The 107,304-nt window shown below is 39.2% G+C and overlaps 3 protein-coding genes across 3 annotated transcripts; 1 reads left to right on the forward strand and 2 right to left on the reverse strand.

The window, feature by feature from the left end:
• Window positions 1-49,807: 49,807 nt before the first annotated feature.
• Window positions 49,808-54,513, reverse strand: grk7b (G protein-coupled receptor kinase 7b; the record flags this gene model as incomplete). Its single annotated transcript, XM_081371892.1, is given in 6 exon segments — window positions 49,808-49,928; window positions 52,306-52,577; window positions 52,701-52,754; window positions 53,954-53,990; window positions 53,992-54,060; window positions 54,062-54,513. Coding segments are annotated over 6 exon segments (1,005 nt in total).
• A 1,656-nt stretch (window positions 54,514-56,169) lies between these two features.
• Window positions 56,170-59,418, reverse strand: rnf7 (ring finger protein 7). Its single transcript, XM_081371782.1, has 3 exons — window positions 59,212-59,418; window positions 58,193-58,240; window positions 56,170-57,616 (listed from the first exon to the last, which is right to left on the reverse strand). The coding sequence occupies exons 1-3, from the start codon at window positions 59,384-59,386 to the stop codon at window positions 57,498-57,500; spliced, it is 342 nt and encodes a 113-aa protein (XP_081227908.1). The 5' UTR covers window positions 59,387-59,418; the 3' UTR covers window positions 56,170-57,497.
• Window positions 59,419-60,951: 1,533 nt separating this feature from the next.
• On the forward strand, window positions 60,952-105,571 carry trpc6b (transient receptor potential cation channel, subfamily C, member 6b). Its single transcript, XM_081371778.1, has 12 exons — window positions 60,952-61,167; window positions 83,608-84,364; window positions 97,439-97,621; window positions 97,816-97,980; window positions 98,111-98,327; window positions 98,876-99,103; window positions 100,528-100,792; window positions 101,823-102,018; window positions 103,639-103,842; window positions 104,068-104,127; window positions 104,306-104,381; window positions 104,919-105,571. The coding sequence occupies exons 1-12, from the start codon at window positions 61,088-61,090 to the stop codon at window positions 105,053-105,055; spliced, it is 2,568 nt and encodes an 855-aa protein (XP_081227904.1). The 5' UTR covers window positions 60,952-61,087; the 3' UTR covers window positions 105,056-105,571.
• The last annotated feature ends 1,733 nt before the right edge of the window (window positions 105,572-107,304 follow it).

A 107,304-nucleotide genomic window follows, 5' to 3' on the forward strand; every position in this document is an offset into this window, starting at 1 on the left:
GAAGGATGTTTACAAAGTAGATTTGCAGTGCTGAAAACAGCATCTTCTCAACGTGTGGACAACACAAACCAAACTCTTCCAGGCTTCAGCTACAACTACAGTGTATGAGAGCGGGTCAAAGTAGACAGTGTTCATGGTCAGCCAATAAAGACCATAGACTGGTATTAAGCAAATTTGTTACAGTAGGACTGTATGTAATAGGTAACAGGAAGGGAGACGGGAATTAGAGATGACTCATTTAGGCAGTTCAGAATCGATTCTTTCTTTTAGGAGACAATAACTTTATTTGTCATGCACCAGGAAAGTCCGGTAGTTCACTTGCTTTGGTCCGGACCAAATACAATGTTGATTTGTTTTGTTTGGTACGTTCGCTTTCACACTGCTCTTTTTGCAAGTGAACCAAAATTTGTAAACAAAACCACGTGTGCTAAGGTCATCCATTCATTGGACAGGAATTCTCAAGTAGGGAAAAGCAGAAAGTGCAAAAACAGGCTCAACATGAAGATATTTCGTAATGCAATATTTGTTCTTTTACTGATTTGGTGTTATTTGGTGGCTTCAAACGCAATATGAAGAAACTAATGAGCATCATATGACACAATTTCATCTATAGGCTACGATGTTGTAATTAGGATTTTGTGAAGACGACGATGTGCTGCAAGGTAGTTCCAGCGGAGAGAACATGCTTTTAAACCATTTAAGCGCGGTAAGACAAAAGAGAACGCTCTGTCTGTTAATGTCCTGATGCACACACGACGCGCAGAAAGACGCGCAACAGTATCGCGTGCACAGACCTCGCGCCGGAATCGAATTCTCTTTCGCGCTTGAACGAACAATAACACACACCATTATGCCAAAATGTCCGTTTTGTTAAGTATCCTCATAAGAGCAGTCAAATAAAAAGACGCAGTTTTCTGCAGTTGGGTCGGTTCCAGTGGCGGCTGGTGAAAAATATCTTAGGTGGGGCTGTGTCATATTCAAACCATGGGAGTAGGCTATTAGGCCTACTTTCTGCCCTTGGTATGTGTATTGTGTATTGTGTTTGATGTTTATTTTGTTCTATTCCTTAACCCAGTCCCAGTGGTTCTCAAACTTTTTAGAGTTGTACCCCAAGAGGCTTAATGTCCTTCTGCGTACCCACACTCGTCACACCAAGGGACAATATTTGCCCCCTTAAATCGATTTTTTCAAGTGCATTTTTACCTTTACACATACCTTTATAAAATAAATAATGCTTTAAAAAAAAAGTTAAATAGATAAATATGCAATGATGGTAAAAACGAAGTGATGCTTTTAAATATTAAATTAAAACCGCCAGTAGGTGGTGAGTCATCGAGTCATTCAGAAATGAAGCAAGTGGTAGTATTTATGAATTAATCATTGAATCATTGACTCTAATGATTCGTTCAAAGTCGCAGATTCGTTCTCAAACACTGCTGTGTGCTGCAGTTCTGCTGTGGCTTTGGAGCTATTATTTTATTGTAAAAATACTGACAACTGTGTTGAAAATGAACATCACTTAATATTAATATTTCGTTTGTTGAACTGTTGTAGACCTGTCATAGCAGCCCACTACACGCTGCTTAAATGCAGACAGTTTTGACCGCAAAAGATGAGGTAATTTGATCGGATGTCATGTATTTACAGCATTTAACCTGAGAGAAATGCATGCTCAGTTTAAATCGTATTTTAAGATGAGGTAGTATTAAAGGAACGGCAAAATTCAGCATTTTGTTCCCGCACCACCTTCTGTCACCTCACGGTTTGAGAACCACCACAAACCCAGTTTGAGAACCACTGCCTTTACATATCTTTGTAAAGCGAATAATAATAATATTACAAATAATTATTAGTATTAACACAAACTGCACGATACCAGTGCTCTGTCAAAAAGTCAGTAATTATTTAATGCCATATTACAAGGCTGAGGCATTCTTACACAAAAAAAAAAAAAAAAATTGCACAAACTTTCCATTTGCATTTGAAATTTAATTAAAACAGTAGTTACTTTCTCAGACAGGTCCCTCGCTCCAGTAACTGTCCATGCTGGATCTATCGCTGTTGTTTTAAAAAGTAATCACGGAAAGCAAAACAAGGCATTAGCATGACGCATCCAGCTAGCCAGGGGTGCGTTTCCCGAAAGCATCGTTGGCCAACTATGGTCGCAAGTTCATCGCAATGTCCATTGAACTCTATTGGTAACGACGGAACTTGCGACCATAGTTGGCCAACGATGCTTTTGGGAAACGCACCCCAGCCCGATAGACAGCTGTCTGATAGAGATGGGCGTGCCTCGGCTCCGGCTCGGGCTCGCGCAGCTTTAGACAGAAGCGCTAAACAGAAGCGCCCATAGCTGACTAGATTTGAGCTCGCTGATTGGCTACAGTTTATGTCAAACATGTCAAACTTAAATCAGCAATTGGCTAAACTGATCCACAGACCCGCCTCTCTGGGGCGCCTCTCTCCAGCGCCCCAGAGCTGATCGACGTGCACGCAGGTGGAGGAGACGTGTTGAAAAAGCAGATATTTTGAATTTCTATCATATTTTTCACATATACTGGGTGTATTTAATATCTCAAACACACAAATACTGACAATTTGTATGTATGATTTATGTATATATTTACTTATTTATTTAATGAGTGTGGCTCATAAACTGTGGTCTGGCTCATGGGGGGGCGGCGCCCTAGCGCCCTCTATTGGCCAGCCGCCCCTGGTCGGTTCATGTTCACACCGTAAACGAACCGTACCAGAGTTCGTTTGGAACCGTACTTCAGCTGGGTCTCGGTTCGGTTGTTTGGTCCGCACCCGAGTGCGATTGCTGTATCCACACCTGCCCAAAAGATCCGCACCAAGGGGGGAAACGAACTTGAGTTCGATTCAATCGAACCAAACAAGGCAGGTGTGAATACACCTTTAAACTTTGGAGACATTATACATTCACAAACAGCTATTACACACCACATGAAAGGTAATATGTTTTTTGATCACAAAATCAGCATATTAGAATGATTTCTGAAGGATCTGAAGACTGGAGTAATGATGCTGAAAATGCAGCTTTGCCATCACTGGAATTAATTCAATTTTAAAATAGGCGATATTCAAAAATAGAAAACGTTTAGAATTGTAATCATATTTCACTATATTACTGTTTTACTGTATTTTTATCAAACAAATGCAGTCTTTGTGAGCATAAGAGAATATTTAACACAAAAAAAATGTACCGACCCCAAACTTTTGAACAGTTTTATGTACTGACCTAACAGCATCCAAGATAAAAACTTTTATATGTTATAGGTGATCTTCCACTTCACACAAAAAAATGCGATAGTGATCAACATAAATGTTGGCATTCTGATTACTAAGTGCCAACCTGATGCTTTCTTTGACTAGAGTGGAAAAAGCAAGCAGCGTTCTCTCTATTTCTCTCCCTCTTACTCGTCTTGTCTTTCCATCAGCTCCTTTGATCAGCGTTTCATATTAGAGGGGGGCTGATTCAGCTTTGAGACTCCAGCATAAATCATCTACTCGGCTGTCAGGGGCCACATGAATAACAGCCCAATCATCTCAGTTAACTAACACATGCGGTTCATACCTGCCCTCCCAACAGCCATCAGCACCTGGCGCAAGAGAACTCACACACACACACACACACACACACACACACACACACACACACACACACACACACACACACTGTACTATCCGTGTTTTGTCTATCACACACACTTACAACCACATTTCAATTCCCCGCTGCTATCATGCATGAGAGACATATAAGACCAAAATAGCAGCAGATATGGGAAGACCGAGAACACTGTCCACACTGTCAGTTTTTGTGTGTACATACCACTAACTTTCTTGCTGCTTTTTGGGTTCTTGTAACATGAATTTTTTTTATGTTTTTGAAAAAAGTCTCCACCATTTATTGGATCAAAAATACAGTAAAAATAGTAATATTGTGAAATATTATTGCAATTTAAAATAACTGTTCTCTAGTTTAATATATTTTAAAATGTAATTTATTCCTTTGATGGCAAAGCTGAATTTTCAGCATCATTCTTCCAGTCTTCAGTGTCACATGATCCATCAGAAATCATTATTATAAGCTGATTTGCTGCTCAAGCTTCTGAGCTTCTTATCATCAATGTTGAAAACGGTAGTTTTTGTGGAAAACGTGATACTTTTTTTTATCTTTGATGAATAGAAATCTTTTGTAACATTGTAAAGTCTGGAAATATCTGTTCATACTGAAATCTTGTGATTGCAGTCTTCAGTATCTCTTTAAATCTGAGTTTCACAGTTTTCAGGATACATTTCTGAGAAGCAGGAGATTGAAGCAAAAGTCATTTTGCTCTCCATTACATCATTGCTGTTTATAACAAACAATTGAGATTATTAGAATTTGACCGATTTTCTCTTTCTTATGGTTAAATTTGGAAACAATGCATTGTGAGAGTAATGTGTAGTCTGTGTCCAGGCCTTGGGATGATTAGAGGACATATGCAATGTGATGGTGTCACAGAAAGATTTAAATAAATGACCCCTTCCAAACACACACACACACACACACACACACACACACACACACACGCACGCACGCACGCACGCACGCACGCACGCACGCACGCACGCACGCACGCACGCACACACACACACACACACACACACACACACACACACACACACACACACACACACACACCTGAACTCATAATACATCCCAACTCTCCCTCCATAGTTTTACTATCACACACACACACACACACACACACACACACACACACACACACACACACACACCCCACCCTGAAGAATTGTTAGCGCTTCTGTCGAGCCATGCAAGGCCTATTAATAACGTGTGGATGGATGGAAGTGTCAGGTGGCCCAAGGGGGAGACATCTCGACATGGGGCCCAGCGAAAAGGCCTACTGCTCAGTTACTGAATGACAAACAGCCCCTTAGACAGATCCAGAGAGTTGCTGTTAACCTGCATCACAGGCCAGGAGAGGTGTCAGTGTTAAAGGCTCTTTATGCTGTCAGTACAAGATCTACTCAGTGAGCAATAACTATATTAAACCATGAGACAGACACTACATGTCTACTTTCCGGTAAAAAAATGCAGCATTAAAAAAAAGTACTATAATAATAATAATAATAATAATTCATACGTTTATTTTATATATCGCCTTTCTACAAACTCAAGGTCGCTTTACAATATGATACAAATAAACAGGACAGTAGACAAAGAAACAATAGTGTTTGTGGTCAATTTGTGGTCAAATGCATTCAAACAGCCACAAATGACTGCCTACTGACTTATTAATGCAACATAAACATTATGGCAAGCGCAGCTATGACTTTGTCGGCTGGAGATCCAAGTTTGGTTTGAAGACGAAAACGTACCAAGCACAATGTTCAACCCATATTTGCCAGCCCATAGATCCTCCCCTCCAAGAAATCAGGACAGAAGTGGTTAAAAGTAAAGGGACGGATTCAAGCACCAGGTGTAAACGGGACTGTGTCTCCCTCGTCTACTTGTGTTAGTAACCTTCGTCTACAGGGCCTTAGTAACCACTTTAAAATACACTAAAAGCAGTAAAGCAACATCCTAGTAACTACTGGAAACACCATAACAACCACAGAGCAACCCCCCTTTCAACCACTCAGAACACTTTAGCGTGTTTGACATAGCAACGCCCTGGCAACCACCCAAAACACCTTAGCAACTACAGCATGCAGAAGAGTTGGCAAGTATATTTTCTTCAGGACTGCCAGTACATATCTTGATTTCAGTAGCTAGAGCGTGAGGCTTCTGTTTTTGTCACATAAAACATGTGTTTGCCACCCTGAGCATGCTGTAAGATCACACACACACACACACACACACACACACACACACACACACACACACACACACACACACACACACACACACACACACACCGATGATGCCATCAATCATATAGCAAATGAGACACACCAAACTTAGCAGACCGACTGGCACTCACCTCTGAATGTTCTCTCTCTCTCTCTCTCTCTCTCTCTCTCTCTCTCTCTCTCTCTCTCTCTCTCTCTCTCTCTCTCTCTCTCTCTCTCTCTCTCTCTCACACACACACACACACACACACACACACACACACACACACAATACATTTTATACTGTACATTCTATATCTAACTGTATATTTTATCCCATACCCCTAAATCTACCCCTAAATTAATAATTTTGTAGGATTTATAAGCTGTTTTCCTCATGAAAAAAAATATCCCCACAAGACCAACATATTTGGTATTTGTGGACACACACACACACACATGTTTGTGGAAATATCACTATGTTAACTTTTTCTCCCTTTTTTCTGCGGAACAAGGTCTCCTTCAGAACGACTGATAATTTATCCAGTGTTTCCTTTCACAGAGCTCAGAAAAACCGAAGGCCTGGAAACACGCGAGTGTGGGTCAGAGAGGTTCTCAAAACCTCAAATCCACAAACTCTTCCTGGTTTTCAGCTTCAGGCCCATGGGGGAACAACCTCATAACTGTGTCTCCTTACTGAACATGAAAATACGAATCAATCAATCCAGCCATTAGGAGCTGGATCGCTGCAGCGTCTCGTTAGTCATTCTTACGACTTTTACACAGCGTTCCTTGACCAGACGTGCTGTTAGCCTTGGAGGTGGATCGTGTTGTTTCATGCATTTGAAGGCATTGTGGAAAACCACTAAACTAAAGCATTTACTTCCTCCTCATGTTTCACAGCACTGAGAAAACTCTTTATTTAAAACCCTTGAACAGGAATTCTTGTAAAAATGGTCGTAGTTGCTTCCAAGGTCACAAGAATTATGATGGAGATGGAGCTTTGTTTTATTATTATCATCTTTGATCCAAAAGTATGATTCTGAAATTATGTTTGATAATGAAGAACTACCTTACCTGGATTTAAAGCTTGACTGTACACTGTACAAGAAAAGCTTGGTTGTTCAACCCATGTTTGGATCAAATATGGACAAACCCAACCACTGGGTTTAAAAATTGTGTTTAAAAAAATTAAAACGATGGTTGGGTTTGTCCATTTTTGACCCAAACATGGGTTGAACAACCAAGCATTTTTAGAGTGTAGTTTAGCCTCCTTAGATGTAGTCATAAACGTATATATTTTTTAAAAATTGTACTTGAAAATAATATAATATTAGTGAAATAAAAAGGCCACTTAAGTGAACTTAAAGACAGGACATTATCATGACTGTTTCCTAACAGTCTAATGTCAAAGATTCGGCCGACTGTGGCAAATAAGCATAATAAAAACAGCAATGTAAAATATCCCAGGCTCTCGGCCCCTCCCTGCTTTATACCACAGTAACGTTAATGAACCTTCAATACATTAGCACACCCAACAACTCCCATGATTCCACGCTCATCCATGGCGTCATCATGCTACGCCTATGTTATTGTTTTGAATAAGCAACCTCTATCTGCGAAACATACTGTACATACTATGCCATTAAGTGGGTAAAAAAAAGCACTCTAAAGTTAAATTACCTGCATTTAACATACAGTTAAATTATGAGATTTTTATTTATTCCAACTGACATGCAATTAAGTGACTAAAAACATCACATTCAGTTCACACTTAAATATATTCTTTTGAAGTACACTCACCACCAGCCACTTTATTAGGTACCAGTAGCGTAGCCAGGAATCACAATGTGGGTGGGCCCAGAGAAAATCAGGTGGGCACAGCCTAAAATGCATCTGTTATCAAAATAGGCCAACACAACTACACCTGCTTGAATACACCACAGTTTAATCAGAGCACAAGCATGTAAGTCATCATAAGCAGTGTTAATAAAGAACAGAACGATAAGAACAGCATTTCCACTGCGCGCGGCCAGGCCACACCACACACACACGCGCATCTGACAGATGCGAAACAACATCATCAAATCAGCAGCAGGACAGTAGTGGACAGTGTGTAAAAACCAAAAACAATGCTTGGTCATAGTCTGGCTCAGCGGCCACATAAACCACGTTATATAAACAACATTGACTAGGCAACTACATAAACGTAGATTGGCTTACTTTTGATGACTAGCTTATAACAGGAGACGACGGGGCTGGGGGTCGCACACAGTTTTAAATTCGAACACATTATTCTCTGAGTGTACACACACCGGCGGTGTCTGTCCGCTGCACCCAGCAACGGCTCAGGACCTTGTTCAAAATCTTGCCGCGTCACAGAGCGCTATTTACATAGTTTTATATTAAATTTACATTTATTTGTCTCAAATCGTAGTTAATGAATCTGACTTCACCCTGGGCTGCAATATACGTTTAGTTTTATATTCATGTACAGAAATCAGCTGCTTGAATTAAATTTGCTGACATTATCGGATTTTCAGGTGAGAGTTGTCCTAGACGCGGCGCTGCGCGTCCAGTGTGCGACCCCCTTAAGAGTTGAACACTGCAATGATTTCGTTATAGTCCAACGATTCAGTCAATTCTCCTGAACATCTGCATTATCTTCCTCCTGTGGTGGCTGGTGGCCGTGGTCTTTTTGACACAAACTTGTTGCTCTGTTTCATTTTAGTTTAACATAACGTTCCTTAGCTAAACTTCAGTGTCCCTCTGTGAAATGTGCTCGTCGTTGTGAAGGGGGGATGGGCTGTTCGCAATCATCCGAGTCTGCGCGCTACGCGGGCATTTCGTCATCACCATGACAACCAAACAAGAATCAAGAAACATTAAGATTTATTTTTATAGGTCAAAATTGTTATAATCGCAACATAATTTCCTAGGCTACCTTGTGAGGCCACTGAGTGACTAGATGGGCCTGACTGACAGGTGGGTGGGCCCAGGCCCACCCAGGCCCACCCGTAGCTACGCGAGTGTTAGGTACGCCTGTTCAGCTGCATGTTAATGCAAATATTTAACTCATTTGCATTTAGGCATGTAGACATGGTCAAGAGGATCTGCTAAAGTTCAAATTGAGTATCAGAATGGGGAAGAAAGGTAATTTAAGTGACTTTGAACATGGCATGGTTGTTAATGTCAGATGGGCTGAGCTGAGTATTTCAGAAACTGCTTAATCTACTGCGATTTTCACGCACAACCATCTAGGATTTACAAAGAATAAGGTGAAAGTGCCTTGTTGATGTCAGCAGTCAGATGAGAATGGCTAGACGGGTTTGAGCTCATAGAAAGGCAACGGTAACTCAAATTTTCTTGCCACACTTTGGGTCCCTTAGTATCAATCGAACATTGTTTAAACGCCACAGCCTACCTGAGTATTGTTGCAGAACATCTCCATCTCTTTATGACCACAGTGTACCATCTTCTGATGGCTACCTCCAGCGGGATAATGCACGTCAAAATGTTTCTTGAACAATGACAATGAGTTCACATACTCAAATGTCCTCCACAGTCACCAGATCTCAATCTGGTGCACTTTTAGGATGTGTTGGAACGGAAGATTCACATCATGGATGTGCAGCTGACAAATCTGCATTAACTGTGTGATGCTATCATGTCAATATGGACCAAAATCTCTGAGGAATGTTTCCAACACCTTGTTGAATCTGTGCCACAAACAATTAAGGCAGTTCTGGATTCAAACCGGGGTCGAACTAGCAAAGTCTATATTTGTGGCTTGAAAATAAAAATCACCACTCACATTCAGTGTATGTAAAATAACAGCTCAGATATTCAGTAAAATATCTTAGGTAATATTTTTGTAGTACGGAATAAGTCATTCTGGTTTGGAGTGACATAGTAAATGTTGACGTATAATGTCACAAACATAAAGCCAATATATCCAAATATACATTCTCAAGTCACAAACAAAGCAAACTTTCCTAAAATGTAAAGACACGTACAAACATGCAATCCAGCTTACTGCCATGAGAGCCTTTGCACAAGGAGCGCTCTTTGAATCGGGCCCCTTTTCTCTCTCTGTATGTTTTTTCAAGAGCAGGAAGCTCATAAAAAGCACAGCTTTCTAAATTACTGTCACTCAAAGGGCTCCTTTCTTGCTTCCCTCCACTCCTTTCCTTCACTCTATACCTTACAGTTCTCTACCTTTCCCTTCATTTACTCAAACCAGAGTCTCGCTCTCTCTTTTTCTGTCCTCTGGCCCTGAAGGTAGAAGAGTAAACAGTGGAACCCCGGCCTGAATAAAGACTTGATTCTTCTCTTGCATGTTAAAAATGGATACAAAGGCAAATCTGTATGATAATTTCTGGCATATGGTGGCAAGGCCGGCAAGACACTGTTGTTCTTTGTTCTCTTAAAACTAAAAACTAACTTAACTATTTTTTTTTCAGTAGCGTGACAGTAGCACAGCTTTTTCAGAATTGTGTGGCTTTTCTAACTTTCCTAGAACTAACATTCTTTCTCATATATAAGGCTGGGAAGTCTGTATTGTCTGGACAGTTCTTGGAAATGAACCTGTTTACAAGATTCGTTGATTTAATTGATTCCCTGCAATGACATTTTGTTGTGAAATATTTTTAGATGCTGCTGTTTGTCACTGTTTTGGATATGTATTAGTGTTTTGAGATTGATTAAAATAGCTTTAATATAGCTGGTTACACTTTATTTTAGTGTGTCTTTGTTACACTGTACTTATACATTCAAGTACTGAGTAATATTAAGGAACTACGTGTACTTACATAAGGGTTAGGATTATGGGTTGGGTAGGGTACATTAGGGTATGGTTTGGTTTATGGTTTGGTTTAGTGTTAGTTGCATGTAATTATCCATAACTTATAGTTATTACTATAGTAGCTACATGTATATAAAGTGTTACTGTTCATTTTTGTTTCTTTTAGTGTAATAAAGCTAAAACTAAATTTTCGGGTCCCACTTTATATTAAAGTCCCCCTGTGGTAAAAATCAAGCGTTTAATGCTGTTTATATGTCTATGTGGTGTTTTTCTTAATATGCTTTAAGACAAACCATGTGCAAATTTATTTGAGTATTTTCTCCTTAAAACGGCAGTGAACCAAAGAAAGACAGTATCAAAATCGCAGTTTGAGATCGCTGGTGTTTCTGACGTCACAAACTACCTTGTAACCAATCACGTCAACCTGTATTCGTCAACGAGTGGATCTCTGAGCTGTGTGAGTGAGTGGAGGCGGGAATACTTTGCATATTCATAGAACCGCGTATACTAAATGAGGTAGGGGTTACATTCAAGCTATTTTAAGGCATGAAGATTTTTTTTCAAGGAATTTTTTTTGAAATAGGTCATTTTGGTGATCAAAGATGAGTTTTAAGGGATAAACATATTGACTACATGGGGGGCTTTAACTTTCTTTAAATATGCGCATACACACTTATTGTGCATTGTGCATGTTTTTACATTGTACTTATATTAAAAAAATTACCTCCATGTGTAATTACAGTACCCTGTAATTCCCTTAAACCAACCCTTAAACCTATAACCATACCACCAAACCTGTCCCTAACCTTACCCATATCCCACCTCAATAGCAGCAAGTGTTTTACGATACAACACAATAAGTACATTCTACCTAACTATCTTGACTGCAATTGAACTAAATAATGAGTAGTCTGTATCTGGGAAGCTATAGCTTCTCCAAAGGCAGTGAGCACAAGTACGTCTGTGCATGTGGCACGTTTTTAGGACTCTGCTGTGTCTCTACATGTCTGCGATGTGTGTTTGGAAAGAAAGACAGCTTTCACGACTCATTCACTGCTGGGTGCCAGGTGGGGATGTTTACATAAGGCTGCCTGGTGCCAGGCTGACAGTCGCTCCTCTTTACCAGGTACAATCTGGAAACATGACACAAGTTACGAGCCAAAAAACTTGACGGTCGACTGAGGGTCTTCGGGACACCCTGCAGAGCATGGCATTGTTGGACAGGGGTGTTCTGGTTTTAATCTTTTGAGAGCTCTGCGGACAGCTGGAAAAGTTCAGAGATATTTGCCTGCTATAGAGAAGTGTATTATTTTGTTCAAAGTTAAAATCCCAGACAGCAACATAGTGTCAGCTCAGATCCGGGCCACATCTGGTACATGTGGATTCAGCGCGTATCAGATGTGGGCCGGATCTGGGCCGACACTATATTGCTATCTGGGATGCTTTCTTCTATCCCAGCCTAATGTGCAGAGAAAACCCATTGTTAGTTTGACTATCTGACTAAGTTATGCTGTAAGTTGCTTTGTCATTATATAAAAGTGTCATTATATACCAATTATACAAATACAGTTTTAACAATACAGATTTTTCATATAAATTATATAATATACAAATTATGTACAGATTTAATACAGTTTTTTCATGAACATGTCAAACATAGCTACTGGCTCAACTAAATTGATGTTTGTATTTCTTTTTGCTTTCTGTAAAAGTTATTATTATTATTATTATTTTTTTTTGTTGTGCCTAAAGACAATTGTACAACAATGGAAACACATTTATGTCCACTAACTGCCACATGACAGAAACTAATACAAATGGACTATTAAATTCTCATTCATCTACTTAAATGCTTTTTACTTAAATGTTAATTCAATACTAAAAAGGTAAATATTTAATCATACATAGTACAAAAATCTAACCAAATAAACATATGAAACATATTCTCTGCATCTATACCAACCATGTCAAACACAAATAACATCAGAATGAAGCCTAAATGTTTTAAATGTTCTAAATTGACTTACTAACAAATGTGAGTCAAAAGCTTATTTTTTAAACAAATTTTATTTTAATAATAATAATAATAAATTTATTTTATAATGCGCCTTTCTCAAACTCAAAGCGCTACAGGATACAAAGCAAAATAATCAAACACTCAACATTGCATCAGAACAAGTGTAAAAAAATAAATAAAATAATAATAATAATTTATAAATTAAAAGCAGTAGTAAAAAGATGAGTCTTAAGAAGTTTCTTAAAACAATCCACCGAAGGAGCATTTCTGATGGGTGCAGGTAAAGTATTCCATAACTTTGGCGTAATACAGGAAAAGGCTCTTCCCCCCATAGTTTTTAATTTAAAACGAGGCTGAAACAGACAGAGAGAGACAGCAGAGCGGAGAGAACGAGCAGGAATGGATGGTGTAACCAAATCACAGATGTAATCCGGAGCCAACCCATGTACAGCTTTATAAGTTAAAATCAGAATTTTAAAATCAATACGTGACTGAACTGGAAGCCAATGCAATTGCTGGAGCACTGGTGTAATGTGATGGCGTGAGGATGTGTGAGTCAAGACGCGTGCGGCAGAGTTCTGTATATATTGCAACCTCTTAATAGAGTTTGCTGGTAGACCCACAAAAAGAGAATTACAATAATCAAGTCTCGATGTGATAAAGGCATGGATAAGCCTCTCTGCATCAGGCCTAGAGAGAAACGGTCTGATACGTGCTATGTTCCTCAGGTGAAAAAAAGCCACCTTCGTTATATTTTTAAAATGTGAATTAAAAGTAAGCTGGGCATCAAAGATCACACCCAGATTACGAACCTGGTCAGAAGGGGACAGCTGGGTATTGTCAACTGAGATTCTAAAATCCTTACATTTACCAACATTCACTGAAGTTCCAATTAATAAGACTTCCGTTTTGGAGCAGTTTAGTTTTAAAAAATTGAGTTTCATCCACCCTTTGATTTCCAGCAAACAATCAGACAGTTTCGAAGAGGAAGAATTAAAATCAGGTTGAGAGCTGATATAAATCTGGGTGTCGTCTGCGTAACAATGATAGCTTAGGCCATACTTCTGAATGATCTGCCCGAGAGGCAGCATATAGATACTGAATAAAACAGGACCCAAAACTGACCCCTGAGGGACACCCTGACACAAAGGAATAGTTTGAGACCTGTTAGAACCCAGGTAGACAAATTGGGAGCGATCTGAGAGGTAAGATCTGAACCAGTTCAAAACAGTTCCAGACAGACCAGTCCACTTTTGCAGTCTGTCCAATAATATACCGTGACATATGGTATCAAATGCAGCAGTAAGGTCTAGCATGACCAAAATACCACAAGCCCCAGAGTCAGCTATAACGAGGAGATCATTCAGAACCCTGACAAGAGCAGTCTCTGTACTGTGTCCAGATCTAAACCCGGATTGAAATCTTTCTAAAAGGCTATTTGTACAGAGATGAATATGAAGTTGGCCAGCAACCACACGCTCGAGCACTTTTGCCAGAAAAGGTAAATTAGAGATCGGTCGATAATTTGACATATCGGTGATGTCACTCCCAGCTTTTTTAAGAACTGGTGTAATCGCAGCCATTTTTAAAGCAGAAGAGACAATCCCTGTATTGAGTGAAGCATTAACAATAACAGTGATGTGTGGTAAAATGACAGGAAGACAATGTTTTAAAACAGTTGTAGGTAGTGGATCAAGTATGCAAGTAGTAGAGTTCATTGACAAGACAAGTTTAGAGATTGAATCAAAGTCAACAGCATTAAAACTTGAAAAAGCTGGACTAGAGAGATTAGGAGGATGCACCTCAGCAAGCTCAGGAGCATCCTCACAGGAAATAACATTATGAATATTCTCAATTTTAGTTGAAAAAAAATTGAGAAATTCATTACACTGCTCAATGGTGGAATAGTTAAAGTCACTGGGTGGTTTAGTTAGATTATTGACTATTCTAAACAGAACACGGGGATTTGAAATGTTGCTACTAATAATAGTAGAATGATATGCCCCTTTTGCAGCTTTGAGAGCATTGTGATACTCAATCTGATGTTGATCAAACATCAATCTATGAACTGTCAGACCAGATTTTTTATATTTCCTCTCCAGTTGCCTGCCTAACGCCTTCAATTTGCGCAACTCAGATGTGTACCAAGGAGATGATCTTTTAAAAGACACAGCACGTTTTTTTAAAGGAGCAAACTCATCCAGAATAGATGTAAAAGCAGCATTATACTGGTCGGTAGAGGCCGCAACTGGTAAGTCAGCCACAGTATGACTAAGAAGATCAAGATTGATATCACGGATTTTCCTGAAGCAGATAACACGTTCTTTCACAGTCTGCAAAGAAGGAGGAGTCAAATTGAACGTGAGGAGCTTGTGATCACTTATACATACATCAGTACACACACTCAAGTTGATCAATGGATACTCCTGAAGTGCAGACCAAATCTAATATATGACCGTGTTCATGTGTCGGGAAGTTAACATGCTGAGTGAAGTTAAAGCATTCTAGTGCATCCATGAGGCACACAGCATTATTGCAAGCCAAATTGTCAACATGAACATTTAGATCACCAGTTAAAAGAATTGCCGGACAGAGTGCACTGGCAAGTGTCAAACACTCAGTGAATTCAGAGAAAAATTCAGAGTTAAGTTTGGGAGGACGATAGATAATCAACACAAGAACTGATGAAAGACCAGTCAGCTTGAAAGCCAAGCATTCAAATGATGAAAAGCAAGGCAGTGAAATCTCAGTTACTGTGACATCAGACCTATAAATGACCGCAAGACCGCCACCGCGGCCAGTGAAGCGCGGCCGGTCAAGAAAAGTGTAGCCAGGCAGAGCACACATATTTAGATTGAGATAGTCATTAGGCTGATGCCAAGTTTCACAAAGGCAGAAAAAGTCAAGTTTTTTGTCCAACACAATGTCACAAAGTGAAGCCGCTTTGTTGTTTATGGAGCGAGTGTTCAGATGAGCAAACCTGATTGTCTCAAGGCGGACATCACAGCTGGGTGAAGTCGTCTTCCAAAGGTAGGAGAAGTTAGCAGAGCAGGCATGACGCGCAGATAAATGGCGACGATCCAAACGCCTCTGAGACCAAACTGTGTTTATATCTGCTCCGCTTGAATTCAGATTTCGGCGGGAGCCACGATGAATGTACTTAGGTCGCCGGAGAAGTTGTAGCGATCACAAATGTACTTGCGAAACACCAGTGACCGGGGTCACAGAGTGACGGAGTTGTAAAAGTTCAGTGGCAGAGTATTTGAGCATGCTGCTCTCCGGAAGGTTGAAGTGAATAGTGCTGTAGACTCCAAGTAATGCCAGTAAAAAAATAAATAAAATACTGCAAGGCATAATAGCAGATATCAGCCGATTTAACATCAGCCAACAGCAAACACTTTCACGCGCTGAAGGAGAAGCGGCAGCCACAGTGCGCCAGCGTCCTCTCCCCAACAACAGGCATTTTGACTGCCAGGACATAGTGTGACCAAAAAAATAAAGAAATGAATCCATTTTAAACCATTTCATTATCATCATATATGCATCAATTTGTTAGCAAAGTGAAGAAATGGGTTTGCTACCAAGAAGGAACATTGTGTTATGGAGGTTTACTAGAAGATAGGATCTCCCATGTCCATCATCTGTCCATCCACCAACTGTATGACATAAGACTTAGAGTTAGAGTTAGAGGCCGAGATCTAGAGAAAATGAGAATGAGAGAATGATAAGAAAATCAATGTACAAACAGTGCTTTGCTCATTGATAACATTCAGCATCATATCAAGTTCTGATGAGCATCTTTGACCCATTAATCCCTTCAGAGTGCTGTCAGTCAGCAGAGGGAGAGCAGGCCTGCAGTCAGACACGTTTTTGACAAGCACCACCGGGAGAGAGGATGAGACAGTTTATCTGCAGAGATAAGATTACAGAGACGGCCGAGAGAAAACAGCAGAGTGATATGACAGAGTGAAATAAAGGAGGTAATGGAGACGTAACAGTCCTGTAAAAAACATTGTTAATTCACTATAAGAGACCAGTAAAATTTTTTTTTTAAAAAAGAGTACCATCGTGACCATAGTTTAAAAAAAAAATGACATAATAATTTGTACAGATATTGTTACTACAAAAATATTTAAAAATTTAGCAAAGAAAAAAATATTCTTAAAAAAATATTGATAATAATCAGGTGCATTTATTAAAAACATACGTTTCTGTTCCTTAGAAATGAAAAATTCTTTGCTGGTATCAATGGTTCCATTCAGAACCTTTAAAATACACAGAACCTTTCCATTGCGCTAAAGGTTCTTTGTAGAGGATAAAAGGTTCTTTAGGTTATTCTTTACACTGAATAACCATTCGCTAAAAGGGTCTTTGGAGAACCCAAAATGTTTTTTCAATGGCATCAGTGTGAAAACGGATGTTTGAAACCTTTATTTTTTTTATCTGTAACATTTACATTTCTTATGCACTTTTACATTTTTGTAGTGCACATTTTAAACATGCATGTTAATAAAAAAATATATAAAAAAATCAGCAAATTTATTTGATCATACAGTTTTAATAATACTGTTTTTTTCCCCCGTTCTTCAGATACTTCAGATACAACTAAACTGCGGTCATGTTTTGCAAGGACAAATGATGTTCTAATAATAAGTAAACAGATATATTTTATTGGTCTCCAGCTTTTCATTTCATGGTGATGCTGTGCCAGTAAATATTAACTCCTCCTGACTTCCAAGTTTCTTCCATAGGAAGAGTGAGATCAATTTGTTTTTAACTTAGGTAGCAGGGTACAGTACATCTACCAAACGTTGAGACTGGACAGAACAATAACACGTCAATTCCACAACCAAAGACGAAATGTGACACAACCCAGCTCCCCGAGGACAGAGCGACCGGCCCTGTCAACAGCCCAATCAATGTGCAATTTATGGCTTTACATCACAATTCACGCCAATGAAACACCATGTCAGAAATAATTGTGCCCAACAAAAATAAATAAAATAAATAAAGGATGAATGAAAGGTTGGCTCAGAGCGCTAATTGACATCTTGTGTGCTTTATCGTGAGTGCAGACACCTCAGACCAGGTCCATAATACCCCAGTTCATTACGTGAGGTGTGAGAACACAAAGCAGGCATTCACTGCAGGCCAACAGACACAGAGCCACAGGAGTTCGGAGGGGGGGGGGGGGGGGGGGATATGAAACACAGGAGCCGTCGGCTGTTTCTCTTGTAATTGTCCCAAAGGCTGCTGCAAGTTTTTACCCCATCATAGACCCCCTCTCTGTTCCTCTGCGCAAGCATCCAGCCTGCCCTGCCAAACCATTGGAAAAAGAAACCCATGCCTCAAAAGGCTAGCCGCTGTGGGCAGGGGTGCAGGGCATTCAGTGCGAACATCAAATGCAGCCTTTTGTCCATTGTTATAGAAGACAATGAAGGGGATATTTATCAAAATTCTAAACGGAGAAGGAAAAAACCCTACTTAACAATATGAATCGTTCACACTGAAAGCGTATACTTTGTTTTGACAAGCATAGCCACTGCTGGTGCCACTAGAGAATAATTGCACTGCTAAGTGGCTTATTTAATAAAAGCTTATAAAAATAAACTATTAATAATAATAAACCAAACATACATATTACAAACCACACTAAATGAACTGAAAATGAAAACATATAGGCTACATTTATTTTTAGAGAGCCAGCAATTTGCTAGAAGCTTGTATGGTTTTCTTTAAAAAAATTCCCATATGAAAAAGTACATTTTAGCATACTTTTTAAAAAGTAATAATTATGTAAATAATATACTTTAAAATAATATACTAAAGTGCTAACTGAATGTAATGTTTTTGATTACTTAACTGCATTTCATTTATAATTAAATGAAAATGCAGTTAGTTGAATTTAAGAGTGCTTTTTCGACCCACTTAGTAGTAATATTTATATGTAATTTCATAATTATTTCTATTGTCTTTGAAATATGGTTACAGTGTACTGTCAAATATTTATGGTAAGATAAAATGTACTTTATTGTCATTTCTATTGAAACTTGTATGTCATATATTTAAATTAGAGCTGTCAAATTGATTAATCACTTTAAATCACATCTAACAACACACAGTGTGTGTGTGTATATATATATATATATATATATATATATATATATATATATATATATATATATATATATGAAGAGTTCAGATGCAAAAGCCTCTAAGTGCCATCTGAAATTTTCTTCTAGAATGATAATTTTTATAAAGCTTGTATATTTAAGTTAACTAATTTCACTTAAAAGACAATTAATAGGTAATTTGCATTGCCATTTAAGTGAAATTATTGAACTTAAATGTACGAGCTTGATACAAATTTCAGATGCCACTTACAGGCTTTTGCATCTGAACTCTTCATATATATATATATATATATATATATATATATATATATATATGTATATACACACACACACACACACACACACACACACACACACACACACAGACACAAACACATTTATATGAGCACAAACTTTTGAACCACACTTATATGAACACGTTAAATGTGATTAATTGCGATGAATTGATTTAAAACATAATTTGAAATACTTTTGCATTAGTACGAAGTACACTCATTAAAAGTGTACTTAATTGTGTTTAGAAACATAGTCATGAAATTGTACTTCGGTAAGCGGTCCGGTGGTTTGCGTAGTATGTGACCAGTCATAAAGCACTTGCGTTTCCATTGCCTCCAGACTAACATTCCATCAAATAAGAGAAAGAACGATGGAGTGAAAATGAGAGAATACCCCCCCTCCCCCCTCCCCCCTCATCCTAAACCTCAAATCCATTAAATGTTTCAAAAGTCTCTTTTATTCAGCTCAGGTTTGACCTCCACGGTGAATATCTGTTGTGCTATGTAGTGAAATCTGTAAGTAATTATGTCACAGCTCAGAGAAGAAAAGGTCATTTGTAAGCAACCCACGAGTAGAGGAGTTCAAGCGTTCAAAACAAGACCAATTCAGGCCTGCTCTTCTCATTCATAACCACACTCAACTGAATGCAAACAGAGCGAGGGATAGAAGCCCTCATCCTCTGCTCAGGAAATAGATTGAAGAGATAAAAGGGCTGATAAGGTGTGTCTGCGTGCAAGAATTTGTTTTGCAGGAACTAACGCAGACTTCCTAGAGTAAAGAAGAAGAATCACAAAGGAGACAATAAGACAATGCAGTGGCTTAAAATGAGAAAGAAAGAGAGAGTGAGATAAAGAAAGGAGGCGCTGATTTGGAGAAGGGGACGGAAGCGCTAAAGTACCTGACAGAAACTGAGTAACATAACATCCTTTTGCCCTCAGATGTATACAGAGCTGGGATTGAGCAATCGAAAGTTCAATAGCAAGGTCATCATCACCATCTCAGCCAGGTTTAAAAGAACCAGTGTTACATAATAACAAATATTCCAGAGATTGTGGCTTTACTTACACTCCACAACTTTCACAACTGAATCTGTTTCACAGTTCGTTTGTTTGGCTGAAATGGCCAGCCTCGGATCTCCACAAGCTATACATGTAAAGATTTAGTAGTAAAGGTGTTTTACACACAGACAAACTGATTTTGAATCTGGCTTGGATATTTTCCTGATTCCAGGCCTACCCTTGAGCAAAACACTTTAGCATACTTTTAAAAAGAGTACTTGTTACAGAAATAATATACTTTAAAAGAACAGTGTGACGCGAATGTGATGTTTTGGACACCTTATTGCATGTTAATTACAATGAAATGAAAATATTATCACGAACTGTGCTTTTGTGTGGTGTGCGGATGTGCCTGGAGCTTTCAAAAGGCAGGATAGACATCTTAGCATGATATCATCGTCTCTTATGGGCGACTTCAGTAATCAAACATGTCTGACTGTATGCATTTCTGCAGAGGTGGTCTTATCATACTTTGACTTTACTGAATGATGCCAATCAGACCTCAGCAAACAAGAAATTTGATTTGTGAAGGAAGTACTATATCCCATACATAAAATCACTGCACTCACAGATTGAGAAAATAAGGTTTCATTATTTTGCCAACGTCTGCATGTCTATGCAGCTTTTTTCAACACAAATAACCCATTTACATTACTTTTGATTTTTACAATCTCTATTTAGATGCGAGTCGTTTTTACCATTTATTTCTTTAAAGTTATGTTACTGTGAATGTCTGTAATGTTTATCGTCATTATAAATCACTACAGTGTTTATGCAATGCACGTAAATGCTAACACATTACAAAACAATTTAGCTGTTATTAATTATACATGAATATAATACATGAACATATCTTGGCATATCTTATTTTTGACTTGATTTATTATTTTTGTTTATTAATAAATCAGTCAATCCCTTCATTTTTGCTTTTTTTAGTCCTCCCCTCCAACAAAACTCTTTGAAATTATGCTGTCAAACTTTACCAATGCAATCTCCTTCTGCATATACTTTCATTGTAAATGCATTAATGTAAACATGATTTAAAAAAAACAACAAAAAACAATAATGGCTCAGAAAAAAAACAAAAAAAAAACTTTATGTGAAAGCCAGCAAAAACTAGTAGTCCATGTTTTTAAGGGTAACCATATGTCACAAGCCTTGTGGAAGCAGTGTGGTGGATTCAGTGACAAACTGACCGCAAAATTACGGACTCCTGAACCCAACATCTAATTACCACATTACCAAAGCACCATAGACAGGCTTATTTTGGATTGGTATAGCCATAAATTAATCTGTGTTTAGATCAGCACGTGGTGCATGTACACTCACCGGCCACTTTATTAGGTACACTTCGCTAACAAAAACATCTTATCAGCCAATCACATGGCAGCAACTCAAATGCATTTATGAATGTAGACATGGTCAAGATGATCTGCTGAAGTTCAAATTGAGCACCAGAATGGGGAAGAATGGTCATTCAGGAGACTTTGAACGTGGCATGTTTCTTGATGCCAGACGGGCCGTTCTGAGTATTTCAGAAACTGCTGATCTATTGGGATTTTCACGCACAACCATCTCTAGGGTTTACAGAGAATGGTCTGCAAAAGAGAAAATATCCAGTTAATTGCAGTTCTTTGGATGAAAATGCCTTGTTGATGCCAGAGGTCAGAGGAGAAAGGCTAGACTGGTTTGAGCTAAAAGTCAACAGTAACTCAAATAACCACAGAGGTCTGCAGAAGAACATCTCTGAATGCACAAAACGTTGATCCTTGGAGCAGAAGAGCTACAGCAGCAGAAGACACACCAGTGTCACTCCTGTCAGCTAAGAACAGCAAACTGAGGCTACCATTTGCACAGGCACACCAATATTGGACAATAGAAGATTGGAAAAACATTGCCTGGTCTGATGTGTCTCGATTTCTGCTGTGACATTCAGGGTCAGAATTTGGCGTAAACAACATGAAAGCATGGATCCATCCTGCCTTATCAATGGTTTAGGCTGGATACATCTTCAAGATAACATGCCATGTCACAAACCCCAAATCTTCTCAAAATGTTTCTTGAACATGACAATGAGTTCACTTGGCTGCTTGGATCGCTGATCAATTGTTCCTGTCTGCCTCGCTGCCTGCTGTGAGTTTGTTTGCTTCAGTGCTGTAAGCGCCATCTTAGCCTCGTATTTCTTTCTGTTTTGAACCATCATTTACTATAATTTCTAGTTGTTTATACTACTAAATACAGCTTACCCAACATCTCAGATTAACCCGACATCGCTAGCTTCCGTTATTATTAGCACAACACGCTAGTAATTCGCTAGCCTGTTAACGCGCCACCCGTGTGCTCAGTTATTTTTTATTTATTTTTCTCTCACGCACCCTCAACTTTGAGTTCATAAAAAGCCCAGGTGAGTAAGAATCAGTCAACAAACACGGTGAGAAATGTCGTGTCCTGTTATTGTCACCTGCACTTCATGTCACATGTTTAGCATAGCCTTCTCTGTCGGCAATATAGGATTGATATGTGATAAATGCAAGGAGACAGTCAGGCTGACAGAGATTTCAGAATTAGAGACACGCATCCAAACTTTAATTGAGGATAGTAAGAGTGCTAGAGCTTTAGATACTATTTTGGATGCGCCTAGCATAGTGAACTCTTTACATGACTTGGTTCCGACTGAATTAGTGCCCATGCAGTAAGGCAAATGGGTGACAGTGAGGGATCGCTCTAGTCGCGGATCAAAAAAACACTCTTCCATTCCGATTACCATAACAAATCGATTTGCCCCGCTCAGTGAAACACCCACTGAGAATTCTGTTGATTGTGCCCTAGTAATTGGTGATTCGATCACATGGAACGTGAAAATAGAGACACCAGCCATCATAGTCACATGTTTGCCGGGAGCCAGAGCGCCTGACATCAAAGCAAATTTAAAAGTGCTGGCTAATGCTAATCGTAAATTCTCTAAGATCATTATTCATGTCGGCACTAATGATGTTCGACTCCGCCAGTCGGAGATCACCAAAATTAATATTAAAGAGGTGTGTGAACTCGCAAGTACGATGTCAGGCACTCGAGGTGGTGTCCGCTTAATAATATAGAATTCATAGACAATTGGAAAAGTTTTTGGGGCAAACCTGACCTGTTGAAAAGAGATGGTATTCATCCGTCCTGGGATGGTGCTGCTTTTCTCTCTAGTAATTTGGCTCATAGTCTTAGAGATAAAAAAATGACAAATTGGGCACCAGGTCAGGAAGCAGACAGACAGGCTTAACCGACTGTCTGCTAGCGGCCTCGCGTCACCAATGTCAGATAAATCCCATCACATAGAGCCTCTTTCACCTAGATATCACCATATAGAGACTGTGTCTGTTCCCCGAATTTGGAAATCCAAAAAACGTCCAAACCCATCTACGGTTAAAAATCTAATTGATGTTCAACAAATAAAAAACAGATATAATACAGATGAGCAAATGCTAAAGCTTGGGTTGCTGAATATTCGATCCCTTACTCCAAAAGCACTCATTGTTAATGATATGATTTCAGATAATAACCTAGATGTAATAACCTAATGACCTAGAACCTCTGTGTTTGACAGAAACCTGGCTAAAAGCAAACGATTACATTACTTTAAATGAGTCAACCCCACAAGATTACAGTTATAAACATGAACCTCGTCTGAAACGCAAAGGGGGAGGTGTTGCTGTAATTGATAGTAATATTTTCAAAACCACTAAGAAAAACTTTTGAAGTGTTGGTGCTTAATATAAAAATATATAGTGTAAACGATAAATCATGTTTGAGATTTGTGCTGGCTACTGTATGTATTGTACTGTACTTCTCGCAAAAGAATTTGCGGACTTTCTATCAGAATTAATATTGACTGCAGATAAAGTTGGTGATTTTAATATACACATAGATAATGAAAAAGATGCATTGGGATTGGCATTTAAAGACATTGTAAACTCTATTGGAGTTAGACAACATGTGTCAGGACCTACTCATTGCCGTAATCATACTCTAGATCTAATATTATAACATGGAATAGATGCTGATGCCGTTGAAATTCTGCAGCAGAGCGATGACATCTCAGATCATTATCTAGTCTCATGTAAATTACATTTAGCCAAGGCTGCAAAGCCGACTCCGTGTTACAAATATGTTAGACCTATCACTTCTGCCACTAAAGATTGCTTTATCAATAATCTTCCTAATCAGTTTCATCATCTCAGCATCCCGGATAGCTTAGAAGAACTTGATATTGCAACAGAAACTTTTAACTCTCTCTTTTCCAGCACTTTAGACACAGTTGCTCTGTTGCGCTTAAAGAAGATTAAAGAAAATAGTCCAACGCCGTGGTACAACGAGCACACTCGGGCCCTTAAGAGAGCAGCCAGAAAAATGGAGCACAACTGGAAGAAAACAAAACTAGAAGTATTTCGGATTTCATGGAAGGAGAGCTCGATTACTTACAGAGAGGCTTTAAAAGCTGCTAGATCTGCTTATTTTTCAACCCTATTAGAAGAAAATAAACATAATCCTAGGTATTTATTTGAAACAGTGGCTAAACTAATGAAAAAGAAAGCTTCAAGCCCAGAAGTTTCCAAGCAACACAGCAGTAATGACTTTATGAACTTCTTCACTTATAAAATTGATAATATCAGGGACAAAATTATAACTATGCAACCGTCTACTACAGTATCGCATCAGGGAGTGCATTGTAGTCTCCCTGAGGAAAAAAATTATTCATTTATTGCTATAGGAGAGGAAGAATTTTGCAAACTCGTTAATTCATCTAAATCGACAACATGTATGTTAGACCCTATACCAACTAAGCTACTGAAAGAGATGCTCCCAGAGGTCATAGATCCTCTTCTTAATATCATTAATTTGTCTTTGTCTCTAGGATACGTACCAAAAACCTTTAAGCTGGCTATGATTAAACCGCTTGTTAAAAAAACGCAACTTGATCCTACAGAATTAGTCAATTACAACCCGATCTCGAATCTGCCTTTTCTGTCAAAGATATTAGAAAAAGCAGTATCCTCACAACTGTGTTCCTTTCTTAAAAGAAATTATATCTGTGAGGATTTTCAGTCCGGATTTAGACCGTACCACAGTACCGAGACAGCTCTCAGAGTCACAAATGATTTGCTCTTATCATCCAATCGTGGTTGTATCTCGCTATTAGTGTTACTCAATCTTAGTGCTGCATTTGACACCATTGACCACAACATTCTTTTAAACAGACTAGAAAACTATGTTGGCATTAGTGGAATTGCACTAGCATGGTTTAAATCATACTTATCGGACCGTTATCAGTTTGCAGCAGTAAACGAAGAGATGTCTTATCGATCACAAGTTCAGTATGGCGTACCACAAGGCTCAGTACTAGGACCGTTGCTGTTCACTCTGTACATGCTACCATTAGGAGATATCATTAGGAAACATGGAATTAGCTTTCACTGTTATGCTGACGATACTCAGCTCTATATTTCTTCAAAACCTAACGAAACTTACCAATTCACAAAATTAATGGAATGCATAGCTGATATAAAAAAATGGATGACTAGTAATTTCCTACTTCTAAATTCTGAAAAAAACTGAGATTCTAATTATTGGACAAAAAACTCCCACACCTAATAACCTAGAATACTGTCTAACACTTGATGGCTGCTCTGTTAAGTCTTCGTCGTCGGTTAGGAACCTGAGTGTGCTCTTTGATACCAATCTTTCATTTGAAAGTCACGTGTCTAGTATCTGTAAAATCACATTTTTCCATCTTAAAAATATATATAAATTACGCCATATGCTCTCATTGACAAATGCGGAACAATTAGTTAATGCGTTCATGACCTCAAGGCTAGATTATTGTAATGCTCTACTGGGTGGTTGCCCTGCACGCTTAAAAAAACAGACCACAGCTGGTTCAAAACGCAGCAGCTCGAGTTCTTACCAGAACCAGGAAGTATGACCATATTAGCCCGGTTCTGTCAACACTGCATTGGCTGCCTATTAAACATCGCATACATTAAAATATTGCTGATTACTTACAAAGCACTAAATGGTTTAGCTCCGCAGTACTTAAGCGAGCTCTTAACACATTATAGTCCTTCACATCTATTGTGATCTTAAAATTCCTGCCAGTTAATAATACCTAGAATATCAAAATCGACTGCTGGCGGTAGATCCTTTTCCTATTTAGCACCAAAACTTTGGAACAGTCTTCCTAAAATTGTCCGGGAAGCAGACACACTCTGTCAGTTCAAAGCTAGACTAAAGACACATCTCTTTGACCTAGCATTCACATAATACATTATAGACTTCTATAATTCAATGTTAGGCTGCATAGATTAGGTCAGCCGGAACTGGGAACACTTCCCATAAATCCTGATGTACTCGTTACATCATAAGAATGGCATCTACGCTAATTTTAGTGTCTTTGTTTATCCCGAGGTTTTCCCGCAGCCTGCCGGATCCAGGCCGTATCCAGATCTGACGAAGGACCTTTGCCTGGACCCGATGACAATGCAGTGCTGAAGTGCCAACTAGTCTCTCCCTATAGAGGATCCCTTTACCACTCTACAGATAAAGCGTTGTCGGGAAAATTCGGTTCGCGTACTTACCCCGAAGTGACAAAATAAAATAAAATTCTGTATCAAGTTAATCGGAGTTTATTGACAACACTGAGTGGAGACAGAATGCAGGTAAGTGATATGAACAATGATACTTTGGGGAGCGGTGTGCAGGCGATGAGTGGATTGGTTCTTACAGGTATGGAGACTGTTTGTGGGTGAGATGGATGGCTGGAACAAAGAACACTAGAGAAGCTGGAGACAATGGAGATGAAGACGCTGGAGTGGAGACGCTGGATACTGACATGTCGTTTGCAAACTATCCGTTCATTGCGTTTGTCACATGACAAATGAACCAAAGACTCAGAAGGTAAATTAAATATTTATGTTCCTTGTAAGTTATCTTTGGCTGCATTATAATGATTTCTTAATATCAAATTATTTCTTTATTCAAAATATGACCAAGATTGCGTAGGTGGATGTTTTCATGGAATTTGGCTGTTAAAACATTTAAAGCCACTTAAATGAACAAAATGACTCAAGGATTTGTTCATTTTGATGGACGAGATCGAACAAGAGAGTCAGTAAAATTAGCAAACTTCCCATCGATGGAGATGGAGATGGAGATGGAGACTCAAGGTTAGCAATAGCAGGGTAAGTAGTCCTCTTCATATGAATGAGAGCAGACAGTGAACAGAGGTGAAGAGTGTGTCTTTATAGTGGTGGTAATGATAGTGATGATGACGTGCAGGTGTGTGTGTGATCAGGAATGATGTGCAGGTGGGAACAGAGGAAAGTGATGGGAATTGTAGTGCAGGAATCTGGCAGACCTGTAACATCATGGATGTGGAGCCGACAAATCTGCAGTAACTGCGTGATGCTCTCATGTCAATATGGACCAAAATCTCCAGCACCTTGTTGAATCTGTCACAAAGAATTAAGTCAGTTCTGAAGACAAAAGCGGGTCCAACCTGGTACTAGCAAGGTGTATCTATAATAAAGTGGCCGGTGAGTGTTGTGCTGATCTATCAGACTGCATGCATCTGGTAGCTATGGAATAGAGGCAAAAGAAAGGAACAAAAATAAGACATGCAGGTGCTCAAGCATTGACTTGATTAGCCTAACAACTAGCTCATAGAATGTTGAAATAACAGTCTATCTAAAAGTTTTATTCTTTGGTTGAGAGCTATACTTTCTCTACTATAAATCTCAACCAATCTCAACCATGTAGCTGCTGCTGTGTGTAAACAGGAGACTCGCTCTAAATAAGTGCTGAGTTATGAATCTGTTTGCTCCAGAGTTTGGCAGCTCTCTCTCACTCCCCCTGGGTCTTTGGGCCTGTTGCCTGGAGCATGTGATGTACAGCCTCCGTCTCATCCACTTCCTCAACCCTGGCATTCCCTGGCTATGTTTCAGACAGCATAATTCCATGTTATTCATATTATTTCTACTGTGTATGTATATGTAACTTTTCAGTGTGCATAAAATGCTTGGATGAGCTACTACATTTTTATTATCCATTTATTGTAAGTGATATAATTATGGACACAATATTCACCAAGAGTATATTTCAGTTTCTCTTAATAGTTTTAAAAAGATTGACACAAAGACATACATTCACAATAATATAATAGCACTTTAGAATTATATACATTATGCATTATTCACATTAATTATAAACCTGTATATAGTAGATATTACCTCTGGGAGATATGAAAAAACTGTTGTTCTTGATCTAGTGAGCTACTGAACCTCATTCAGCTGAGCGCTACTTACCAATTTCTTTAAACAGAGCTTCTTGGTAGTTAACAGTAGTTACTAGAATTTTAATATTGCATTACTCGTTTGTTTCTGTGTAGTTATTGATGGAACAGTATTCTAAAGTGTTACCGCAGGATATGCTATTTCAGGCCAGTTCACCACAGTGTTTCATTTGAGATACCAAAAAACGTATAGAGTCAAAGATCCGTATCTCTAGGTGGATTAATTTCAAACCACAGAACTACTGTATAATTTCCCATTTAATCTTCTGAAAGCTGTGGACTTGCAAAAAAACTAAAAGTACAGGTGAAGCGAGCTTTAATAGTAGCTCCACTTTTAACCCGAATCAAGCTTTACATGTTTCACCTTTAATTCATTCTATTCAACTAAATAGGCAAAACAATGAGATATTTTAAGATAAGACAGCTCTGTCTATACTTGCAACCAGGGTGTGATGTACAGGAGAGTTTGGGCTGGCCTTGAAGCCCCTTAGGAAAGTCAAAAGAAAGAGTTTCTCTACTTTCTATTTGACATTAAAATTACACTACACTGAAGAGAAAAAACCTGCTGTTGCCAGAATAATTCTGTAAAAATACAGTAAAAATGTAAACATATTTACAGACAATAGCCTGTCATCTTCGAGTATTGTAAAAACGAGCCAATGGACATTGGCGTGCGTGAAACGCATCACACGCCCTGCCCCGCAGCGCGGGTATAAATACTGAAGTGGATGCACGCACCAGTTGTCTTTCACTTTGGAGCCGATCAGTCTCGATGTCTCTGAAGAGTACTGTTGTTTAAAATGAGCGAGTGTGTCTGTGTTCTTCTAGGAAGACTCCCAGGCTGGTGGTTCTGTAGCACGAGTACAGCGTTGGATCGCGAGCTTTGAGCTCTCAACTGCTGTTTTAACACCCGAGCCAGATCCAGAAACATTTAGCTATGCCGAAACGGGCCGCCGAGGCTGTCGGGCTCGAGTGGAATCCTCCACCGTGTCCCGAAAAGTCTCGGTTGGTTTATTGGTGTCTCTGGACGGACCGCGCTGGTTCTCAGCTGGCCACCCCAGTGCCTTTCTTTCCTGAAGTGAATGGAGAGCATACCAGGTCATGGACGGCACCTTTCTCTTCCAGAAACTGCCTGAATAGCCTTTCCCCCCTCACTACCCTTGACGGAGGAGGTGAAGGATTGCGAGGCTATCCCTCCAATGGAGCGGTCTGTCGCGACACAGGTGCACCTGTGTCCGGTGGCCGCTGCATTTTGGACGGGGGCCCCTCATTTCCCCCCTAAGGCCTGTGAGTTCTCGTCCATTCTGACGAGCAGAGCTTACAAAGCCTGTGGGCTAACCGCCTCTTGCGTGCCATGGTGCTGCTACAGGTCTATAAGGCCAGGGCACTCATGGATGGTAATGTGGTGGAGAGCTGCGCCCAACAGTTCACTGCTTCCTCCACCCCGGCGGTGGCAGTTCCTCCGCCTGCTCACCGCCGAGCCCTGCCGCCACTCCTGCTCCCGCTGGGCCTCCACAGCAGGCTTCAGCCAGGCCTCAGCTTGAAGCCAGCCACAGTAGGGGTGCCCAGCCCGCTCTAGGTGCTGCCAAGTCAGGTGGCAAGTGACAGCGAAAGTGTTCCTGAGCGGGCCACTTAGGGATGGGGGAGGATCCTCTTGGAGTTCGTCCGATCCACTCCCTTCCCCCAGTGGAGGGCCGGGTGGAGGCTTTGTTGTGTGTGTGTGACTGTTCCGCCGCTGGCGCCCAAAAACAGCAGAGCCGCCGGTACCCGCACTTCAAAGATCCTGTAAAGCCTTGCACCCCTCAGCTACCTCTTGTATCGCCAGCCAGCAGTTGGGTGTGGTTCGAGAACCCGGTCACGCCTTCTCACGCACTCTCTGCCACCATGAACAGACAGGTAATAGTCACACTGCACACTCAGACCCTGCTTCGGGCCGCCTTCCAAGCTGGGTCCCTGTTTTTTGCCTAGAAGTCTGCAGTATCCGTGGCTCCCCTGCATCGCTCAGTTGTAGCACTACACAGTGCTCCTGGCTGATCCAGCGGTTCCCCTTTACCAACAGACTCGGCTTCATTAGCTGGCACTGAGTGCGTTCAAGGACCCGGTCACACCTTCTCACGCACTCTCTGCCGCTACAAAAACTAGAGACAGGTGTTAATAATTCAGACTCTGCTTCGGGCCGCCTTCAGGCCTCCCGAGCTGGGTCCCTGTCTCTAACCCGCTGCCTCACTCTGAGTATGTCTCTGATACCTTGAGCCCCCTGTGTTGGTCCGTTGTAGCACTGAAAGGTGCTCCCGACCGACTCAGCCGGCTCTTTTATCATCAGACTTGGCTAGACGATTCAGTTCATCCGGCACCCGCCCATGTGCAGCGCTGTTTGTTACACATCTGTGTTCCGAATTGTGCTGCCGTGTGTGCGGTCGTTGCTTCCTACTGGCGAAGGTTGCGATCGAGCCGTTCCACCAGTCGATATGAAGATAGGCTTCTAAGAGAGGCCTGTTCTTCATTGTACTCAAATTATAGTGAGTAAGACCATCAGGGATCTGTGTGCTTGATTTGGGCCCTTTTCCAAGCCTCCGTTCAAGTTACTACACAGTACATTACTAATGCTCATCCCTATGAATTGTCTGCAGCGGGGGACCTGAAGGGCGCATACTTCAGATATCCCCTCCTCCGTAAACACAGGCCATCCTGTGTCTTGCGTTGAGGGGTCGAAGTCTCAGTACAAGTCCCTCCCTTCGAGTGCTACATAGCCAGTTGGGTCTTCAGGTTAACTGGAGAAGAGTAACTCGTCTACGGACTGAGGAGCTTTTTTCCAGTACAGAGGTGGACTTGGTTTACACGTTTCTCAACTGGAATGTGTCCGGTTGGTGCTTAGAGGTGAGAAAGGGTCCTGTATAACGTATAATGGGCATGCGGTAAGAAGGGTTTGGGCATACCTCACACTTCATTGGCATTCAATTGCCTCGAGTTGTTAGCAGTTTCCTTGCTTGATGCCGCTGCTCAGCAAGATGTACTATCCAGTACAGCAACCGTTGCTCATATGCTTCCCTTGCATGTCACAACTCGCCCGCCACCTCCTCCTATGGAGTCAGAAGCTTCTGAGGTTGCTTCTTCCACTTTAAATTCCGGCCTGCTCAATCGTGCCGCCCATGTGGCCTCGCGACAGCCTGTTGCCGAAGAGAGTGGAGACTCCATCCCCAGGCGTTCCAGCTGTCCGGGATATCTTCGGGGCCGTACAGTTACATCTGTTGCCGCTCTGATCTTGTTCCCTTGCCAATTGTTTACTCCCTTAAACATGGAGACACCGGCTTACAGCTGACGCCGGGGCCTACGCAAAATGCGTTAATTCCCCAGTGAGTCTTCTTGCACATCACTGTGTAAGTCAGGTAAGAAGGAGCAGGTTCTTTTAGTTGCCCCATAATGGCCCAACTAGGACCTCGTTCCCTAGACAGCATTCCTGACTGGTGGTTCTTTCTCAGATTTCTCAGGGATGGGGCACCGTTGGCACCCGCACCGATCCAGAGAAATCCAGGTTCCATTGCAGTGGTTCAGCTATCTACCGCTGAAAGAACGTAGATACTATTACTTCTGAGAGAGTTCCCTCTAAAAAAATCTGAAGTAGAAGATCTGAAGTAGAACCTGTTCGTTGTTGGTGTTCTTCTCACGAGAGGACCTCCAAGAGTGTTCGATCACTTCTGTGCTTCCTTCCTGCAGAAGATGGGTCGGAGCGTGGCTGTTTCGCTCAACCCTCAAAATGATGTTGCCCTTAAAGCACATCAGGATGCAGTCGAGATATAGGAAGTAGGACTTGATCGTCAAGTTCCTGAGCAGTGCAAGGAGATGAAATCTACAGGCAGTTGAGTTAAAAATTCTGTTTTTAAAGAAACAGTTCTCCTGCTTGCTTGCACTATCAAGAAGGTAGGGGACCTGCACAAATTTTCGGTCGACGAATCGTGCTTGGTTTCGGGCCGGCTAGCTCTCACTAATATGAGACCCCGGCCTGGATTTGTGCCCAAGATTCCTACCTCTCCCTTAAAACGGGACCAGTTGGTGAGCCTTAAAGCGCTGCCCCGGAGGAGGCAGACCCAGCCCTGAATTTTCTCTGTTCCTCCCGCTTTGCGGTTATTCAGGACAGAATGCAAAGTCACAGGACCTCTCCAGCTTTGTCTGTCAGCTTTTATCGGAAACCAGCAGAAGGTGACCACCATCAAACAAACCAAATGTAGGACGATTACTAAGTTTGTGTGGGACAATGTGGGACATGTTATCAACACTAAAACATAACCTGACATAACATAACATAACCTGTTATATAATGTCTATTTAACTTAATAAAAACATTTGTATTCTGTATTTCAGCTGATAAAAATACTTTGTTCTTTAGTCCCTTCCAGAAAGCACAATGTAACATAACATGTCTTTGTTTTACACGTCATTTAAATTCAACATCTGAGCCCAAAGGCAGCAGGCATCATGCAGATAAGTATTTTTGAAAAAGTTCTGACCAAAGTCCAACTAAAATCCAACAAAATAAATAATAAACAAAAAATATATAAACAACATGAAATTAGTTCATTGACAGTCTTATATATTAAGAATATATTAAACCCAAAACTTTCATATTTTTAGAAAGGATGTTAATTAAAACAACCACAGCAGGCACCAAGTTGATAAATTCTGTTAAATTAAAATTTTCATTTACCGAATTATCCATTTGTTTTCTGACAGGGAATACATGGAACGAATCACCGGTCCACATTTTGATTGACAACCATCACAACCTACTAGTGACCGTATTTACTACTTTCTTTTCAACCATTGGATAGGATTTTAAAAAATGGCTGTTGTATTTTTACTTCTGACGAAGCGCTGTTAAATGTAGGTGAAAAACTATGCCGCAAAAAGAATAAATAAAATGCTTTCTTAAAAAGGCAAAATAACGCATGCATGTTTTCTTAATATGATAATTAAAAACCAACAGACTGATGAAAATGCGGGACATTTTCTCAATATGCAACATGCGGGACAAAGGGTGAAAATGCTGTGTGGTACAATGCAAAGTGGGACAGGTGGTCACCCTAGCAGAAGGGAAGGCGGTTTCCATGCAGAGGTTGGCCCACTAAAAGATTAGTGTTGCCCTCATCTTGGTGAAATTCCCAAGGTGCACCGTGCCCACCTGGGTAGTGAGCTCCTCCAAAAAGAGAGGGTAGCTCCTTCCTGGGTCGCTGACAGATTGATACCAGCACATTCGCTAAGAAATTAGCCTATGTGTCGAGCCGGTTGCTTCCTTGGGCTCCTTTCACACGGAGCCGGCTTCACCTTAGCCCAGTTTGTAGTGTCGGCTTGCTGCGCCATTCCCCTCCTTTGGACTGGATAAGTGCGCCTTTTTGCTCCAGTTGAGTTCCCTCTTCCGAACCCTGTGGAGTTCCTTCTCACCCCTTCGGTGTTGGACGTGGCGGAGTGGCCTATCACTTGTATGCTTGTGTAACTTGTGTTAGGTCGGGGTCCATATGTTGTGATCCCTACGGCGATCCCATATGTGTATTCTTCCACGGTATTGACTCCCTGCGGCGAGCCTGTGTCTTCCCTTGGTAGAGCTTGTTCTGCTGTCACTGAACGGTTGTATCTCCCCCCTGTTTTAGGCTGGAGCCACCTCAGTCACATGCCATATGTTGTACTGCCCGCAAAGTTCGCTTAGTCCATATGTGTATTCTCCACGTTAACCTCCTTCATTCAGGTTGTGGCTTCTGCAGCGTTTGCCTTCCAACGAAAGGTACGCTTTCCCAGTGGTCCTGTGGAACAGCAGTGACTTTCCTGGCCTAAGCCCTGTCCTATATCCGTCTCAATATGCGGGAAGATCAGGAGGCTTTTGTCTAGGTACTGGAAGGTGGCAGCACTAGTGGCGTCTTAGTAGGGATCCCAATCAGTCGACACGTCGACTATGTCGAACGTCACCGACTGAAAGGGAACGTGTCGGTTACGTATGTAACCCTCGTTCCCTGAAGGAGGGAACGGAGACGTAGTCCCCCAGCCACTATTGCTGTGCCACCGCTGACCGGGGTCCGCTCAGCTCCTCAGCAAAAAACAACTGGTGCGTGCATCCACTTCTGTATTTATACCCGCGCTGCGGAGTGGGGAGTGTGATGTGATTCACGCACGCCAATGTCCATTGGCTCATTTTTACAATACTCGAAGATGACAGGCTCCCTTCATGGAACGAGGGTTACATACGTAACCAGGGATGTAGTGGAGGCTAAACGCACGTAAACGGCGTTTGTGTACCTCCCAAAATTCGGAAATAGCGTTTACCCACCTCCAAAGTGTGTTTATCCACCTCTAAATAGCCTATAGTTCCTAAGCCATTTTAAATTAAGCTTATGTCGTTTTAGTTTCATATTGTTCATTGTTAGTTTAATAGGTTGTTAAACCTAAGATGAAGTCTTTCATATTGCACTGCATTACTGTCAGTGTTGACCAATCTCTTGCGGTGTTGCCAGCAGGAAGCAGCAGACTGCATCAAGATTCATCAGTCAATAGCCCAAACTAGCCTGCATATCTCATGTAATGATGAATGAATTGTAAAAATGGATATCCGGCAATTTTTTAAGCACCGTCAAGACAGCAGCCCTCCTCCTGATGCCAGCAAACGGTCTTGGCTACAAGCCCAAAGTGAGTGAGCTCGGGAAACAGTACTAAACATCATCCCTTGACTCAACAAGTCACCTCTACCTTTTCCCATTAGCCAATGTTACAAGTAAAATTCAGGATACATTATCAGATAAATAACTGGATGTAATTATATGCATTCTCTGGCATTTAAACCACTGAAAGTTTGTGACAACAAGCTCCCTTTGCTAGTCAGCTAGCTAGTTAATGTTATCGCTATAGCCGTTTGCGGTTTTGCGGGTACGGTAAACGTTCGTTAATAATGATAATAATAAAAATAATGTTTGTTATTTTGAACAGAAATCATCACTCATACAGCAGCCATTCATCTCATCTCTGGTTTATTTGTGTTCGTATACAAACAATATCCACGATCCGCCAGGGCTATTAGTACAATGGTGCGCACATTTGGAGAAATAATGATTAATTATGACATGTTTGTAAAATATTTTTATTTCGTCATACAGAATAACATTTCTATTCATTTTGCACTGATTTATGCGATCTGAAGAGCTCAAACAGCTAACAGAGCTAGCGATGACTCTCCTCTTCCTGATTCGCGTCAGCTATGACATCAGTGCGATATCATTAGTTTGTAAAGCTGTCAATCATCTCACGTGAACCACGTGACCATAAGGCTGTCCTTCTGCAGGAACTTCTACTGTAATCGACAACTATTTTGATAATCGATTAGTCGGTTTGAGTAATTTTTTAAGACAAAACACGTCCTCAAATGTCTCGTTTTGTCCACAACTCAAAGATATTCAGTTTACTGTCACAGAGGAGAGAAGACACTAGAACATATTCACATTTAACAAGCTGGAATCAAATAATTTTTTACTGATCCACATTTTTCTGACATATTATAGACCAAACAACTAATCGATTAATCGAGAAAATATTCAACAGATTAATCGACTATGAAAATAATCCCAAATCCCTAATCATTATGTACAAGTGCATTGCATTGGAAGCCCTGTATATAAGCCTCCCTCTCTATCTCTCTTAAATATTTTTGTGCTCTCTGTTTTGTCATTTAGTAAACTTTATAGATTTCAACCATATTATTCCTTCTTGAGTCTCTTTAACAAGAACTTAGATTAATGTATGAATTGAATAGTGATTGTGTGACCTATGATGAGGGAACAACCAGTGATACCCTTGGTAGTACCATCAAATGATAGCCTATAGCGATGTCATCAGGATACACATACATCGGTAGGCAGTGGCCCACCTTACCGGGTGACCATGTCGTGGTCCACTAGAATTTATAGTTTACCCACCTCTTTTTTTACCACTACACCTCTGTATGTAACCGAGACGTTTTTCCTATTAATACTAAAGGAACTTAGACTGGGTAAACCCAGTCGATCTGCTTGCGATTTGATTTTGCCCTGCAGCTCCGGCTGGAAACCTGTACATTCTATCCTGCTTCCATTACAAATCTGTGGGGACCAATCACAAACTGGCTGATCCACCTGGCGCACTACGGGTTTAATCCAATCCAATTCTTTTTAACCACTCGACGACGCTCAATGGCTTCTTTAGTTTAGCAAACAAATCGCTCGAGTGGGTGTAAATACCCCTCACATTCATGGGGGGGATGGATTGTTTTATATATATATATATATATATATATATATATATATATATGGTTTTTGTTATAAGAGGCAGTAAAAACAAATTTGTGCATAAAAAACATTCCTTAGAAATGGACTTGATTTTCAAATGTAACATTTTTGAAAGTGAAAAAACATTGTTTCATGATAATGAAATAATTCTGTTCCAGTTTAGGTAAACTTCTCTTCAAATATATTATAACATGAAAACAACTAAATTGCAATGGGCCACATTTCATTTGAATGCCAAAGTTCAGACAGGGGCCAAAAAAGCAGACCGAAAGCTATAGTGCAATGAAAGTTCAAAGCCAATGATGACCACATGTCAGAGAAACCTAAAAATATGACTAACATATTAACTTACAGGAGTTCTAAACATAGGTCTCATCACTAAGGCATTTTCAATAGGCACATGGGAGTCTGGACATGCGAACAGCATACCAGACCAGCAAACCACATGGTGCTCTCATAAAGAGCAAGACACTAAAAGAACCTGAAGGGTTAAAATATACCAAATATAAGCTATGAATCCCAATCTGCTCTAATGATGGAATATGTGGATTCAGTATTCCTAAGCATATTGATTTTTAGGCTGGTATAAGATTGTAACTTGTCTTGAACTGTTCTATGGACATAAAACATACATTAAAATCCAATATCCCTTATCTAGTGACCAAAATATCATAATATCAAAGACTTAAAGGGATCATTTACCCACCCTCATGTGGTTCCAAACCTGTTTTACTTTCTTTCTTTGGCAGAACACAAAATAATATATGTTGGTAACCAAATAGTTTTGGTAACCATTGACTTCCATTGTATGAAAGAAACAACAACAACAACACAGAGACATCTCAAAAATATATTCAAAAATAAAGTCATGGGGGTAAAAATAACTGTAGGCTACACTTTACTAAACATACTTTTAAAAAGAGTAATTGTCATGTAAATAATTTTGGTAACACTTTGTTTTAGGGTTCAATTCTCGCTATTAACAAGTTGCTTACACATATTACTAGGATATTGGCTGTTTATTAGTACTTTTAAAGCACATATTAATGCCTTAATCCTACCCAATACCTCAATTTAAAAGCAAAAGTTGTAGTTAATAGTGAAAATGTGTTCAGGCCTACTGAAGTGTGAACAGAATGTAATGTTTTTGGACACTTAATTGCATGTTATAGTAATTACAATTAAATGCAAATGTATTATTTCCCTTTATATTCAATTATATTGAAGTTTAGAGTGCTTTTTCACCCACTTAATTAGGACTTGAGAACATATTTATATGTCATTTCTTAATTATTGTCTTCTATATACTTCTAGTGTATTGCTGAATGTACTGACAATCATTAGGCTATGGTGAACTAAAATATCCTTTAATGTCATTTGACACATGTATGTTGTGTATTTCAATATATTTGTAAATTTTAATTAAACATTTGTAATGATGAAGTTACAATTCAGTAGATTTAAATATGTATTCATTTTAAAATGTAATATCGAATAGGCCTAACACTCTACAGTTAAAATTATAATCAAGTACTTTATGTGTGCTTTAGTATGTTAGTCAACACATCAAAATAAGTGTACCTCTTTAAAGCACAACAAAATGTACGCTAAATTAGAAATACTGTCTCACTTTATATGAAGTATTTTTAACAACTATGTTCTAACATTTTAATTAATTATTAGATACAATGCAGTATTTAGACACACACACACACACACACACACACACACACACACACACACACACACACACACACACACACACACACACACACACACACACACACACACACACACACACACACATATTTACCGTACCCTTATTCCACCTAAATAGCAGCAAATGTGATTTGCAAAACATGAATACAATAGGTTCATTATACCTAATAATGTTTTGTTGAGAACATAGTAACACCAAATATAAAGTGTGGCCAAATACAGTTTTTAACAAAAAAAAAAGTTTACATGGATTATTTAATGTGTATTAGAGCAGTAGGTAAGTGGTAGAGAGGAGGAGAACGATATGAGAGACAGACAGAAGAGATATATTATACTGCATAAAATTGAATAATGACAGAAACAATATATTACATGGAGAGAATGGACAGATAGAGAGACAGATGACAGCAGCGATACTAATGGCTTTGGGACGTTTCCAGCTTGCCACTGTGCCAACGCACCAAATGACATCACTGAGAGGGAATGTAATAAGTGATTCATGATCAGCTTTGAATCTGATACCTCATTTTCCACACCTGAAGAGCGATCTCGCCTGGCTGTCAGAGTTTTATATTGTCTCTGATGCATTCATTGATTTTCTATTCTTCTTCATGAATACAGTATTTCTCTTTTTACTTTCACTATTTTTAAATCGTTTAATTACCATGTCCATTTTCCATCTGTTCCCTCTCTTTTCACTCCCTCACTTCCTAACACTAATGCAGAGATGCCTGAGCCAAACCTCTGGACCACATAAGCAGGAAATTGCAGTTTGTTTTAAGTAAATTTGCACATGTAATGATATCTCGATGTTAGGTCTGACAGCGTGCAGCAGCGTGTAATTATTGTTCGAGGTTTGCGGAATATATTCCCATCAGGGTGATCTCTTAAAATCTTGGGGCCCATGCAGGACAACATGTTTATGAAGGCCTCCCATAGCTCCATTGAGTATGTCATGCCATAGAGCACTTCAGTGGGACGCGCTTACCCATAAGAAAAGCTCGTTATAGGATGAACTGATTGAATTTAAGCCTTTATTCAAATATAAACTCCTGGAAGTACACACACAACACACTTACAGTTTTAAAAAGTGCACTTTGTAATAATGTGACGCTAAAAGTTTTACTTTAAAACACATTTAAAATCATTACATCTTAATAATCTTGTGTTGTTCTTTAAAGTAGCCTACACTTATTTTGAAGTGTTGACTAACATACTAAAGCTCATGTAAAGCGCTTGATTATAATTTTAACTGTAGTATGTTATTTGATAACTGTCACAGACGTGTTTGCAGGCAGGAAGATGAAGACAGATGAATAAAGTTCTAAACGTAGTTTAATAACAAGTAATCCAGACAGGCATTAACACAACACATCTATACCTATCTTTAAGTTCACTTAAGTGGCTTTTGATTTCATTAATACTATATTATCTGCAAGTAAAGTTGTATAAAAATATACTTTTAAGATTTTAGGTACACTACAAATTTAGTACACAATTTTAAGTACACAAACGCATTTCTTTTTTCTAGGTAAAACAAAACAATCTTATTCCCAGTCATCTTTCGATATATTCGGCTGAATAACTTGATCATTTTTACATTTGTGCTGTAAGGTTCCCACTTCCCAGTCATGCACATACATTGCATTTAGTTGTATAACAACTGAGAACCCGACAATAAGCCATTGAATAGAAAAATTCCGTACAGAAAAAAACAGACATGAGAAGAAAAAACAATCTAAAAAGAGACAAACAAATAGACAGAGACAGAAATGGAGAGAAAATATTCTCCAGGTTTAAAATTACAGTTGTTCCAAGATTTCACTACTGGTCACAGATAATATCAAAGTTTACTTAACCGTCCTGGAATATTTTTAACTGATGTAAACAGTCTGACCACAGAAACAATGAGAGCATCTGTTTTCTAGATGACTGTTCCTATAAAACTCATCAAATGATTCTTCATACTTGACCTGCTTACAGTAAACAGGAATAAATCAAAAGTTTATTCACTGATCAGAAAAAAGTCTGAATAAGAGAGCATTTTGTTGACTTTGTTTTACTTCAATTGTAAGATGACAATGGCGGTTGTGGTGGTCAGTGGGTCTATGGATAGAGCTGAATTCGATAAGCTACATTTATTTCTTTATTACAACACTGGGGAAGGACAAATGTGCACATTAGGAGAGAGAAGGGGAGAACGAGAGAGAAACATGCCAGTGTTTGAGGTTTGTGTTTCCTTTGGCCTCCTCTATGGAATTCACTTATTTGTGGAAATGTTAAGAATTCAAGTAATGGGCCCTACTAAACACAGAAAAATAAATGCAATTCTCAGCATACGAGGAACCATGACAACCAGACCTGTGAACGATATTCTCTTCTTTCTCATTTTACCTGTACCTTTGATCAAATAAATGTAGCCTTGGTGAACATAAGAGATTTTTCCATTTATACATATTTTGTATATCTATAAATCATCTATATATTCTTTATAATCCAACATATAGAAAGCTGTTGTCATTGACAAGAATATTACAGCAAGGCTGGTTCATGTTCACATATCAAGAAAAATAACCTAGTTAATATTGTCACACGAAGTGTGGCAGGCAACATGCACGAAGGAGGAATACTTTAAATAGTCTTTAATAATAAATGCAGGAGATCGCTTGGAGTACAAAGGAGATAAACCACAAAGCTAGGAGATAAACTGAAGGCTTATATACACAAGGGAGGATAATCAACACAACAGGGAACAGGTGTGGAACTCAATTAACGTCCATAGAAACTCACGCCATAAACAACTAACAAAGTCCAACAGAGGAGGGAGGGTGCACATCCTGATTTTGCCAAGTTAGACTCATTCCTGGGTCAACATATTTTGCTGATCCTGGAACAACATTCCTGTCCGAAATTGTAATCATAACCATATCTCTACCCCTAAACCTAAACCTACCCATAAGTCATCCCTAAATCAGAGGGAAATGATAGGTGAATAACACTGATGTAGACCCATACACAAAATAAATATATTTCAAATATATTTTCAGAATATGTTTTTGGAATATATGCAAATTTTTTAAATTGGCCCAATAAATATATTTTAGTTAAATATGTGAACATAATTATATAATCATGTTCATATATGTTTTAACTTTTGCAAATTGTTTCATTTGAAATATATTTTGAAATTTAAAAAGTTAACATTTTCACAAACAAACAACACATTTTCAATTTATTTTTAACATTTTTATTTATTTCATTTTAAATCTGAGTTCAGCTATTTTTGAGTTGAAAGCTGTCCCCAGTTGAGTTCTACAGTATCTATTGTTTAAGTGTACTTCACTGTTGGAGTGTCACTGTTATACTTGCATCATAAATATTGTGCATATTTTCAATATTTAAATGACTTCAGGAAAGATGTCAATAAAACACAACAATAAATCTAATAATTGCACTTAGTGTTAGGTACGTGCCACCTAATATGGCCTAATAGTCCTAGGAAAGCAACTATCTGTCATTTTACACTGCAGTCATTTAATTGTAAGTACAGTATTTATTATAGCTGTGTGTCATAATACAGTAGTGAAATATGGTAGCCTACTGTTGTGTATAGGGGAAAAGGTAGAGGAATTACTATGATCAAAATACATTTTCGACCCTTCTTTAGCAAGCTAAATATATTTTGATATATATTTAACATTACATGTTATAAATATAAATATATTTCACACTTAACATCATATATTTTTTGTTATATTTCAGAATATATTTAAAAATGATAAATATAAGTGAACAACAATGCAAATATATTAGCCTGACTTCGTCATATTCATATTCTAGTCAGAATGTGAGTCTGATACTGCTTCATAGGGCTTTGATTATGGGGCGTGTCTCAACCATAGACTGGTCTCAACCGAACCAGAAAAAAAAAAAACTCTGCACTCAATTGGATAGACTTACAACCAATCAGAGCAACGGAGTAAATGACGCATGTTCTTTATTCATATTTTCAACCAACAAAATGTCGCGGCTCTCTGTTCCTCTTTTAAAATGAATGCGCTGTGGATATCTTCTATAACAGACGCGATGGCGGAATCTACACATGATGTTTCATAAACAAAGTTCGGGAGGAGCACGTACAAATAATCAATCCAATATCAACTTGTCATCAAACAATACCATGTCTAACGTTACCCCTATCTATCAGCATTAGGAAGCATATTCACTCTGTCAACTTACCTAACACTCCTTGACAATTTTCAGCATCCCCATCATCGATTAAAGCCCGCCCTGGCAATTTGATTGGCTCGGCCTTCTGGGAGCCGAGCATAATTACTCCTCAATGGATCAGTCCAGACCGAACTTCCTGGCCAAAAAATGTTGTGGACGGGGTTCGGGCTGGCACCCAGGCTACAAATATATTTCAATGTATTTGGAATATATGCCACATATATTTTTGACACTTTAAAATATATTTCAATATTTTTTTTTTCTGTATGGGGAAGCACCTAACCCTGGCTGTAAGCCTTGATGTAAACTTGACATAAACTGTGAACTTTGTCCTTAAATCTGAGGGGTTGATTGGAATGTTGTTCCAGGATCAACAAAGATGTTGATCCAGGAACATGATGCACTTGGTGAAATCAGGTTCTGCGAGGGAGGCTGGGGCTAGAGCTATAGAGGTAAACATAGAGCTGGAGAGCGATGTGACCAAGGTTGGACTGGCAGATGGAAACACCATAGCGGTGATGATGGCAGGAGGAGCTGATGAAGGGAGGATCCAAATGACAACCAGCGGTTGAGCCAGGAGAGCTGGAGACCCAAGCGGACTTGAGGAGACACAGAGACCTAGAGGCCAAGGTGGAGCTGCTGTAATGAGCGGCTGAGGTGGAGCCAGGGTGCTGGAAAACTGAGGAGGAGACTTGGAGCTGGGCTGGACCATCAGAGATGAAAGAGACTTGGAGCTGGGCATGACCAGTGGAGACGAAGGAGACTTAGAGCTGGGCAAGACCAGCGGAGATGGGAGATTATGGGGATAACTACTTCTACTTCTTCATCAAATAATACAGAGGCCAGGCACAGCTCACCCTCAGCAGCGAGAGTGTTCCACCCATGCCCTCGTAGGCCATGAGCACACCCACTGGGATGGGCAATGTTGCCAGCTCACGCATCTGGTCAGACATTCCGTTGGGCTCAGGCTCCAGGATGATGATTGGCTCAGGTGTCCTCTCTGGCGTTGGCATCGCAGCAGGCTCAGGCTCTTTGTCTGTGGTGGATCCTGGCATATGCTCCATGCAGGGCATATGTGTGGAACTCATATGTGTGGAAATCAGTTAACGTCCATAGAAACTAACAAATGGAATTATTAGTAAGTATTAGTAACCCCCTCCACCTCACAGACTGCAAATTGTACTTGACAGCACCATGGAAGGGAATCCGAGTGCTGATGATACGTTAGATTCAATAGTAGATGTGTGAATAAATTCTAGCCATTTCATTCTTAACCAACATACAGTTGGAAAATGGAATAAAACTTGAGCGTTTGAGCAACCAAACACACATCTCCTTGCTCCGTGTCAACGGTCGCTTTGACTAGGTGGTATTTATTACAGAGGGGGCGGGATGCTTTAGATTGTAGAGGGAATTTGATTGGATGGAAGATGTGATGAGAAGCTATGGTCCATGGTGATGTCATAAAAATTCATGATCCATTTTAGCGGAAGTGAGAGACTGTAAGTTTTGAATGCTTATATCTCCTAAATGCAAATTTTGTCATTGTTTTCGAACACACCAGCTTATTCATAACCTTAAGGCTAACATATTCATACTAAAAGCTTAAAAACTTACATTTTAATTTCAGGGGGCCTTTAAAGGTGCCATGCATAAAATAATCCTACTTGGCAGAAATCACTGAAATAGTTGAAAAATTGCATCACCTTTAAAAATCAAAAACTTACTTTTTAGAAATGGCATATTTTCAATAAGATTACATATCTATGACATTGGCACATGGAATTTAAACTAGATTTTTATTTGTATTTTATCATCTTTTCTTCACCCAGGAACATTTGTTTGTCATGAGTTCTTATTTATCACACACATTGACATGTATAAGGTCATAATCAGTGATCCACTATCCACTTTTACACAAATGGAGAAAGTCAAGTTATCAGCTGAAGATTTGTGAGCAAGATTTTTTTTTTTACACTATTCCATGTGAAGCGGAGCCAGATCATGTCTCAAACATGACTTCCAAATTGCCGTCACTCTCACTTTGATCTCAAACCCCAACTGCCCGCACAAGTGCTAAAAGTGTGCATGTGTTTATGGTTTTTGCACATTTGAGAGTGTGTGCTGAGACAGTAAATATTTAGTGTCTATACAAGTAGGTGTGAATGTGTGTTTGAGGGTGTGTGTTTGTGTGTGTGTGTGTGTGTGTGTGTGTGTTTTGCAAGGAGGATGGCGGCTTTCTTTGGGTGACTTCATCAACAACTTCCATTACCAAGAGACAGTCTTTGTAAGAGTATCACAGTTTCACACTGACAGACCAGCCTGGGAAAAACATGTTCTGAGATCTTCCATGGAGTTCCAGCTGTCACTGCGGCAGCCACAGATGTCACCCTGGTTATGTAGCCTATAACTGCAATCATGGACCATCTAAGATTTCCATTTGCACGTTGGTGTGAATCTCAGCACTCTTGTCCTCTAGCACATTTCATAGGGCATGCCATTCTGACCTCATTAACCTTAATTAGCAACTAATCTCTCAGTGCATGCCTGCATTAAAAACCTGTGAGCATATGATCTGTCTTTGTTGGTGCACCATAAGTTAAAACTAAAAAATAAACTAGTACCATTCAAACATTTGGAAATACCTGACTTTATAAAGGCTTAAATGGCTAACATTAACTTTGTAGACAAATTTAAACCATGGATGTCCATAGATGCATGTAAGACTTAACAATAAGGTTCCATTCATTGACACTGGTTAATGTATCATATATCATGAACTAACAATGAACAATGATTAATGTGCAGCATTTACTAATCTACAGTAGCTCAATAAAAATGTATAAATACAGTACAGTTCATTGTTATTTCTTCATAATGCATTAATTCTTGTTGAAAATGTTTTAAATACCCAGAGAAAAGATCAGAACAGAACAGGGAACAGGTGTGGACTAATTAGAAACTATAAATTCTAATAAATATCTGGACACAGTTATAACAGAGACCATGAAAACCAAGACTAGAAATAAAACAAGACAGTGAAATAAAACTTCACCCAACTGTATGGTTGCTAGAGTGTTGCCTAATGGTCTAAGTCAAAGGAGTCCATCCACACGTCTATTGATTCTTATATGATTGCAAGACCTTTTATTGTTTGTCAGGTGAAAATCATAGGTTACACTTTATTTTAAGGTGTCATTGTTACAGTGTAATTATATATTAAAGTTCTGAGTAATATTAAGCAAATACATTAGTACTTACTATAGGATTAGGGTGGGATTAGGATTCGGTTAGTTGCATGTATGCATAATTTACTGTTATTAATTTGGTAAGCACATGTAACATTATGTAACAAGGACACTCTAAAATAAAGTGTTACCAAATCATCTTAGAAAAGTGTAAGCACTCCTCTCCATAACAAGCTGTACAATTTAAGATGCCATTCATTTGTGCAAGATGAATTATATAAGTTTAATACTTAGGTTAGAGGACTTTAAAAAAACTAGAGCAATAGATAGTGATGCTTGCTTTAGTCCTGTATTAAATAATTCTAAAATGGAAGTGTCTCAGACTACGTCTACAGTATGTCTATGCATATAAGCACTTTCAAAAGGACATTAACCTCTCTGAAATGTTGTTGGGCTGACCGCAGTCTGTTAAAGTGTGAAGCAGAAGGCTGAAGTGGAGGGTTTCATGAGAGTATTCTGTTAACAGCCATATGTCAGCTTGTTTAATGAGATTAGAGAGCACTGTCTGTGCCGCTGTGGTGAAATCTGAACCTAATAATTTCAATGTAAAAGAAGATACCCGAAGAGGGGGCCTTCAGATGGCGGTTTGGATAAAACAGCTTAATATCCACCACTAAAAACTTAAGAACTGCAAATTAGTCCAACACAAGCAAAATCTCTAAGCAATTATGCCTATTGTATTCAAAAGCAAGATCAATTGCTATAAATGCTCTTTCAACCAGTATTAGAACAGACAAGATCATTTGTAAGAGGTGCTGACACCACATAAAGTTCTCTGGAAATGTAATATGTGTTGACAAGCCCAGAAGAGAATCTCCTCATTCATATAAAGCATTCTTGTGTATTTGCCAGCCTAATAATGAGATTTATTTCAAACTGTAGATGGCATATTGGTATGCAAAAATAGTTTACAGGAATGCCCTTACAATGGAAGTCTATGATGCAAAGCAGCGATGTGCACCTCACATTTTTGTTAAAGTGCTTATATTAATTATTTAACATAAAAAAAAAAAAAACATTTTATTTGAGCTGTGAAGATCAATTGTACTTCAGCTGCTGTCATTGTCTGCAATGTAGAAATTAGCCTTGCGTAGCCAGGCCTTCAGACTGACAGCAGAAGTTTTAGACTCCATAGCAGCTTTCCATTGGCCACGGACCACCCAAGAGGATGTCTAAACACATGTAAAGCAACCAATCACAGTTCCCTGTGTTCAACGTAATGTTTAGCGGTGTGAAAATATAAAGTCGATGTATCCACAATTACAAATCCGGGTTGCAATTCATTCAAGAACGTCCTGAAAGTCTACTGCAACAATCGGGTGCAGTGAACTTCACATACTTTTGAAAATCCAGCGATTAGTTGAACCTGATAAGCGTTTATTTTCACAGTTGTAAACACAACGGCTTTCTTTTTCCATGAGAGGGTTTGGCATCAGAACGACTTTGTTTCCAAACGGACCATTGAAGAACACGACACACGTTTCCCGGAAATCCTGTAGGATTCAATTAATCAGATTATGACTTCGAAACTTTTGTGTGCTACCTGCATCAGATGTTCTGCCAACTGTCCGGGGGCGTGACGTTTGAGGCTGAGACTACGTAGAAAAAGGATAAGCATGTGCCCAACACTCCTCACATGGAATAAGAAAAACATTTTTGATGACGAATGGGTAAAAAATATAGCACTAAAGAGTATAGGTCAAGTTAATATTCATTTTAACTGAGGTAGGAGTTTTTCTGTAATCAACAGCATGTCACAGATGCTGTTCACAAAGCTTCACTTGTGTTGAACCCAAATTAGGGTGACCATACATCCCCGTTTTCCAGGAACAGGCCCGATTTTGGTGTCCTGTCTCTGTCTGAAGCTGTCCCCTGAAATGTCCCCATTTTACGTTCAAAATAGCCTGTGAATACACTGCAATAAAGCCTGACCAATATAGCCTGCTGGTTACCAGAGCAATCATCTATTGATTGTTTTCATCAACAGAGGAGGCTGCAAGTCACATTGTACGTCGCTACTATAGCCATGAAGAACTTAAAGTCAAAAAGACAAAAAAATGTATGGAATATTGCAGTATTTATTGTAAATGATTTATCTGTGCACATCATTATTTTTTTAATTCATGCACCCTTGTAATCTTCAATCAAAATAACTTACCCTCCTTTTTGCAGCGACATCTCTTCTCTGGTGATGCGTTTACTGGCGCGAGGGCGGGGCAACCTGCCACTCACATGAAATCACAGCAATAACGAACCACAACCATCCAACGATTCACTCAATTCCTGATGGTCAAAATCAAGTCCCTAACTACATTATTTATTGTTCGAGAAGCTGTTTCCCTCAAATTTACTTCACAATAGTGACTATTGCGACTTTGTTTCTTGTCAACTTCAAGGTGACCAGATTTCTGAAATGGATACCAGGGACATTTTCTATTTCAGTGGTCAAAATATAATAAAATGCAGGACAGCACTTGATTTTGTCCATCAGGAATTAATTGGATCATTGGATCGTTGTGGTTTGCTATGGCTGTGATGATCTCATGAATTCCGCACTCACGCCAGGAAACACGTCATCAGTGAAGAGATGTCTCTGTAAGAGGACGTGGAAGTTATTTTGATCAAAGATTATGAGGGCACATACATTTTTGAAAATAATCATGTGCATGGATAAAAGAGACCCAAACATGTTCAGGCACACATTCCAAACACGGAACAGTCTGTGGCATGATGAAAAGCAAAACAGCATAAAAATATTCACATTTAATAACATCAGCCTTTGCCCATAATACAAACAGACGGGGCTTGTTTTCCTAATGAAACCACTGGCTATTTCAGTCGGTTCCCGTTAGCCGGGGACAAAACACTATGTGGTGCAGGGTGCAGTGCAGTGGGTCTGAGTCTGTCTGGCCGGGCCACACCCAGAGATTTCCACCCGTCTCAGGAGAGCTTGTTTATCACACAGCTGAGGTGTCATCCAGGAACATGGAGGAGAAGGGCAAATATCTGCACCCTGTCCAAAGCCACAAGCCTCTTTCCCATGCCGTGCTTGACCCCATCCTTCATCGTATTTCATTTAATCCCCCCATGACAAGAACAGGATTTATGATAATCTACTTATGAACACAGCTAAAATATTTAACAGCGCACATAAAAAATGAATTCCTTTGAAATGGATAAACTTTCTTCACCATGGATGAGTTTATCAGTGCAGTTGCTCATCTAAGTCATTTTCCCGCCAAATATACAGCAGTATCTCACTGTGAACAGTGACCTCTGCTGTTCGTATAGCAATCAGTAGATTCTGTATCCTCAAGAGTGTTTGGAAGTGGCGTCTGTTTGACAAGTGTGTTGGTACTGCAAGCCAGTGGCAGAACTTTCCACTGAGCTCTGGTGTTGTTTTAATGGCCGGTTTATTACTAAAGGGACCTTGTCATAACTGACACAGCAATTCACACAGACATTAAAGACATTAAGATATTTTTTTAACACATTTAGAATTTCATTTGGCCATTAGGTGTTTCTTTTCGATCAGACTTCTGTATATGAGGAAAAAATAAAGTATAGACATAGTAAAAAACATAGTCGTTCAGAGCATACAGATAAATATCAAGCAAGCGACTAATTATGTCTCACGTCAAACTGTTTAAGACGTACCCAGGAAACATGCTAAAGTTCATGCATCAGTAAAGCATCAGTCACTGAGATCTGTGACTGTAAAAATATACATTTAGGTCATAAAGTTTGAGACCACCTGTAAAAATATTTAGAGGTTAGCTAAATTAGTTAATAAAACCATTTGTTTTGTTGTGCAATTTATTCTTATTTTGTCACAGAAGAGTGCAAGATTTGGATTTTTGCTCATCATCATGATCATCCAGTCCCCAATTTCTTCCTATTTGGGTTCGGCTGTTGATGGATTTGAAGATCTCATGTTTCCGAGGGTCATCCCTGTGGGCAAAACAACAACAACAACAAAAAACAGTTTACAGTCAGAAATAAGGCATATATGGATACATTTATGATTGCAGCATTAAAGGGTTAGTTCAACCAAAAATGAAAATTCTGTCAGTAATTACTCACCCTCATGTTGTTCCAACCCTGTAAGACTTTCGTTCATCTTCGGAACACAAATTAAGATATTTTTGATTAAATCTGAGTGCTGTCTCACTCCTCCTGCAGGCTAATGGACACCTTAACTTGCTGGCCCAGAAAATGTATTAAAGACATTGTTAATATAGTCCAAGTGACTCCAGTGGCTAAATCTTAAGTTTATAAAGCGACGAGAATACTTTTTGTGCGCAAAAACAAACAAAAATAACGACTTTATTCCACTTTTCATTTCCTTCTCTCTAGACCTCGAGCCTTTTTACGTAGTGTAATAGCGTAGCGCGTCTGTGTTACACGTCACCATGTAGGCTCACTATTGGGCGACTCTGGTCATGTGTGATACGTGGTGACGTGCAACACAGACGCGCTACGCTATTACACTACGTAAAAAGGCTCGAGGTCTAGAGAGAAGGAAATGAAAAGTGGAATAAAGTCGTTATTATTGTTTGTTTTTGCGCACAAAAAGTATTCTCGTCACTTTATAAACTTAATATTGAGTCACTGGAGTCACTTGGACTATATTAACAATGTCTTTAATACATTTTCTGGGCCAGCAAGTTAAGGTGTCCATTAGCCTGCAGGAGGAGTGATCCAGATTTCATCAAAAATATCTTAATTTGTGTTCAGAAGATGAACGAAAGTCTTACGGGGTTGGAACAACATGAGGGTGAGTAATTACTGACAGAATTTTCATTTTTGGGTGAACTAACCCTTTAAGTTTACCTACAGTTCTCTTAGCCCAAAATATTAAAGCACTAACTCAACTCCTGGAGGGCCACTGTCCTACAGACTATAGCTCCAACTATCTCCAAAACACCTGCCTGGAAGTTTCTAGTAATCCTGAAGACCTTGATTAGCTGGTTCAAGTGTGTTTAATTAGGGTTAGAGCTAAAGTCTGCTCAAGCTCCACAAAGAGAGGCCTTGAACTCGAGCCTTTATGTTGTGGGTGCGGAGGCGCAAACCACTAAGCCACCTATCTGTCCCAGTATACAAGTCTTTTGAAGCCATGCAACAGCATTGTGATAAATAGACCAAAGTCATTTTATACTGACAATCTTATCCCCTGTGTAGCAAATCAAATCAAAAGTGGAGCCAATACTGCAGGTTGGATGTCGATGGCATCAAAGGTCATTGGGTTTTGCAGGCCTTGTATCTGTAAAAACGCCCGCCATCTGACTGGCGGTGCTGCAGTAAGTTAATTCTGTTTGGCAAAACAATGAGACAGACACAGTTGTGCCGTTATCAGTAACGATTCGCTCTTGTGATGGTGGCTGCTTCTCCGTGACTCATAGTTACCGACATGATCAGCACATTGTCTCCCCCTACTGTCCACTGAGGATATTACGAATCACAAATCCAGCATAATAACAGTAATTGAAACAATAATAAACACAATAAAATAAATCAAATACATGAAGAAAAAAAAATATTCCTGTGACTATACATACAGGGTGTCACATATCTAAACCCATTGTCATTAAATCTGGTGCGACACATCTGTCGGCACCATGTTTGATTTGAGAGCTAAAGATTGTCAGTGAATAATAACTTAAATTTCAGTCTGTTCATTCAAAACTATGAAATGACTTCAGAAGACTCAACAGTGCATGAGTCATATTGACTACTTATATTAATTAGATTTTATGGTTTTTGGCCATTTTTGACAGATGTGACAGGAGTTGCATAAAGATTCTTAAAACAATTCTCCTTCTGTGTTCAATTGGAATAATTGGATTTGGGCTGCCATAAGGGTGAGTAAATAATGACAAATTTTTCACTTTTGGGTGAAAGTGTTCCAATAACAGGATTCAAATAAATGTTTTAATGGCTTGAAATAGTTTCAGCAACTGACATAAGGAATAGTTATATGTTAAAATGTAATTTAAACCTATGAGCAATGAAGCTGGTATTAAATCTTTTGGTGTCTTCACCCACAGAATGCAAAAAGACTCAAAGCTATTTTGTTTTAACATTCATGCTTTGCTCCATCCAAACCTAGTGCTGCGGCTCCAAAACCACTGCTCTCAATGAGAAAGGCTGACAGAAACAGCCTGTTTCTTCGATTTGCTGCCACACAGGCTTAAATTTGCTGACAGAGTAAAGCTTCTGCTCCTCTGTTGGCACGCAGAGGGCAGTTGGACTGACCATGTCCTAATAATGACCTAGAGTGGAAACAGTGTGTCCTCTTGCCATGAAACACAGAAACGCTGCCACTTACTTGCAGCCGAGACGGTCTTCAATGTTCTTTTTCAGAAAAAGACTGAAGATGTCCTTGGAGGGGGCATAAACATTTTCGTGTTCAAATTTGCACTCGTCTTCAAGAGTTCTCCTTACCATCTCTTCTTTAGTAACCTTCTCTTTGTGATCTCTAAAGGGCAGACGGCTGGCCACCATCTTATAGATGCTACAGCCCAAGGCCCACCAGTCCACTGACGTACGATATGGTTCACGCTTCAGGATCTCTGGCGCCATATACCCCTTGGTGCCAGCCTACGATGGAAAAGACAACAAGAGGGGTTATGAGAAAAACCATTCACCCTTCTTGAAGCCACCTGAAAAAGCATTTCAAATCATATTTAAAGCCATCAGCAAGCTATAAAGCTATAATGGTACAAACTCTTTGACCTTTTCTTCATCCTCACTAAAATCCCATTTAAGAAGAGATTCCTGAAACAGACACAAAAACAGTCTCTTTCCATTTAACCAGTATCTCCAGGGACTTAAGTCAAACCCTTTGTAAGAGTGTGCTGTGCCAACCCAGATGCCAGCTTTGGGTAATACTGTGATTAGCATTAGCAAGGGCTTATTCAATGTTTTATGGTACCCCTGGCAAAAAATATTTGTTAATGTGACAATGACAACATGACAAATGTAGTATATCCAAATTACATTCATACTAGACACATTCATACAATACAGAACATCGCAAAGTAAGTACCTCAGTGGACATGTTATTTTTGCATACAGCTAACACATTTTCAAACTCTTTCTAATCAAGCTCATCTGATGCAACTCATCAGTTTGCTAGTGGAGACTTCATAGATGGGTCAGATAAATGAGATGTGAAATGTGTACATCCAAAAAGTGTACTGCTGGTGTAACGGAGGCCAGCTAGTAAGAGCTGTGCAAGTAAACCTCACTTCTCTGGCGTGCTAGCAAATGACGCTAGTGGCTGCAGTCTTTGGTGTCCTTGTTAGTGTGCACGTCTCCCATGCCAGTTGATGTTGGTTCATATTCTGCTCAGAATTGCTGCTCAATAATGGATATGCCTCCAGGAACAGGGTTGGAAAATATTGCTTTTGCGCAGGTATAGCAAACCCAGCTCCTGGAGAACTACCTGGGAGTTCAGCTTCAACCCCAATCAAACACACCTGATCCAGTTAATCAATGTTACGATTTTCCTACCCTACTGTGACGTATATCCAACTGAAACTTCTTCTTGAACAAAGGAAAAATGAATTGATTGGATAGTTGGATCAGTGGTAGTTTGCTTTTGCTGCGCAATCTCATGTGAGTGATAGGTTATAAAATGAAAATGTAATAAATGAATGCTAGTTTAAAATCACTTGCCTTTTCTGTTGACATCACTACACAGGCTACTGGATACGATCTAATCCATTCCTAATGGATAAAATCATGTACTCTTCAACATTGTTTTCTCATTTAATATCCTGCTTCACTCTCAAATACTGTCAAAATATATACATAATTACACACATGATCTCTTAGTTTTATAATAAACATTCATAAGACATGATATACTATAAATGTGGAGCTAAAACAGAGAACTTCTAAAACAATTCATTATTTTAATATTTTACATCTGTAGATTTGTTTGTGACTAGGTGAGAGGTGCACACACTCACCTCTCCAAATCCTCCCTTCCCCAAAGTCCTGAACTCAGAAGTATTTATCAGAGATGAGGTGCTTCTCGAATTCCTTCCACTGCACAAATCTCTCAAAGAACGGGCTACTCATTGAAAGGTTTTCCTCTCAGAAACTCTTGCATGGCTTCTTTCATCTGCCCCATCAACATCTCCTCAAAGTCCTTCTCAGAGACGGCTTTACACTTCTCCACGATGTCCTCTGTCAGATAAGACAGGAAACATTTGGAGTCAGCTTTGCAGAATTTGGCTTTTTCTTTAGCACCTGCCTCTGCATTCAGCTCCTCAAGGAACTCTACAGCGGCAAGGTATTCTGGATTGGTGGCTAAGAGCAACTGTCGGAAGCATGTTTTGCCAATGGGCTGCCTCTCACAGATGTCCTCAAATTCCTTGGGAATAGCTGCATGCACCCTTGTACAGTTTTCAAGTTGGGGAAGAATTAGGGTACGCCTTTCTTTCCTCATCTCCTTGTCGTCTTGAATCTGTGCTTTCAGGTAGGCTCTGTTTGCCACTAGTTTATCCAGTCCACCAATGTCACACATGGCTGTGGCAACTGAAGGGCCTATGTGAAAGAACTGTGTGATGTTGCAGGTAACAATGAATAAGTGGGCACAGTGGCAAGCTGTGATATGCAGATGAGTCAAAAAGAATGGGGCTTCAGCATCTCAAGTCAGAGTCTTCACTGTGCCACTCATGTAATTGCTCAGTCAGAATTAAAAACCTCAAAAGGGGTTTTCTCTGAAATAAGTGTCTTTGTATGCTAATTCATGGATACTGCTCACAGAAGGAACTTATGCCATACCCAACTTAAAGAGGCTTTGTGCTATGTTTAGCCACAATGCTTAGGGATAGACAATGCAATTGTTGCCTGAAGTGCTCAGTTCTCTACTGTCAACTTTAAGTTTGAGAAAATAAATAAAACTTGATGGGTTTCTGAAAAACATGTGAGTGGTGCTTGCCCATGCAAACTTTGCTGCTTTAATGCTATAGGGTGTTGCTATCCAGTTTTTAAGGCAGTGGTTCTCAAAATTTTGCCCAAAATGTTTCTTCTTTTGGATCTCTACTTTCGCGATAATATAAAACTCCCCTGATATTAGATAATATAAAACTCCCCTGATAATTTTGTTACCTTTTGGAGCTTGGAAAGGTTCAGTTCGAGCAGATGTTTGTTTTATACCATCATCACTGTCCTCGCCAGAGCTCATTTCCCAGTACATCCAGCATCTGGCTCATATTCACGATCTCAAACATAGTCTCAAAACTATAATTTTCAACATCTTCAACATCAATATTTTGATTGCTAACAGCTTCTTCACCAGATCCTTCACCAGATCCACCATCAAGTGAAAGCGACACTAATATTTGATTGCATTCAGTACTTTTAGTACTTCACTTCAGTACATTTCAAGTTGTGCTGATGATACATGCTAACATGCTACTCTTTTGCTTTACAGTAAATATGAATGAAATGTCACTTAATCATTGTGTATCAGACATTGTCACCTTTTGGAATAAAGGTGAATTGCACTTACTCAGTCATTCATTATTGTTAAATACTCGGGTCGTTAGAGACCCTATACGATTTTTACAAAAAATGAATTGGGAAAACAGGAATTCTTTTACAATTTTATTTTTTCTTATGTTGTTTATAATGAATTAATTAAGGAATACCAAGAAGGTTGATGTCTAACTTTAAAAAAATTAATGAGGAGGGTAGTTATCAATGTCCTTGATCACTAAAGACTCAAGGAATGCGTTCAAGGGTTAATGATGCATGACAGATGATAGTAAAATAATAGCTCTTTTTATGTTTGAAAGTTTAATATTTTTAGAGGTCTATTCAAATTCTGAACCCCAAGTATGCGCCACATTAGTGATGCCGGCCTTAGCTTACCACCAATTAAATTTATTGATGCTGTTATAAGCTCATAGATCTCCATTGTTTTCAGTTCTTTGAGTCTGAAGACTTCAGAATCATAGATTTAGAGGTCATTATGACAGTAGAATGAGAGTAAGCCTTCATTAGGTGTAAACATTAGTAAGATCTGTCCTCTTGGCTGCTTTTAATCAAGCTTTGTGCACTGGTGTGAAATTAAAAGTGTAATGAAACTTCAAATGCTTGACATTTTTGTAGAGTAATAAACCTGTAAACATCTTTTCACTACTAAAAAAATAACTGTTTTTTTTATTTTATTTTTATGAGTGAGAACAGATATAGTAGCCAACAATATAATAGACATTATACATTTAACCCGTTCTAGATTTATACTAAGCTGTAAACTCTTGTGCGTGATGGTATAGGCTGCATACATAAAATTCAATGAAAAAATATGTTGGGCAAGCCTTTATTATTTCCAAAGCAGGTGTTACGTAGCAGAATGCTGCCAGACCTGAATGTAAACTCCCTAAAACAATGTCTAAGTAGCTTTATTCTTAGTTAACATTATCTATAGCATGCAGACCCTCAAGTATTTTTACAGTAAGTTATTACATTTCATATTGTTTATACAGGACACTTGTCACACTATCTGCCTAACATGTCATGTCAACTCCCCAAATACAATTTAGTGCATAATATTTAGTCTCGATTGCACTCTTGAGAAAAGCCCTTAACCCCAGAATGCACCAGGGGGGATATCAGTACAAACGGTTTACAGTGCCAGTGGCTGAAAAACCTGCTTCACATTTCTAGTAACTAAATATTTGTCTTGGAAATTGTCCTTATAGGTTCCGGACTAATCATAAGCACTCAAATCCTGAGCTAATTGTTTCACTAGAAATAGCAGAGGATGGAGCAATAAGAAACGTACTGGCGGAAGACTTACAGAATGCTTTTTCACTGAGGTCTCTATGTTGCATTGACTTTTTTTCCCCCAGTTTTATGCTGTAATATATTTCATAGATAGATTTCTCTATTTGCAAGTACTCATATAAAAGTAAAATTTGCCTGCAAGCTAGCTTTATAAATATTTAAGTTTATTGATGACAATTTTCATTTTTTAACCATTCCTTTAAATCTGCCCATTGAGGGAGTTGTATAGACCCGTGTACACTAATAATGAATAATAATTTAAACAACCATCGACACATGAATCGTAAAAGCTCCCCAGAAATACTTACCACATGAATTTGAAAACAATCCTCATCCAGTAATCAGTATCACACATCAATAAAACATTTAATTATTTTTTTAATTTATTTCTAGCACACTTAAAACACGCATTCATAGTACAACTTCAGTTAGAATGTCACACATGATGCCATAAACACCCAAGTGAATCTGCTGTTTCCCGGAGCTCTTCTGGCTGGTTCTTGTTAATGCTGTGTGAGGTGGCAGAAGGGTAAAGCTAACCAGTGTCATCTGGATTTCTGCCTACGTCCATGGTTTCACTTTGACAGTCACATACATGCAGATAGGTATTCCTACACATTCAGCGGCTGGAGATGATCTGATATTCAGTCTTGTCTCCCTAAGGGGAGAAGTGCCAAAGTGGACGGAGGAAATGTGGGTACAAAGCTTCAATCCTCACTTGCCAATCCTCTGTACCACCCAGTCCTGTTGGCATAGTGGGCATCTGTTGTTCTGCTTGACCCAGAGGGACATGCAGCAGTTGTGGAAGGAGTGGTTGCACTCTCCCCATACCACTGAGAGAAAGACAGAATAAGAGACGGTGATGTTTTGGACTTTACTGACTTTTATTGTGGTAAAAAAAAAAAAAGCACTGAGACATTCCTCAAAATATCTATTTGTGTTCCACAGAAGAAAGACAAATGTGAGGGTGAATATACGATGACAATTTTCAGTTCTGGGTGGCGTATCTCTTTAAGTCTTTGCTGCTTTAAATATCATAGTGTGAGACTGTCCTTTGATTTGACCAGTTGTCTAACCTACCAGTGAGGAGGCAGGGCGCGTTTGATGACGCAAATGAATACTATGGATTATGCACTTCGTCAAGGTACTTAACCACTGGTTGCTTCAGTTGGATTGCCACTAATAAGTGTTCTCTAAATCACTTTGGATACAATCATCTGATAAATGACAAGGTCATTTTTATCATTATTGTGCATTAAAAATTAGAGATACAATATGACAAGTAATATTAGTGAAGTGCAAACTGTAATGGCAAAGGACTGTGGTGCCATCTGCTTCAAGGGGCTTAATGTAATTTATTAATTAGGCAGGTAATTAGTATGCCAGCAGTGATGTTACAGTTGACTCACCAACGCAGTCCTCTTGTTTGTTTTCTGCCTGGCATCTCAAGCATGCATCTGAAATACATTTTAAAATACACACAGTTCATAAACATACCAAGTTATTTATATTCATTTAGGACAGAAATAAGATTAAATCTAAATCATGTTTATGAAGAAGTCACCGTTTGAAGCGGTGTACAATTATAGTTTGATTAGGTTGAGGTGGGCACTATAGGCTACATTTGCTTGTCTTGAACAAGTAAAATCCAAACACAGGTTTGTCTCAAAGCCTGAACTGCCTACCCAGACATCATTTTGGTATATTGTTTATTTATAATAAACGCATTTGAATGTTCAATACAATGACAAGTGCATTTTGCACATCTCCAACGCAGTCTTCTGGGCATTGTTCGATTAAGTGGTTTTTGACGTCTACGCAGATGCACTCACTTGCAGTTGAATTTGATGCAGCATATCTGAGCATCAAACGTTCGCTTTAATATTCTTAAGCATTTGATTCAGCAGGTTACAGCATCATATTGTTAACACATTAGGTTTGGCTTTTTTGTGTAGCATCATAAAGGCGTCGATTCAAAGAGTTTATTCACGTTTTTGGGCAGTATATGTTAACGTTACAGGTTCACGTTTGAAACAGCCTATAAATGACATGTTTTGAGCAGTGATGGTGGTTCATTCGAACGCTCGATGATAATTACTGTTGCAGAAAGTTTCGAATCTCGGATTTCTTACTTTTTTTATTTTATTGAACTAGGTGTATGATCTTAACATTTAGGGCATAATACGATACGACTTTACAACGTTTCAGTCAGCATTTAAACGACCACTTATGATTTCCACAAATGTTGTCTGTGTAACGTTACGCAACAGTATGCCGCCATTCACTTTTAACGGTTCACAAGTTGTATTTGTTACTAGTGTGTCAGGCGAACACTTTCTACATTCATGGTCTGTTGAGGTTAACCAGCTAACAGTCACATAAATGCTACCTCAGGTAACGTTAGCCTGTTAGCTAGAGAAACACTCACCCATTACTTGAACCCGACAAATAGCGCAAGTGTCGCACTCCACATCCCAACTCCACATTGCCACAGCATTCCACTTCTTGAGGGAGAACATCTTATCTCCCCCTGATTTGGATCCAGAAGAACTGCTGTGAGTGTGCGCTAAACCCGGCTCATCACCATCGTCCATCTCCGCCATGGCGAAGAGGCGCAGAAACAAAATGGCTGGGATAGGCGGGTCTGCAGACACGCAGATCGGTCTCTCAGTGGAGTTGTCTGTTAACAGGCCCCTGGCTGGATGTCTTAAAATCCATGCATTAATACAGTATATTTTTAACACACGCGGTCAAATTCATTTTTACCATTTGCTCTAATTTCTCCAGATTTCTAATTTATCTTCTTGAAACAAGAAAAATGAAGAGTGGGATAAACAAATTGCATATATTTTTTTAATTCATGGAATGATTTTTGGAATGATGGTCTGCATTGTACTGTATGATAGTTTCTTCATTTATTTACGGTATTTTTGTTGTCACTTTTCTGCATCTGTGATGGACATATATATATATATATTTACATTTATTATTTGACTTGTTTTGTGTCTTTGTTTAACCTCCTCACATTTTATTAAATAATCTATTTTATATATATAATATCTAGATATCTAAACAATGTTAGAAAAATATGTATTCATTTGGTTTTACATGCAATAATTATTATTTAGCAAATAAAAATGTTGAAAAAGACAAGCAATATTACATGCGGCATGCACAAGAGTGCTGTTTGTGAAATTTGTGAAAACAAATTGCCTAAGTTCATGCCTACTGCCGAATCATGACAAAAGTGCTGAAGTGATTATTCACTATCCCTCATTCTCCACTGGTTGTGATGCAATTGTGACATCACATCAGTATAATATATACCGTTATAGGCTACTGTCAGGAAAACAAGGTAAAGGAATAAAGAATAAGGCATTCATTAAAGTATACATCCATACAATATAACGTTTACAAAGGATTTTGAAAGTTTTCAAATTGTAAAAGAATAATCTTGAAAATTGGAATGAAGTGTGGCAATTTTTAAAATCTGGTCAATAAAATAAAAAGGTCCATTTGCGACGTGTCTGCTTTGTTTTCACAAATTCTGTATAAATGTATTGCAGCATAAAAGAAGCCTATACACTGACATTAACACTGACAAAGTTGCACAATAAATCATTTTCATCCTTTCGGAAGCATTCTCTTGATAGGCTATGACTCCTTTGTAAAGACACTATTATTCCAACTTTTTGTCTACATTTTTCTCTTTATAGCCTACCAGTGGGAAAAAAAAGTCTACGGTGGGATTGTGTTTGTTTTTCTTGTACTTTCTATGTTTAAACTTTGTAAAGTAACTGTATTATTATTATTAACTCTGACAATAGCATATTAACATGCCAGCACCCATGAGGGGGCGACTCGCTCCACTTAAAATAAAACAGCTTTTTTCTAGTCGGCTGATTGGTATCTCCACCTCATGCGTGTACCCTATCGTATGTGATCATTTGAATTATATTTATCAAATGTACTGTTTTAATCATTTTTTTGCAGTTTTCCCCGCATAGGCCTGCAGCGTCTAAAATCTTACAATAATTCATTTTAAAAATCACCTAATAAAATTGGAAAATGTTTCTTTGAACGAATCGTAATGATGTAGCCGTGACATCATCACACATTCGATTTACTGAACACACTTGACTGAATAAGCTCTCCAGGACTACTTTTACGAATCAACCCCACACTAGAATTCGCTTCTTTAATGAAAAATAATTTGAGGAGAATTTTGCTTAGCTCTGGATGATCACATCTATTCCAGTGAGCGGCTCTTTCGTGCGCCAGTGATTCATGAAGACAGCAAACCGATGTCCACTGATCACACTTCTGTTCATCAACGGATGAACACCGACTTTGAAAAGAATCCTTTACCACGCTATTGCAAGAGGTGAGATCTGTTTATTGGACATTTTGGAGATAGGCTACATAGAAATGTTACAACATTAACAAAGTTCAGCAAAGTTTTACCACTTAGTTAAGGTCATTGTTTTTCTGATTTTTGTCATTGTATTTATTTAATGCTGTAGCTGTACATGTAAGATGATTGCCACCCTCTCTGACAAACTGACATGTTAAATGTCCCTGAAGTATTGATCTGAAAACATTGATACGTAATTATAAAGAAATTACATAACTCTGTTCTTTGTCACATGACTATTTTCTGACAAACTTAATATTAATTTGGACCTAAGGTAAGGTGAATTAGGGCAATAACCTCTGCATCTGCCTAGCTGGAACTGACAAACTGAAGATTATGATGTGACCTTTCAAACATTTTGATTCAAAGGATCATTACACAAATGTTTTTTCTTCTTCTTTCATCTGTGGTCTTTATTTGTGGTCTTTATCTGTGGGCTGGTTTTGAAGAATTGGTTAGCATTTCAGCACGTTATGGATTTTTGTAATTTGTAAATCCTTGGCTTCTGAAATGAGTTTTTTTCTTGAATAACAAAGACAGCATTAGTGTAGGAGGACTCATCAATCTCTGATTCAGTGCTGTTATTGCTGCTACGGAAACAAACACATTATTTTTAATTGAAATACTTAGTATAAAATTAAGCAATTTAAATGCAATCATTCAGGCACATCCTCTATTCTTTGTCTGACATATACATACTGTATGTTACCCGGTTTTTTAAACTACTTTTAAACAACTCTGTAATTTGGTAAATCTTGGATGATTCACATTTAGAATGTTTTTTCAAAATGAATAAGCATCTTAGAGCCATTAACATGTATTCCAGTATAATCTGAAAAAGAGATTATAAACATCTCATCTGTGTACAGTGAACAGTAATCCCACAGTGTTTAGACACTTAACATTTAAGGATTTCATTGCAATACTAAAATATCATGAACCAAGTGATCTGCAAACATGCTGCTAGAGTTTTTATCTGAACTATCTTTACTATTGATATTTTTTGCAGCAACTTTAAACCAACTGGTCCCAAAGTCTCTTTTATGAATTTATGAAGTTCTTCTCAAGTTCACACAAGTGTCCTATCGGAGTAATCACAGGAGTAGTTCATAACATGTGAACATGATCCATTTCGTCAACCACCAGATGTCCAAATATTTTTGGATTTCATGAAACTTCTTCATTCTGAATCTGAACACTCAGCCTCGGAATCCCATGAGGATGATATACTGTACAGCTAAACATTTTATTAGTCTTAAACATTTTATTAGTATTAAAGTTCATTATAGCATGATAGTGGCCAAGCTAACAGGCTTCTTATAATAATTCACAGTTAAACTACAGTTAGCTACTAACAAATGTAGATAACTATATTAAAGCTATTCAAAGGGACAATCTATTTTTTAAATACATTTTAAAATCTACAAAATATTTATAATCATATTTTATCATTTATATTATGCCTCAACCTACATTATACTATGACTCCACAAACATACTACGTTATACATACAATTAACTGCAGTTTTCAGCCCAAATTGCCACTAGGGGCGGTTATGCCGAGTTCACGCACGGTTTTCATAGTGGGGTCACTGTTCTTTTAACACTGTATGACTATCTGGGGTAGGGCTGCACGATAATGGTTAAACTGATAATCACGATTATTTTGCTCAAAATTATAATCGCGCTAATTATTCACGATTATTCTCATTTGAGAAACTACAGAGAAAGAGAAGAGACAGTTAACGGTTTATATATATATAATAGCTTCAATGCAAGTGAACGTTATTTGTTGTGTAGTCATGTGTGTGTTCAAGTAAGCCAGAAATGCGCAGATTCTGCGCAATACACTAATATATCATGATGACTCAGTAGATCGAGTAGTTGCGCAAAATACGCGCAGATTTGGCTTACACGAATTTCCCCAGCAAAGTGAGTAAACATAATAACATGCCAAATTGGTCAGTGATTTGACAGCGTTACCCGCCAAAGTTCATTTTTAGCCGCATTTGTCGGGTTGGCGGGTGTAAATTTCAAACCATCAGATCCAGATCGCTCAGCAAATTCGTACTGCAAAGAAAAATAGTCTACTTGTTGATACTCACTGAAAATGGTCAGTGGCTGTCTTTTTCAACTGATTTAGTCACACAAACAGCACAAGTGGCTTGTGAAGAAACAGACTGGCTGTGTAACAATTTCATGCAAACAGAATATCGCTGTGGAGATCAGTGCCTCTTCCGCAGTGTAGAGCGAGCGTGTGCAGGGTTGCCAGATTGCACCGATTAAGTAAAACACTGGGGGCCCTATTTTAACGATCTGAAATGCAAGTGTCAAAGCGCAAAGCGCAAGTAACTTTGTGGGCGGGTCTTGGCGCTGTTGCTATTATACCGGCGGGATAAATGACTCTTGCGCCAGGCGCAAATCTAAAATGGGTTGGTCTGAAGTAGCTTCATTATTCATAGGTGTGGTTTGGGCGTAACGTCAAATAAACCAATCAGAGCGTCATCTCACATTCCCTTTAAGAGCAGGCGTGCTTGTTCTAAAGTGGATTCCTATTATAACGGCGGATTTGCCAGGCGCGCGCCAGGAGCGGTTCACAGCCAAGGAGAGCAACGCTCTCGTCAGGGACGTTGGGGATGGAGAAACCCACCCAAATTAACTTCGGTTAAAAAGGTGTATGATAATTTGGGTAAATGTGTAAGCTAGATGTATGCTTTTATAATAAATTGTCTATCTATCTATCTATCTATCTATCTATCTATCTATCTATCTATCTATCTATCTATCTATCTATCGTTATAATGTATGATTTGCAAAAATGAAAACTGCTGCTTCTGTGTAGATGAGAGAATCAAAGTGTATGCGCGTTGTGCACACGCTACATTGATTATGGCCAAGCATGCGCCCTTAAAATAGCATATGAATAACATGCGCAACGCGCCACTGACTTTAAACTATTTTTTCCTGGTTAGTGGCGCAATTGTTTTCTAAACCTGCAAAATAGCATGAAGGAACGTTTGCGCCGGAACACGCCTCCTTTTTTGCGCTGAAAAGCGCGCTTTGCGCGGGTGCAAAATAGGAATGATACATGCGTCGGTGTACAAAGTCAATTGCGCTGGGTGCAAGATAGGGCCCTGGGCATAAAATGTAAGAGAAAAGCTCTGTTTGGGTGATTTGGGAGATTTAAGCTATTTAGATCTGGCAACCACAAACATCAATGCTAGTGGGGACTTGTTAACCAGGGGCAGCCTTAAGCATCTGGGGGCCCGTTTATGGGGCCCTACCCACATAAAACATAAACATAATAGAGCAGAAAAAGCAAGGATTCCTGTTGGTTTGCATCAATTATTTTTGGTATATTATTTTATTTGGTATATTATTTTATTACGTGCACTTTCAGCTTCATGAACAGGCAGCTCAACATAGAAATAATCCAACCTGATTTGATTAAAAGAGTTTTACGTTGGAATAAGCCTCGCCCTTTCACGCAGGGCAACTTCACTGCTTAATTGATTTGCGCAGTATATTTTCAGCTGTCTGGGCTGACTTAAAAAAAAACAGCTCAAACATCCCCTCAACTTGAATTATTTAACAAAAGCAAAGAAGAAAAAGGATGATGACAGTAAGCAGGAATTACCAGTTCGTTATCTCCTGTTCAAGGCCTCTGGCAGCAGACGCAGTCTCACTGTCACCTGATAATAGCAATAATGTTTTTTTTTTTTAATTTCAACAATTTATAATGACGCTTCACAATGCCATGCGCCGCTGTCCATTGTACTGAAACAGCTCAATATAATCCTGGCACCTGGTCTGGTTTAAGTTTTTAAATAGGTTAAAAACACCCTAATAAGTAGCCTAACACACTAAAATCATAGCCTGTCTATCACAAAACAAAATAACACACACTCGACTCGTACATATCTTTTTTTGTTGCATGATCGACCAGTGAGAGAAGAGCATCGCCGACAGCAGGAAGCTGATAGCGCAGCACTTTGACACTTTCCACACGGCATTCCCATCGCGTGTTGGATAAGGCCTTTAGGCTCATCTGTGGTACGTTTGTCTTGAAAATCTCCCATCTCTGTGTGGAGGAGCTGAAAATGGTGTACAGGCATTGCAGCACCCCAAAGAAGCTCACAGACTCCACTGTTGACTACGCAGCATACAATGACAAGGTTTAGACTGAGGCTGGCGCATGGCATGAACAGTGCTTTTTTGTTGATATCAAGCACCCTTTTCTGCACACCGCTATTTTTCCGCCACATGTTGCTACCGTTATCATACGCCTGTCCCCTGCATTTTTCGACATCCAGGCCTAACTTCTCCAAATGCTTCAAGAAGACATCTGTTAGCCCTGGGCCTGATGTGTCTAGCACTGGTAGGAAACCGACAAAATGCTCTCAAGCAGTAGCCCCGGCACCGATTTGGCACTTGACAAAGCGCAGTGTCACAGAGAGCTGCTCTATGTGTGCAGCGTCCGGTGTGCAGTCCATTATCACATAGTAGTAATGGGATTGTTTTACTCTTTGTATTATTGCTTCCACTGTCTTGTCTCCAATAAGAGTGATCAGCTCATTTTGTATCGTTTTCCCCAGATAATGGTCAGCAATCTCTTTTGTCTCCGCTCGTCTGAAATGCTCGCTCATCACTGGGTCAAACTCTGCAAGCAGCTCCACCACACCTAGAAAGTTTCCATTGTTTGTTTCATGTAGGTTGGAATTGTGGCCACGGAAAGCAAGGTTTTGTTCTGCAAGGTGACAGACTTTGGCAATTAACCTTTTTATGACGTCATTCCACTGTCTTTTTTTCAACATTTGCATTTCTTGATAGGTATTGTCAATGGTACTTTGCGTTTTTACGCGATTCTCCAGCTCGCGCCAGCTATCCATATTGGCACGGTGTGTATTCGATTTTTCATGATCCTGAAGTGTGAGAGTGAGTCGTTCCTACATTCTGAAACCTCTGTGAGTGAGACTACTCGTCTGCTTGCCAAATAAGGTACAGCAGAAACAGAAGACTGAATCGGATGATTTTGAGTACACTAACCATGACCTGCGTATCTTTTCTCCATTTTTCATCTTCATGAAATATCTGTCCTTGGTAAAACGGCGGTGTGATTGGCTTTGTGGGAAGTTAAACTCCTCTATCTGAACGGGACAGCTCCTAACAATATCAATTCGTTGGTCATCGGCAATATGCTCTGGCCAGCATCCCGGGTCTGTCTCTGTAAACGGGGCTTTCTCCCTGGCATCTCCCTCACCTGTCTCAGCGGTAGGAACTTCATCGTCATGTTCTTGTTCTAACAATGTTTGGTCATCATTATTGCTAGCAGTTTGAGTTGAAGACGGATAATCTTAATTTTGGCTAGAATCCTGTGACGGGGGTTCGGCAGCTGCTGTCGCCGGTAGGGTTAACGTTACAGATGCTGGACCAAAGAAAGAGGTCACTTTTGGTAGACTGAATAAAGCTTTTCTTTTGTTGTCTGATATCTTTCGTTTTTCAGCACCACTGGTATATGTTTAATTTCCTATTAAAATTATTTTCCTGCTCAAAATAACGTTTTAACCTAATGGCAAAAAAGGCAAAGTATAAACACATAAACTAACGGTATTTATTTACTTCAGATCAGCATTCACGGGGGCGGTAAACGTCGTCATGGTAACCGCGGTGCGACTCGAGTTCGACCAATCAGAGACGTCAGTGTTTTGCTTAGAATTATGGGTAGTGTAGTATTTCTCCAGAAGATCGCAAATAACAAGGTTGATTTTTATACCTTGTGGCTTTTATAGGAGCAGAAACTTTCATTTCACAACCTCGTAGCTCGTGGTCAATCTACCTTGGATGGTTTAGACATTATGGCTGAAAATCAATATCCTATACCTTGGAGGGCGGGGCCTGTTTCAATTGAAACGGGTGAAACATAGGTAAGGCCGCCTCTGTTGTGAACAATGCAAGATAATGCAAATGTCTAATAAAAAAAGCGTTTTCAGGATAAAAAACGAGCAGGCAAATATCGCGATGATTTTTTTTTATTAATCGAGAGGCAGATATCGTTAACGCGATTAAAATACGATTAATCGTGCAGCCCTAATCTGGGGTAACATTCATTTGCTGGTGTGTGCACACTGCACGATGGATTGGCGACAGGAGGTTTCACAATGCATGACTTTACAATAGGAGGAATCGCAGACAACTTCTGTCAGGTCCTCAAACTGCATCTCACAACAAAACACACGCGAGAATAGATAAGGAAATAACGCGTGCTTGAGTCCGGAGTTCTCGCGCAAGACTGAAATTGTTATTAAAAATTATAGCCTGCTAGAAGCTTGCATCCAAATTCTCTATGCGCTGATCTGCAGCGAAAAGGAGAAAAAGCGAACAAACAGATTATGCAGGAGGAAATGGTCGGGGAAACGAGGGGAGCAAGGATTGTGTGTTCTGCAAAGAGAGGTGGGGGTAAATAAATAATTTTGCGATGTGCTGCTGGTCAAGCAAATGTTTGTGCTTTGTTTCTGTTTGATATAATTTTAAATATATCTATTCAAATACTGATATTCTGGTCTATAACTCCTCCCTGAACTTCCCGCTGCCCTGTATCTTGCTCTTTTATTGGCTGTAGGTCACCGCCGATGTAGTTTTCAGTCAGAACACATTCGCACAGCAGGATTTTGAATCGCCGACAGCTCCAGATATTTAGCATGGCAGATACAGTGGGGAGAACAGATATTTGATACACTGGCGATTGTGCAGGTTTTCCTACTTACAAAGCATGTAGAGGTCTGTAATTTGTATCATAGGTACACTTCAACTGTGAGAGACGAATCTAAAACAAAAATCCAGAAAATCACATTGTATGATTTTTAAATAATTAATTTGCATTTTATTGCATGACATAAGTATTTGATCACCTACCAACCAGTAAGAATTCTGTCTCTCACAGACCTGTTAGTTTTTCTTTAAGAAGTCCTCCTGTTCTCCACTCATTACCTGTATTAACTGCACCTGTTTGAACTCGTTACCTGTATAAAAGACACCTGTCCACTAGGGCTGTGCAATTAATTGAATTTCGATTTCGATTTCGATTTTTGCTCCCAACGATTACCAAAATAGTATAATCGAGTAAAAACGATTATTTTGCCATGTTCTGTTTTGAAACAACGCTCTTATTTTGTGTTGTGTTCTGAATGACGCGCGCACGTGCACATCCGCCCCTCCCGATGCCATAAACTCTCTCAGCTTGAATGTTTAAACTGATTAAACTTAAAAAGAAGTGAAAATGATCAACTTTAGTTACGATGCAATGCTGGCCCGATTGTGCAACTGACAGTTCCGTCATGTCCCGACTCCTAAACGCGAGAGTGTAGTTTCGACGCTTGCTTTGTCCAACCCATTTTGAGAGACGGAGAGAGAGAAGACGCAGCACCGCTGAGAACTCACGCGGTTTGTGAAATTGCGTCTTGGAGAAAGTTTTAAAATGATTGATTTGATTTTATAATCTGTGTGGATTCATTTAGGCTACTCATACAATCTACATGCTAAAGTGAATGTTTGCGGGGGAATCTCCCGCAATATAAGTGGTAGACCTGCGGGAATTATTAAAATACTCATTTAAGTATTATCAGTTATATATTATTTGTTTTAATAGTTCAAAAAGTACAATCAATGTTCAAATTTCGATTTTTTTTAAGAATTGTTGAAAGGTGTCTTTGGTAACACTTTACAATAAGGTTCATTAATTAGCATTAGTTAACTACCTTTTTTAAGATTAACTAATAATGAACAATACTTCTACAGCATTTACTAATCTTAGTTAATATTAATTTCACCATTTACTAATACGTTATTAAAATGAAAGGTTGTATTTGTTAACATTAGTTAATGCACTGTAAACTAACATGAACAAACAATGAACAGCTGTATTTTTATTAACTAACATTAAAAAAGATTAATAAATACTGTAACAAATGTATTTCTCATCGTTAGTTCATGTTAGTTAATACATTAACTAATGTTAACTAATTAACATTATTGTAAAGTGGTACCGTGTCTTTTTAATAAATGCAACACGTTCCCAAAGTCATGTGAAATAATCGTGTTACATAATCGTGATTTCAATACTGACCAAAATAATCGTGATTATGATTTTTTCCATAATCGAGCAGCCCTACTGTCCACACACTCAATCAAACAGACTCCAACCTCTCCACAATGGCCAAGACCAGAGAGCTGTGTAAGGACATAAGGGGTTAAAATAGACCTGCACAAGGCTGGGATGGGCTACAGGACTATAGACAAGCAGCTTGGTGAGAAGGCAACAACTGTTGGCGCAATTAATAGAAAATGAAAGAAGTTCAAGATGACGGTCAATCTCCCTCTGTCTGGGGCACCATGCAAGATCTCCCCTTGTGGGGCATCAATGATCATGAGGAAGGTGAGGGATCAGCCCAGAACTACACGGCAGGACCTGGTCAATGACCTGAAGAGAGCTGGGACCACAGTCTCAAAGAAAACCATTAGTAACACACTACGCCGTCATGGACTAAAATTCTGCAGCGCACGCAAGGTCCCCCTGCTCAAGCCAGCGCATGTCCAGGCCCGTCTGAAGTTTGCCAATGACCATCTAGATGATCCAGAGGAGGAATGGGAGAAGGTCATGTGGTCTGATGAGACAAAAATAGAGCTTTTTCATCTAAATTCCACTTGCCGTGTTTGGAGGAAGAAGAAGGTTGAGTACAACCCCAAGAACACCATCCCATCCGTGAAGCATGGAGGTGGAAACATCATTCTTTGGGGATGCTTTTCTGCAAAGGGGGGACTGGACGACTGCACCATATTGGGGGGAGTATGGATGGGGCCATGTATCGCGAGATCTTGGCCAACAACCTCCTTCCCTAAGTAAGAGCATTGAAGATCGTGGCTGGGTCTTCCAGCATGACAACGACCCGAAACACACAGTCAGGGCAACTAAGGAGTGGCTCCGTAAGAAGCATCTCAAGGTCTTGGAGTGGCCTAGCTGAACCTGAACCCAATAAAAAATCTTTGGAGGGAGCTGAAAGTCTGTATTGCCGAGCGACAGCTCTGAAACCTGAAGGATCTGGAGAAGGTCTGTATGGAGGAGTGGGCCAAAATCCCTGCTGCAGTGTGTGCAAACCTGGTCAAGAACTACAGGAAACGTATGATCCCTGTAATTGCAAACAAAGGTTTCTGTACCAAATATTAAGTTCTGCTATTCTGATGTATCAAATACTTATGTCATGCAATAAAATGCAAAAAATGAATTACTTAAATATCATACAATGTGATTTTCTGGATTTTTGTTTTAGATTCCATCACTCACAGTTGAAGAGTACCTATGATAAAAATTACAGACTTCTACATGCTTTGTAAGTGGGAAAACCTGCAAAATCGGCAGTGTATCAAATACTTGTTCTCCCCACTGTATCTCACGGCGTCAGCGACTCGTCAGCGATTCTCTCAGATTGCGTCTTTGATAATTCACAGTGAGTGATTGTCACTCACGTGAAGGAGCACCGATTTGCCTGTGATTTCGGGCTTTGTCGGCGATCTCCCAAAACCTGTCGGCGAGCAATAATCGGGCCTAAAATCGTTCAGTGTGAACTCATAAAACACACACACACAATAAAATATTTATTTTCAAACAGTCTTTTAGTACAGTAAAATATTACAACTTATTTTGTGTGGTTCCTGCTTCCTGGCAAAATATTATGATCTCAAACCACCTTTACCATAGTTTGTAATTTGTGAACTAATTAATTTTGTCATTTGCATCACATAATCAGCTCCATATGGCTTTTCTGATATAGTAAATTTGCTCGATAGCTCACCGGGTACAGCATGGCACTTGCAGTGTGAAGTGCTTTGGTATGAAACATGAGTCACAATAAAAAAGATCAAATATTTTTAGGATCAAGCCAAAATGCCATGGGTGCTTCAGCAAATGTGTTTTTATCTCATAATTGCTATTGTTAATACTATCGGTTAGGTTTAGAGTAGTTTACTGTAGGTGGTCAATTTTTTCAAATGCGATTAACCTTTTAAAGCCACTCACTGGACATTGCATTTCCAAACTACCATGATACGTTCATCAGCCAACATAATGAAACGTTGCCAGAATCACACTCAACACAAAACTGCTTTTAGCACCACTCACTGAACATTTCACTTTGAAAGTGTTGCGAAATGTGCAAGAAGCAAACATTTTCCATTGAGGCTGGGTTGCTTATCTCAAACACAGGGCATTGATCAGGATGAAAAAAAAGATACCTTTTGAAGAATCTTTCCTTAGATCTTTCCATACAACAGCAGTTCCCTTTTAGTCAGTCATGTTCGACGATACGTCAGAGCGACTGACGAATTGGGATCTTGCCTGAGATTGCTTCAACATCAGAAAAAGCTATTTCTCTAAAAGAGTAAACACGGGTATGACGTTGTGTATTTTTAAATATGTCATTCCACCCGTGTGTTTCTGGATGCGGTTGTTTCCTGGCCCCGTCCAAGCCCGCATTAATGCACGGGCTTACCTGGGCTGAAGTCCAGGGGCCTCCCAAGTTCAGGGGCCTCCCATGTTCAGGTTTATGATGAGCTGAAAAGGTCATATTGTTTTAACTTGTCAGATTTTGTCGCTGTATGTCGCTAGTCGCTTGTGGACTTTGGTAGTGCTGTCCCTCTAATGTTATTGTTATGGTGCGTTTATACCAAACGCGAATAGAGCGTCTGGCACGACACCGCACGAGTGATTTCAATGTTAAGTCAATGCAAAGACGCGTTTACGCGCGTCTAGAGGTCCCGCGACGCGAATGACGCAAAAGTCCGCTCAGTGCCGCTAACGTCTCCCTTTGGGGTGTGTCTGTTGCGAGTGTGTTTAATCGAAGTTTTTTTTCAACACACGGACAGATGCACGCGATTACATTTAGAAATAGACAAGCTTTGTTTCCAAATGCACAAAGCAATTATCCTTTCAATTTTATAAACTTTTATAAACCCAGCCAATATAATCACAATGAACACATCCAAAATAAAATCTTTATCATGTAGGCTATATAACAACTGCAAAGCATCTAATTTGTAAACAAAATGATTTACGATTCACTTGATTCACTTACATGATTCACTAAATCCAGCATAAACTCACTGAGACTGTCGACAGTTTCTTTTCCATGCATCATTTTATTATAGCCTATCCATGTTTGTGGTTAGTTACAGTCAAATCATATAAAACAGTGAAATCGCCCTCAAACTCTTCTGTCTTGCCTGCACTGCACTCGAGACGGTGACGGGAGCTGAGCTCCACTGAAAGGCTTCTTTCCTATTGGTTGTCGCTCGCGAAAATCGCTTCTCATTTGCATAAAGTTGAAATTTAGTTGCTGTGTGTGGTTGTTAAATAAAGTGTCTTGTTGTGTCTTGTGTTTATGTGCTCAGTGATATGTTAATAACAATATTAAAATTGAAAACAATATTAAAAAAAACTCACTGTTGTAGGTCTCGAAAGAAACTAATGCATTCTGTGATGTAGATTACCTAGATATTACACTTTTTTTTAAATGAGACTCTATAAATCGAGGGGATGGGGGGCCTACAAAACCTCTCAGCCCCGGGGCCTAACATTAGGTTAAGGCGGCTCTGGCCCCGTCTGACAGCCACGATCTCTGCCTCACGTGTCTGGGCCGTAAGCTAGCTGAGGTGGCGTTCCTTGATGAGTCATGCACCCACTGCAGGAAGATGACCATCGCGATGATGAGATCAAGACTAAGATACCTTGAAAGAGGTGGAGTCCCCTCTGCTATTTTCAAGCTGTTTTTGTTTTTTTTGTTTAAATGGACATACGTGCATATTTTACAGTAACGGTGGTCGATACGCGTTCTTCCGATCATTAATTAGAATGGCCAAGTCGCGTTTCATATTGACAGATGAATAGGCTACGCTCAGTTTATTAAATAGCCTACGTCTCAGTTTATTAAATATGCTCAGTTTATTAAATGTCTCTTGCAAACTATGAAGGGACAATGAATCAATACACTGACATGGCAATGCTAGATAGATACTTTGTTTGCACAGTCCTACCGTAATTTTGTCACTCCTCCTAAGTTGTGAATATATTGCGAATATATAATAAACTTGAGAACAGTTGTCAAAAACAAACGTTTGCTGATACTTTACCTCACAGTGTTATTCGGCTATCCAATGCTGAGCTTCCAGAGACGCTTAAGATGAAACTTCACGAGACCGGCGAAATGCCTCCACAGGGTGGGAGATACGCGGCGTGATTGACAGCTTTGACACCAAATGGATATACCTGAAAATCAGATGACATGATTTCACAACTTTTCATTGGTCATTTAGATATGTGAAGCATACTGTATATGGAAATGAACCTGGACATTCTATCCGTCGAAAAATCTCAAAATCGGCAAAATGGACATACGCGGTTTTCATCGGACAGCGACGATATGCTTAATACACTTTTTGAGTATAATCTGCAACATACAAAATCCAGAAAATTAACCTTAACACTTTATCACAATGTGTGTATATGAAATCAGATTGATTACATTATTTTTACAATCTGCTTAATCATACGTGAACTTCAGAAATAATATCGTCACTCTCTCCCTCAATTAAATCGAAATACAAACAAAAGTACACAAATCAATACACCAGTAACTTAATAATATTAATATTTTGCACGGAACTAAATTTAGCTTGAAATAGTCACATTATGAGCAGTTACAGAAAGTAGGTCACGGAATGTTTCCGTGCCGAGCACAGACAGATATGCTGCATCACAAACTAATTCAACATCTGCCACTACACAAGCGTAATTTTCTTCCATTCACAGAAGCAAACCGAATTATTAAAGTTCTCACCGGCTGCCACTTCGGAATTTTACGATGTATTGAACATTTGTGCACTTTCCCCGTGTCCAGCTGTTCAGTTTTCGGCAGAGCTCATGTCCGACTCGTCTCATACACACCAACACTTTTCTGCCATGCTTTCCCGGGCTGGAACCATCCCAAGTGGAACCATCCACGTGTCTCGAACCTTCGCGATTGGACAATTGGTATCTCGGAGTGTGCTGAACAGCTGCGTCCCGCTCTAATGCCATTCTTCTTTTCTGCCAGAAATCGCCCCGCTACCTCCTCAGCTCTCACTACCCTCGATGGTGGGGCGGTCAAAGGGAACATGGAGATCCCACAGGTGAAGTGTGCAGTTGTTCCCGCAAAACAGCACAGCGAAGGACCTCGCCCTCGACCGGGCGACGAAAGTCATTGTGTGGTCCCTGGGGCAAACAGTGTCCACGCTAGTGGTCCAGGAACGCCATCTCTGGCTGAAGGAGGTTGATTCAGGAGCTTGCCTACAGCGAAGGACCTCGACCGGGCGACGAAAGTCATTGTGTGGTCCCTGGGGCAAACAGTGTCCACGCTAGTGGTCCAGGAACGCCATCTCTGGCTGAAGGAGGTCGATCAAACACATCCTGCCCGAGTGGGATGCTGCGGCCAACACATCTACTCCGTCAAGGCCAGAGCAGCAGCCTTCACCTAGGCCGCAACGTCGAGCTCCCCGCTGGAAGGTGACGCAGCCTAGGCAGCAGTCCCTGAGAAGGGCAATCTCGAGATGGAGGGAACTGCTCTTCAGGAGACGGTGAATGCTCTGCTCCTTCCCCCAGTGGAGGACCGGGCGGAGAATCTTTTGTTTTTTCACAAAGAGTTTATTTATGTTCTGCCAGGGTTACAAGGGGTGTGGGTTGACTGTGAGCAATGCAATGCCTTGCCCCTCTCTCCCCCCTCTTCTTTTGCCAACAGGCAGGAGTCTGCAGTTTAAGGAAACAGCGCTTTCTCACGTATCTCCAGCCACTTCCTCACAGGAACCATGAAGCCAGGAACAAGTCTTGATGGTTGCACCTTACTGGCCCACCTGCACCTGGTTTCCAGAACTCATGCTCCTCTCAACAGCCCCTCCCTGGTGGATTCTCCTGAGGATTGACCCTGTTTTATCAGGGACAAGACAGCATTTGGCACCCACATCCAGACATCTGGTACCTCCACTTGTGCTCTCTGGATGGGATTTGGCCTACCTCCAGCGGTAGTTGACACCATCACTTCAGCTAGAGGCCTCTCTATGAGGAGCACTTAAGCTTTGAATTTGAACCTCTTTATTGATTGATGTTCTTCCCGCAGGGAAGACCCCCTTAGATGCTCTGTCAATGTCGTGCTTTGCTCCACCCTGAAAGTGTATATTGCCGCTGTTCCCACATATTATGATGCAATAGACGGTAAGTCTCTGGGGAAGCATGACTTAATCATTAGGTCCCTGAGAGGCGCCAGGAGGTTGAATCCTCCCTGGCCATCCCTCATCCCCTCTTGGGACCTCTCCCTGGTCTTGACGGCCTTACAGAGAGCACCCTTTGACCCCTTGCAGTCAGTAGAGACTAAGTTCCTGTTTCTCAAGACAGTGTTCCTGACTGCGCTCACATCCAAGAGCACCTCTCACATGGCACCTCTCTGGCAGACATACGCAGAGCTGCGGGCTGGGCGACAACTAATACATTCACGAGATTCTACAATATAACAGTGGAGCCGCTATCTTCCTGTGTGTTGTGTACAAACAGATAATATGTGGGAGGAATGGCTCTGTGTCTAGCTTTATGCGCCATTCCCCTCTGAGGATGGGATACGGGTGCTTGTTCTGCTCCTCAGGTGAGTTCCCTGGCTGGAATGTCAGTGATTGACATTCTCCGTACACAGCCCTGTACTTTCTTCCACCCCAACAGGTGCAGGAGGCTTGCTCGGGGCATTGGAAGGGGCAGCAGTTGTGGCGTCTTCCATAGGGATCCTAATTTGTCGGTTGTTCTGATGTAACGTCGAACGTGACTGACTGATAGGGAACGTTCCCTCAAGGAGGGAACGGAGACATTACGTCCCGTCGCCCCAACTCATGTACCTCCGCTGGCACCCGTTTCGGCTTCTCAACAGAAAACTTAATGTGAGTATTTGCACTCTTTCTTATATACCCAGAAGTGGGGGAGCAGATTGCAATGCAAATCTCACTCTCCAATTTGCATTGGCTGGTTCTGTTACCACTCCAATGTGATTGGGCTCTCAGGCGAGATCTCGATTCGTCAGTCGTTCTGATGTAACGTCTTCGTTCCTTCCTTCGGGTAATGGGGGTTACATTAGTAAACTGGACGTTCACAAAGACTATGTGTCAGGGTTCTGTCTCTTCGGTCTGTTTATTCTTGGATTGGTGATAGAGCTCTGACACTCCTTCTGTCTTGTCGCTCATTCTTAGTGTGCTCTGTCTTGTTGTGTTTGCTCGGGCCATACGCTCTTCTGTCCGAGTGTGTGTTGTGTTCGATGTAGCATGCATTTCATGATTATTTCGACTGCATGCTTTCATGGTGTCATTTTCTGTGTGGACACGCAGTCGGAGAGAGCTTTCTTTGGCTGCGCGTTCGTGTCATGTTTTGAGCACATGGCTTGTGATTGTGCTCCCTGGCCATGTGCTCTTGTTTTTTTATGTTTGGTATGTTATGTTTTTTTAAGCACATGGCACATAGAAACAAACATGACAAGTGTAGCAAATTAGCTCTAAAGAAATATTAATAATCAACCATAACTTGTTATAATTGATTATGAATATTTGGATCAGCTAATAGAATTAACTTAATGTAGTAAAATTAATATTACAATCAACCTACCTGTTCATCCCATGAACACTCAGTGTTAATTGTTTATTAATTCTAAGTAATACTCATTTCCGGGGGAGGGAAATGTCTTTCTTACTGTACAGTACTACTAAGAGCCTGAAGTCAAAATCTTTATTATATTAAATATTAATCAAAAATTATTCACACCTTCACAAAATCCAAACATTCAGTGTAAGAGTAAAAAAAATGACATGCCATTATTTATGGTAAGTTTATTTAATTCACAGCTTATTTAGAGTTTTGACCTCAACAACCCAACTGCATTTACCGCAAACAGTCTAAACTAAAAGATTGTTTTGGTAATTGTTCTACACATTGTCATATAGATAACCAGAAAATACAGTAGTTTATTAAGGTTTATTTTGCTAACCATTCTTACTAAAAAAAATGGGGTAAGCACACTTATATTCTCATTTTAAGAGGTGTTAAATGTGGTTTGATTTGTTTACATTAGTTAATGTATAAGGCTAACTAACATGAACCACGAGCAATACATTTGTTACTGTATTTATTAATCTTTGTTAATCTTAGTTGAACAAACAATGAACAGCTGTATTTTTATTATGTTACTTACTTCACACAGTGCATTAGGCTAACTAATGTTAACAAATACAACTTTTGAATTAAATAATGTAGGCTACTAGTAAATGGTGAAATTAACATTAATAAAGATTAATAAATGCTGTAGAAGTGCAGTTTATTAATAGTTAATGTTAACTGATCTAGTTAACTAGACTTTAATAAATGGAACCTTATTGTAAAGTGTTACCGATTTGTTATACACCGATTCAGTGTTGGACAGATCAGTTGTTTTAACCATGGAGTCCCATGAGTCTCAATCGATTTCTTCGGCGTTGACTGAAGAAAAGTTGGTGAACTTGAGTGGTTTGTTTGACTCTGTTCTGGTTGAAGGTTTTCTCTCTCTCCATGAGCACATGGCTGAGCACATGCAGATTGTGGCCTGCCACCCCTGGGCCGGAGAGGCTACGCAGGCAACCAAGGAGTGAGGAAGTCGGAAGAGTTAATGGTTGCCCATTCAGTGATGGTAAAGTTGCAGTTTTCTTCGAGTTGGATTGAAGAAAATACAGTCTGACTCTGTTGGGAGAGTGAAGCCATAGTAGTCACAGCCTGCCGGAGCCCATGGGTCCCGGTGGGGGTCCCCACAGACATCAACCCAAAGAAGCAACAGTAGAGGCCAGAAGAAGAGAGGGAAGGGCTTGTGTAGAGACCATTTAACCCTCTGGGGTCGGCAAACGCGCCATCGTGTTTTGCTCGATTTTCTTCACATAGTAGCACAATAAACTTAAATTACACCGTTATTTATGGTCATACAGAAAAAAGAAATATGAAAAAAGAATCTGTGAGATGTTTACTTTTGTATGTGTCCACTTACAATCAAAACATTGTGCTTTTGTAAAATAAAGAAAATAAACAGGGTGTGCTTTCTGCCTCTCCGTCTCGGTGAACTTTTTTTTCTTGAGCACGTCTATAAACTGAAACAAAACTCAGCGAATACTTGTCACACATTTATGAGCCATATATCTTTATAAACATTTAAGTGTGTATTTTTAAATGAATGGATTCAAAATGAAAACAAATATTCTCCGTTTAAGTAATTTGTATAAAACCAACAAGATGTCCAGTTTCTCAAACCCTTACTCATTAGTTTTAATATGACCACGGCCATGTGCGCAAAAGAGATTGACATGCAAATCTCCACGTTAAGGAATGCAAACGCGCTCATTACCTCAAAAACAAAGCACCAAACTTCAGTCCTCTGCTTTTCGTCAAGTTTGGAAGACACGCTGTGATCTTACATTGGATTTACCTCAGAAGAAGAAGAACGCGATTTGAAGACAAGAAAGATGTAAGGTAAGAAATGTATTCTGAATTATATTAGTTAATGTTATTGTTGCATAAACTTAACATTGCAGTTGAACTGTTGCTAGATATATGCTTTTTAGACCCGTGTTCACTGTTAAATACTGTGTTTGTGGATATCTGCTCAAACATAGATACTGTATGTATATGGTAACAATAATGTTTCATAGTTTGGACTGGCTCGATCGCTTCAGTAAATAACGTGCTGTGCGTTTGAAAAGCAAAACGCACCAAACATTAGTCTTCATGTTTTTACTCCAATCTCAGTTCATAACGTCATAACGAATGGAAACATTTGAAGTGACATATGATAACCAATATATTTTTCTCTAGTGTGGTGTTACTGAAGTGTTCCTTTTTAATGATTGAAAGGCCGCCTACTATAGGTTATTGTTATTATTATTTTATGCAGCACTGCAGCCTATGCCTACAAGGCACAACAAACCTGGTGTTCATTATATATATATGTGTGTGTGTGTGTGTGTGTATTTTGTGATTTTTAAAAAGCAATTTTAACCAGAAAAATCAAAAATATATTCCCAAAATCGTGCAGCCCTATAGTTTCTCTTGATATCAGCATGTTCACAGGTGTTTATTTTTATTTTATACAGGGACCAGATGCCACTAATGAGTCCTGCTGACTTCAACATTCACATGAGTCTTTGTACATGAACATGGTAAAGTGAAAAATCAAACACCTTGGAAATGTCAGGTATGTACGTTTCAGGAATGGCACAAAGGTGTGTGACTGTTCAAGTCTCTGTCTTTAGATCAGTGTGTTAAATAATGTGCTTTTTTGTCATTTGTTGTGTATCTTTGGATTATGTTGCATTGTAAATAAATCCAAACAATCAAAAAGCCATTCTTTTTTAAATCTCCTCATTCTTTGTACAAGGTTGCTCAGAATGATAGGGCCTGATAGCACCTGATAGGGCCATTATGGGAGGGTCTTTGTCTTTCTCAGGTGTGAAAGCCATCAATATTAATGATGTGTTCACGCCCCCCTCGCATAAAGCTTTTTTACACAAAACATGTCATACAAATTTAAAATTGATATATTGTTTTATCTGAATGAGTTGTCAGGATGATTTTCACATAGTTTTGAAGCAAATATTCTAGGCTATGTGATACAATTTTCAAAAGTCGTGTGAAGAAATAATCAGTATGGGTTTCATGGCCTTGTTTCAGTGACAATTGTTTTTTTTTTTTTTTTCACAAGCCACGCATAAATATCATTATCTCAAAACTACAAACTTTTACATACATGCTGCTGATATATTATTGTAGCAGAGTTTGTGCTTAAAGGTGCTGTAAGTGATGCGACGCGTCGTTTAGGCCAAAACATTTTTTGTCACATACAGCAAACATCTCCTCACTATCCGCTAGCTGCCTGTCTCCTGAACACACTGTAAAAAAACGCGGCCTCTCTAGACACCACAGGCTCCACAAACGGCAACAAAAACAAACTGGGCTCATCCGCACCAAGAAACATAATAAACAGAGTTCCAGCCAATAACCAACAAGAAGTATTGGAGGGTGGGGTTTGGGGGGTCAGTGATAAGGAACGCATGAAGTCCCGAATTTACATCGGAAAAACCTTTAAAGCAGCTAATCATTTGTTTGCTCCCTCGTTGGTGGATGGTGCATTTAAGATCTGGCATAAAAAAGGCTTAAAATGCATCAGAGATTTATTTATCAATGATATATTTGCTAGTTTTTCTCAATTGACTAAAAACTTTGGTCTAGTAAAGACACATTTTTTCAGATTTCTACAAATCAGGCATTATATACTGAAGTTAATTCCCCAATTCCCTAATAAACCCCAAGCCAATCCTGTCGATATGTTTCTTTCCGTTAACCCCACATTAAAAGGCACAATTTCTGTCTTTTACAACCTTATTTCGAAATTGCATAGCCCTTCATTAGCAGCTACAAGAACCATGTGGGAACAGGACCTAGGTTCTGCCTTCACTGATCACATGTGGGATTCAGTCCTGGATCGGATACACTCCACCTCCATGTGTGCCCGACATGCTCTTGTGCAATTTAAAGTAGTACATCGTATCCACATATCTAAAAACCAAACTAGCTCGTATGTTCCCTGATGTGGACCCGACCTGTGATAGCTGTAAGAGCGCCCCTGCGTCACTCTTTCACATGTACTGGACGTGTCCCACCTTGAATGAGTTCTGACGTCAGTCTTTCAAACGATGTCAGAAGTTCTTCATCATCAAATTGAGCCAAACCCTCTTACTGCAATTTTTGGCATTGCTCCAAATTTGGGCTTGCCTAAAGTTAAGCTAAAAGTATTAGCTTTACCTCTTTATTGGCTCGTAGGGCTATCTTACTCAAGTGGAAAGATCCTGCTCCTCCTTCCCACTCACATTGGATTAGGGACATTATGTCCTGTATGAATTTAGAGAAAATGCGTTACACCACCCAGGGATCTGAGAATAAATTTGAAAAAATATGGCGCCCCTTCTTGACATTCTTTGAGAAACCAACTACAACAATATCAGAGTAGCTACCCCTTTCTCCCTTTTTTTTTTATTTTTATTATTATATATATATTTTTTTTTTTCTTTTAGGTGCGTATTTAGTGTCTTCCATTCTTAATATTTTCACCTTTATGTATTATAATTTTAGACTGTGATTTAAATCATCTCATGCAGTAATTTGTAATGCAGGTCTGTTTGTAATTGGGTGGGAGGGCGGGACATGGGTGGGGTATATGTTTATATGTATATTCCAAAAACAAAATGTATATTCCTTTGTATAGTAATTGTTTTTGCAAAGTTGTCATTCAATAAAAAAACCTTTGAACGGAAAAACCTTTAAAAGGTGGCGAGAACTCCGCCGGCAGAAGGGCTTCCAATCCGACATAGTTGCTCTGTTTTTGCAGAACAGGTAAATCCATTTTTCTTTCTAAACTGACGTTCATGTTCGCTAAACCAACACAAGGATGTAATTAGCTAGATCTATGCAGTCAGCGTTAACTTTGGTGAATACAACATGTATGTTTCTAGCAGCGATCAATCTCTATTGTAAATGATCAAGCAAATTCACAGTAGGGCGACAATTTGTGTGAATGATTGTTTTCATCCACAGTTTGTTATGAATTTGAATGTTCATTTATAGGCTATTGACAACTTTGACTAAAAGTTGACCGCCGTTGTTTATGCTCACTGGGAAACGTGAACGTTATCATGCTATTATTGCATCCTTGTATGGGAGCTATTTATAACCTCAGGCGGCGAGACGATTTTAAGATAATGTTTCTCTTTTTCTGCATTCTGTTCTGCAATATATAAAAGCATTTATCTAACTTGGCGACATTACTCATTGAATGAAGTATCAGTAAAACTTAACTTTGTAGTGACTATTTGGACTTTCCTTTATGTCGGAAGGGAGGGGAGGAGGGAGGAGACGGGATGAGGAGGAGGAGGGAGGGTCTAGCTAGCCTCCGTTTTGTTTGACAACAATTCGAATGTCAACAAGAAGTAACGTCTCCCGGGATCGCTTAGAGCACCTTTAATACAGTGTAATCAGATTTTAGCCATGAAAATGTCACAAGTAACAGAAATAAGAACAAATGTCAGCGCATGTCAGAACACCTCCAGGGCCCAGAAAACACCTCAGACCCCAGAGGGTTAAAGCCTGAGAAAGGTCCCACCTTTCAGGGTTGGCTCAACCAATAAGAAAGTGGGAATTTCCAAGCGGGAGATTCCTCTGATTTATGACTTTATCTCAAGTGTGGTTAGACATAATCCATTTGTGTCCAATCATACTCAAATAGATATAACAAACACACTGCATTCTAAGAGAAGGTGATGTACCCTAAAGTGTGAGTCATTAAATGAGGATTAATTAGATAGGAGACACGATACCGGTGGGGTTACATTGACTGGTGGTTGTATCATAAAATACATACTGTAGTATCAAAGACATAATAGTATACTTTACAATAAATCATTCACACAGTGTCCTTGGGTGCATGTTCATTTGTAGATCAGTTCGTCCATAAATTGATGCAGAAAATGTCTGTTTTAAGGGCTCTGGGTCTTTTCTATGGCCTCTGATTTTTCCACGTGACCACGTTTTTTACAGAAATAAAACCAACTTATCTGATTGTAGTCATGGTAACCAAGACCCTTCTTGCCCTTGTTGGGGGGATGGGACCATAGATCCCAGAGTGAGTTTTAAAGATTATTTGATTAGTATAACAAATAATTGTGTCTGATTTGTGTCAGTCATTACACAAGTCATATCTCTCCTGTCTATCATCTAACCTCACCCTTCTTTTTATCTGATTATTGGTTAATTTGCCACACCCGTCCTCCCTTGTTACCAGCTTTGTTTGTTCTCCCTATTTATTCTCCTTGTGTTTGCAGTCCTGTGCCAGATCGTTGTTGTATGTGCATCATGTTTACCTGCTACCTGTTGTCTTGCTGTGCCACCCTGCCCCTGCCCCTTGCCCCTGTCTTCCCCCTTGGGGTAGTTTTTGTTTGCTTTGTATTATTTTTGATTAATAAAATCCCATATCTGTATTCTTGAATCCTCGCCTCATCCCTTTACCCCAAACCCTGACACTATGATCCAGTAATTTATAAAATCTAAAATGTGGGCTAAATGCAAGGGGAGCTACATCTTTTGGTTTAAAAGTGACTTTTGTGAGCTTCATATTTTGCTACACTGTCTGACAGTAGATAATGGACCTTTTTTTAATAATGTTTACACTGGTTACTTACCACTACTGTTTTAAACAAGAATGTTATTAAAATGTTCTTTTCTCTCTGTTGGAATAGGTGGAGCAATGATGACATTCAAAGGCACACATTGGCTAAGAGCCGCCGCATGGCTATGCGAAGACCGGCTTACATGTTTAATGTCCGTTACAATAGTCTGACCTTAATTGAAGAGCGTTTCCTAGAGGCAGCTGAGTATGGAAATATCCCTGTTATCCGTAGGATGCTGGAAGAACTTCCAGAAATTAATGTCAACTGTGTGGACTACATGGGCCAGAATGCATTGCAGCTTGCAGTTGCCAACGAGCACCTGGAAGTGACAGAACTCTTGCTGAAAAAAGAGAATTTGGCCAGGATAGGTGACGCTTTGCTTTTAGCCATAAGTAAAGGATATATTCGTATTGTGGAGGCCATTTTGGGCCACCAGGCCTTTGCAGACACAACCAAACTCACTAGCAGCCCCCTCCAGACAGAGACACACGACGACTTCTTTGCCTACGACGAGGATGGGACTCGGTTTTCCCATGATATTACACCCATTACACTAGCCTCTCATTGCCACGAATATGAGATTGTGCACATTCTACTAAGGAAGGGTGCCCGCATTGCACGCCCACATGACTACTTTTGCAAATGCAACAGCTGCCTTTATCACCAGAGGCATGACTCTTTTAGCCATTCACGTTCCAGAATCAATGCCTACAAAGGGCTGGCTAGCCCTGCCTACCTATCCCTGTCCAGTGAGGACCCAGTACTGACGGCTCTAGAGCTTAGCAATGAACTGGCTGTACTAGCCAACATAGAAAAGGAGTTTAAGGTAGGCATAATAGGATGTAGGAAGAGAAAATATAGATTGTATTGTATTAACCCCTCACTAGACATCCCCCATTTTGGCAAGCGGGGCATAAATGATATACCCAAAATAAAAAGGTTGCTGCTCATAAGTCATTCTGGATAGATACATGTGGCGAACAGGATGAGGCCGAGGACCGTGAGAGATACGAGGCCGGTGTGTCGCGCAGGTGTGGCTCCTTATCAATCATGCCACCGGCCTCGCGCCACTCTCCCACGGCACCTCTGCCTCGTCCTGCTCGCCACAATACATAATCAACATATATTTAAAAAGATGACACTTGTAAGATTACAGTTCAACACTCATAATTACTCAGACTGCTATTAATATGGAGATATATAAGCTCAAACTTAAAAACACAAAATTTAAATATTAAGAATATGATTTTTAAATGTATAAAAATAGTGTATAAATGTGGTATAACAACTTATACCCATAATTAAAGTGTGGTCTTGCTTCATTTCAAATCGAAGGAATTTTATCTCTAAAACTATGCATTTTATTAATCATTTCATAAGATTATATCGTGTGTTTTTAGAGAAGGCTAATAAATGCTAATAAAATTATTTATGACTACTATAACTCCCCTGCACTCTAATGTTTGGTGCAGAGAACTGCCCATTGTTAGAACCCCTCCCGGTATCAACACCACTTTCATCCTAGATTTGTTAATCCATCTATTACCTGAAGTCTTTCTAAAAGAAAAAGAAAAGAAAAGGCATAATCTTGGAACCTTATGTGTGGGTTAGAGCTACAATTAGCATCAAGCTACATAACAATTTAAAAGATTAATATTACACTCTTACTAAATTCACTTTAAACCACCAATTAATGTTTGTAATAACTTCCGATTGCCATTTAAAGGGTTAGTTCACCCAAAAATGAAAATTATGTCATTAATGACTCACCCTCATGTCGTTCCAAGCCCGTAAGACCTCCGTTCACATTCGGAACACAGTTTAAGATATTTTAGATTTAGTCCAAGAGCTTTCTGTTCCTCCATTGAAAGTCAATGGATGGCATACTGTCCATGTCCAGAAAGGCAATACAGACATCATCAAAGTAGTCCATGTGACATCAGTGGCTCAATCTTAAGTTTATCAAGTTACGAGAATACTTTTTGTGCGCAAAAAGTAAACAAAAAAAAACAACTTTATTCCACTATTCATTTCCTTCTCTCTGGGCCTCGAGCTATTTAACATAGTGTTTTTGCGCAGCGCGTCTGTGTTGTACATCACACGTAGGCTCACTATTGGCAGACGCTGGTCATGTGTGATGCGTGTGATGTACAACACAGACGCGCTACGCAAAAACACTACGTGAACTCACTCGAGGCCCAGAGAGAAGGAAATGAATAGTGGAATAAAGTCGTTATTTTTGTTTACTTTTTGCGCACAAAAAGTATTCTCGTCGCTTGATAAACTTAAGATTGAGCCACTGATGTCACATGGACTACTTGGAATCACATGAAATACATGTCTGTATTGCCTTTCTGGACATGGACAGTATGCCGTCCATTGACTTTCAATGGAGGAACAGAAAGCTCTCGGACTAAATCTAAAATATCTTAAACTGCGTTCCGAAGATAAACGGAGGTCTTACGGGCTTGGAACGACATGAGGGTGAGTCATTAATGACATAATTTTCATTTTTGGGTGAACTAACCCTTTAATATTGATTTTGGTCATATAATGTTGTTGAAATATTTTATATTTACCATAATATAATTACCGTTACACCTGCTTACCATGTATTCTGTAAACATTCCTTATTCAAATGAATATACCCAAAATCGCATGAAAATCCAGATATGGAGTACTCAAGTCACATGACTTGACTCAAGTCTGACTCGAGTGGCAAATTTGAGGACTTGAGAGTTGCTTGACCAAGTTAAGAAAATTACTTGACTTAACTTTTACTTGAGATCCAATGTCTCGAGACTTGACTTGAACTGTATGACTCAAGAATGACTTTATATAATTGTTTATATATAATCATCGCAACATCAATTGTTAAACAAAATTAAAGCAACTGCACGATTGCGTAACGCACAAGCGCAAGCCAGCGTGTTAAATATTCTCCCAAAAACATTCTGGTCTTGTAAAAAAACTCGAAAACTACCTAGGGACGAGCACGTACGACGGCCTTACGTAAACATATCACCAGAATGATTGACAACTAGTAGGACCAATAGTCTTGATGATCCACCCGGAAAAAGAAAATCCTCCGCATTACCTTTAAGACGGTGATTAGCCGCCACTTACTGGCGGTTTTAATTTCATAATTAAATATATAATTTATTATTTTTTAGCATCTAATTTTTTCCATATTAAAATGATTATATTTAAATCATGAATCGCATAACATTATTTATGTGGTTGTAATTGCAGTGTAAATGCATGGTTAGAAAATAAATGTTTAGAACATGGTTAGAAAAAAAATGCCCCTGCAAATAAATTTTAGGGGTCAGATATTGGCCCTTAAAGATGAACTGAACTGAAAATTTGAGTAAAAGTGATATAACAGATGTATTTTATTTATTCTCATTTACAATTACAAAATATCAGAATTTGTTAAAAGGTATAAAATTGTATGTTGAAAATGTTGTTGTTGTTACACGGGCGCCGCCATGTTGGATTTCAGCATTCCGCTACGTCACTGGCATGGTAAGCTACTCTGTTGCTAACCAATACAAGCAGAGCAGCCATAGCATGTACATAGTCAAGTCAAGTCAAGTCATCTTCATTTATATAGCGCTTTTAACAATGTAGATTGTTTCAAAGCAGCTTTACAGAGACAAGCGTATAATTTAAGGTAACAGAGATTGTTTTGGCTTTATAGCAGAGTTAAGTTATTTCCATCTAAAGTTAGTTTTAATTGATTTGCTTCTGTCGCAATGATCATTTGTTATTAAATTAGGGGCCGCTAAGACGACACCATTCTCTCTACACAGACTTTAAACGCGAACCTGTGAGAAACGCTGATGGCGTTCACATGCGCATTTAGAATGGGTTCTATATTTATGTGCGTTTGAATATACGCAGGTTTGGAATTCCCTACAAGCCAAGCCTAAACAAAATACTTGTCTTTCCTTATAAATTTTGATAAGGAATTATATTTTATTTGTTGCTTTGGGGTAGGACCGCGAGACGAATTTTCCCGACAACGCCTTATCTGTATAGTGGTAGAGGGATCCTCCATAGGGAGAGACTAGTTGGCACTTCAGCACTGCGTTGTCATCGGTCCAGGCGAAGGTCCTTCGTCAGATCTGGATACGGCCTGGATCCGGCAGGCTGCAGGAAAACCTCGGGATAAACACAGACACTAAAATTAGCGTAGATGCCATTCTTCTCATGATGTAACGAGTACATCAGGATTTTTGGGAAGTGTTCCCGGTTCCGGCTGACCTACTATATGCAGCCTAACATTAAATTATAGAAGTCTATAATGTATTATGTGAATGCTAGGTCAAAGAGATGTGTCTTTAATCTGGCTTTGAACTGACAGAGTGTGTCTGCTTCCCGGACAATGGTAGGAAGACTGTTCCAGAGTTTTGGTGCTAAATAGGAAAAGGATCTACCGCCAGCAGTCGATTTTGATATTCTAGGTATTATCAACTGGCCGGAATTTTGAGATCGTAATAGACGTGAAGGACTATAATGCGTTAAGAGCTCGCTCAAGTACTGCGGAGCTAAACCATTCAGTGCTTTGTAAGTAATCAGCAATATTTTAAAATTGATGCGATGTTTAATAGGGAGCCAATGCAGTTTTGACAGAACTGGGCTAATATGGTCATACTTCCTGGTTCTGGTAAGAACTCGAGCTGCTGCGTTTTGAACTAGCTGTAGTTTGTTTATTAAGCGTGCAGGGCAACCACCCAGCAGAGCATTACAATAATCTAGCCTTGAGGTCATGAACGCATGAACTAATTGTTCCGCATTTGTCAATGAGAGCATATGACGTAATTTAGATATATTTTTAAGATGGAAAAATGCAGTTTTACAGATACTAGACACGTGACTTTCAAATGAAAGATTGGTATCAAAGAGCACACCCAGGTTCCTAACCGACGACGAAGACTTAACAGAGCAGCCATCGAGTGTTAGACAGTATTCTAGATTATTACGTGAGGAAGTTTTTTGTCCAATAATTAGAAACTCTGTTTTTTCAGAATTTAGAAGTAGGAAATTACAAGTCATCCAATTTTTTATATCCGCTATGCATTCCGTTAATTTTGTGAATTGATAAGTTTCGTTAGGTTTTGAAGAAATATAGAGCTGAGTATCATCGGGCTAGTCTGAGGCTAGCTGACATGGCTGAGGAAACAGAAACCAACAGGTCTAGGGGGGGTTCATACTGTATTGCCCCTGGCTGTAGTAATGAATTGTATAGGGCTAAGGCAGCTGGGGTTACGATACATTTTCACAGGCTACCTTTGACAATGAAACCAGGCTTTATAGCGTTCAACAAAACTGAGACTGACACACTCGGTATTCATTGAAATTGAGTCACAAAACCAAGCTAGATACCAAACAATCCAACCTAGGTGAAGGGCTAGCAGCTAAACACGTTGGAAGCACTTTTGTCAAACTCCACAAGCTAGCCACCACTCCGACCATATAAATCATGACTCCGACGATATCACAGATCGATAATAATGCGTTTACTAGCAGCTAACTAAACCGCAGCAGGTCTGTAAACAGAATCCAATGTCCCTTTCTACTCACCCTGAAGCTAGCTGATGTTCATCGTGTCAGTAAACATTGTTGATGCAGGGAGTTCAACTCGCAGAACTAACGTTAGCTGCTAGGTCCATAGTAAGAGGTATCTGTGCAGTAACCCGCCGTGCAGTATTTTGATTTTAACATTTTGCGTGCAGCTAACTTAACAAGCTTGATCAGTAAGGCGATACAGCGCGTGCCGCTGCATTTGCACATGCAATTGAAGAGTGTGCGCTACGAGAACAGGATAACGGCTGACAGGACAATAAAGTCCGTTTTTCTGAGGTGAAAAACTTTGTTTCAGCGTACACTTATGTCACTGCCTGGTAGTTCCCATTGTGCTGGGTTTTCTGAAGTAGTCATGATTCGCCTCTCATAACATAACATGCTCTAAACACGCACGCAGATTGGAAAAGGAGGAGCGGGGGCGCGGGGAGCAAGGATCACAAATTTGAACTATATCGATATATGCAATATGGTCTAATTCCATATCGCATTTCAAAAATAAATGTTCCAGGTTGACCTCTCTGCAACAGATCGATTCCGGTGCACTGTCCATGCTCCGGCAGCGCCCGCACCCACACCAGTCACTTCCCCCCAAACGATCCTGTACTGTAGGTGGAGCCTGAAACTGATCGTCCTCCTTGTGGTGGTAGTCAGGTACTACTGGCCTGTCCCTCACAGGCTCAAACGCGTAACCAAAATGACTCATTTTTGTGTGTATAGGACCTGCAGTTGCAGCTGCCTATATACCTTTGCAGGTCCTACCATTCCAGTGACGTCATCAGAATTGCCAGCGTTCTTATACTAACAAACGCAATTTTTGTGTTGCTTTTAAAAAAAGCTATATTGATATTTTTAATAAATTTTTTTTGTGTAATTTACTTTTAATTGTCATAAACAACACATTATCAATGTTGATTTTTTCAGTTCAGTTCATCTTTAATGGGAAATTTAATTAATTTCTGCCAGTGATAAACATATGACATTTACTATAAAACCAATATATTAATGCATCGTACTTGTGAATTTACCTTCAAATGTTTATCTTCAACATTTTTCGTATAATTGTTATTATAATAATAATAATAAATCAAATTTTTGATAATCATAAATACATGCTATAATAATTTATATGATTATTATTAATATTACGATATAAATGTATAAGAAAAGGTAATCATTTCTGAAGGGAAAATGAATAAGGTTGAGACCAATATAATCTCTACTTTTTTCTGTTTGATATTGTAACTTGACTTGAAGTGAACCACTGATTTGATTTGACTTGCTTGGTTTGTGTGCACTGCGACTTGAGACTTGCTTGAGACTTGAGACCTGAGACTTGTGACTTGAACATGTGTGACCTTTGTGAAAATGACAAACAAACCATATAATATCGTAATCGTGTGTTTATTCTCTTCATTTTTGACGTGTACTGTACTGTAGCTGTACGCCGAATGAGAGCGACGAGATCATAACTGACGCAAACCAGGAACAGGAGAGACAGAGCGTGGTCTGAACGCTCTTTCAGCTCTTCAGATCGCATAATTCAGTGAGAAATTAATAGAATGGTATTCTGAATTACTAAATATTTAGCAAATGTGAGAATAAATCAATATTTCTCCAATTATGCGCACCTTTGGACTAAAAGCCCTAACGGATGCTGTTCAGTGAAGTTATGTGAACACAAATAAACCACAGCAGATGTGACTGAATTCATATGCGTGTGATATTCTACTCAAAATATCAAACATTACAGATTGATTATTTTGCACTCCTGACATAAATTAGGAAATGAATGTCACTGCAACCTAGTTTTATCATAAAAATTGGTCAAATATCGAAGCTGAAGTCTTTAATTTTCTAATGATACTGTAACGGTCATGTTCTTTTAGTTTTGTTTTCAGGGACTTTTAATTTGTATTCTTTAGTTCCTTTTTTCCCATGTCTGAGTTTCCCACCATGGACACCCATCTCACCAGCTTCATTCATCATGTTCGTTAGCTCTGTGTATTTAGTTCCTCGTTGTTCTCTGTTTCCTGTCGGTTCTCGTTTACGCACTAGCTAAGTTTGGTTATGTATACATTCTGCTATTAAAGCCTGTTTATTCTTATTTCTTCTTCATCGTGTTCCTGTTGAAGCTACGCTGAGCCAGATTGTGACAGAAGAACTGACCAAACAAAATGGATAATGCAGTTATGTTCTCTGCCTTAGCCCGGCAAGGACTTTCTTAGCTGGACTATTCTGTTAATTTCTGCACACTAGTCCAATGGACTGTTTTCGATGATGGGACTCTGAAATCATTATTCTGGATAGGGGCTAATTACTACCAGCCGCATGATTTACCAGATATGATGGAGGGAACATGGAGGGAGGCCATTCTCCACTGTCTGGAAAGTGTGACCCCCAATTCACAACAACACCCGCATCTACAACCCCAGAGCCCAGCCCACAACCACCCTGCGACACAGAGCGACAGCTGGAGTTCCCGACAGAGTTGCCGACAAAAGGAGAAGTGGACGGGCTTACCATTGCACCGGAGCCTGAGCCCGGGTCATTGGACCTGCCGAGCGAGCCCATGACAGAGGGGATATTGGTGGAGTTTGAGGGAATAGAGGAGTTCCATGGCCACAACCTCGCCGCAGCGTGGGAGTGCATACTGGACTGGGAGATAGATAAGTTGGTCCCACCCTCCCTCCCTTTTCCATCACCACTTCTAGTTCCAGTCCTGCCCTCATCATCTCCTGTCTGCCCTATTGTTCACCCTTCACCTCCTCACTGGGTCGGGGATTCACCTGGGGCTTCCAATGAGCCATCCTTGACCAGGCCGGGGGATTCCCTGGCTCCGCCTCCAGTCGCTGTTCCTGCCACTCCACCTCGGCCCGTCATCCTAACTCCTCTGCCGCCACTGCTCTCTTCCTCGGCTCCACCATCGACCATCGGGTCCGCGACGTCACCGGGTTCCCTCGACCTGCCAGCTTCACCTGAGTCGGACATCGCCGGCCCTTCGCCATGGACTTGCGAGCCTGTTGCTATGCTCAGGCTCTCCACCCCTGCGGCTCAGTCTGGCTCTTCCCTTCCTCAGGCTCCACGTCAGTCCTCAGTTGCACCAGCTCCGCCGCAACCCTCCAGATCGCCACTTCCACCTCGGAGAATCGTCATGACAGCTCAGTCGCGGCCGCCGATGCCCACGGTGTCGCACAGGTCCATCAACCCTCCGTCTGAACCCAGGACTCTTTCCCCATCGGCAACGTCCCTGTTGTCTGTCCCCATGGAAGCGTTGGATGCTGTACCACCATGGCTCCTCCCTCCAGCAACGTCACCATGGGGCACTACCTGGCTGGCCATCTGGGGTTCATCCGGTCTCCGCCCACATAAACCACCTCAATGGCTACTACCTACCATCATCTCCTTCCTGGTTTAGGCTATCAGCTTGCCTGTCTTTCCTGTCTTGCCAGCCCTACGTCTACTCCTCGTCCACCTCCTTCTCCGCATCACGGCGCGAGGCCATGCCTTCTCGAGGGGGGCGTAATGTAACAGTCATGTTCTTTTAGTTTTGGTTTCATGGACTTTTAGTTCGTATTGTTTAGTTCCTGTTTCCCCCATGTCTGAGTTTCCCGCCATCATCAATTACCATGGACACCCATCTCACCAGCTGTCATTCATCATGTCTATGAACGTAAAGCAGTTAAAGGGCTCCTATTATGCTCATTTACAGGTTAATAATTTTGTTCAGTGGGTCTAATAGAATAGGTTAACATGATTTAATGTTCAAAAAACTCAGTCTTTTTCTTATCATTTATATTGTTGCAGCACCTGTTTTCACCCTCTGTCTGAACGGTCTGTTTTAGATGCCTTCTGAAAAACCCAGTCTTCTCTGATTGGTCAGCCAGCCCCCATCTGTGGTGATTAGTCTACCGCTTAGAGCGTGCGTTGGAAATGTAATTTCCCTCACCATAACCATTGAGTCCCAAGTCTTCCTGAGGTCCTTTAAATACTACTGTAATTACATTATCAGTTTGAGCCAAGTCCGATAATGACAGTTCCATCCCCTACATTTCAGTTGTAACTCATTTCTCTGTATGAGTTGTATGTCGATTAACACACTGCATTGAAATGCATTGTTCAGAAAGCAGTCGTTACAAAAATGGCGAGAACACAACTAAAGGTTGTTGTTGTTGTACTGCTGAGTAATAGTGTTAAAAATGATTTTAAAACATTGATTTTTCAAATCCTCTGCCTTTGGAGGTCCAGGTAATTGTTGTTTCCTCGACATGACATAAACTCTTCCTAGCCTTATAAATACCTTATGCAAATGTATTACATGGCGATGTCATGGTAATAATGGCAGGACTACAGACAAGTCATTTCAGTTTAGCGTTTTCTTTTGGAGTGATTTACACGTGGACTTTGTGGTTTGTAACTTTGCAGTTTACATGCACAAACAACTATAAGTATATCAATCACTAAATGAAAGGTAAAATAAAAAAAAGCATATGTCCCATCCCAATGTTTCAATAGGTTATGTCATTGTCGACACAGTAAAGAAGAATGGGTGTGTCCAAACATTTAATTGGGTATTGTCAATAGATAAGTATATTGATATATTATCAATATCAGACAGGAAGTACATTAGTAAAAAGACAAGCAACAAATGGGTTTAAGAAATATGATTATTTTAACTTTTTATGCAGAGTGCATATGGATGTGGGTGTGCAGTCTTGCCTGGTAGTTAGTGAGTTTGCAGCCTTTGCCATAGAGTGGGTGGATTTGCTCTTCTTGCTTATATTATTATTGATGGGTGTAAGGTTTTGTATGCAGATTCAGTCTTAAACAGATGGGAAGCCTGCTCTCTAGAAAGAAATGAAAAGCATATTATCTGCTATGACATGGCTATTTCCAGCAGGATAATGCGCCATGTCTAGGGTTGCCAACTTATGGAAAGGAAAATAAGGGACAGAATAAGGGACACCCAAAATATTTGTACTGTACTACACAGTGCATATAATTTCAGCATCTGCAGTTAAATGTGTACAAAAGATGTATAAAGGTTCTCAGACCAACACATTTGGGTCATTTTGGAAAAATCAACCAAATTTCAGAAACTTTGGCTCAAAAGGTTTAAAACGGCTATAATTTTTGATTTTGTTAAAAGAAAATATTCTGAAGAAAGACAAATGTAAATTAAGAAGAAAGCCAAAATATTAGGCTACATGTGATGGATGTGTATTTACAGTTTTGTAAAATGGGTCAAAATGACAATTTTCACCTAAGATTTGGAGTCAGATTAGAGGGGGGTTAAAATGACTTAAAAACCGCAGCATTATTTTACTTTTACTTCTTTGTTTCATTATAGCTATGCCAATGGTGACATTTTAAAAATGGGAAAAAGCACTACTTTTGTTTTTTGCCCAAAGTTTGCATGCCTGCAACTCATATTAAAAATATCTTAATATCCTTTTAGATTCTAATTCTTAACAAACTTTTCTTTTGGTTTCTTAATTTTTAAGGCCGAATATGGTTAATTTTAAGTCCCAATATAGGGATGTTAATGTGGCTTCATGAGTAAATTGGTTTACATTTTCAATGGTTGCACATTTTCTGAAGAACAAATAATGTTGAGACTAGAAATGTATCTTGTTTGTTTTTCTATAAATACAATTGAACATTACTTAGTGCCTTAAATAGTATTTTTCCAAAGTTTGTGTGCCTGTAACTCTAAAAGTAATAAAGATATCTTAATATCCTTCTATATTCTCATTATTAATAAACTTTTCTTTTGTAATCTTCATTTTAAAGGCCCTATATGGTTCAGTCCCAGAAATAATGTGGCTCCATGTTCAAATTGTTGAATTTTACCCATTTTCAAAATATAGCTATACCAGCAACGAATATTACTGTATCATCAATCTCTATTCAAAACGATAAACATAAAAGGTTTTTTTTTTTTTTTTTTGGTCAGGAAGATACATAGATGGCATAACATTTAAAAGCACAATAATTAAATGTCTTTTTAAAAAAAAAGCATTTAAACAATGGCACTTAAAATTTTGAACTAGACCTAAATGTTTTTGCAACCATGTATAAATAAATGAAAAGTGCGTACTCTCCAGATAAAGAGAACTTAGATGATTAGTATGAGCTCCTTTTGGTGCTTGAGATTTTATTGGTTATTTTGTGTTTCAATAACAAGGTCCAAAGTAGCCTACGGTACAAGTTACTTTAATGTAAAATGTTTTTCTCTATTTAACATTAACTTACAATAGTGAAATATTTTTGTTAACGTCTTCCCTCAGGTAGACTGCATGTTTTCTTGTGTTGCTGAATGTTGGACTCATGAACAATAATCGCGTTGTTTGTTGTCGCCCAAACTGATTAGCCGGAATCAAAACGCGGACAGTGAAAGAATGGATTTGCCGTTAGCGCGAGTCCCGATGGCTGTGAAGCGGGAGCACAGCCGGGAGAGGATTCTGCTGGGTCTTAAAGCCTTCCTCAAAAGGCTATGTTTGCAAATCAAACAAAGATTTGTCTCAAAGAAATGGTTAATTCTTAATTTAGATCGTATGCCTGAAAATACGGGACAAACTGCGTTCCATATGGCTTTCATACGGGACGCTTCATTGATGCCTTAAATACGGGACGATTCCGTATTATACGGAACGGTTGGCAACCCTAGCATGTCACAAAGCTCAAATCATCTCAAATTTGTTACTTGAACAAGTATTTGATACACTGCCGATTTTGCAGGTTTTCCTACTTACAAAGCATGTAGAGGTCTGTAATTATTATCATAGGTACACTTCAACTGTGAGAGACGGAATCTAAAACAAAAATCCAGAAAATCACATTGTATGATTTTTAAATAATTAATTTGCATTTTATTGCATGACATAAGTATTTGATCACCTACCAACCAGTAAGAATTCCGGCTCTCACAGACCTGTTAGTTTTTCTTTAAGAAGCCCTCCTGTTCTCCACTCATTACCTGTATTAACTGCACCTGTTTGAACTCGTTACCTGTATAAAGACACCTGTCCAGACACTCAATCAAACAGACTCCAACCTCTCCACAATGGCCAAGACCAGAGAGCTGTGTAAGGACATCAGGGATAAAATTGTAGACCTGCACAAGGCTGGGATGGGCTACAGGACAATAGGCAAGCAGCTTGGTGAGAAGGCAACAACTGTTGGCGCAATTATTAGAAAATGGAAGAAGTTCAAGATGACGGTCAATCTCCCTCGGTCTGGGGCACCATGCAAGATCTCACCTCGTGGGGCATCAATGATCATGAGGAAGGTGAGGGATCAGCCCAGAACTACACGGCAGGACCTGGTCAATGACCTGAAGAGAGCTGGGACGACAGTCTCAAAGAAAACCATTAGTAACACACTACGCCGTCATGGATTAAAATCCTGCAGCGCACGCAATGTCCCCCTGCTCAAGCCAGCGCATGTCCAGGCCCGTCTGAAGTTTGCCAATGACCATCTGGATGATCCAGAGGAGGAATGGGAGAAGGTCATGTGATCTGATGAGACAAAAATAGAGCTTTTTGGTCTAAACTCCACTCGCCGTGTTTGGAGGAAGAAGGAGGATAAGTACAACCCCAAGAACACCATCCCAACCGTGAAGCATGGAGGTGGAAACATCATTCTTTGGGGATGCTTTTCTGCAAAGGGGACAAGACGACTGCACCGTATTGAGGGGAGGATGGATGGGGCCATGTATTGCGAGATCTTGGCCAACAACCTCCTTACCGCAGTAAGAGCATTGAAGATGGGTGGTGGCTGGGTCTTACAGCATGACAACGACCCAAAACACACAGCCAGGGCAGCTAAGGAGTGGCTCCATAAGAAGCATCTCAAGGTCCTGGAGTGGCCTAGCCAGTCTCCAGACCTGAACCTAATAGAAAATCTTTGGAGGGAGCTGAAAGTCCGTATTGCCCAGCAACAGCACCGAAACCTGAAGGATCTGGAGAAGGTCTGTATGGAGGAGTGGGCCAAAATCCCTGCTGCAGTGTGTGCAAACCTGGTCAAGAACTACAGGAAACGTATGATCTCTGTAATTGCAAACAAAGGTTTCTGTACCAAATATTAAGGTCTGCTTTTCTGATGTATCAAATACTCATGCATGTCATATTTTTTTTATTTATTTTTTTTTTTTTTTTGTCCACGTCAATTTTGGGGCTCCGTAGAAATTTACTTGAAAAAATAATATTCACATTTTATTTTAAGGTATGTTTAGGGTCAAAATGGTGTAATTTTTATCATACTTGTGTGTGTATATTTTCAACAGATCTATGCTAATTTCCATTCACAGAATGATTATAAGAAGCTGTCTATGCAATGTAAGGATTTTGTAGTTGGACTTCTGGATCTGTGTCGGAATACAGAGGAGGTGGAAGCCATTTTAAATGGAGACACAGAGACAAGCCACTTTGACAAGAGCGGCAGACCTAATCTAGTTCGATTAAAACTGGCCATCAAATATGAGCTGAAAAAGGTGGGTTTATCTCATAACAAACATTAATAATGCACACAATGTATTCAGTAAATGGTTTAGTTATTTGGCAGATTGATTCATCTAAGTACCCTTCAGTGTTGAAATACATAGGCTTCATCACTGTGGATGATAGTGCATTAATATTAACATATCTGTTTACTGTATCTCTGACTGCTCTTATGCCTCCCACACAGTTTGTAGCCCATCCAAACTGCCAACAGCAGCTTTTGTCCATATGGTATGAGAATCTGTCTGGGCTCAGGCAGCAGACCACAGCTGTCAAGTTACTTGTGGTTTTGGGGGTGGTGGTTGGACTTCCCATCCTGGCCTTACTGTACTGGATAGCACCCTCAAGCAAGGTCAGACTGCAGTAACCTCCACCTTTAGTCAATATGAATTCAGCCAAGGCATTACATTTCTGTTCTGCTACATAACAATCATTCAACAATGCAATTTTTTATTTGTTTTGTGCAATGATTTTAATTCTAGTTGGGGAAGATCATACGTGGTCCTTTCCTAAAATTTGTGGCACATGCAGCTTCTTTCACAATCTTTCTTGGCCTTCTCATCATGAACGCTGCTGACCGTTTTGAGGGGACAACTCTCTTACCAAATATGACCATCCACGACCACCCCTCCCAATTGTTCCGGATGAAGATCACACCTTTTACTTGGATGGAAATGCTGATCATTTCCTGGGTCGTAGGTCGGACATCTCACTGTGTTACACAACAAATCAAACATTTATTCTAAATCACATCATTTCATAATCTCACTCACATGACGTTCCAACCTATATAATTTTTTGGAACACTTTTGCAGAATGTTCATACTGCTCATTTTCTGTATGAAAGTTGGTGACTAAGTTCCAAAAAGCATCGTAAAAGCACTATAAAAGTAGTCTTTATGACCAGTGTAAATGGGTTTGGAATGACTTGCGGGTGAGGAAATGATTATACATTAGACATCAAGCTTAAGGAAAGTTCCCACAGTAATGTACTAAACTTAATCCCAAATGACTGCTGCAAGCACACAACGAATCAGAAGGGACACGACTCTTCAAACCATCTAACAGCTGTCACATCTGCCTTATCAAAATATATTAGATATATATTTGTAAAAAATATCTGTAAAAGAGACAGATAGTTCATTTAGAAAAAAAATGTTTGCTTAAAAATATCAGACAAGAAATGACTGGGTGCAGGAACATTTTTATAATAAAACTAATTACCTCTTTCTTTCTTCCCATTAAAGGAATGATTTGGGCTGAATGTAAAGAGATATGGTATCAGGGTCCTCGGGAATATCTGCTGGAGCCTTGGAATTTGTTGGACTTTGGAATGTTGGCCATTTTTGTGACTTCCTTCATTGCTAGGTTTATGGCATTTTGGCATGCGAATGTTGCACAGAGTTACGTCGACAAGCGCTACACAGATCTATCAAACATTACCCTGCCCCTTGAGATAGAATACTATCGTCTTGGTGAGTACTGTTGTCAAGCTTTACTGAAGAAATAATGTTTCGTCCTTTTAAAGGGGCCCCTTTTCAGAGTCTTGATTTTGTTTTTTGTGTCGACTAGAATAGGTTTTCATACTTGAATGTAAAAAAACTAAACATTTTGCACGTATTTTACATTGTTGGCACATAATAGCACCCCTTTAAAAATCACTTTGTTTTGACATTATTATAAGAATGTGGTCTATGGAGGGTCAAAACTGCCAAATAAATAAATAATGATTATGATTTCAACAACATATATTTTTGCAAAAGATATTTTTTGTTTGTTTTATACAATGTTACATAATATTGGATAATAGCATATATCAAGTAAATAAATGTAATATGATTATTTATGCATTTATTTATTTACATTTTTGTATATCCCACTGATATATTATCTACCAATATGATAATGAGGTGGTGGTAAGATTACTACTATTAGCTGATTGATTACGGAATGTGCATTCAGCTAAGCTCTATGTACACAAAGCATATGGGATGTTCTTTATTATTTGCTTAAAAAATAACTTTTAAATACACAATACTACACATATCACAGTAAAGAGAGATGTAGCATTGTCAATGTTAATTCCTCTTATACAGTACGAGGCACTATTAAGCATCTTCTGAAATAGTACAGACATGTAAGCCAATGCAATCATCAAACATTAACCAGCATATAAATCAAAGCTGCTTCATGTTAATGAATGAAATGTTGATCTATGAAGACTGTGAAGCTTTGGGGGTGTTGATGGACTCGATCTACACCATCTATGTTTTGAATCCCTTCCGGATGAAGTCTTTACAAAAATGTGATTTTCTCAGCTTTTTGTTAAAAATGTTGCTTTTTTGAATGAAACTTACCCACATTTAAGTGTTGATAAAAATTGCAGGTAGCAATATATTTTTTAAGCAGAACCTCTGTTCTTTCTTCTAATGTATTTTATGTTCACATATTTAACAAAATATTTTTTGGGCCATGAAATTTTTGTGAAAACGATCAAAAAACTGGCGCTGACTGGTAACTCTTTAAAAAAAAAAAAAAAAAACACTGGTGGGGAAAGTGTTAAAGGGATAGTTCACCCAAAAATGAGAATTCTGTCATTTACTCATCCTTTGTTCCAAACCTGTATGAATTTCTTTCTTCTGCTGAACACATAAGAATATATATAGAGATATTCAACTTGAGGGTGAGTGAATTATGACAGAATTACATTTTTTTTGGGGAACTATCCCTTTAATGAAGTGCAAAACTAATGCAGAGAAGTGGGAACATAAATGTAGCAGCTCACACTTTTTCCACCAATGACTTTCCATGTTGAATTCCTTCAGCTTGACCATTTGAAAAACCTGTAGAAAAGACCAGATTCTCAGCCTTTACAAGTTTCCTTTTTTCTATATTTCAGCTCGTATCCACTGGGTTCCTTCAGACCCTCAGCTGATCTCTGAGGGCCTTTATGCCATCGCTGTGGTTCTGAGCTTCTCTCGGATTGCGTACATCCTGCCGGCAAACGAGAGCTTTGGGCCTTTGCAGATCTCTCTGGGCAGGACTGTGAAAGACATATTTAAATTCATGGTGATCTTCATAATGGTGTTTGTGGCCTTCATGATTGGAATGTTTAACCTCTACTCATACTATCGTGGAGCAAAGCAAAACGGTGCCTTCACAACGTAAGCCATGAACATAACTGGTTGATTCACATTAATTCCTTTGATGATTGTTTATGTCTTCCTTTGTAATCGTATCACATCCATGTCTTTATTCATTATATAATTACAAAATGCCCAGAGCCTTTGGCAGCCATGCACATGGACATACTGGAAGTAGGCGTTTGGCAAATTCAATTATCATGACTACCACACCATGACCATGTCCATGTGGACATGAGAGTGAATAAGAGTCCTGGACTCTTCATGCTCTTGATATTTAAAAAGCCTCAGGTCGATATGAAATAGATAAGTAATTCATTGAAATACAAAATGAATTCATTAAAAAATGTGAAATCAAAATTGGACTGTTGTGCCATTTAGTAAATACAGTAGCTTTTTAGACCATATGTGACCCTGGACCACAAAACTAGTCACATGCATAAATCTCAATTTCAAAAAATGTACCCATCATCTGAAAGCTGAATGAATAAGCTTTCCATTGATGTGTGATTTGTAAGGATATGACAATATTTGGCAGAGATATGAAAATCTGGAATCTGAGGGTGTAAAAAAACGAAACATTGAGAAAATCGCCTTTAAAGTTGTCCATTTATGTTCGCGATTTTGCTGCATTCACTCACACAAATAAATGTTTTATATAGGCCTACGATAGGAAATTTACAAAATATCTTCATGGAACATGATCTTTACTTAATATCCTAATGATTTTTGGCATAAAAGAAAAATCTATAATTTTGACCCATATAATGTATTGTTGGCTATTGCCACAAATATACCCGTGCAACTTGTGACTGGTTTTGTTATCCAGGGTCACATATATGCGAGTTGCACCAACCCAATCTCATGAGAAAATGTAACTATTTTACAAGTTGACAATTTTGCCTGAATTTGTACATGAAAACTTATGATTTTTTAGAAAATCTTTTGATTTTTTTAAATTGACATTGATGAATGAAATACTATTTTATAACATACCCCCAGACCTAAAGAAAGTCGTCTGTTTCTTCTTTTTCTTCTTCTTCTTCTCCAGTGTGGAGGAGAGCTTTAAAACTTTATTCTGGGCTATTTTTGGACTTTCTGAGGTCAAGTCTGTCGTCATCAACAACGGGCACAAATTCATCGAGAATATTGGCTATGTACTTTATGGAGTCTACAACGTTACCATGGTTATAGTCTTACTCAACATGCTCATCGCCATGATCAACAACTCATTTCAGGAAATTGAGGTAATCATGTTATGAAATGAGATTTGTGAAACGACCAGACGTTAGGATAGGATAGTACAGGCCAAGGGTAAATGTCCAGACCCTATCATTTCCCATTCATATTCCTTTTCAAATGAGATACAGATCCTTTATATTACTGTTACATTTGTTGAAATGCAATGGGAAGTCCTCTCTGGTCACAGTATAACTGTTCTTTCATCATCAATCATCATTTGTTTCATAATTTACAGCCTGTTTGTGTACACTGTGTAGAAACAACTTGTCAAAATTGGCGGTTCACAATGTATTACAGTAGCATCCAACAGTGAAATATAAATTGGTCATGCATTGAATGGAACATGTACAACAAATATAGATGCTGCTGCAAAGTAAGAATGCCATTATATTAATAAGATTTATTGCGCCAGGGAGGTCTGATGAGGCAACAGGAAACAGAGGAAGTTATTTTTGATGCATTTTATTGCCAATCTGGGGATTTCATTACTTGCACATTACTAATATGGCAACACACTTAACTGTTCAAATCATACTGTTTTTGCATGCTATGGTTTTGTCAGTGCATTTACAGAAGCTATAAAAATTCCAGTTCCATGTCATTCAGTTCTTACGTATGCAGGGGAAACTGGGGCTAGTGGTCACATGGGGAAGTTCTATATCTTAGTAAAGGTTTTGAGTCTTCCTACATTTATTATTGCGATTGCATTTAACAGACGCTCTTTTCCAAAGCGACTTAGTTTTTTAGTAGTGTCATATTTAAGGATTTGTTTGCACGTCCACCAAAGGACATGCATAGCCATTTTCAACTTAATGGATGATAAGCTGTGGAGTTAGTTGTTTTAAGTTGTAGCGCCCCCTATTGGCAAGTTTTATGAAACTTGGTGCGAGTCCTCAGAATGTCCTGTTGTCTTTATGAGTCAAGTTTCGTTAAAGGCCTAGTTCACAAAAATCCAAAAAATGAAAATTCTTTCATTAATTACTCGCCCTCATGTCGTTCCAAACCCTTCTGTTCATCTTCAGAACACGAATGAAGATATTTTTTGATTAAATCCAAGATATTTCTTTCCCTCCATAATCAGCTATGCAACTGACACTTTGACGCTTCAAAAAGTTAGTAAAACTCATCCACATTTTATGAAGAGACACAATCGCTTTATATGAACTGATTGAATTCAGGGTTTTATTCACATATAAACATTCATCAACTCCCACATCAGTTATGATAAACTGATGATAAATCAGTTAGGATCAATTGTGACGTGCGAGAACCAGTGAGGTTCATTCTTGTGTGTTACACTTTAATGTGTTTGTTCTCGTGTGTCAAGCAATTTTGGTTGAGCTTCTGTTTATGTTTGCTGATCAATGTTTATATGTGAATAAAAGCCTAAATTCAATCTGTTCATCATATAAAGTGATCATGTCACCCATACACTTTTAGGGCATAAAAATAAGGAAGAAGAAGAAAAAAATCAGTACAAACACAATAGGGTTCCAGCACCTTAATTATGTTGTATTATGTCCACAATTTTAGGGGCCCCTCTATATGTATCTTTATACATATACTGTATGTATCAAATTGTATGCCATTTCCAATGAAACCATATTATAATATTTTTGGGACAGGACGATGCAGATGTGGAGTGGAAGTTTGCCAGGGCTAAGCTGTGGTTCTCTTACTTTGAGGAAGGAGGGACACTGCCTGTGCCGTTTAACCTCATCCCCAGCCCAAAATCAGTCATAAGCCTGGCTATGGAACTCAAACAGCTCCTGCTAATACCCCTCCACAGACACAAAGAAGACCTGAAGGAGGACACAGAGCTCAATGAGGTGAGATGAAGGGGAGTCTCTTTAAATAACTCATACAGTAATGCATCAGATGTGTGAGAGAGTTTTTTGACATGTCTGTGGGGTTCTCAATGAAAATTTGATCCTTTTATTGGTATTTGGTGCCATCTAATGGCCAGACAACATGAGGAGCTTTTCATTTATTGAAAGAACAAAATAGTTTTAGTAAAATATTCACAAAGATTTTTTATTTTTTTTGTATCCCAGTCGGGTAAACAAAAAGAGTCCAGTGAGAAGAATTCACCTCATACATCAAGTCGCTACCAGGTAATTCACACAACTCTGACCAGTCAGCTGATAGTCTTATTTCATGCTGAAGGGGTTTATTTTGTGATACAGGACACACTATCCTGATTATTTCACAGCTACTTACTAAAATAAGCAATATGAGAGACAAGAATCTAGCACAACTATGTAGATTTCCTGCTATTTTTTGCATCCACAGAGGATCATGAAACGGCTAATCAAACGATATGTGATCAAAGCGCAGACTGACAAAGAGGGAGATGAAGTTAATGAAGGTACACTATGAATTTCTGTTTTATTGACGATGTACTGGACATCTCTGTGTTTCAGCTCACATTCACACAAAGTCATTGAAATTGTTGCGAAATGAATCAAGCGCTGTGAATGAGAACGTTAATCGCTGAATATACCTAGTTATTTAGGGTTAGAAAATGTATTTATTTTGATGTCTTCATTAAATTGTTCCTTTTATGCTGTATTAAAGGTTCTTAATTTTGTAGGAACTGGGAGTATGTGAAGTTTGCCGGCAAACCAGAATTTGTGCTGTTAATTAAACAGATGGTCGCAGCACTTGTTGAGAGCTCTTGTCCCTGAAAGGAATTAAACCTATGGGGAAATGCATGAAAACGTTTGCAATTAGCAACAAAGAAAAGAAAGTTTTATTATCTAAAATGTGGTTTCAGCTGGAACTACCTTTCTAAGTGGATGATCCTCTGGTTATGTGTTGGTCATGTAATGATCCAGTTACAGTATGTTAGCATGTCACTGATCATAATCGGCCTTTATCACTCTCTTGACTTCGTGTTTTACAGGGGAACTAAAGGAGATAAAGCAGGACATCTCAAGTTTACGCTATGAGCTCCTGGAGGAGAAGTCCCGTCAGACAGAGGAGCTTGCAGACCTGGTCAGGAGACTGGGAGAGAGGCTGGCCAGTCATCAGAACCTGTAGTTTTTCTCAACAAGAACACACTTCATTTTTCTCTGTGATGACTGTCAATAGATAGTCGGTAGATTTTTGCTTCTGAAAATGCTAATAGTGCTGCTGTTTGCCATTGTGTTGCCATGTTGTGTCATATTCTAAACATGCATTGTTACAAATATATAACATAGTAACAGAAAGACTAAAAAAAAAGCTTCAAAGTTTTCAGTGAAGCTGAGCAGTGAAGGAGCAGTCCGAGACATAATGTTTCTAATTTTTGACCACTTCAGTGTAGTTAAGTGTAGTTACTTTGTTTTGCATGGTGGTATTGATGTTAAGGAATGTAGAAATGTGTCATATTTCAACATGTTATGATTTTATGTTTGAGAATCAGGATACACTATTTGTTGCAACCCCCTCAAGCATGCTTTGTTAACCCTAATTATTAATTATACATTTTGTGAAGTCTGACAGTTAAAAGGTGTCTGTGTTACTACAGAGTCAATGGTATATTTATAATAAAACAAATGGGAATGTATTATATATAATATATAATAATGATTGTTTTTTTAACACAAGTGATAAGTTGTGCTTTCAACTCATTTGCTCCCTCTTTTATGTTCACACACACACACACATATACAATATAAAGCCCTATACGTTGACTTCACTTAGTTACTTTAAGGCAATGAATCTACGGAGACAGTTTTAAGTTGTTGAGAGAATAATTCCTGATCCACTTATTAATTATAGGTCTAGACCTATTTAAAGAACTAAATGTTCTGCAAGGTTGTTGCATTTACAAACTGACCAATGATCAAAACCTCTCTGGTGAAAAAGTGAGCTTAACTGAATGAGCTTAACTGACTTATATATATATATATATATATATATATATATATGATTCAACTGTATCTTGAAGATTGTATTGCATTATTATAAAGATGAAGATTGACATTGTTTATTAAAAAATAAGCGTTTTAATGTTGTAAAAATAATATTTATGTTCTGTTAGATGTGTTTTGACTACTTTTTGTAAGTTGTATAATTATATCTCTAGGTAAGAAGATATTAACAAAAAATCTTTTAGAAGCGCCTCATTGGTTCATTTTGCCTGAGGCCTCCGCCTATAGGTTCACCTCTGCACACACAAAGTATTGATACAACTATTTTGGCTATACAATAATACGTTTTTAAATAATGTGTCTAAGTTAATGCTTGTTCAAAACAATCACTTAGAGAAGTTTTTACTATTTTTGGTTTATTTTGATTAATAAAAATTCATTTTTGTTCAATAAATCAACTCATTAAAATTTTAAAAAATACAGAGACAAAAATTATTAAAAAAAGATTCTGAACGCATTGAATGAGATCCCATAATTATTGAATAAATCTTTAGAGTAGTAACAAATAAATTATATTTGATTATATGATATGAATAATATCACATTTGCAAATATGATGGTTTTATTATAAATATGGTGATTATCTCTAAAGTGGACAACCAATTTGATATATGATATTTACCATCTGAATCTAACCATGTCGTATCAACAAATGGGAAAGTCAGCCAGCTGTTTATTATCATGTTAATTATTGTGCCTTTCGCCTCAACAGCAGGTGCACTTTTTACCCCAATTACCATGCTTTTAAATATTCTTCCATTATTAAAAAACTGTTGCTTAAAGCTGCTGTTTTAACTCTTAAACAATATCCAAAATAAATTTTTGAGCAATCATCAGCCAGTGTTCAAAACTATCTGCTTTCCTTAGCTCGATTCAAAACGGTAAGCTTGTAATAAAGTTTTTAACTCCAGTACTGGTGGATTTCCGCGGGAAATTCGAGCATGTCTTTGCGTCATTACGTCACATATATACACATAAAAAAGGTGTCTCGGCTAGTAGGCTATGTGTGTGAGGATGTTGGAGGTGGAGATTTATAGCCTTTTCTCACAGCACTTGATAGAACTAACTTTTCAATTTAATGGCGGATCCAGAAAGGTTCAAACAACAATCACCAGTGACAACTGGAGATTCACCCGTTGTAAAACGCAAAAGACTTCGGACTTCTGAGAAAAAAAGAGACTTCAACCGGGCCCATGCGAAAACAAGGATAAATATCGGAAGGGCATTACATGTAGTCACTTAATGCTTATGTTGTTAAAGGGTACATAACATGCACAGTTTCACCTAATCTCATGTTAATCTTGAGTAGGCTACCTATAGAGTAGTAGTGCATCTTTAATATCTCCAAAAAATGTTTAGTTTTATTATATTTAT

This window comes from Scardinius erythrophthalmus, assembly GCF_964197995.2.
Source record: "Scardinius erythrophthalmus genome assembly, chromosome: 8".
NCBI classification, from domain to species: Eukaryota; Metazoa; Chordata; class Actinopteri; order Cypriniformes; family Leuciscidae; genus Scardinius; species Scardinius erythrophthalmus.

Excerpts from the sequence above, each read along its gene's own strand:
- rnf7 (XM_081371782.1), bottom strand. The coding sequence starts at position 59,386 with ATGGCGGAGATGGACGATGGTGATGAGCCGGGTTTAGCGCACACTCAC. Across the intron at positions 58,241-59,211 it reads TTGTCGGGTTCAAGTAATGG|ATGCATGCTTGAGATGCCAG; the intron begins GTGAGTGTTTCT and ends AATGTATTTCAG. Across the intron at positions 57,617-58,192 it reads CAAACAAGAGGACTGCGTTG|TGGTATGGGGAGAGTGCAAC; the intron begins GTGAGTCAACTG and ends TCTTTCTCTCAG.
- trpc6b (XM_081371778.1), top strand. The coding sequence starts at position 61,088 with ATGTCCACTGATCACACTTCTGTTCATCAACGGATGAACACCGACTTT. Across the intron at positions 61,168-83,607 it reads TTACCACGCTATTGCAAGAG|GTGGAGCAATGATGACATTC; the intron begins GTGAGATCTGTT and ends CTGTTGGAATAG. Across the intron at positions 104,128-104,305 it reads ATACATCAAGTCGCTACCAG|AGGATCATGAAACGGCTAAT; the intron begins GTAATTCACACA and ends TTGCATCCACAG.